Source organism: Phoenix dactylifera, chromosome 8, assembly GCF_051530095.1.
Source record: "Phoenix dactylifera cultivar Ajwa chromosome 8, Ajwa_hap1_PhDact_Kaust_v1.1, whole genome shotgun sequence".
NCBI lineage: Eukaryota > Viridiplantae > Streptophyta > Magnoliopsida > Arecales > Arecaceae > Phoenix > Phoenix dactylifera.
The window spans coordinates 7,966,524-8,109,849 of record NC_143197.1 but is presented as its reverse complement, the minus strand read 5'-3'; the positions used below and the strand labels follow the sequence as shown (position 1 = coordinate 8,109,849).

The following is a 143,326-nucleotide window of genomic DNA, read 5'->3' as shown; positions in this document are numbered from 1 at the left end:
ATTCATGCATAATCTAATATTGATGAACATGTTTAAAGATATGTGCAACTGTATCATTTGTTGATCAAAAGCTTGGCTCTTTAGGATCCTGCCACGATAGATTTCGGTGCTCTATTGATTAAAGTGTTAATGCTTTGATTGTGATTTTTAACACTGTAATAACTTTTGGAAGAATATTACTTGGCACGTTATTTCAGTGGCCATTGTAGTATTCGATAGTTCTGAGCTCAGGACGTTTCTTCTTGGAGCAGGTACTTTATTCATTCACTAAGTCTTTTCAAAAAAACCACAATGCAAGAGCGCATTTCCACATACTTACATCAACTTGATAATCCTCAGAAATATCATGATGTGGAGGAATTAAAGGAAAAATGAGTTGTTATTACAGGCTCCTCCTTCAAATTTAAGATTCTTTCCCTGAAGCGCAGCCTAAAGAATCTTTCTAGTAGTGGCCCTTCCTTTGTTAAACTCCTTGGCATTTCATTTGCTATCATGAAAATTAGCCATAGGTCATAGTAATTATTTGCCCCGATAAAGTCATTTCTCCTTGCACTTGCAAAATAAATCCTCAATACTTTCGCTAAAAAAAGAGAATATGAGAGTTTTTTTAGTGTTAGGGCGAAGTTTACGGAATTTGATGGAGCTCAGTTGGATGTGCAGACAAGAAAATCGTGGGCGACTGTATGTGATTAGCACAATTCTCAAGATTGGTGTTGAAATCACTTCTATCATTAATTAAACATGTCTTTGTTTAGTCTTAACTTATAGATTGGTGTTCAAGCAATAATTGCATGGATACGAGGTTACCTTAATACTGCTGAATCAAATGTAAATTATGCAAAAAGCAATGTTTTAAACAAGTGTACCGCATGCTCTTCTTGGAAAAAATATCATACACTAATGAATGGAGCAGCCGAGGCATGTCACAAGGAACCATGCGTGTAGCGTTTGTCTCTTTCGCTCGAAATTTTTTTTCAAATGTTTGAATGTCATTTAAGCCATAATAAAAATGCAACATGGAGCTTTCTTTATTACCAACAGCAAGTTTTTTTTCCTTACATAGTCAACATCAAGACAAAGACATATATTCTGTTGATCAAACATAATGAACATATGCAGAACAACCAAATACTTTGAAATTAGAGGGTGCCCAATTAATTAGAAAACATACCATGCTTACTGCTTCAGCCCAAAACTCTTTTGATAGATTAGCATTGCTCAACATATTTTGTACTCTCTCCAAGAGCATCCAATTCATCCGTTCTGCAACCCTAGCTACTTTGCTATGGTGTGCTCGGAGCGGGGTGATGATGGGAAAATAGCATTGGCTCAAATATCTTAAAATAGGATGGAACATGTTATAATTATCACATTTAATGATATGAGGCTATGATGATATCTACCAATTAGATATGTAAAGCGCTTAGATAACCAAATTGTGCAAAACTTTTTTCCCCCTTTTCACATGCTCCATCATGCAACACTTGATTTAAATTGGCATTCATACACACCCAAGTTCAATTTTAGAAATGTACTCTTTGAGTTCTCCTATCTTTGTGTACACACGTCTCTCCTTTCAATCTTAACTGGTTAATAAATCTCATCCTTCAACTTCTTTGTTGCTCATCATGTGTTTAGAAAAGCTAATTTTTCTGCGGACCGGCCGACCGGCTAGATTGTGATATCTCCCCAAATATTGTTGTGTATCCGGAATTGGCTTTTTTTTCCATTAGAATTTATTAAGAAATGAGATGAGGTGGCAGAGGAGTTTTAGCTTGCTGTCCAAATAAAAAATCAAACAACAAGAGAGTTCAAAGACAGTTGCAGAAGTTTCGGACCCCAGAGAGCAGCAGATCTTTGAGAAAACCAACTGAAAGCTTGCAAATTTGCCCGGCTGCAGTCCAAGCTGCAATCTGATGTGTTCAACCATTGACAGAAAAAAAAACCATGTCCGGAAAGTGAAATTAACAGAGTACGAGATGTCGAAAAGATCCTTTAGGCACCTTAAGGTACCATAGGTTGTCCTCCAAACTGAAGAACATGAAGATAGTTCTGGTGCTAGAGATGCTGCCGAAGAAAAATATTGATAGAAGACTGAGAGAGAGGTTGATATACTGCTGATAGAAGACTGAAAGAGAGAGGTTTATTATTACAAATTGATTGTATGCGACTTTGCCAACGATCTCGCTGAGATCGTTTAAGAGTCTTTTATCCTTTCTGCCAAAAGAAAAAAAAAAAATTTGAGCTAATCAAAACACAGGAAGAATTCACAGGTCCTCTTTCCTGCTGGCTGGTTTGTATGGAGAGTTCCCAGATGGAACCGAGAAACACTTGCTAAGTTTTGGCTTCAACATGGCTCGCATACATCATTGGCTCGCTTTGGGTTACCTTAGCTGGAGATTCCGTTGTCCCTTCCCGGGAGGAATCCTGAAAAAGAACTGGCTAAGACTTCACATAAAGCCATTTTTTTTATATAATTAAATAGAATATCACTCACCAAGCGACAATAACCTTTATAATATACTCAAATAATTAACAAATAAAATAATTAAGTAATCCACATACAAGAGGCAACACAATTTTTTTAATATAAAAAATCCTTCGATGTGAAAGAAAAAACCACAGGATCTAGTATAGCCGGAAATTTTTACTATTTAGAATAATGGAATTACAATAGATCTTCTCTAGTTTAACTAGAGACTGCATAAACATCAACATGATTTAATCTTGACTTCCACAATAAAAATATTCATCATTAAAGCAGATTTCAATAATAAATAGCAAAATAAAGGACCAAGCGTTGATGTTTTAAATAATGAATAGAGAAGTTTTTTCAAAAATTCAAACCGTTCAATCTATAGCTTTTAATATTGGAAACAACATACTAAAATTTTAGTTAAATCTAAATAAAATCAACTATTCGATCATCTGATAAATTAGTACTTTTTTTCAAGACTCTGTGATTTTCTGCAATCACCTCACCCCTTAGGTGGTTTTAAACTACATCGTTTTTGGAAAAAAAATTCAAATAAGGTGAGTCTCACTTGCGGAGGGACCAACGGAAGTACTTACCGGAAATAGATCTAAAAACCTCTACCTTTTTCACGGGCAAAAAGCTGCACAACGCAACAAAGTTTAGCAGCGAGTAGATCCAACAAGAAAGCTAAACTACTTAGGACCACAAGGAATAATTATTCTAATGAAGAGCTCTTCTCTACAAAAATACAACGCAATCTCTCTCCCCCAAGGAAAAAAGATTCCATTTAGGGAAGGAAAAAAAAAGATTCCAAAAAAAGGAGATTCCCCATGAGCATATCCCACAAAGAAGCTGTTTTCATGGATACAAGACATGCATGAATACCGAGCCACACACGTACACGACGCTATAAAAACTTAATTTTCTGTCCTTTTATACAGCGTCCCAAACGTGGCAAACCTGGAGAAATCCTCCAAGGCCACCACCACCAGCACAAAACCTCTCTTATAGGACATCCGAAATAAGCCAATTATCCAAAAAGTCTTCTTGGTAACCGCAGCCATCTATTCCCTGCAGCCCCAGCTCCCCATCCTCACTATGCCACTGCCATGGCCACATCTCTCCAGCCTCATCCCATAGCTTGGCCTCAATTCCTCCCAGGTCCCAATCCATGAACTTGTCTACTTCGGCAGACCCTACCTCCTCCTCACCTTGGGCAATTACCCCGCCTCCCCTCCCCTCCTCCTCCAAGTCCATGGCTCCACCATCTCCATCCCCATGCAGGACAAGGGCCCCACCCTCTCTCTCCTCACTTGAGCTCCCACTCTCCCTTTCCTCGTGGGACCCGCACCCCACACTGCTGTCCTCGCTCGCACCAAAAAGAATGGCCTCCATCTCATGACTGCATGCTCCCCAGAGCCCACTCTCTATGGGGCTCGGGCTCAGGAGCCCACTCACCATGTCTTCATTAGGATCCAATGCCCCTTGGTTAAGACCTTCAAAGGTGACACAGCTAGCTTGGTTCTGGCCTGGGTCCAAAACCATGCTTCGTCCCTCATCGCTTTGAGCTTGTGCTGATGAGGTTGGGGGGCTAATACCCTTCTCATTCGTCTCTCTTCTGGTAGTCCCATTCACTGCGTTCTTCCTCATGGCCGACCTACTAGTTCTTCCACCCCTTCGCTTGCCGCCGCCGGGGAGCTTGCTGAGGTCCACTGTCATGACCTCGCCATCGCCGACGAGCCTCTGGAAGCTGTCGACTCTCCTACTTAGGTGGGAGTTCCAGTAGTTCTTGATCTCGTTATCAGTCCTTCCAGGAAGATGACCAGCTATCAAGGACCACCTACAATAATCAACGGACCACATTAGCTCCAACTCAATAATATTTGCGTAGCTAAGCCTTCTTAATTATTACGCTGTCATACTGCCGCCTCTGCTTTAAATACCATCTTTCTTGCTATGGAACTCACACGTGCCAATCAAAATTGTTGGGATCCAAAACCAAATCGTGCATGAAGAGGAGAGGGGAAGCAGTGCTTCTCTAGATTTTTTTTCCTTTTCAGGAAATCTTTTCTGAAGTCTTATTAAATATGATAAATCATTTTTATACATGCTCAAAAAAAAAGATAAATCATTTTTTTGAATAAATATGACAATAATAAATCAATGTAAAGAGAACCAATTTTATTTTTTTTCTCAACAAAGAGTCGAACTAAACAAACAAGCAAGCCTCATGCAATTTGCCATACAGCCAGCGTCTATGCTCATTATTATTATCTATGAAATTTTTATGACTCTGTTTTCGGCATGGCTGCTGGCTGACATCAAAAACTCATGGACTTTAAAGGCCAAGATATTAGAGGGACTTGATTTATTTAACCTAGATGAAAGATAAAAGCAAATTTGGAAAAAATCAACAATTTTTTCCGTAATCTTTAGATATTGAGATACTACAACTCCAAATTTATGGATTATTTAAAAATATTTATGAAAAATATCAACCAATATTTATATCATATCGACCAATATTTTGAATAATTAATTTACATTAATCCAGATAGTGTTAGACTCAATACAGATCAAGATAATGGCCAAAATGAAAAGTACCAACGTCGTTTGTTTCCGAGGGAGGACCAAGGGGAGAAAAGAAAATAAAATAAAAATATCTCCCATACCCTGGATGACGGACGCGGAAGGTAACCTCACGGACGGACGGTGATCGGACGACAGTTGTCAGGTCATAATGTCAGAGAGGTGAAGGGCGACGGGGTATCCCACGTGCATTGCGCCAACCCACGGTGAACACATGGCCACGGTTCCCCACCCCGCCGGGGCCCGCCACCTCCGGTTTTTATGGAATTTTGTCTCCACTCTAATAAAATAATAAAGGAAATCTCGTGGGCCCCACTTGCTGCCCGATTTCGCGTCCGTCCGGATATCGTATCCGTATAGGGAAGAAAAAAGAAAGCTCAAGACAAAACCCGGGTGCCAAGAAAAAAATCCAAGCCACTAAATCAAAATTGGGTACATCCGGCAAAATCCGGATACCCTATCCGTATAGGGAAGAAAAAAAGAAGGCTCAAGACAAAACCCGGGTGCCAAGAAAAAAAATCCAAGCCACTAAATCAAAATTAAGTACATCCGGCAAAACCTAAAGAAAGTAAGCAATGTGGAGAACGCCTGTCCCCAAAAGAGAAGGATCGTAAGAGAAGAAAGAAAGTACGATATATGAAGCGCTGTTTTCAGTATAAAAAAAAAAGTACGATATTTTTTTAAAGAAAAAATTATATAAAAGATGAAAAAGCTTGATCTCGATCATGTGGAAATTAACATAATTTTATTTTTAAAAATATTTTTAAATTTTTAGATAAATTTTATTAAAAACATTATAGATATTTTATAAAAATTTTTAAAAAATAAATATTCTGCCATAATTTTATATATAAAAATTATTTTTTCAAACATCATCGATTAGCTTGTCAGAAAAAAGAGCGAAAAAAAGAATTTCATGAATCAAACGAGCCCATAATTGAAATAAAAAGAAGAAAACGAATTCATACCCCCGTTTGCCAATTTATTTTGTGAAAAATTTACGATGTGTAAATATAATAACAGAGAGACAAGGTGGCGGACAGAAATTAACTATGGCAGTAGATATCTCTTCATTACCGGTTTCCTAGAGTGGCATGAAGTTTGATGATGATCTCCTCCTCCTCCTTCGAAATGTTGCCTCTCTTGAGGTCAGCTCTGAGGTAGTTTATCCACCTTAGCCTGCAGCTCTTGCCGCACCTCAACAGGCCTTCCAGACCCCCACAAACCAACAAATAATTAGTATAACATCATCTGGGGCGTCTTGAGCGATCGATCCAGCTCGATTTGAGGCTTGGAAAAGGAAAACTAGAGAAGAAAACAGTGCTTTCTAAGTTTAGAGCTTCGTATACCTGCATTCTTAGGCAAGGACCTCCAGGACCCTTCTCCATTGGCCGCAATGTACTTGATCAGTATCTCATCCTCCTCTGCCGTCCACCTCCCCTTCTTCAGCCCCACCTTCTCACAGCAAGGAGCTCTCCCCATTTCTTTCTCTAGTTAGTGCGAAGAGCCCAAGAGAGAAGAGGCTTCCGCGAGCACTTCACCTGGGTCCAAAGCGTGGGTGTGGATGTGAGGCTTGAGAGTTTGAGGTTATGGTGGTAGGTGATGGCAAGAGAGTTTAATAAGTTAGCAATGGAGATAGGGGGGCGGGGCGGGGGCGGGGGGGGGGGCGCGGAGTGGGGGAATGGGAGGAGTAATAAGGCTGGCGGGTGGGCACGTGGAGGGAGCGAGGGGTGGTGTGTGGGGACGTCACGTGTTAGTGATGGGAAGCGGACGCTGTCGTGGCGCGTGGACCGACGAGTGCATTTCTCACGGGCTTCGAATCAACCACGTCGCTGTGACCGCCCGACCGCCCTGCTATTTTTTCACCGCCCGCTTCCCATCATCCCCGCAATCTACCATTCCGCTTCCCGACCCACCAAATCACAATTCCCATCCACCGCTCTCTCTCTCTCTTCCCGAACGCGGTTACCACAATTCCCATCCGCCATTGTCGCTCCCCCCAAGGACCATGGGAGGGATCTTACAACCTCCAAATGAGTTATTTTTTACCTCAAGGCCAGTAAATTCGTGGAATGGGCTGCATTCTTTATTACCGGCCGGGCTACGTTCTTTGTTACCTGAGCACCCCAGCACGGTGGTGTTGGCTCATGGTACGATCTTATCAATTTTTTTTAAAATATTCTATTTTCTTGTTTTTTTAATGGATTCATATTAAATTTATGTGATCCACATGTCCTATCAATTAAAAAAATATTATTTATACGTATGTCTCACGGTCCAGCACGCGATACGAGTGCACATTTACGAGGACAAAGTTCTAAAAAAAAATGCCAAGCTTGAAAATATATTGCACCTTTGATATTGTTGGACAAAATCGTAATTTACACTAAATAATAAAATTAGTTCAATTATAAAAATTTGATCATTCAACTAGTATCAATGATGCTCTATTTAATCATCCCCTCTAGTGGTGATCTGAACTATATCTATGTATCTTACAATATGTAACTCTGAAAAGGAGAAAGAGAAAAGGATTGTGAGTTTTATAGTACAGTAAAAATCTCCACACATCCACGTAAATATAATAATAATATAAGTTTGAAAATCATAAGAAATCATTGCAACATCGTGAAATCACAAAACGACAATCAATAATGTTCGAATAATTAGTATAAATATATATCAAATATTAATAAAAATCCAGCCACTCAAGAGTGATATATAATGCGATATCTTATAAATCTTCATTGGTATTTTCAATGCTTTTCATTCCATTTCTGTTTTAACTTAATCTGAATCAATTATCTTTTCAACTTTGGGCCAAATCTCGGTCACATTCCCAGCCCGTGATAGGTCTACCAAGGTATCACATATTCAGCTTGTGACGAGGCCTGCTATAGTTTCACATTTCCAACCTGTAATGGGTCTGCTATAGTTTCACATTTCTAGCATGCTCAACGTCCTCTTGTCCAAAAGATTGTTCTCCTACAAAATCAAGTCAATATAAAAAATTATCCAAGGTATCCAACAACCCAGAATCCTCTATTGATCTACTAAAAGGATCCACCATCACGTAGCAATCCAAGACTATGAAATAGATTCGTATAGGAAGATATATGAGGCTAACTAGATGATATTGCCTAATTATTCGAATCGATCAGCACAACGTAACTCAATTCATCTGATCAACAAATATATATCAAATCAAGAAAATAGATCATGGATTATTAATTATAGGTCCAAATGGTAGCCAACAACAGTTAGGTGCAGGACGGACAGAGTCGACTAGGTAGCAGTATCCGACAATCTGGGTTGGTCCGCTCTAACCAATCCAACCAGTCAAGTCATGAAACAAAAATTAAACCACGGGATAGGTGACACAACAGACATTCATGATGATAAAGTTCAATGGTACTCGACATGGATTATTTTAATTGTATATAAAATAAATAGGTCTAAAAGTTGTAAAACAAAATTGCCCTGTCAATAGATACAAGGGGTTCACTTGTTCTGGATGGCACAGCCAGCGAATTTGGTATTCAAGTAGGATATAATATTTCAGTGCTATGCTGACAAGCTACAGTAACAACTTTGATACTGATAGCATTACTATGACAACTTTGATCATTCTCATATACATCCGTCTTATTTGTGTTTCGTTTTTAATTTTCACAAATCTTCCATGTTTAGGCCACCAAATAAGTTCCAAACAACGTACAAAGCTCAAAATTTTCGGCAACTTGGTGGAAATTTAGGGTGGCAAGTGTGGGAACCAGCTCAAGATAGTCAAATCAAATTCTTATAGAATTTCATGCTAAGATTTGTAAATAAAAGAGAAGAAATTTGCCTGGTAGAATTAGATCATGACTGATGAAAAGCTAGCATGTGACCCATTAGATAAAATAGATGTTGTAGAGGACTCATACTAATCTCATTATCCGCAATCGGAAGGTACGAAAATGTTTCTAAGGTTTTCTACGTTATCAGCAGAGGGATAACGTGGAATAACATCTCTTGCAGTAAAACTAATGTTACTGGTCCGGTAAGTGCTGGATTATGCGAAGCAATAATACATTGCCTCTTCTTTCTGTATTCATTTTGTCAATTGGATGAAACGTGTTCTTCCCAAAGATTTTTTTTTTTTTCTAGCATGCAGTTTCCATGTGATAGGCTCAAGATTCGGGTTACTTTGGATGTCAACAATGTATAAAATATTGTGAACAGTGTATTCGTTTTATTTATTAATGTGTTTTTGGATCAAGTGGCAGTTTTAAATAGCTCCCCCCGAGATTCTGAGTATCTTATGGTGTCAACAATCTATAATTTAAATCCCAAGTTATGAAACATGTTGTTAATAATCTATATATTTTTTTTTTTGGGAACCAAGGTGAAGGTTTAAATAAAACTAACAAAGTGTAAGCCGATTTGGGATATCGTAGCCACGCGAAACTTGTGTGTTTTCCACGCCTCGGATGGATTGCATTTTGGAATTAATTTCCACTCGACTCCCCGGTATCAGGGAACCACAAGATATATACCATGTGAAGGAAGAGGAAGCAGGTGAAGGATGAGGAATAAGCTGGTATATCGAGGGAACTTTGAGTCTATTTTCTCCAGGGTTTCAAACTAATGGTTTTCTATGTACGTATTCTATTGTGGTTCTTCTATGTACTTGGCGAATTCGCATATTCCCATATAATGAACTCTTTTTTTTTTTGTTTTTTGTTCAACCAAGTTCTTTCTTTCTCTTTGCTCACAATGATACCATTGAAATCTATGATTGACATGGCAAGGAGTTTGCAGATAAGATTCGCAAGGCAATGGCCATCATTAAGCAACATTCATAATTCCGTAACAATGTATCTAACAAATAATCTCATTTCACTTATCAGTAGCTTGTCATGATTTTGCTCAAAAAGTATAGTTAATAAGTAGAGGACAATCATAAGTGATTGTTCATAATGTCGCAACAACATGTCTCACAAATAAAGAAGAAACGTGGGAAAAGGGAGCCATCATTGCATTCTTAGGGCAATGTTTCAAAGAGGGAATAATTTATAGAGGGTTCTATTATGGTAGAGAGAATTGATTTTTCTGTCGAGTTAGTTATTTTTGGGCATTTGATTGGAGAGAGAAATGAAAGAATAAGTTAATGAATGGTTTTCATGATTATCTGAATTTTTATCACAAACATAAATTATTTTGCTAATTTTTTTGGTGTGTTTAATGAATGGAAAGAGACAATTGTAATTGAGAGGGTTATATAGGTTTCCCCAATGCCATAGAACAATTCTATTCCATCTAGGGTCTGCTATGCCGGTACTGTACACCGTACCGGTTGTTCAACAGCACGAGTCGATATGAGCCACGTCGTACTGTATCGGATCTGTACCGACACAGGAGACCGTGGGATAGAGGATAAGAGAGAGAGCGAACGGGAGAGAGAGAGGGAGGGAGGGAGATCGACGGAGGGCCGGGCAGAGGGCCGACGGAGGCTGGCACTGATCGGCGCTAATGCGGGCGACGGAGGCTGCAACTGAACCCATATTTTTTTCAAAATAGGGGTTTGGCCGTAAAAAAAAAAATTACGATTTTTAAGTGAAGTCAGCAAGCGTTTCAAACAAAACAAAGGTTCGGTGACGACTTCCGCCGCCGCACCAGCGTTGATTTCCACCACCCTTCCCGACCTTCCTCCCTCTTCGTCTTTCTTCATCCCCCACTCACTCTCTCTTTTCTTCTCCTTTTACTCCGGCGCGGTGTTTTAGATTCTTTGTCGAAACCGTCCTGATAAGCTACCGACACGGCTCAGAACGCTTCGAACTAAATGGTTCCGCAAACCTTGATTCCACCATTTTGGTAGAATAGAATTATCTAATTAAATTGCTTTATACCAATAAAACTATTCCACGGTTGATTTAATATTTGACGGGACAACCTCCACTTGTGGGGCTTGACAGGCCCCATTTGCTTCCCCTACCAAACACAGCCTTTGAGTATTATAGGATGGTATATACTTTTGGGAGTATCACCAGATATCTTAGTTCGAGATAAAACCGCATGGCAAGTTACTCAATAATTGTTACCCCATCTTATTTACAAAAAATTATATTCAATCTATACCTCCCTCCTGGTATACAAAACCTACTAGTCTATACATGTATTAGTCTTTTTGCAGGTTTTTTATAACTGTTCAAACTAAGCCCAAAAAATCATGTACAAATCTTATTTGTACATAAATTGTACAATGTCATCAAATATTGTGCTACCACAACATAGGGTACATTAAATGCAACATTGGGGAACATTGGAAGCTTATGAGTAGGCCCTTTTCAACATACTTACAGCAACTTTTGCTCTGCTAAAAGAAAAGGGCAAGCAGTGTCCCAACCGGGTAGTTTATATTTGATGCCAAGGCAACATCGTTTTCAAACATTGCCCTTGTACATGGTACAAACTAAACAAATCCCAGGATGTCTCGGGGAATCTCTGCCTGGGGCGACTCTAGATACAGCTGTAGAAAAATGTTAAAGAAAATATGATTGTAGGGTTATATTGAGATAAATTTATACCTTTAAATTTAAATTTCTATATTTAATGGAAGGTGGAAAATGAGTGATAAATTTATATTATATCAAAAACAGATACCTTAACAATTATTATCTGGAAAAAGACTAAGCTGGATCTCTAGGACAAGAGATAATACTATCTGGAAACAGTCCCATTATTTGAAACCTTAGCAAGTAAATGTTTTATCGGGAATTATGTGCTTGGTGTTACGTTTTTATTTTTTTGGTAAGTTGTTCCTTGGTGTAGTATATGATGTATGTTACATCAGGTTTTGTTCAAATTAAGTCCAATTTCTTCCAAATAATAGAGGCTTGAGCCAACTAGAAAATTCAGGTTCTTAGACTCAAACCAATTTTGCAAATCTAAATGATTAAGGGCCAATTTTCCAATTTTATCCACTTGAATCTAAAGATAGTCCCTTGTCAAATCAAGAAATTATATCATTTTAGGCATGCACCATATAACCGTGCGCGCTGCCAATCATAGACGCCAATAGTCTTAGGCCCTGTTTGGGGGAGCTGTTGGCAGTAGAGCTGTTAAAAGTAGAGCTGTTGGAAGTAGAGCTGTCTGAAGTAGAGCTGTTATAAAAAGCTATTTGCTGTTTGGTAACTACATTCGTAAAGTGCTGTGGTACTTTATTTTGTGTTTGGTAAACAAACTGAGAAAGTACTTTTGTATGACAAAATTACCATAAAGAACATTGCATAGTATTATACAATAGAACATAATAAAATATAACATAAATTAATACATAAATATACGATATAGTATAATATTATTGTAATATAAAATAATATTATGTTAATACAGCATAATAGTAATATAATTATTAGAGTAAATTAATATTTGGTAATATAACATAATATTAAATTATTTAACATAACATATTAATGTATTATGATATAATGTAATATATATTATATTTATAGTATAATACAATAATAAAAGTATAAAATATTATAATTATTAGTATAAATTAATTTTTCATAATATAACATAATATTAAATTATTTAAAATAATATATTAATGTATTATAATGTAATGTAATATAATACAATATTTATAGTATAATACAATAATAAAGGTATAAAATATTATAATTATTAATATAAATTAATTTTTCATAATATAACATAATATTAAATTATTTAAAATAACATATTAATGTATTATAATGTAATGTAATATAATATAATATTTATAGTATAATACAATAATAAAGGTATAAAATATTATAGTTATTAGTATAAATTAATTTTTCATAATATAACATAATATTAAATTATTTAACATAACATATTAATGTATTATGATATAATATAATATGATATTATATTTATAGTATAATACAAAAATAAAGGTATAAAATATTATAATTATTAGTATAAATTAATTTTCCATAATATAACATAATATTAAATTATTTAACATAACATATTAATGTATTATGATATAATATAATATGATATTATATTTATAGTATAATACAAAAATAAAGGTATAAAATATTATAATTATTAGTATAAAATAATTTTCTATAATAATTTTCTATAATTTCTCATAAAATAATTTTTCGCGGTCCAGGGGCTCTTATTCGTGGTCCACGCTCGAGGAGGACCTCAGCGTGGGCCGCAAGGTTGATGATAAAAAAAAAATAATAGATTGATTTTGGAAGGTATAAAAAAGGATTAAAAGTTTTTTCTTCTAAAATGTGGTTCAAGAGATGCATACAAAAATTGAAAAGAAAAAAACCTTTTCTTACGGAAGGGAGTCTGACGGCTAGGGTTCTTGGCTCTAGCAGATTTTTAGGTTTATAAAGGGACAAACTATATAATTATGTTATTTTAATATGGGCATTTTTGTCAAAAATACAGCTTTCCGAAAAAGCTGAAACAGCTTCCTCCCAAAAGCTCCAAATTGGAGCTTCCTCCCAAAAGCTGTTTTCAGCTTCCCGCAAAAGCTGAAACAGCTTTTTGAAAAATTTACCAAACACAGTTTTTCATCTAAAAGTACTTTTGGAGGGCCAGAAAGTGCTTTCTGGTCCTCCAAAAGCTCCCCCAAACAGGGCCTTAGTCTTAATCATAGCGAGATTTTGCGTATATTAATTTTTGCCAAAGACAATGAGCCTATCCTATTCTTATTTGAGACAAATGAAAAGATAATGACACTTGCTTGGCTAAAGATTTTAGGCCTAAAGCCTAACCACTTGCGTGTGACTAAGGCTGCTCTTCATACCGTTTTTGACTTCAATCCCTTTATCATAGAAAGTGTTCTTTTTCAGAAGATAAGAAAGAGAGCATACAATGGAATAAGCTCTTATAGCATGCGTGCGACAAATAGTTAGTTCAGATGGCAACGTCTATTTTATATTTGAAATTTAAATACAAGCTTTCAAGCTGACATTTAAATACAGGCTTACAAGCTGGCGAGAGCCAAAAGAAGCTTTGCATGTGATTCACTCAATAAAGGTGGGAGGTATAGTCAAAGTCGAGAGAGAAAAAAAAACACCAAGCACGCTGGAAAGTCAAATTGTTTCTGCATCTATTTCTTCTCCATTTCATAATATTTTATTTTCTAATTTTATAGGACATATTCATACTAGAACGACATGATTCTGTCGTTCGATCATAATAAAAAAAATGAAGATTAAAAAAGGCAAAGTTTTAGACTTTTAGCTTAGCTGCATAGCTGGAACTTATTGAGTTTCTTCTGGGCTCTCCTGCAATATATAACAGATTTTTAGATTCATACAGTATCAATGACAACCTTTTAATACCGTTCTTCATCTAATGACAAGTAAAAATACAAAAATTATGACACAACAATAAAAAAGGACACCTGATATGACAAAACAATTTATTTATTTATTTAAGGGCAAAGGCTTTATCTACTTAAACAATAAATTCCAATGTCTCAACCGACAGATATTACAGTTTAATAATCTACATGAAATACTAAATTAGTGGCCATGTTAAAAGGATTGATGTTCTTAATATATTCTAACATCTGTTATTTTAATAATTTTATCTCTCAATTATAAACATAGGGATTAACATGGTTGTTCTTACGGAAGTGAATGATGTGTTCTATTGTAGTTGAGTGGGTTAGAAAATATATCCTAGTTTATTACATATAAAATCTTGACAATTTTTCAACTAACATCTTGACTCCCATGTCATTTATGGGAGAAAGCGCATATAAAATGGTAATTGAGGAGAAGGAGTGTTTGAAGGGCGTGGGTTGCAAGGAGGATTAGCCTGAACAGCACCAAGGAAGTGTTCCTAATTGAAGAGAGCAAAATCCCTTTGAGATGAGCAGCCAACTAGAGCTAGCATTTCTTTGTAAATTGCAATCATCTGTTTCTATACATTAATTTGTTGTCAACATGTATATCTTAAAATGTGGAGAGTGTTTTAGTAGTTTATTTATTAAATTTTAACAAATATCTTTTAACATAGTTTGAATATGTTATCACGTTATAACGATCTCCCATTGAAACCGTCAGTATATATCTCTCTCAAAATATAACTTTTAAAGCTTATAATACTAAATCATTAAAACAATAGCTGTTATAATGGCATTATAACAAAAAATAACTGGAGATATTGAAAAATATAAGTAAAATAATAGTCTTTGTGTGAGTTATAATGGTCCATTATAACAAAAAATAATAATAAATAAGGATCGCAAAATTTTACCATGTTATTTAGCCCATTAATGTCACGAGGAACAGCAAAAACCGTCATAACAACTGCTATAACGGTTATAATGTCATTATTTATAATTATAACTTTTAAGCAATATAATCAAATTCAATGGAGGAACGCATAGACGTAATTCAACGCACCTTAATCCTCTTGATGCTCTCCGTCCCTATGCTCGCATGGATGAATTTTTTGATTTGGTTAATAAATTTACAAAAGATGGCACCTATTTCAATTGCTGCCCAGATTCCTGCAAATATTTGTTAAAAGGAACCATTTACTTGATATACTCAACAAGAAATCTTTGCAAAGCATCCAAATCAGATGTCTTCTAGTATTTTTACGTCAAAGGATCCATGGATGAAAATTTTTTTCTAGAAAAATATTTTCATTGAAACAAGGCTCAGTTATGTGGAGGACCAATACCACTCAATGACAAAGCATTAATCCTTGTCCCGAAACAAAAGGCAAAGCACGAACCCTTGTGCCAAAACAAAAGACAAAGCAATGACCCTCATAGGCCTAAATAAGACTAGGCCGAGAAAACCATAGAAAAATATAAGAAAATATAAAATATATAAATAAATTTACCTCATCCTATCAGCTTAAGCTTTTAAGACAAGTAGTAATTTTAACATGGTATCAGAGTAGAGGTCCTGAGTTTAAACCCTGTCTCTGCACTCTTTAATCCTATTATTAAAAATTTCATATGTTGGGCTCATCCATTAAAGAAAAGTCTAGCTCACATGTGAGGATAAGTGTAAGAAATATAAAATATATAAATAAATTTAACTCATCCTATCAGCTTAAGTTTTGGGACAAGCAGTGATTTTAACAAAAAAAAAATACATCCAATTATCCGCTCTATTTACCCAACATTTCTTGTGGAGGTGTCACACTCGCCACCTCTCTCTCTCTCACACACACTCACACACACACACACACAATTTAAAACCCCACGTAGTGGGCGTTTCATCACCCTAGAGCCGGCTATGGAGAGTCTATAGTGATCATGGCGGTACAAACAGCACACGTCAATAGCCCTTGTTACGACACCCTGACCTTCCTGTATGGCCCCGGCTGCTTCACATCCATGTCCATGAGAGATCGACCGGACATGGTCGTAACTGCACATAACCTTTGGGCAAGGGTACGTTTTTAGATTTCAGATGTCAAGTGTCCCTCCGGAGAATAGGTTAATTGGGCCATGCAAAAGAGACCTAAATAGTGACATTAGGTGCTTTGTTGACTTTGTGCTAATTTTTAAACATCGTTCATCTTGGATTCCCTCACCAATCAAGCTAGCACAATATTAGTAATAATGCTTGTTGATATGTCAAAACAAACAGGACATGATCTTCCAAACCAGTCTGACTGCAATCACAAGAAGAAAATCCAGATATGCTTTTCGCCGCCTACAAGTAGCACCTTGATTTGCTAAACCCAACTCAGAGTTACCCTGACGAGAAAGACCTCACAAGCACTCTCGAATGAGTTGAAAATAAAATTCGTAGTATGTCTTTTTATTATGTGTCTCGCCCATCAGAGTTAGTGATAGAGACTGAGATGGGCATTATCTTTACTTTAATTATGTAGAGTTTAACTTTATCGAACCACCATAAAATTGCTCTCCAATGGTGCAAGCACACTAAGAACCAGACCACTCCACCTCTAACAAGTTACTAGAATCCTTCATATAGCTAAAAACCATTTTCCTTCGGACTCAAACAAGAACTCTATTGGTTGCATATTGAAAAATAGAATTTTCCAAAGTCTGTCGAAATTTAGAAGCTAATTTTTACCCCACCTATCCTACTAAGAGATCAAGTTTCCATATGGATAACTAACTAGAATACCACTAGAATAAATAACAACTAAGAATATAATCCTAATAAAACTAGGACTCGCACTGAACCGCCAGCAGAATCTTGTGAAGGGAGATGAGCAGTAGTCTATATAAACTTGTGATTTATGTATGGATGGTTAGCTTTAGTAGCCTGTAATCACTATGGTGATGCATCCCCCCTGTAAACAATGAGACTAGATTTTATTGGGCCACGTAACTTTGTCCTTGGCAACTCATGAATCATAACAATTTTTTTGTCATCGAAGTGTCGGTGTCATGGTTGCATCCAAAATCATCTTTAATTAATTAACTGTACATATTGGAGCCAACAAAAAATTGTACAAACATTAATCAGCTTCCTCATTTCCTCATCTGTAGTTATCGCCATTGTGACCGATCATATAGCGAAAAAGACTAACGTGGGGACGAGACTTGTATTCAGCTTTGGCTTCACTCCTTCACCAAAGAAGGTAACTGTTTTATCACAAATTTTTTACTTTTTTAAAAACCAACAGTTTATTTTATAAAAAATGATGAAAAATTATCTATGCACAATACTTGATGACATCTCCCAGCTTAAACATAGAATAACGGAAGCTTCTCCAGCGAATATACATGCATACATACATACATACATGCATGCATACATGCATACATACATACACACATATATATATATATATATATATATATATATATATATATATATATATATATAAAACTCCTAATTAAGCTCAAGTACATTTTACACACTACAGCAATACAAACTTTAATTGCCAAAAGGAATTGCAATATACATGCCACTGAAATATTATCACGAGAGAGTGGCGCCAAAATGCTGATAACGACAACAACAACGGTGACAATAGTCTTTATAATTGCAATCACTAAAAGTTTAATGATCATATTTCTATTTTATTATAAAAAAATTACTGTAGCATAAAAAATATTATCACAGAATCTTTTAGCAAGCACATTTTTCATTAGCGTAAGTTGCATTTTTTAGAGGTATTTATTTTTGCGGCTATATATGTATAATTTTTTTTAGGTAAATATCATTTTGCTACTATAAAAACCAAAGGCAAACTTGTACTTTTATATCGTTGTCAAAAGATTAAGCTAGAATGGCTAAATTATACATGAAAACAGAAGAAGGATGAGAGCGGAGGACAACTAGAATCCTATATTTTTTTAATCTTTCACCACCTTCAAGAGTTGCAAAACCAAATTCAGCCCGATAAAACTTCGACGTCTTATCAACCCACCCAAAGCTACACGACAAATGTTTGCACGAAAAACATAAGATACACCATACGGCTACTGGGAAAAGTACACGAGGGGCAGCTACTTGCATTGTAAAAAAATGATCCGGTTGGCGAGTGCACATTATGGTACTGCACCTAAATCTATGCCAAGTCCACTTATATTCCTTACATTCATTATTTAGTTATCATCAAATCAGCTGGAAACCAATGATTCAACGTTGTGGGGGTACCGGCAGCTCTGTGATCTGTACTTATTCAGCATCAAGACTAGTCTATTAGGCACCTCTGTGATTTCGTAAAGGAGCATTTTTCTATGCGTCATGAGCTCAAAAGGAAGCAGGGCCAGGCTATTGGAGATCGCTAGTTTTGTACTCCACCTTTTTCTTTAGCCATAAGGCTGCTGACCCTGATAAGAATCTTTTCAAGTAGAAAGTTTTTTAAAAAAATAACTTCAACTCGATCTTTTGCTGAGGTCTATATCCATGTCTTGTCGATTCACCGAATAATCTTTACTTTAGTCCTCCCTACAACTCATGAATTAAGATGTTCTGGTTCTTACAAACTCAAAACAATTTTAGTTCCTCAAGCAAGGCTTCAAGCCAACAGATACAAGAAGTATTTGGCTTGAAGGAGACTCGCTCACGATCTTTCACAGCTTTTTACCATCTCTCACAACCATTTCCTCCTTTTGGACATTGCTCGATGTATGGCATCTTTAAAATTTTTCATTGTTGTAACTTTTCCTTTCCCCTGTTTGTATTTTTTTATTCTGTTTTAGTTCGAACTCTCTGACCCCATATGTAACGAAGGAAAAAAAAAAATTCATCAAGGTTTGCCTCTATTGTTTTACGGTCCCCATGCTGCCATTATGGATCTAGCTGTCATTGTCGATAGACTGTTCCATCATTGGAACATTAGCCCATTTTAATTAAAATATGATCACATCACAGAGCTTCTTCTTTTTTTTTTTTGTCTCCCAGCTTTTCCTAGGGTCATGGAAACTTGTGGAGAGCGTCCAAACATTGCCAACGGTTCTCTTTTGATATGGGTGGTATGATTTGTTTTCGATCACGATATTGGAATATTTTTAGGATAGCTATGTTTGAATGCCAGAGTTTCTTATATATCCGACGGTAAGTTTTTATCTGTATCTTTGAATTTGCTGTGGTTCAAATCTGGCCCGAGAATGACCATGCCGGAAGAGTCGGAAGAGCTACCGGAGGAGTCGAAAGAGCTGCCGGAGTATGGAGGAAGATAGGAAGGGTCACCTTCTGCGACCGATAGTGTACCTGCACAAAGCCTCACCGGTGTTTTCAGTGAAAACCCTTCAACGATCAAGTTAGTGTAAAGTTTTGTAGATCCAGCCCAAAAGTCCCTTAGGCATTACCTGTTAGGTTCTTTATAGTCCTAATAGGAGCGCTTAGGTGGCGGAGGTATGGCCCGTTTCCATCATGAGTGAAAGTGGCGCGCAACCAAGGTTTGATTGTGGCACGCAGCCAAGGTTTGATTGTGGCGCGCGGTGGAGTCCGTTCTTGGGAACGGTAAGGCGTTTGACAGTCGTGGCACGGTATAGCTCGTTTCCATCATGAGAGGGAGTGGCGCGCAGCTAGAGATTGATTGTGGCGCGCGGTGGAGTCCGTTCTTGAGAACGGTAAGGCATTGACAGCCATATCAAGGCATGGCCGGAGTAGCACGTCGTGGTGGCGTCGCAGTGTACGGCTACGTAGGAGGGCAAAAGCACGTACATGGGTGCGGTGGTTGGTGAGGCCAAGCTCGTCGAGAGGTCACATCAGGCATTCGGCAAGGTCGGCTAAACGGGTAATGAAGCCAGCCTAGCATCCCGGTTTCCGATGTGTGCTCAGTGGAGCGCCCCGAGCTCGAAGGTCAGGGTGCATTATTGGAGAGGGGCTCAGGCGCATCAGCGAATAAGAATGGGCCCCGAGCTTGGCCGGAGTACATCGGCGAATAAGGTGCCCCGAGCTTGGCCGGGCGTGTCGGCGAATAAGGAAGGCGCCCCGGGCGTCGGCGAATAAGGAAGGCGCCCCGGGCGTCGGCGAATAATGAAGACGCCTCGAGCTTGGCCGGAGCACGTCAGCGAATATCCAAGGTTGAAGAAGCTTTCGGCGGAGTCCGAAGTCGGGCTGATTCTGGGCCGGACCAAGGACACGTCCGGGCGGCGTTGGTGTCTATTAGGCTGAAATTCGGTGGCCCTTTTGTTGTGGGCTGGACGATCCATTTCGCCTCCCGTCAGAATTATTACACCCAACAAACATAGCCTATTTTAACAAAATTTTAGTATCATTCGGTAAATTCTATTACTATGAATACGCTTTAGTAATAGTTTCAAAAAATATTACAAAAGTTATATAGTATTGCCGCAGTTTTTCGAAAACGTTACTGCAGATTATTATATAGCGGATAAAAAATTATATTTTATTGCACAAGTTTTAAAATTATCGTAAAAAAATCAATAATATTGTGCTGGTTATTTGTGAATATTGCCAAAAAATTTTATGCTGCCATGGTACCTTATGAAAACAATATTTTCTGGTTAAATAGAATTTAATTGACAATATAGATATATAGTTTTGCTATGAAATACTAATTATCTGTCGATGAAATAAATTTTGCCACCTATGAATCATCGTATAATTAATAGTTTTTATTGCTAACTATTTATGATTTATTTTTGTAATAATTAGTATTATTGCAAATTGATTTGAATATTTGCAACAATATTTACATATATCGATTATTATATGTTCTATTTGCGCTTAACAAATTTTAGTTGTTAAATATATTATTTCAATTTTATTTGGTCAGATTTATTTACTAAATGAGTTACATGATTAGCCACATCAGCTAAATAGTTGGAAAAATATATTTTTAAAATACACATATTTTATAATGTAAAGAAATTTTATATAATTAAGTATAATAAGTATAATTTTATGATAGAAGCTAATGTTGTTATGGTGGCTAAGTAGTACCAAACAATTTAATAAATCTTAGGTTGATCTAAAATAGAACAAGAACGAACCTTTTTTGTCATGTAATTATCACAAGTTATGCAGAATCCATATTCAAGAGGCAAGCTAATTAAATTGCATTATCTCCAAAGGTTTAGGTAATAATCATGCACATTGGAATCGATTGGGCTATCATTATCCTCATAAACTAATTTAGATCTGTCACCTTTTTAAAAGGAATCACTACTTTTATGTATGAAAAGACGGGTACCAATCGCCACATCATTAAGATCATGAAAATTCGACATGAAGAACAAGCACTTCAGGTGACCACTAATGATCTAAAATCCACACTTGGGCTACCGTTTTTTAGGGGTCGCAAAGCAGCTCTTTCTTTGGATGCATGATTAAATGCCTAATGATAAAAGCATGCACCAGCTATTTTATCAACTAATTTTTTGTGCAATAGATCACATTGCATGACCCCAGCACCACCAAGTCTAATTCAGAGCAGCGTCATCTTCGCTCGGAGCCCAAGGCCTCTCGGCGTTTACATGCATGCAAATGCGTGCAAGTCAGAGAACTTTTCACCAACCAATGGTTTCCAAGTGGCTCCAAGGAGCATCACAGCTTTTATACCAAAAAGAACAAAAGAAAAACATCTTTCCTTTCCGACAGGCAGCTTTAGCCTAATTTCCTCTGGCGTCTTTCACTTGACAGGATCACAGGACTTCACGACCAGACCAGTCCGGCTCAAGTAAATCTCTCTCGTGATGCCAAACTGAGGGAAATAAGCTCAAACGTGGCATGGCTCTTGTCAGAAACAAGCCATTGACCTATGAATTCATATCTACTGCGGCCTTGCTCGTGTGGCTCGCACTGGATTGGCCGGTGTGGCAGGAGATAAGGGAGCATGAGTACTCGGATTTACTCCATGGCCCGCGCGATATTTATGCATTGCATGTACCTGCTATCAATTTGCAACAACCCAGGATCTCACCTAAAATGGCTAGCTAGAAATTATTATTTGGGTTACTTGATTCTGTATAAGTACCTAAGATCTATCCAGTAAATAACTAATGTGGGACTAAATACATGTTTGCATGGATCTTCACACAATTAATCACTGGTCGAAATTTAAAAACTCTGCAAGCCACTCTCTCTCTCTCTCTCTCTCTCTCTCTGGGGCAAATGAGAGTTATTACAGTCAAAAAAATGGAAATATGATGACTTTCCATCTTCTAGCCTAATATTTTTCCAAAACCACACTGAAAAAGAAAAAAGCAAAATCGCTTTGCTGATGAATAAAACAAATTCAATATTGATCAATACAATTCATTTGCTATATATAATGTATGGTATTGTGATTATTGAATTAATATGAAAACCTAATATTGGATTGTTGAACATCTAACAATGAATATTTTTCTCATAGCAGAAGCAAGTTTTTTTTTTTTGTTAGTAAAACTTGTTGTTGTCAAAATCCAGCCTGCCGATCAATATGCAGCGGAGACACACTAATCTACACTTAAAATAAAAAATGAGAAAAAAAAAAGCTTGTTGGATTTAGTTCTTATTATAATTGAAGAGTCTCTATCCCATTTGAGTCGGGCTCATTGATGTTTTACTCTTTAGAATTCGAGTTTAAGTGGAGAACTACATCTTGGCTTTTCTCATTCAGATAAACTTGAAAATAAAAATTTTATTAAAATTGGCTCTCTGCCAAACCATATGTTGGCCCATGATAGATAGGTTAGATTTCAATCACATCAAACCAAATTCATTAAACTAATATAGACTAAATACATATCTGATAATCAGAAAATAAAATATCCTAAGAAGTATCTATCACAGTCCTCCATAAAATACATCCAATTTGACTATATTGGATGTATCACTTCAGAAGACGGCAGACATGACTAAATTATGAAATTACCATCTTATCAATCAATTTTGTTACAGTATCCCATCAAATCAAATGGACTTTTTCCCCTTTTATAATACAAAGATACCTCATCAACCATGTAGCAATTGAAATGATTCGAGTTGGACGTTCAGGACATGCATGAGAATCTTAACAGACCGGGCTATTCCAGAGGCATCAGACCAGGTTTGGCTCCAATTTAGAACGGCAGGCTCCAACATCTAGTCTCAAGATCACAATGGAACCCCCCACATTCCCGGTCCTAGCTCATTAGGCCTCGCATGCACTAAACTAGCTGCACCAAGCTGAATGACTGGCCAGAATAAAAGCTAGTTTTGGATGGCAAATGTTGGGTCTCATTCCTCTAAAAAATTAACATGGTTACCAGATCTCGCTGTCATTGACGTACAATTATTGTGCTGTCAGAGACCTGGGACCTTGTTTTTCTTATGGTTGGGCGGATGGGCACCAATTCAGAGCACCATTCATTTCACGAGCCAGTGCTGGGACCCACAAATAATGCGATTGGTCCTGCTCATTCAACACGTTGCACGTAAGATAATAACACTAGAACGTTAAATTAAAGGACAGAGGACAGATCACTGGGATTATAATAAATAAAGTGATTGGATCACTCATGGGGAGAGACTTGGGCTCAAAAAAAAGAAAGAAGAAAGAAAAGCTTTCATAAATGTCATGTAGTCTTATGACAGATGCACTCTGATTTTGATATTTGGAGAACATGGGCGGCTTTTGGGGTGACCACTTGGTCTGTGGAAGCTTGGTCTATTTATCAAGCAGACAGCACCAAAAATTGGACAATTTCTGTTCTTGTTCACATGTTTATGAACATGTCACGAAGCTGAGATTGGTGCAAAGGGACCATCTCTTACAATTATGAGTCTATAGAAATGATTGAGGTACTACTTTACTCCTAATGCTAACATATTCAAATGAATCAGTAAGGTATTGCCTTAACGTGGATGTTGGACCACAGCACTAAGCTTATGCACATGTGGTCCGCTTCAAGGACAAGATTAAGATCCGTAGGAGGTTTTTGATGGATACAAGATACCTAGGCAGGAGGTATCAAGAGACGTGTGAAACTAGAATTTTGCCTCTGATGCACGGTTAATGATTAGCACGAAGCTTTTTGGACAGTCTTGCACCAAATATTTTAGACTTAGGTTCTGTTTGGAAGAGCTGTTGGTAGGAGAGCTGTTGAAAGTAGAACTGTTGAAAGTAGAGCTTTCTGAAGTAGAGCTTTTATAAAAAGTTGTTTGCTGTTTGGTAACTACATTTCTAAAGTGCTATTACACTTTAACATGTATTTCATAAACAAACTGAGAAAGTACTTTTGTAGGACAAAATTACCGTAAAAAACATTGCATAGTATTATACAACAGAGCATAATAAAATATAATATATATTAATATATAAATATATGATATAGGATAATACTACCTTAATGTAATATAATATTATTATAATATAGTAATATAACATTACATACTATAGCATAATAATTTAATATAATATTAAATTATTTAACATAACATATCAATGTATTATGATATAATGTAATATAATATTATATTTATAGTATAATACAATAATAAAGGTACAAAATATTATAATTATTAGCATATATTAATTTTTCATAATATAACATAATATTAAATTATTTAACATAACATATTAATGCGTTATGAGATAACGTAATATAATATTATATTTATAGTATAATACAATAATAAAGGTATAAAATAATAATAGGAAACAAGAACACATTTTCTTGTACGGAAGGAAGTCTGATTCACGGTTAGGGTTCTTTGTTAGGGTTCTAGCAGATTTTTAGGTTTATAAATATAGCAGATTTTTAGGTTTATAAATAGACAAAGTATGTAATTATTATATTTTATTATGGGTATTTTGGTCCAAAAATAACTTTCCGACAAAGCTCAAAACAGCTTTTTCCAAAAGCTCCAAAATAGAGCTTCTTCCAAAAAAACTGTTTTTAACTTCTTCTTTTTTTATCCAATAGTGTTTTTGGAGTGCTAGAAAGTGATTTTTGACCCTCCAAAAACTTCCCCAAATGGGGCCTTAGTAGGCCGAGTAGGCTTAAAATGACATATCTATTTAATAAATGGGTCAAACTCATGCTTGGAGATTAAACTCCATCCCAACCTTATTTTTTTATTTTTCATGTATTATTTGTTTATTTTTTGTGTATGTATGGATTAATTAATAAGTATTGTTGATATGTAAGCTTAACCGAATAATAGACATATTATAGATTGTTAATAATATTTAATATTTTTTTAAGTATTTTGAAGTATTCTTAATATTTTAAAAAATTTGAAAAACCAGCTTGAGGAATAATGCCTGAGTAGGTGACAGGCTTGGGTCTGGAAGATAGGCACAAAAACCGTGGCTTAGAAAGCAAGTCTAAAGGTCGAGCCCAAGTGTGTCTGGGCCTAAGTAAATAGTGCTGACCTTCGGGCAAGGCCTTGTCCGGCCCATGAAAAGTTCTATTCATGATATTCAATTGAAAATATCTTTTGGAATGCAAAAATGATGGATGCCGCACCTTGATGAAATATAAACTTTAAAAGAAACTGAGGCATAAAAGTAAACTACCAAAATAGCTGGAAAAACCTACCAGATGCTATATCTTTTGATCGATCACACCGTGCAAGAGCATGATTCTCTCTGGGCTACAACAATTTGGTCCATAAAGTAGTACAGTATGATAGCATGGAGAAATTACAAACCCAAACAAGCACGTACAAAATCATCGAATTGTAACAAGGAATAGTGGGTTCCGGGTAGTTTGACAATCAAGTATTACTAGATTAATCGTTATGATTGATATCATGATATAAACATAGTTACTCCACATAGGTTACCGAACATGCGGTTGAGATCAGCATTCCTTTCACAGTCAAAAACATCAACCCATAAGCCTAACTCTATCCACAGCATTGTTTTTCTAAATTATTCACCACTCTTCTCAATATATTATGAAAATTAAGTCATCACAGAAGTACTATTATGTTATCATGTTTGGGATTTCAGTTCTTCCAAACCTTGTGTGGTGGTACAAGCTATGCTTTCTCAGTTCTCTACACATAAAGTGATATTGCACACAAGAATAAATTTCCTACATCATATGGATTCGATTTGCAACTTTCTGGCCCAAGTTTGGCCCAACTCATTTTAGTCCATGTTTTCTTAGCCTTGGTGTAGCCAGAGAAAGCATAACTTGGCCATGGATAGCCTATCCTAACATGTGTTCATAGTTGTAATTCAGTCAAGATAGAGTTAAAAAATGAAGAAGACATGAGAGCTCAGCACAAGTAGAAAGTCCAAAGGCGCCAAAACCAAATCTGATGGTTTGTCCATGTACAGCATGAGCCAGAAAACTCTGTAAATAGGGTTCTTAAACAAAGGTGAATGGTCAAAAATGATGAAAGGATGAACCAAATTTAAGTTAACCCCAAGTGATGGATTTGTATTTTAAGATTTCAGATACATAGACCTTGGATGGGGATCAGCCCAAAATTGTCATATAGATAACCAGAGATTATGAACTTGTCAATTTGCAAAAAGATAACACTAGAAAGCATTACATATGATGGGAGACAAACAACTAATTTTCCAACTCAAGGAGAGGCTGCCAATGTGAGAACTTGATAGCAGTGGTGACAGGCACCAACAAAATAGGCAACCGTAGCACAAGGCAACAACAGAATCAAGTAAAGAGCACAGGGATGTATTTTGCTTTTGATTATTTTGACAGTTCTTTAAGAAGAAACGAAACAATTTGCTGAATTAAAAGAGACATGGTGCATAAGAAAACATCAAATTAATGAACATATGTACAAAATAACTTATTTGATTTGGTGGCTATAGAAATGAATTCGAAATCGATCTGTACGCATCGGAAACAATCAAAGTTTTTGGAGCAAATGGTAGACCGCAACTTGCTGCGACATGCTAGTATAATTAGGTCTTAACACTCCATTCAGAGAGTTGCATTTTGTTTACTAAGGAATGAAATCATACAATAGAATGCCTCAATTTGGTCGTTGGTATCCTCCAAATTTCCTCCATTTCACCAGCACTTCTTATTTCTACCAAAACCAAGAGATTTCTTTAAATCATCTATAAACACAAAATTTAACCTATTTTGATTTGAGAGATTTCCTTTCAGACAAGATCACTTCAACCCTAACCCTAATCGAACATCCCTTATACTAATTCATAAATATTGAAACAAAATCTTAATAGCATCTAAAGGGGGAAAGAGAGAGATTCTTATCTCAAGAGGGCTATTATAGGGATCACATGCACCGAATCCAGTAGGTGTTTCGAAAATATATGCAAGTCTTGACTCTTGTCGATCTCATAGAGAGCAAAGGTCAAAAAAATCATTACCAGATTCCAGACTATACTTTATCTACTTCCAAGTTTTTTATTTACAAGATTGATATATAAATTATAAATTATAAAAAATTACAATAAAAGTGTTAGCAAGTGTAGTTGGTCAAGTCTTTGAGATTGGTATCAAAGATCTAGATTCATATCCTATCCGCACCCCAACATTGATCAAGATCTCTCCAATTCTTAAAAGAAAGAAAAAAAGAAAAATAATCCATAGTTGCTTCCTATTTTGACATTTGAACATTTACCATCCTTGACTAGGTATCTTTCAATTTAAATAAAGTTGGCGCTACATATCAGAGATTTATAGAGACACAACAAATTAGTGCCCCTTATGGAAAGGTTACACAAATTCTCCCCTGCAAGCAATGTTTTATATATGTGAGCCTCGTCGTACAGTGGACTAAAAGATGGAATGAGAGAACATGCAAGATTTGGACTCATGAATTCCTTTTTTTTAAAAAAAAAACCCCAATATAAAGCAATACCAAATAAGTAGTCCAAACAACTAGAAAGTGCCATATTCTTTAAGAACCCTTGGCTCTGACATGATTTTTTTAATGTCTAAATTATGTACGCAATTTTTTCCTAAACATAGCCATGGATGTCACAATGCTAGCTCAATCTTACCTTTATATTAGTCTGATAGTTTGTTTCTGAACCACTCTTATTAAACCATCTGTCAGACCTTATCTCATAGTCATTGCTAAACCAGCATGGATAACATTAATTAGTCCTACCTAATTGTAAGAGGTGCCAGATTTCCTCTTGATGAGCAAGCAGAAGAACCAAACTTGTGATTACGATGTCAAGATCCAAAACTTATTCATAATCTTCATGACACAGGTTAGAAATCTTGTACCCAAGTCCTTTCTCAAGAAAAGAACTTCATGTCAGTTGTTAAATGTACCACTTCCCTTGTTTCCCTCACCAACAAAGAGATAATAAGAGAGATCTAAGATAAAACAAAATAGTTTTATTTAGTAAAGAGGACATATTTATAAAAACTGCTTTTCTAGAGATAAGCTGGGCATCCAGCGAGAACATGGAAGTCAACAAGGAGTATGCTTTGGTAATGATTTAATCTAGTTCTTTTTTTATGTAAAAAAGATGGTTAATATCCATAAGCTAATTCATTAAGGAAGTGAAGAGGTGTACATCAAAAGTTTGGGCAAGCCAAAGAGTTCAAAATAAGGGAGCTAGGAACAGGATCTAGACAAAAATACACAGCCATCCTTAATTGGTATACTCGATTTTAAAATAGCTCAGCGAATTAGCTCCCAGTCCTTTCTGTCACTGGCTTGGTCTGTAATTTATATTTTCCTTTCAAAATAAGGGCGTAATGAAGAAGGGTTGTGGGTGATGTATGATGGTGAGGGAAACCTATAATGTCGCTTGGCTTGTAAGCTAAGGGAGCAAGAAAGTTTACTTCAAGAATAAAAAGGGAATAAGGAGAGTCCACAAATCATTTCCTTCACTTGCACACAATGATACCTGCAATATATTTTGAATGCACAGGACAACTATCCAAAGGGGTTTAGGTAGAGGGTCATGGTATTATTGGTGATATTTCGGCTTTTATTATTTTGCATCGACCATCGCTTGCCGAAAGCCTCCCCTTAGAATAATAGAGCAGTTGTAAATCAACTGATCATCATTAAAAGTTTGTAGACCTATACAATATCATTCAGTGAGTCTGGGTTGGTGCAAGAATTTATTATGCAGTGGCTCTAGATATAGTTCCATAGGTACAAAGAGTGTTTTTTGATGAAGAAAAATAAAAAGGGTACAACACGAGGACTACTCTCGCCCAAGCATACTTAACTATGGAGTTCTGATGGGATCCGGTGCATCAGTACACAGGTACTAAAAGTGTTATCCCATAAAAAATGCATTTTCCATAATATTATTTTTTTGTTCTTTTTGGACTAAAACATAAGAGCCTCTCGCATGAGATATATAATCTCAAAAAAAATTTATGAAGGTAGAAGTTTTGTGTAAACCATTTCGTATGAGCTGTCCATGCTAATGAATCATTTCCCAAGCTAACTTTGAGAGCTCTCTCCCTCCCCAAGAACAAAGTATCCTAGACCCTTTCCTCAAAGTAGGTTAAGGTAGGATTTGGGCCCAAATATCTCATACAACTACTAAGAAACTTTACCAAATAGATAAGTTAGTACTTTTAATTAAATAAAAAAATAGCACATTTAATTGGTCCTCTTTTTTAAGGGTTGGGCTGTTGGAATTAATTTGCTTCGTGGCCCAGTGGTGCCCAACTTGCCAGGGAAAGCAGCACCCATTCTCTCGAAATAAAGCAGGAAAATAGTGCAGTTAAACTTATTCAATCAGTCTGAGCTTTTATATGGTGACATTTCTCCATCCTATATTCTTCTGTATTTATTCAACCCATATCACACGTTGGAAGTCCTCATAAACTTAAAAATAAACAAAAGCAAAGCCTTCAACAAATGAAGACGCCTCCCCCTCCCCCCTCCTCTTCTTTCTCCCTTATCAGAAAGGCTCGTCTCTCTCCTTACTTCTTCACCATATTGGCCTTCATGGCTTTTGTGGCAGTTCTGTACGGCGAGGACTTCTTCAGCCAACAGCTACAGCAAAGTCCACATAATGACCAGCCCATCTCAAAGGCCGGTGAGTTTGGATGAAGTGCTTCATCCTGGTCTGAGTTCTCTCAATTCTAAATGGAAGGAATTGTTATCGTGTGTTCTTAATTTTCTGGGTTAGTTAAGAAGAGGGAGAGATTGCCATTCGCCATCGGAGAGAGTGAGGGAAGATGCGATGTCTTCAGCGGGCGGTGGGTGAGGGACGAATCGCGGCCTCTCTACGAGGAGTCGGATTGCCCGTACATACAACCACAGCTAACTTGCCAGAAGCATGGGAGACCTGACAAGGAGTATCAGTACTGGAGATGGCAGCCTCATGCTTGCTCCCTTGCCAGGTTCCTCTCTCTCCATCATGGTTTAAAACAATAGCTAGCCATTCTAGAAAAAAAAAGAATGGCAACAGACTGGATCTCAACGTGAGAACTATGCATGTCATTGTATTTATAATAATGATACATGATTATGTATATTATCAAGATTACAAAGAATATTACATTCAAAACTTAAATAAGAAATAATAGAAAAAATCTTTTCAATACAAGAGGAAAGAATCTCTTAAGTTGCTATGGCAGTCACATAATCATAGAAGATTGGCATAATTTCTTGCCAAGTTGATGAAGATCTGGAGAACCACTTCCGAGTTTAAGAAGATCTGGAGAATCATTTTGATTCTCTATAATCATAGAAGATTAGCCGACTTCTTACTAAGTCGATAAAGATTTGAAGGATGAATCAGCTTGATCCCTTTTCCAAATCAGTTTGATCCCTTGCATCAGTGTTGTTATCAATACTAACATTACAGCAGCTGTCATGTTCCTGAAGGAAAACCATGACGACAGCTACAGCATCTAGTTTCAGAACAATAATGGCTGTTATAATAATGATTTCAAGCAGCATCATAAATCAGATGATTTCATCCTCTCCCATTGGGAAGAGGTTGTGTGTTCGAACCTTCGGAGGTGTTTCCTCAAGTGTTTGACAACATTTGTTCGAGCGATGAAAGAATTAGTCCAAAAATAATATTACAAGCTGTGCGCAGTCTCACTTGGTCAATGACATCATCATTTGCTTCTTTCACCAGTTGTTTGCAGTAATATTTTCAGTGTGATGTTAATTATTTCTAGTTTTGCTGGACCATTAGCTTCACTGGATAATGTCCTTTGCCATTAATTTTTTGATTCCTTCAATATTTTTAGCATGGATGATGTTGTTGTTATAAATTATACAGTTTCAATGCTACATTGATGCTCGAGACTCTTCGAGGGAAGAGAATGATGTTTGTGGGTGATTCTTTGAACCGAGGTCAGTTTGTCTCCATGGTGTGTCTTCTCCATTCAATCATTCCTGAAAATGCCAAATCCATGGAAACCTTTGACTCACTAACTGTCTTCAGGGCCAAGGTGACATAAAATTCCTTTTTTCGTTCTAATTTTTCGTTTTTCTATTTTACTTTGTATCTACTTCTCTTTTTTTAACCCAGAATGATTTCCACCTCTGACATTACTTTTCTTTCTTTCTTTTTGTGCTTTCATGGTTAGGACTACAATGCAACTATTGAGTTCTATTGGGCACCATTCCTTCTTGAATCGAACTCAGACAATGCTGTCACCCATAGGATATCTGATAGAATAGTTAGGGAAGGTTCGATCGATAAGCACGGCGAGAACTGGAAAGGAGTCGACATAATGGTATTTAATACCTATCTTTGGTGGATGACCGGCCTCAAGATGAAGATCTTGTAAATTCTTGCTCTTATCAAATTATTTTATCAAGTTCTTCTTGTCTCCTTTTAGCTCAGTGTAGGTCTCATTGTTTGTTTCTTCCACAGGCGAGGGCCAGGATCCTTCAATGATGAAGTGAAGGATGTTGTGGAGCCATCAACAGAGGATGCTTACCGTATGGCAATGAGAAGTATGCTGAAATGGGCAAAGAAGAACATGGATCTTAAGAAGGCAAGGGTCTTCTTTACCAGCATGTCACCTTCTCATGGAAAGTGAGTAATTCTACAGTAAATGCTTTATATATAAATCCATGAAACTATGATGATACCTAATAAGACTTGCTAGGACTCAAAAATGCTCCAAATCCATGAAATTTTAGCATCATACCATGGCATGTTGGACCTTGTTTTTAGTCTAGCCTCCAGGTTGGCTTATTTACTAATCAAGTGCTTGCCAAGCTGAGTATGAGCCACTCACAGACAGCTCTAAGTTTTATAGTTGTAATTTGATTAATAGGAGCATAAGTTGGCATCTAAAGATTGAAAAATTTGGCAGGAGCATAGATTGGGGAGGCGAACCGGGCCTAAACTGTTACAATGAAACAACAATGATCGAAGATCCTACGTACTGGGGATCGGATTGCCGGAAAAGTGTAATGCAGGTGATCGGAGAAGTGTTCGGCGAATCGGAGATACCCATCACATTTCTCAACATCACCCAACTCTCAAGTTACCGCAGGGATGCCCACACTTCAATTTATAAGAAGCAGTGGACTCCATTGACTCCTGAGCAATTAGCAAACCCTTCTAGCTATGCAGACTGTGTGCATTGGTGTTTGCCTGGCCTTCAAGACACTTGGAATGAGCTGCTTTTCACAAAGCTTTTCTATCCTTAGCAGTCATGAATGAAGAATCATTTTGTGCATTTACGCATCGAAGCAGCATTTTACATTTTATCACATAAAAAAATGTATCATATTTGAAGTAAGAAATGGAAAGACAAAAGATTAGAATCTGATTATCAATATAATGATTGTTACAGAGAATGGTTAGAAGATTAGGCTTATTTTTTGATTGAAATGGGCGCATAATAAACCTCTGAAGTTGGCAAAATACTAGCCTTTCAACTGTCACTGCAAGAAGATAACTCATGGGCCCATGTGTTTGTGATGAAATGATGTACTGCCCACCTGAGAACCAACATTTTTTCATTCCTAAGTTTGCCAAGAAAGCCTTAGGTTTTTTAAATATTCTTTCGCTCGTAAAAGAATTCTCTGCACTAGATTTTCTTTAGGAGAGCATGCGTTAGTTCCAGCTTCAAGCTACGGGAAGGGAAGAAAATGTTTCAACTTTTGAAAGGAAAGCTATATAATTCTATCAAGCCATATAGCTGGATTCTCATCAGAGTGTTCATTAATTTAATGGCGGCATTCCATGTCCCTCCTATAAAGGCATCCAGAGAGCTGAGGTGCTAGAGTAGGTCAAATTTTTTGGGTGCGAAGAGTGGACAGATATGGTGATGGTCATCCTCTTATCCATAATACCCGCAGAATGGTCCAGGAGCTGAGCTCTTTTTAGGTATCATATAGGTTCTGGAAGGCGAACAGTGCCGCAGACTGGATCGCCTCATTTGTTGCCCGGTACTCCGGAGAGATCATTTGAATATCCACGGGAGACATTTCTTCTTCTTTGTGCACTTTACTTTCCACTTAACTTGGCATAATGTACTTATGTTAGAGCTATATGAAATGCCATTTTTATCCAAAAAAAAAAAAAAAAGAAAAAAAAAAAAAGAGGAAAACAAAAGGTCAAATTTTTTTATGACTTGATCTAAAGACTACGTTACATACTGGCTATGTAATTGGAATTGCTTCCCACCACTTCATTAAATGCCCATTTACTAGTGGTACTTGATACTTGAGAACATGTCTCAAATTAAACGGCCGGCCTCCTAAACTCATGGCCTTTAAATTGGGACAAACTCCTATATCTCTTCTTTGGTAAATTTGGCATGAGAGAAGCTCAAGAATCTTGCTTAGAAGTTGCTCCAATGTTACATCAACTTTACAAAAGTTTTTTGACATCTACCTTCAATTTCTGGGGCAATTCATGCATTAAAAAAAACCTTTAAAAAGCCATAGGGTGAACTCTCAATATATTGGAGGAACAGGGTTTGCCCTATGGCTTTCCAATTCGATGATTCATGGCCCCATAACAATGAAAGTAAATTTAAAATCAAAACATGAAAAATTAATTTAAAATTAAAATAAAAGCTCGGACTATGAAAATATCATCATCACTGGGTTTACATAGGATGGATGACATACTAGGTGTTAATCAGCAAATCATAGTGCATGCCATGTTAAGCGCTGCCAATAGATCATGGCCACATCAGATGCAAGCCAAACCTAGCAAAGTTTAATGCCTGATACATCACCATTGCCTTGCAACTGCAGGTGCACTGATTGCCTTTCTGCCATCTAATTGCATCTAAAAGGTTTCTGAGAAAATAAATTCACAAAAGGCATCTAATGTAAGTAGCACTAAAAGCGAAGTCATAGACTTACACCTACATGGAGTCTTCACAAACATTCTCAATAGCATGCACGTATATCAACCAGGAACACCCTACAAGGGTGTAACGCATATAAGCCAGCCAACTATCAATTGAAATGTACAAATCATGCTGTTGTAGGGGAAAAAACCAAATATCTGCTCGAGAACCACATAGAGCCTCTATCGAGCATGTTGTGGGCATAACAGAGGGCCACCCTTCAATAGAGAACCAAGCCCGCAAATCTAACAATAATCCGCATATATAATAGCCAAATCATCCAAGTATTGATTTGGGTCAGCTTGCAGATAACCAGAGAGAAATCGGCAGGGCCTCAAAATTGGCAAAGAAGCAACAATATATGAGAAAGGGTATCAGGTTTGGGAAAGCGATGCTCCTTGTAACACTCATGGGGCAGCCAATTGGGCATCACCAAGAAGGATTGGCTGGTCGGCAATTGAAGGGAATAGCTGAGAGGAAGAGAAGGTTCAAATAAGAGAGGGATCAAGATAGTTGAACCAAAACTCCCAATTGCAAAGGGGGATGTTTTAGGGGTGGCAACCGGGCCGAAAAATGCAAAACCTGGATCCGACCTATTTATTAAATAGGTTAGATTTTATTAATAAATATATTAATATATTAAATATAAATAAATAATATTTATAATTAATATATTTATTAAAATTATTGTATTTATTAATTATTAATATATTTATTAATCTATTTAAATAATATATTAATTATAAATATAAATAATTAAATACTAATATATACAAATTAAAATAATTAATATAAATATATAATTATAATATCTTAATTATACATTGTAAATATGCACTGTATTAATATAAATAATATATGTAATAATGAATATATAATAGTATTTTTTATTTTAAATATTAAATAAATATTAATTAATATTAATTTTATTTAATAAATATTAGTATCATATAATGATTATAATATATTTAATAATATATTAATATATTTCTAAAATATTAAGTATAATATATATGTTATAATAATCATATATTATAAGTAGGGATATTTTTGTGAAGCAATGATAATTTCAGATTATCTCCATTCGATAATCTATGATAGGAAGAATATATTCTATCGTAATATGTATTTTATCTTCTCTCTTAGTAAAGTAGGCATGGAATCCATCATTTATTTTACTATCTTTCTCATTCTCTTTTTGCACCATATACTATAATTTAACAAGAGGTTTATTTTTCTATGCTGAATTACCCCCTCCAAACTAAGGGTCTATTTGGGATGCTAGATTTTTTATAGGAATTGTGCCTATTAGCCTGTCGAGTTTATTTTCTTCTGATAATCCATTCTAGTTTTAGCCTAAATCTTATTTGTGGACTTGTTGGACTACAGGGTAAGAAAAAAAAAGATTTATGAACATCTTTGCTTAACTCCCATTAAATTTGTGCAAGAGAGAAATTGGGTTGATATAGGCATTATCTAAATAGATTATGTAATCCATATGATCTGGAGATTCAAATCAACCATGCTGGATCATTCAACAGTTAAGATTTATAAGGCCTCGTTTGGCAGAGCTGTAGCGCTTTAAGAAGTAGAGCTTTTATAAAAAGTTATTTGCTATTTGGTAAATACATTTCTAAAGTATTGTGAGACTTTAATATATGTTTAATAAACAAACATAAGAAAGTATTTTAGTATGACAAAATGACCATAAAAAAATTTGCATAGTATTATACAACAAAGCATAATAAAATATAATATATATTAATGCATAAATATATAATATATATAATATTATTGTAGTATAATATAATATTATTATAATATAGTAATATAATATTGTATACTAGAGCATAATAATATAACATAATATATCAACGTACTATGATATAATGTAATATAATATTATATTTATACTATAATATAATAATAAAGGTATAAAATATTATAATTATTATCATTATATATTAATATTATCATTTTTATAATTATTATATTTTATTATAGATATTTTGGTCTAAAAAGAAAACTTTATAACTCAAAACAACTTTCCGATGGGGCCTAAAAGTATTTTTTCGGAGAAGCTTCAAAACAAAAAAAAGTTGTTTTAGGCCTCATTTGACAGAGCTGTTGGCAGTAGAACTTTTGAAAGTAGAGCTTTTATAAAAAATGATTTGTTGTTTGGTAACTATATTTGTAAAGTGCTGTGGCACTTTAGTATGTATTTGGTAAACAAACTGAGAAAATACTTTTGGTATGACAAAATGACTATAAAAGACATCGTATAGTATTATACAAAAGAGCATAATAAAATATAATATGTGTCAATACATAAATATATGATATAAAAAATAGAAAAGAATCGATGAAAGATGCACTGTTTCGGAAGGAATGGAGAAGAAATTATATTTTTTTCTTAAAATAGGATTCAAAAGGATGCATATAACAATAGAAAAAAGAAAACCTTTTTCATAGGAGGGGAATCTGTTCGGTGACTAGGATTTCTTGTTAAGACTTCTACAGATTTTTAGGATTATAAAGGGACATTTTGTGTAATTGTTATATTTTATCACGAGTATTTTGGTAAAAAAACAGCTTTCCAACAGGGCTTAAAAGCATTTTTCGGGATAAGTTACAAAATAGAGCTTCTTGCAAAAAACTGTTTTTATCATTCTGAAAAAGCTAAAACAGCTTTTCGAAATGTTTACCAAATACCTCTATTTCATCTAAAAGTGCTGCTTTTTATTCATCCAAATGCTTTGCTAAATAGGATTAGCTTTCTAGCAAAACTAAAACAACTTTCTAATTTTTCTTATTTAAAAATATTTTTAAAGGGTTAGAAATTATTTTCAAAAATAATATTTCTTCTCAGGTCACCTGTCTCTTACCCGAAGTGTTTTCCGGGCCCACCCATGATCCCCGGGCAGATAGATTTCTCAGCCCCTTGCTAGATCCAGCAATCAAGTTATGTCATATAATGCCACGTTTTAAAGGACCGCCCTTGTGCACGAGGCATGGCGTCTCATAACATGCTTTTATTGGACGCGAGATCAAGCTGACACGGGACGTGGCTCCCACCCAGCCCATTATCCATGGTGTAACGCGTCGCAATTTTTAACCGTCCGATGCGAGCCCCAAGCGGCCCAGATATAAACCCATGTCTCGAAGCCTCGAGGTGGGACTCGCTTCCAAAACCCCTCTTCAGCTCTTTCTATATCTCGGCTGTCCTTCGATCATCTCTTGTTTCCCTAAATCCCTATCTTTTCCTCGTCTCTCCCTCACGAGAGGATCGAGTCCTTCCACCGAGCCGCCCTTCGCCCTGAGGTCAGATACCTCCTCTTTCCTCTCCTGATTTCGATACCGATCTATGATTCGTGCTCTCTTTACGCGCGCATAAAATTTGTAGATCTTTGATTTCTTTTAAAAAAAATTTAGCGCTGCGTCTTCGTTTATGAATTGGGGCGATGAATCTTTTCGTCACAGGGTTTTTTCGTCGCTTTTTTTTGTTGAAAAAGTTATTCTGGATTTACGGATGAATCTGGGTAACGAAAGAAAAATCTAGGGTTTTGATGGGCAGTCAGCTAAGACGTGTAAAGCAGCCATTGTGGGTTCCATAATCATAAATTGATTGCTTGATTGCTTATCTGTTGATATTTGTACGAAAGATTAAAATTCTATTGCTTTTGGAAGCAGGGCTTTGTATAGTTTTAATCTGGATTCATGGGTGAATTTATGTAAAGAAAAAAATGTAGGATTTGATGCGCACTCGACGAAGATGTGTTAATCAACCATCTTGCATTCCATAATCATAGATTGATTGCTTATCTGTTAATGTTTTTCTGAACAATTAAATTTTTATTGCTTTTGGAAGCAGGGCATCATTTGGTTGGAAGAGAGAAGGAGATGTATCCTTCAAAGGGGAGTAATCCCTATGGGCAACAGTCATATGGCGGACAACAGTCATATGGCGGGCAACAGTCATATGACGGGCAACAGTCATATGGAGGGCAACAGTCATATGGAGGGCAACAGTCATATGGCGGGCAACAGTCATATGGTGGGCAACAGTCATATGGGCAAATCGTAAGAATAAATTTGTTGTTCTTCGCCAACCTACTTCAAAGAATTCTGCTCGATTACTTTGAATTGACGCTGTTTTGCATTAATCCTTTTGAGATTAGGCGTCATTTACCTTGATATGATATTGTTTATTGCAGCCTGGAAGTGGGTATCCTGTGAATCAGGTGGGTGGTCCAGAAACTGGACCTCAGCATGCATTGGTTGCTCGACAATCTTCAGTGATGGGCATGGGTGCTGCACAAGATACAGATATGAGTGCGTATAGGAACCATCCTTCTCAAGCATCCCAGTATGCAGGACCATATGCTTCTGTTTATGGGTCTTCTACCTTGAGCAGTGCTCAACAGGTCCAAATTTTGATAATGTCTTTTTATGGCAGATAATTTGATCATGCAATTTTAATTTTTCCTATTAATTTTTAAAACCATATTATTGTTGATCTCAGAATATACGTCAATGATTAAATAAATATTTTTGGTCACACTTTTTGTACAGTAAATGAATTTATCTCGATTGGCATATATGGTCAGGATATCTGAATCATGTAAATTTTTTTCTATGTATGTATTAATGCTTCTGCATATTCAATCATCAGACAGTTTACTGTACATATTGATGTTTCATTGCTTTTTCTAGACTTGGTAATCATGTTGCATCATTTTTTTGTTACATGATACATCAATGCTATTTTTGTACATAAAAGATTACTGTTATACTCGGAGAAGATATGACCAAGTCTTGCCAAGTTCCCATGATCTTTAGTATCAAGGTTCAAAAACAGTACCCTTTACAGTTAGGGCTCAACCATTTGAGTTCAGCTTAAGTACATTTGGTATGTTGGAGTTACAAAGGTTTGACTAAAATGTAAATTAAAAATATAAAAATTTTCATCAGAAAAATAAAAACAAATGTAAATAAAACAAGTCAAGAAAGTTTTTTGGATAGAATACACAACCAGCCATTTCTTTCTTGGTAAGTCTCTTTTTCCTCCTTTTTCATCTCCTTGTTTTCTTCTTCTATTTTCTTCTGTATAAATTTTTGCTCTGGAAACAACAATATGCTTTGGCAATATCACCACCCATTACTACACTGCAATTAATAATTAAAGCCTAATTTTTAATGCACCCAAAGTTGCAACATTCTTCATCTGCAGTGCGCAAGCTTTATAAAATGAAAATACCATCAGGTGCAACTTTTTTAATCAGCTGGATTAGTTATCCTATCTTAGAACTTTTGTGCATCATAAACCTATTTCATCATATATAAGTTTCTGTTGGGCAGTAACATGATTACCAGAGGATACAACTACTGGGTGATGTAGGACTCTAATAACTCCTAGGTAGAGAATCCTTGCCTTTGAGTTTCAAAGGAAATTTAGAGCATAAATTCATTTTGCTGCTTATCTTCTCCTGTCTTTGATATCTTATTTGAATGAAGGCTCTTCATATTTCTTTATTTCTTCATACCTTGGAGAACATTGTCGTCATCATGAACTTTTTTTAGTGGTGGTATCATATGATAAATCAAATAGGCATTCCTACCCGCCGAAAGCGCAGCTGTATGATCTCTGAAATTGGTGGGTACATCTTTTAGTTTCTCAGAAAAGCCGTTCAGCCTTGGTTGTTGTCCTTTTCATACATTTGTCATTTACTTTTCCGTGGACTTGCATGCATATAGTTTCATCTATATTGGAACCTCGATCTAGAGTCTAAAGCAAAATCCAATACAAAATTTATATATTAACACATTCTAATAGCGAGAAATCTGTAGCACTATACTTGTACCAACGTACTCTCAGCCCTATGTATTTGACCCACATGATTGATTTTGACAATCATCTAGAAGGCTCAAGGCCTAGAAATATTGGTGTAGACGTGGGTCAGAACTCCTCTTTTCACCTCTCGTGTAAGTCTAGATTTGAGTCATATCCATCAATGTGTGCATTAATGCTTGCATCAAATATGAATGTAATTCATGTTTAATTCATAATCATTATTATTTAAAGCAAACACTGATACAAACACTAGTATTAGTTGTAACTTTTAATTGTATCACTATCCATTAACAAAATGCTTACATGGATATGGTTATGCATGTATTGCTCTTTCTACATCCATCAATAGATTTTGTGTTTAAAGAATTAAAGCTAACTGTAGTTTTCATATACTAGCACTAGTGAGAATTGGACATCTACTACCTAATCATGTGCTGAATTGATACGACAGTTTTGGACAAGTGAATAGGATCAAATAATTTAGGGCATGTTTCATGTTGCTTCTGCTTTTTAAAAGATCTTGATCAAAAGTACTTTTGACATATTTGGTGTCTGGTAATCACATTTTTATGACTACCTTTTTATGGATGGGCTTACCGTATTTGAAAGATATGAAGCAATCTCACAAAAGAAGCAGCTCGAAGTTAGTTTTTCCTACCTTCTTCTATAAGTGATTTTTGAACTTCTGCTTCTCCAGAAGCATTTCTGAAATGATATTACCAAACACTTCATATTTTCAGAAGGTAACTTTTTTAAAAAGAAGTTGCAAATGGACTTTTTTAAGCAACAGCTATTGTGCCCTTAGGCTTGTGGTCAGGATTTCAAAGTACTGCACCTGAGATGGATGTTGCTAGGTGCACACAATAATTATGCAATTATTTTCATATTTTTGTAACAGTCCAAGCTGTTTTTTTCAGACTTCCGCAGGGCAGAACAAGCTGACAAGGTTATAATTAGACGTGATCATGGGGCAGGCGTGACTGGTAAAAACAGACTGTACCAAAAGGAAAGATAGTAAGAGTGTAGACCAGTTGGCCAGTTTAAGAACTGATATGGGGGGCCATGAAATTATCTTGCTGATTTCTTCAACCATGCCGATCTACAAATTTTCATATAATAGCATAAAACAAATACTGAGCAAGCCTTAGGAAATTTTGAAAAACATTTCACAAGACGATTATATTTTTTTTATACAATTAATTTCTTAAATTTGGCTGTTTAGGTAAAGAATCCTTGAGGAATTACTTTTATTATTAGCATTTCTAACTTGGAAATTGCGTGATGCTGCATCAGGGAGTAGGCCTCCGTTGTTGCCCTGAAACTATATGGTCGCCACCTGGCTAGTAGCAATTAGCTGTGTCCACTTGTTTATATTGCTACAGGATCTTATCATATCATTGCTGCTTTTAAATATATCTATATCAAATTACTTGTTGGACTATCATGTTTTAATATGATTAATTTCATAATAGGCCTACAATTGTTCTATGTAGCATCTTTTCTGTGCAGGTTGGTGGAGTGAGTGGTAAAGCAGCAGCTTCATCGAGCCTTCAGGGTCGAGCAACTTATCCTTCTGCACTGGCAGAGTCATCTAAATTTTCATCTGGAGCTCTAGGCTCCAGTTTGGGAATGACTAGTGATGACTATCTTTCAGCATCAAATCGTGGATATACCCAGAAAGGCGACCAGTTTTCTTCAGTGAAAAATTCTGATTATGCTTCGATGGACAGGAGGCTTTACGGTGAGCATCAGGGTGCTTATATTGGGAGGGAGTTGCAGAGTGATTCAGCTAGAAGATATGGCGATTCTGTCTCTCTCAGCCATCCACATCAGGTTTATCTTTTCCCCTTTTTTTAATAATCCATTGTCTTTTTTCCCTTTTCGTCTTGGCTATTTCTGAATTACATTCGTCTCATCTAATACTTTTGTTGTAATTTTTTTTTCTTTTTTTTTTATTGCTGCAGTCTGAGATGCATGATCACATAGACCAGGTATTGATGGCTTCCCCCCAAATTCTAGTTTAAGTTAATGTATGTACTGAATCTCTGAAATGTTGAAGCACCTTTTTTTAACACTTTTACAAGGCATCATTACTTCGTCAACAGCAAATGCTGAAAGCTCAATCTCTGCAGTCTGGTTCCGACATTAGGTATGTTAGCTTCATGCACTTTATGTAGTATCGTGTTCTATATCCTTCTGCAATTTATCACATCTGTAGTGTTCTACTTAAAAGAATTGTTATGTTTGAGTGCACGGCTGATTGTGTGTATTGCGTTGAATACGTCTTAACTGGACTCAGTATTTCGGCTGGTTATATTATCTGAACCTTTATGGAACCTTTTATATTACATTTTTTTTGTTTGTATCGGTGTCAGTGATAACGACTTACTGTTTTGCTTAGTCAAGAACTATTATAACTCCTATTGCACTGAGTAGGATATACATTTGTGGCAGACAAGCTGATTACTATGCAGTAAGAGCTGCTCCTATACATCATGGACCCCAAGAGGTTGGTTCATATGGTGGAAGGATGGACACTGATCCTCGCAGTTTATCTATTCTTGGGAGTGCTCCTTATGGTGGTCAACATGCAGCTTCCATTTTAGGGGGAGCTCCGAGGAGAAATGTGGACGAACTCATTTATGCACAGGGGTCATCCAGTGCTGGTTATGGGGTTGGTTTGCCCCCTGGTCGGGATTATGTTGCTGGAAAAGGTCCTCGTGGCCCGTCACTGGAGTCTGATTATCAGGGGAGCGTTTTATCACGTGCACATCCAAGCCTTGGGGTCTCTATGCTTGATGAACGGAAGGATGATAGGAATGCCTATCGTCGAGAACTTGAGATAAGAGAGGAGGAACGCCGTAGGGAGCTTATGCGGGAGAGAGAGAAACGGGAAAGGGAGGAGCGTGACCGTGAAAGAGACAGAGTACGTGAAAGGGGTCGTCTTCGCGAGCGCCGGGACAAGGATAGAGAACGAGATCGCAAGCATCTACCTGATTCTAGGCGGGAACGGACTCCACCAAGAGCTGCTAAAGATCGCCGAGGTTCTTCTACATTGAGGGATGAAAAACCTTTACGTCGTGTCTCGCCCCGTCGAGTGTCACCACGTCGAGAGGCTGTGCATAGGTGGACCTTCATGTTCTCTTTGTACCGTGCTATAGCTATAATAGGTTGCTGCTTCATTTGTGGTGCAGCTATCTTAACTAACTGTTTACTCTGTTATCCTGAAGGCATCGTTCACCTGTTAAAGAAAAAAAGAGAGAATATATCTGCAAGGTAAAGGAATCACGGCCTTTGCGTTCAATGTTAATGTAGACTTGTTCGGTTATGGGTGCTTGGTGATGAGGTCTTCTTGAATCCCTCTGTTCCATTCACATCTGGGAAATTTCCTGGTTGTCCTTGTCTCAGTATTTTCAATTTGGCTGCTTTGTATTTTGTTAACGAATTTATTCCGAGATGACCTTGATGTTTGTTAAATTTTTGTTGAAACTTTGGATTCATAGACTGATGCCTTTGCTTTCTTCTCTCCCTCCTTGTTCTTGGTTGCAAACTGCACTCAATTTGTGGCTTCATGTCATGGCAGCAGTCTTTGTTCATTCTGTTCTTCGTGTTCGTGATTAGTAATCAGGCCTTGCACTCATATCTCTTGACAGAATTCTGTCAAAAGTTAAAAATATCTTCCAGGCATTTAACACAAATGAGAAGAAGCAGCCTCACGGTGGATTGTTCTATTATATGCTTAATGCTAGCCTATTCTTTTTAATTGTTGTTTAGTTTTCCTTATTTTCATTATTTTAGTTTTGTATATGTCTTTTTGCACTATGTGAATGATTCATGTTCAGCTAATCTCTGAAATAAATAAATTGGTTTCTTTGACGAGAGGCAATGCTATCAGACTGTTTGGTATTATTTAAATTGTTCTAATTCTGGTGGTCTTGACAGGTCTATCCATTCTGCTTGGTGGATGTTGAAAGGGATTACTTGTCTTTGAGTAAACGTTACCCTCGGTTAGCGATAGCTCCAGATTTTTCCAAGGTTTGACCTTATTTTGCTAAATATTTGCCTTTTTCATTGGTCGCATGACCTATTAGACTTTCAGCTTATGTTTGTTATTACCTGAAAGCATTGTAATCATCTCTAGGTTATTTTAAACTGGCCAAGGGAAAGCTTGAATCTTTCACTTCATACTCCTGTCAGGTATTTTCTGTTTCTGAAATTTCTCTCTCAATTAGGTGTTGATTGCAATATGTTTATGTACAACATTTGCATGAGTTTGATTATGTTAGCAAATTGTATTGGCTATGTTATATCTATGTTAATGGAACTAACTTTTTCCTTGTGTGGAGCAGCTTTGAGCATGACTTTTTAGAAGTAGATGACAAAGCTGTGGAAAAAGGGACAGTTTCCTTGGATGAATTATTGAAATCCAAGGGTGGAGCTGCTGTTTGGAATGCCAAGGTAGATTTTATATTTGAAAGAATTATTTATCTTGGTAGGCATTAACTTTGTAAATTAGGTTAATTAGGACCATACTGATTGTATTTTTAGTTCTACATTCTGTTTTGCACTGTTACATATGAACGTTAAGTAGCTGTGCCTATGTAGATGTACAAAAAAAGCTTGATCTACATCCTGAAATGAGCATCTCACTGTTTAATTTTTCATGGATTTCATGTAAATTTTTACCTATATTCAAATTTGAGGATCTTATATAATCATAAATTATTATGTGGCAATATTCATGCTAAAGTTACCTGCAGCTATAAACATGGGATTCCCTCTTCTTTTTAGCTGTTTATGCTTTCTGATTGTTAAAATATTCCTGTCGCATGATGAATCTGTGCTAAGGTTGTCGGTGCTCATTATGTTTATTTGAATGAAATCTAGAATGTCTGTCTTTCATGAATTCATATATTCTATGGATAGAAACATCTAACTTGTGAAGGCTGCAGTGGGTTTCTATTGGCATCTATAACCTCAGTTAAAGATTTTCATGTTAGACCAAACTTCAGAAGCAGTATTATAGCCAGGCCTTTTGACTTGTTGCATTTACTTGTCTCTTGTTTCAGGTTATCTTGATGAGTGGAATCAGTGGTGATGCTTTGAATGAGCTATGCTCGGATAAAAGTGCTGATGAGAGGATAATCCACTTCAACAACATCCTGAAGTTTGCTATTCTTAGGAAGGATCGTGCTTTTATGGCAATTGGAGGCCCATGGAATGCAACAGTAGATGGTGGGGATCCATCAGTTGATGATTCTTCCCTGATTGAAACAGCTATCAGGTGCATATTATTTACATTAACAAATAATATGTTATTTGTGTAGTTTTATAGATACTTTTATTCACTGAAATTAAAAGGTGATCTTATTTTTGGACAGATATGTCAAAGATCTAACTCAACTTGATTTGCATAATTGCCAGAACTGGAATCGTTTCCTTGAGGTATATTTTGTACCTTATCTTTTTAGAGAACATGACTTTACTTGCTATGATATTTTTGTGGGTATGTGCCATGATTGTTGTCATTGAAAATGGTGATATGATCTTGAATTCTTGATAGTATCATGTATAACATGCCAATAGATATGACAGCATGTTTTCTTTCCCTTGGAACCTGAAATATATTTGAGTGAGACTGCTAGATCATTAGTTGTTATGAGGTAACATAAAAGCTCTGCTTCTCTTGTATTTTTTTTACTTGCTGATACATCTTAATTCTAATTGGTCATTTTGTTCCGGTTTATTGTTCTGAAGTTTGTTTCATCTTTGTTGTTATGTGCATTACTATAACAACATTACCCCCTCCCCCCCAACCCAAAATTAATGTTCTGATCCTTAGGACTCATTTGGTTCGTGGGAAGAATTTTTCCTCGCCGGAATATTTTTTCTCAGAAGCTGATTCCTAGAAATATGATGCCTGAGAAAATGGTTTTGTGTTATTTGGTTGATGATGAAAAAGTGGTACATTTCAGAGTATCTTATATTTGGTTGAGCATTTACTTTTCTGAGAAAGTTGTGTGAAATATCTATTATACCTTAATAAAGGGAAAGACTTTATCCATGAATTTTGATGGCTAAAGGATAGTTTTTGAAAAAAAAAAGATCTCAATTTCCAACCACTGGGAAAGTAGCTTTTTCATATCCCTCATAGATTTTTCCCCCATAAACATGGGAATTTTATTCACATGAGAATGCTACTATCCTATCTTTCTTCTTTGAAAACTTCAATCAAACAAGAGGTCTTTCTTCATTTTTCCGTTGACCATACTTTTCTCCCTTCTTTTCTCGCGAACCAAACGAGTCTTTAATTGCAAGCCTATTTCTGTATATGTGACAAGACTACTTGTACACATACATTTTAATCTGTTCAACGGGTTCAGAAATTTCTTATATGCATCATATGCCTTCATATAACCCAATATCTTGATCGAATTGAAAAAAAGAACAATATTGTGCACTTCTTTCCAATAATGCATTGATTGTTTACTTTATGGATATGTCTGTCAGCTATTAGCTGATTTATGGGCATTCATAACCTGCATATCCTTGAGTTGCGCGGTATTAAATCTCATATGCATATGGAACTATGCATTCCATGATGAATTAAACTACTTCAGATGATGGGTAAACTCTTATCTTTTTAAAATTTCAGATTGTGTCCAATTAATATTAAATCTAATTCCTGTTTTTTGAAACCTCTAAATCTTTATCTCAGAATGAACCATCATTCTTTCTTTTACCATGGCTTTAACCGGCTAGGTACTGCTCATTTTGGTCTGGCCTTGTAAATCTCTATGAGCGCTGCATTCAATGCTGGATCTTTTTTGTTTCATTTGTTGTTCAAAATTTCCAAATTCATCTTGAAAATCTTCATAGGGATTATTGGTAAGCTTAATGTACAGGGACATTATTAATACTTGTGGAAGTGCTAACTCTGCTAAATCCATATGCAGAATGATACTTGAAATGAAACTTGACACCTTTGTTCTTTCTTTCACTATTTGCAATCAATAAGCCTTATCCCATCCTTTTGGAGTCAGATTAATCAGTTATTTTCATAATTCATGCCTGTTAAGGTGCATCCTGAGCACAACAAAAAAAAGGAGAAATCATTCCTGTTCAAGATTTCATATAAAACTTTTCCATGGTATTGTATGGCTTCAATTGCCTTTTCCCATCCTACACACCTCTCTTTCCTTTTTTTTTAAAGTATCTGCTAAACTTAGCCACACACCACTAACATCCAAGTCTCGGAAATCTTTTTGTTCTCTACTTTTTTGGACCTTAAACCCAAAAGACCTTCTTTGTGCCTCTTACGTTATCCCATGTGGTTATATTCTTGAGTATCTATATACCTCACTATGTCTTTCCTCTTTGTCTTCGATCTTCCATATTTGGTGACATATCTATCTTAATGCCATCATATTTGTAATGCTTTTGTATGTGTCCATGTTATTTTATTTGCTACGAGTTATGAATTCTGAAACTTTGGTCTATATTATTACCCATATAATTTTTTGGTCTAAACTCCAAAACAAGCACACCTTCTACTGTGCCTAATAATGGCAAGCATTACCATAGATTTGTTAAGGGCGTCAAATTTCACTAAAGCATCATTTTTCTTTGCATAGAGTAATTAGAAGTTTTTATGTCCTTGAAGAAACTTTATGAGCACTAAAACTTGTATGGTTCATATTATCACATCTTCTACTAAATCATCTTCATGATTATTCCGTTGTTTCTTATATCATCATTTAATTACATTCATGCTTTAATCTGAATTAAAAGTTGGGCATCACCTTGCATATATTATCCTTTATATGGATTTGTGAGTTTGAGTAATATTTTAAAATGACTATTTGGCAAATTAATATCATATTGTGGGATGTCTTATTACTCAAGAATCACATGGCAATCTTGCATTTAGTCAACCATCTGGTTCCGTCTGCTATGACTCCATTATGTGAAAAGCACCAGTGTTATCTTCCTAATATCAATATCTAACTCATCTATGGCAGGCATAAGGAATTAATAACTATAGGTTGATTGTATTGCATGTTTCCAGTTTTCTTAGAAATAGTCACTGACTTGCATGTTTTAACATGCATTTACTTAAAGCTGTCAATATACACATTCAAATTTTTCTCATGTTACCTCTTTTGGTTGTGGACTATATATGCTTCCACTCAACAGTAACCATCACAAATTTTTAATGGACATTTTCAAAAGGGTTGACTTAATCAATCCTTTATGACATTCATCACCATTTAGCGCTGCATCCGGTGTCATGACCATCCAAATCATTATTATCTGTGGCTTTCTATATTATCTTAGGCCTCTTCTTATTCATGATTGTTCACAAATTTGGTTGCTTAAATCCAAAGCCTTTTCAGCTAGTTGTTGCACAATCCATTGCCATCTAGTTAATTCATCACTTAACCACTATTGATGCAGCATCTTTGCTTCTTGGAATGCAGATATATCTTAAAAGATACTTGTCCTGTTACAAAATACAAATCCACAAAAATACTCATGTTAGTTTTACTTGTTCTTGCATCCATCATTGTTTATTTCTTTTTCTTTAATCATATCCTTGTTACAGTTCTTTAAAGTTTTTCCATGAGTCTCAAGGGAGTATAGTGAGTTACTAATCATTCAACATTTCAAGAACGGCTGTTATCCATGTGGTTCTTGCTCTTCCTCTTTCTCTTCATTTTTCACTGTTGTAGATCTATGATTAACAAAAAATGTCATAGTGGTGATTATATTCATTTTTACATCTGTTGGAACATTGGATGATTTGGATCTATTCCATTTTGATTTCGATAATATTTTTCCCTTGTATTTTCAAATTTCTCGTGATAATATTTTATTTTCTAACTTTAACAAGTCAATATGACACACAATTCATCCACAAGTAATGGGCACCATGGCTTTTATGTTTTAGTCGATCATAATGATCATCTTCACTGTTATATCTTCACTGTTATAAGTGGGTATGCAAGTGTTTTTCTCCTAGTCATTAGGCATATATTAATTTCAGATTTTTATTGAATAAACTGCTAGAAAAAAATTAAGTGAACTTCTTAAACCTCAATCTGTATATCATTCACCATTGTGCCGTTTAGATGTTTGTTGTTTTCAAAACCATCTCAACTTTGTAATTGAATGGTGAATCATTTGCATCCCGCTTAATTGTGATTCCTCTAAATTTGCTTGATTGTTAACCGCTCGTTCAGTAGAATTTGCCTTACTACTACGCCAACCTGGTATTTGATTGACCCTAAATGCAGTTATTTTGATTTCTTATTTGGCTTTCCTAATCAAGATCTTGTGTTTTCTGTTCCAGAGCTCAGCATCGTCTGCAGATCGTAAGCTTAATAAGTTAACACATTTACCAACTTTTGGTTGATTTCTTAACTTTTGAACACCTTCCAAAGCCATCATTGTCGCCTGTTCTCTTTGTTCTATGCCTTTTATTTTGATTCACCTCTTGATTTCATATCATGTATTGGTGCAATTTGCAAATTTCGATCTTTGCTGATACCAATCCCATGCCTTGTTGAAGAAGGGTGGGGGGCTGATGTTAGGCTGACAGCCAGTAAAGAAAGCTGACTCATGAACTATGTGTTGCTTTGGTTATCTATAGTTTTGCAGGAATAGAACATAATTTCACTCTACCTGGTGATTCTTCTGAGTTTTGTTCTATCTACCACCTGTTACTTCTGAAACACTATTTACACTTGCAGTCTTTGTTTTTGCTTCCTTGGCATCTACACAGCTGAAGGTTTCTCCTCATCGTTTCAAGATACTTGCACCATGGTTTATATATCTTTTTTGCTTGGCGACTATTGGAAGATTATTTCCCTCAACCACTACTGCGTTTTTAATTCCAACTGTATTCTTTTTGCTTTCATAAACTTATGTTGTTTAATTATGCATGAATCTGGTCAGTATCTTGGGATGTTTCACTGTTGTTCTATTCCTGCCTTTATTGCCGAAAATTGACTTTGTGTGGTAGGTGCTTGTATTATTAGCCTAAATCATTCTGTTTGGTTCCACACAAGGTGTAAAATACTGAGAATCGATATAGAGTCAATCAAGGGCAGGTATGGCACACACGGTACCAAGGATCGTGCCAACAAAGGGTTTTGATTGGTATGTGTAGATGTGCTTCAAACACCCTGTCTATGGATTTTTTGGAGTCCAAACTCTGATTTTGTGTTTTTTTAATCATGTTTTTTCTCTGAATGATTATTTCTATTAGAGCTAAGGTGGGAATATCGAGTTAAGGGCCCTAGTCAAGTTTTTCTGTATATGTTGAAGTCATAAACATGCATAAATATCACATAACATCTCATAACTTGCAGCGTAAAATGCATTTAAAAGATGTGTTAAATAAATAGAAGAGAGCATATTTATAATATCATTTAACTATGGTAACACTGGCAATCCAAAATCATTCCAATGATAACTACTATCATCAATTACCATGAACCAGGTGCCAGCTTGCTTATCAATTTTGTTATTACTTAATTTTTCTTTGAAATTCTTATAGCATGGCATGAACGTTAATTGTTGCGTACGCTACCTCATAGCGCTCACCTTATTTTCTTTTGGTGCCCCAATATTTTCCCCTTTTCTTGGTGACTTAAGAATTCTTGCAATGCATCAATTCAGACAGTCAAAAACAAAAATGAATGACCCTATAACCCACTTCCAATTGGTACTAGGTGTACTGCTCAGCTGGGGAGCAGTTCGGATTGGTTCAAGGTGAACCAACCTCAATCCACCCTCAAACTTCTCAATCCACCCTCCATTTTGGAGTAGCCTGGATGATTTCATTCAAATTGAGCCAAACTGTTCGGTAAAAAGAAAACCTTGATTCCATGCTAGCACATTGTTGACAAATAACTCCACCAACCAGTCCTTGCGGCAAGTCAATTTCGTCATCCAGTGCATCTTGCCATCAACCTTCATCATCAGTAACTTAAGTTTGCTGTCGTCCATTGCTTATATTACCCTTTTAACTGATCATTTGTTTAACACTGCAGCTATAGGTTTCCTGCCTTGGTTGGACCTAGCCTTGTGCAACTTCCTTAGTTACAAATTTTGCTCAGTTGCATCTTCTTTGCTGGCATATCCACTATTTTTCACATGGTTGGTCTGTTGTATTGAATTCTGTTATATCCCTTGATTTTGAAAGGGTTATTAGAGATACTTGGCATAGTTGCGTACTGATGTCTGTATATATTATAACATATCATTCATTACTATGTTAACATTTTTACATTCTTCCATCTTTTCTATGAGTCTGTATGGTTTATACATATAAAAACTTTACATAGATGTGCCTGGAGCATGTTGATATTGTTCTTACTTCTGAATTTAGTAATCATATATCATGACCACGTTCAAACTTGTTTCAGATTTTCTATTCTACGTTATTAGATGCCAATTTTCTCTCCTTAGCACCAGTATATTTGCTGCGAAGTCATATTCACATTTCCTTCCATTATTAACTATTCTCAAAGACTTGTAAGCTGTGATGTATTTCTTTGTTGTATGATTTTATTGTAGGTCAACTAGTTCTGTTTAACTTAGAATTACTATGCCTTGGTTTTTGTCTATGACCGGTTGCTCCAGCATGCATTTCATTTACACATCAAATTTCAGTATGCAGATATTCTTACATTTCAAAGCTGTGGACAATATTTGTATCTCACCTTTTTGTGTCTTCAATATTCTATAATGCTCGCACACATACTCAAGGAGAACGGAAAGGAAAATTGTTCCCTGTATTATAAGTTCCATGTTTCTCATTCTAGATGCATCTGATTGACTGAAATCTCCGTCACTTTTTTGTTGCTCGAGTTATATACCCTGTTTTTAAATTATTGTGGCAGATACACTATGATAGAGTGGGAAAGGATGGATTCTTTAGTCATAAAGAAGTCACTGTGTTGTTTGTACCGGACCTATCCGAATGCCTGCCTTCAGTGGATCTCTGGCGAAACCAATGGATTGCCCATAAGGAGGACATGGCTGAGAGGGAACAGAGACTGGCCACAAAACAGGAGAAGGTTTATTAGTTGTTATTTATGTACCTGTTTAGCTATAACTTATTATGGTGTGAAAAATGTGCAACTCAATCTTGTTTCTTCTTTTCTTTTAGAAATCTGGTGAAAAGAAGGAAGCTGTCCATGGTGTAAAAGGTCCAGATATTTTCAATTTCTGTTCTGTTTACTGCTAGTTGTTTATTTGGCTTTAAGTTGTTTTTTTGGAGTTTATAATTAATTTGTAACATTAGGGGATGAGAGTCATAGCAAAACTGCAGAAGATGATTCTGCTAAAAGTCTTAAAGCTGAAGTCTGTCCAGACGAGAACGTTGAAGTAAATGCAGATAACATCAATGGATCAAAGAAAAGTATAGGCGAGCAGGAAGGCAAAGAACCTGTGTTAAATGAAAACATTAGTGAGAAGGAAATAAAAGGAGCCGTGGATGACAAAATCAAAATTGATGAAAAGATAATTCATGATGGGTCCTCTGTTGACCCAGCAGCCGAGGTTCAAAAGCCTTCTGCGAAGAAGAAAACTGTCAGGAAGGTAGTGAAAACGAAGGTTGTGGGTACTAAAGTAGTTGCAGCAACTGTGGACTCAGCTGTCAAGCTTGATGAAAAGATGGATGTCAAGGATGAAGGAGATAAACAAAGTAAGCAAGAAAATGCTGCTCAGGAAGATGAGAGTTCAGCTGAGCCGCTGAATGTTAAAATGTCTGTTAGGAAGAAAGTTGTTAGAAGGGTAACTGGGAGTAAATCTGCTCAGAAGGAAGATGAGACCATAGAAACTTCTGACTCTCAATCTGAGAAGAAACCGGAGAAAGAACCAGAGCTTCAAGATGACCAATCTAATGACAAGAAAGAACAGTCTGGAACCGCTGTTCTGCAAGCAACTGGGGATAAGACACCTGGAAAGAAGAAAATTGTTCGAAAGGTGATTAAAAGAAAGGTTTCGGCTTCTGAAGACAAGGACATGAAAGCAACTAACCAAAATGCTGTAGCGAGCAAAGAAGACAATGCAATGAGTCAAGCTGGAAAGAAAGATGAGGAATTAGTTGAGAGTAATAACTCTGCAAATAAGACAACAGAGGTATCTAAAACGTTGGCTGTTGAGAAAGGAGGCTTGAGTGAAAAGAAAATAAAGGAAGAGAAGAAAGATAAGGAGAGCAGGTCAGGTGATAACAGTTCGAAGGCAGACGAAGGAGTCTCTAAGAGTAGCAGTGAGCCTGAGTTTGCAAGGCAAAAGGATTCTAAGAAAGATGGTCAGGATACCAAGAAGAGAATAAAAGATGAGAAAGAGAAGAAGAATAAAGATGTGAAGCATGAGTCTAAAGAAAAATTACGTAAAGAAGGGAAGGAGAAGGGGAATTCTGAAGAACCTCCCAAACACCCTGGTTTTTTCCTGCAGGCCAAAAGGAGCAAGGGATCTAAAGTATGTGGAATTAAATCCTAGGTTTCTGTATTCATTTGTATTTCTCAGAATCTCAAGAGAACTTTTACGGGATGGTTGTCTCATTCTAGATTCTTATCCTGCAGATACGCTCGTTGTCTCTCTCATTGGATGGACTCTTGGATTATAATGACAAAGACATTGAAGAATCAACGTTTGAGGTTGGTATTCTTCGTGAGCCCGCCTAGTTTGCACTGTCTCTTAAAGGCGATAGTTCGCACGGTTGGGTTCTCTCTTAATGGAGATCGCCCTATTTATCCATGACCTTAGATGGTCATAGATCTGTTTCCAATTGGTTTGGGTTTGCTATATCTGCTCTTCTCTCCTGTTAAATTTATAAGATGGCGAATGCTAAAACAGCAGTTCATCTTGTGGTAATAGTCTTAGTTGATATAGCATCAAATATTATGTTTGTGTGGTTGATGAATATTTACAGTGAGATTGATACAATTATAATTTTGGTTCTCAGATACTAAATAGCCTGCTACCATAATTGGAGTCTTTATTTTCTTATTTTTACCCTTCAATGTTTTTAAACACATAATGCTGACTTGATGACATTATAACTTTCTGTAGCTTTCGCTATTCGCCGAGTCATTCAATGAAATGCTTCAGTACCAAATGGGGTGTCGCATCTTGTCGTTTCTTGAGGTAGAATAAGAAACATAACATTATATTTTTATTATCTGCTATCATCTGACTTCCCGATTAATGGGCATGTGCGCTGGGATGCTCTTTTGTATTTAGAAATTGCGGAAAAAGCTTGTTTCAAAAAGAAATCAACACAAAAGAGAGAGAGATGATGATTCTGATCGGGGAAGTGTGAAGGGGAAGTCGTCCATAAAGCGTCCTAAGACCAGTGATGACTCTCCAGTAGAAAATGAACGTCATAAAGCTGAAATACAAGATACTTCTACCCAGGGTAATGAGGAGAAAAAGGATGTAGATGGTTCTGCAGCTGGCTCAGAGAAACCTAAAATAGAAAACAGAACAGAGGATGATGTTATAGAGGAAGAAGAACAACAACAAGAAGAAGAATTAGAAGATCCAGAGGAGATTTTTGAAGAGGATCAGGAAATGGATGATGCTGCAGCATCAAACGATGAAGCTCAGGAGGCAAGTTTTTTTTATTATATATATTTTTTAAAGAACATGATTTTGCAAAGTCGATAGTCTTAAATTTTAAATAGCCCAGACAGTCTTAAATTTTAAAGAACTATGAATGCATATGTTCTGTCCAGTTGGTTATTGTGAAAACTTGTATCCATCTTGGTGTTATTTAGAACTTGCTAGTTTATATTCTTTTCATTCTATGAGAACTAAATGGTTTCTTTACACTGATGAAAAGGAGCAAAACACTATGAGGATCAAAGCTAGATCCTGTTAACGGTTTGTTCATGTAAGAAAACATTTGGTGTGTAATAAGTGAGATTTTCACTGGCAATATGGTGTAGCTATATCAAGGCAATAAGCATTGTGCTTTTCTTTCAGTAGTGTGCCCTCGATATAATAGTAACGAGCACTGTTCCATTTAATGCTGGCATCGTAATTAATTTCTGAAAGCCACTTCTCGTTAAATCTTTTTCGTGTTTCAACCAGGATCTGATATGGTATAGGAGTTTATTAAGATGGAATGGTAAGGAATGATAAACTTGATCATTGGAATAATGAGGTTAGGTTGTTGGTTACGGTCTCAACAATGATAATGCATGTTGGTGAGTTGAGTGGTCAGAGGCATCTAATATCATTGACTTATTACTTCTCACTGTTCTTTTATGGTTCTTTTTTCATTGAAGCTCTCAGGCTTGGCTACACTATCCAGAAAAACATATAAAATACATTTCTATGTTTATGTTTCCTATTTTAGGATTATAATCAGTGGTTGTTTCACAACAAAAAGTATCACTTGAATTTATGACGAAGTTTTGATGCAGATACATATCATATCAGTTAACATGCGGGTTTATCAAGTTTTTTGGTCGCACATCTAAGAGATAGTTCAGACTTGTTGATACTTAACACTTTCACTACCCTTACCCTTCCCTTATATTCTTTTCCATGTGGCAGGACGATACTGGGGATGGAGCAGCTGATTTAGAGGCTGGGTCGGAAAAAACAAGAGAAGATGGCAGTAGCAAGAAATCTGCAGATGAAAAGAGCAGCGATGAAGCTGTGGAGGTATATGAAAAGTCTGACAAGGAGATGGAACAGAAACATCCTGAGAGAGAGGTACCAGAGTCTGTAAAAGAGGAGGTTATTGATAAGGAATTGTTGCAGGTAGTTTGCTGCCATGTCTCGTTCTAAATATGATATATTTCTTATGCCAGCATACAGATCCATGTCTACACTATTTGTTCTGATATATGCCTATTATTTTATGTATAGGCTTTCAGGTTTTTTGACCGAAACAGTGTGGGCTACATCAAGGTCTATTGCATCAATCCTCTCTCATGCTTTTCGACCATCCATTGCCTATCTTTACTGCGTTGACGCTAGCTTTACTCTTGCAGGTTGAAGATTTGAGGTGCGTCATTCACAACATGGGCAAATTTCTATCCAACAGGGATGTCAAGGTTAGATTATTGAAACTTCATATCAATTGCTGCTTTTTTTTCCCACCTCATTTTCCGTTTGACCACTCAAGCAAAATGATTCTCTCTGTATAATTTTACTATTATATCATTGTGTTTGGTAACAGGAGTTGGTACAGAGTGCTCTTTTTGAAAGCAACTCAGCAAGAGATAATCGCATCTTCTACAAGAAGCTTGTGAGGCTAACTGACCTCTAATTGTACGCCTGAAACACCAGCGAATGACCAGGGTGCTTGAAAATTTTCCTCTAATAACTGTGTTAGGAAACTTTTTCAAACCTCAAAAAAGAGGGAAAAAGGAGTCCCAAGTGACGTGCCCTAATACATTGTCTTCATATTTTATTGAAAAATGTTCTGCCAGCTCCTACGATGAATCATTTATCTGCTCATGCTTTTGCACTCGTAATCAACTATTGTCAGGGTGAAGTTTTGACTTTTCAGAGAGATCTCGGTCATGAATTTCACTTTCACATACAATTCATCTCCACTGTATCCATAGGCAGCTGCAAAAGATGCCCTAGAGTATTTTTCCGGGAATTACTTTTATGTTGTTTTCGCGGAGAAGCAAATTGATGCCCCCAGGGCATGTAATGTATTGGGGTATGTGATGATGGTACCTGTCTGGAGTGGTCCGCTGTGAGTTGGTTGGTTTGTATTTTTGTCAAGGGCTTTGGCTTAAGATTACAAATGGTTTCAGGTGGGGGGAGAACTTCCTGTTGAGAGCCCTTTGACATTGCTTACCGTCTGAAAGTGGTAAGGATGCTAATGATGGGTTTGGGTTGATCTTCTTGTTGGCCTCAAAAGCACTGTGAACTTGCAGCCATACGTTTGCACGGATCTTGGAACGATTATTAGTGGTGGATTTGCGCAAAAGGATGGGGAATTCTTTCGTGCGAGGCTGAGTTATACCATTGTGGTTTGCTATGAAAGTACTAAGCTGTCTGACTCGTTGAGTTCTCCAAGTAGGAACTCAAAGTGTTGCTCAATTTTTATCAACCAATTTGGATTTTCAGATGCGCGGATAAGTCATCTGGGAAACTCTTTGCTAATGCTTAAGGGAATTTCCATAGGTCATTGGATTTGGAATCTAATAATTTCCAATGGATGATGGTTTCAGTTTCCACCATCTTGATTAGAAATCATTGCGTATTTGAAAGGATTCTGAGACCAAGCTTGGAACCGATTGGGGGGACAAAGGATTCTGAGGTTTCTCCACACGCACACGAAAAAATGAAAAGAGAAGAAAAGGAAAACGAACATTGGCGGCTCCACATATTTTTTTATTAAAAAGACAGGATCCCAGGATCTGAGGCCACTCTGGGAGCTAATTGAACGTCTTGTACTATCATGCATACAGCGCAGCAGAACTCCGAGGCCCTGGAAGAGTCTGGGCTATCTCTAAGCCATAGCTATGGGCTATAGCTTTATTACTTACTGCATTTCCTAAATCACCATTATAGCTCAAATTACTTATAATTCTCTTGACGCGAGAGAGAGAGAGAGAGAGAGAGAGAGATTCTGCAGTTGATAGAATGATTTGCAAAAGAAGGGTTTGCATATGTCAACGATCTTTCCCCCCTTTTACTTTTGCGACACATCAGCTTTAAGAGACTGGAATAGGTTCAATTATACTAGAATAAGTTCAATTATACTAGAATAAGTTCTCTCTTTCTAGCAGAGTGATATATCAGAAGCCCGAAAGAAGCAGAACACAGCTTAAGAGTACCATCAAGTGCATAGGAATGCCCAGCTTGTTCCCGTGGCCGTAGTAACCATATTCACCATTACCACCTTCCAAGCGTTCCAAAACATTGAAGTCCCCTGGATGAGAACCACAAAAAAATGCAACTGAATAAGGGTATCCAAGAAAAGTAGAATTGAATAAAGATACGGCCCATAACCATGGCAAACTTCTGACCTTCATGCCAAAAGTTCTCTTGGGATCGTTTCTTACCTCTCTTGCTAGTATGACCACATCCAGTGCTGAGAGCATACTTCACATCTTGAACAGTGGCTCCATTGTAAAATTGGAAATTGTACAGTATGCTATCCACGCATTGGAGCACAAGCTTCGTCTCAACCAGACATGGCCCCTCGCAGTACTGGTCGGTTGCCTCCGGAGGGACATCGATGGTCCCAGCCGCGCTTAGTCTACACGATTCTTCGCAGCTGCTATAAATCTTTGGATTCCATGCAGAAACGATACAAACAGAGATATCATCAGAAGTAGCGTCTTGTAAAGTCATCCCAAACTCTAAATCATTGAGGATTTACTTCTAGTATCTGTAATTACGTTAGAAGTTGCTTATAATTTGCATGCCCATGGTAGCTTGGTTAGTTGGACATTCCCTTAAAAGCATACTACATGTGTCTGGTTATATTCTGTACTTACGTAGTGATCATTGAAGCATGTTAATGCTTTCGCAGCAACGTCCACCGGATCTTGGTCTGCATGATCGATCCCACATAGCAACCAAATAATTAAATCATACCCTACAAAACTAACTGGTGCGACACGGTAATCCAATGCCTTGAAATCAAGACAACAAATCTTGGCATCGTGACCATACGACCATGTTCTTGATTACTAAAAGAAAGAGAGAGAAAAGAAGACTGTTATTTGGAGAGGAACATGAATACCTGACTCGCAACATGTAATAAACAAGCAGAGCAGAGCCAAGCGGAAGAACCAACATCCGAGGGTGGGAGGGGAAGCCATTGGAGAAGGGTCTTTAGGCATTCCAGATCATGTCAAGAGATAAAATGGAGAGATGGAGCTTGCGTTTATTATCGTTTTGCCTACTAATGTTAAATCATATAGAGGAATGTTTCATTCTCCTGGTGTCTCTGCCTTTCCTCCTTTTAGGTGCACGGGCCAACAAACTCATCCCAAGATGACAAATCGCCCCTCGTAGCATTTTTTGTTTGATATTTTCTTTATCTGTGCTGAATTTTTGATCGATCCGTTCGCACTAGATGAGCCAAGAACTATAGAAGTTGGCCAATGTTGATTCTTGAGTCTTGAAGGTGATAGCAACCCTTACGTGATCTTGGATGGCCTCAGGAATCAGATGGTCTTGAAGAATTGGGTGGATCATAAATAAGGGGGATTGGAAATAAAAGAATGGAATAAATTGTACTCAAAAAATTTAAGGGGATGGGGGATACTTTGGTACTTTGACATGGCTTCTGGTGGTGATGTTAGATTTGGTAGTTGCTAGGTTTCCAGTGGGAGGGGAAGATGAGATTTGGTGGGGAGAAGCGACCAGCCTCGCTTGACTTCTATCATGTTTGTCTCTCGAGGAATTACACGTGTGGAGTGAACAACAGACGGCCCAACTGACTTTGCGTATGCCCTGAGTGCGAAGCTTTTGCTGACTCAAGCCTCACTATATAGGTGAAATATGGTGACTAATAAAAAAATCTAGACATGCTAATATTAGGTATAACTATAAAAATTAAAACTTTTATTTAATTTAAAATTAGCAAATTTTATTTTTATGTGGATTCGAGGATTAGAATTTTCTGAGGACTCTAGTAGTTTATATATAATAGGATTGTTATTAGGATTTTGGGTTATCTGTATAAATTCATTATTGTATTAATTAAGAAGACAATTTTTATCAAGATTTGACAATATGGAATATTGAGTTGCGCTCTTTCTCTCTCTTCTCCTCCTCTTTTCTTCTTCACCTCTTCTTCTCTCTCCTTCTTCTTCTATCGTGCATTAATTTGGTATAAGAGCTTGTCCTTGAAACATAGTTGGGTTTGAGTCATCAGTCAACCCAAAACTTAATCCTAACGTTAGCATGATTAGTTCAGAACAAATCAGAGGCATTTTGGTCCTGTACATCGAATTGTATGTGTAAAAATAGCTAGCAAGTAGCAATGTTGTCATATTTTCGATGATCATGGTCGTAATGATGCACTTCTATGTGGGTTGGAGCCATTACTTGACTCATTTGATATTGTTTAATTTGTTATATTTAGGGTTCCTGAAAAAGTAAATAGTATGTAGGACCTAATTTTCGGACATATTCAAAGTTAAAATTAAATTGCAACCCATTCAATACTTTTACATACATTATATATGTGTGTATGTACGTATGTGTATGTGTGTATATATATATATATATATATGTGTACATTAGAGTTGATGATGGGCTGGGCCTCAAGCCTAAATTTTATTCATTTTTAATCAGGCTTCGGACCAGCCTATATAGAATTTGATGTTTCGTAAGCCCAAGCTTGGCCCATGATCAGCTTTGATGTACATATACTAGATTCAGGTCCTTTATTAGATTAAGACCTGACTATGTGGACTATATGAGCCTTTTTGCATGCACATCACAAATCTATCTTGTGCGTACGAATGGGACGGATTGAGCGAAAATTTTAGCCCCAAAACTTGATGAGCTCAGCCGTGTGTAATGCTAGGTCCAAGACCAACCCAACCAATATCAGTTGGCACTCCTCCCTTGGGCCAGAAAAACTTGTGGATAATGGTGCCCTAGCCGTTACTCTTGAATAAAAATGAAGTGCAGTCTTGTTGTTTTCTCTTCCAAGATCGATTATTTCGAAGCACATGCTAGTTGAATTAATCATTCTTATTCCTAGTTTACCACCTCTAAAGACCTCCAAAAGCCAAGCATGGCCTTTACAAGAATATGTGAGTGGAACTGGAGCTAGGTATGACTTATGGCATATCTTCTGAAAATGGTTGTGTTGGCTGATAAATGGAGATTTGCAGCCATCTGCCTTGCTTGTTTTCCTATAGTACAAACATTATCCTTTTGTAGGTGGAATAGACTTTTCTGCCCTAATAACTGTTTCCTTTTCTTTGAGATAGAAAATGGAGGGGGATCCTTCTAGTTAATAAAATTATCCAAGTTTAAATAATTAGGGTTGCAGCACTCAATAGTCGAACTCAGAATCTCTAATAAAATTTCATTAATAATAATCAGCGACCCACCAAGTTACATTGAAATGGTTGTAGTCTGCATGATATTAGTCCGGTAATTAATTTGGTTAAACTATATATCATACCAGAGGGGTTCCTGAATGCTGCATTTCGTAACCAGCCTATTGCAATCAGCAATTTTTTTCCTAGACATATTCACGCATATCAGACCTTTACAAGATTGGATCCTCATATAATTTTTTGAGAATTACGACACAACTGCTGCCTTTCTTTTGCATGTCATGTGTGGTATCTCAGAGTAAAATTTACCGGCGAATGATTTTAATTTCGGGAGGATATTTTTTTCTGCATGACTAAAGATAACAAGTGGGGAAATAGGAAGAAAAAGAAAAAGAAAAAAAGATCATATTATAAGTACATATGGAAAGAGAGTTCCAGCTGGTGAACTGGTCCATCCAAATATAGAGAATTTCCATCTCTTAGTTGTACATTCTCCAGTCTATGGAGACCAACAAGAATTTGCCGCCAGCGAAACACTGTATAACTATATTTTCTTTTCTGTGGCATGACTCAGAGGAGCCAAATAGCAACCAAAAGCGCTGGCATCCATAGAGACATGTACATGGGGATGGCAAGCTCAATTCCATAGTTTGATGCACCCACCATGTTTGCAGACCCACCTGAGCCACCTGAATCAATAAGAAAAGTAGTCATAACTAATAAGGTTAATATGGATGCTTGGTCGATCCTTGGATCAGTGGGCTAATCCTATCCATTATATTGTTCTAGTTCAGAAAAACCATTAGGTCAGGATAGGTCAGGCCATCTTCATCCAAAGCCTTGCCTATACTGAGTGAGACCATATCTATTCTACCATGTAAAGCAAACTCCTCAAATACCTATACCTATCTATACCTACCACATCTATTCTACGATATTATTTTGTTGTTGTAAATAATTCCAATTCAATAAATTTGGGTGGCTAAGCCTCCTTTCATTAAAAAAAAGAAAGGGTCCTACGGTCCATGTCGCTAGGTTTTCTACGTGCGAAGGTTATCCATGTTCTTCAAATACCACAAATCTTCTGTACATTCATTAGGCATGATTGTTGTTAATAATTTTGCATTTTGAGATCGAAATTTCTTAGATCATGTGCATCGCGTGTGCCATATTCTAGTTTTGATGAATGTAAAGAGAGACATGCAGAATCCTGCCAGAGAACCTTTTTTTTTTGGGAGAGAATATCAAAGCCCAGATTTCTACAGGGTTTTCGTGTTGGTCTAGATCATGATTTATACAAGTATTAGGCAAAGTCTTGGTATTTACTGTTTCAACACAAGTATTAGGTGAAGCCATGGTATTTATTATTTCAACACACACAAATCCATAATATCCCAAGATATCGGTTGATATTGATGTTTTGGTTAAAATCTCATGGCACCAGTATGAAATTCTTAAATGTTGAAAGAATGGCTACCACCATTCTTTCAAAATTTTCCCCACATTTCATCACGGTAGCAGTCACCTAACTTTGAGAAAAGTATCGGTCACCATCAGGTCCTACCTAGATGATTAAAACCCTAGCTTTCGAAGACCTTGATTCCCTTTTTCCCCTTTTATAATGGTAAATAATTCCATATTGTTTTGATCTGCACAGGCCTGCATTGTTAAGAATGTTGTCCCAAGTTGGAAGCTGTTATCAGGCCAAAAATCTGATCATTTATGATCAAATTTGTTTAAAAATTCTCAGCTCTATTCCCATTCTGTTACAGAATCCCAGCTAATCCTGTCAATGTGGATCAGACCTTGTTGTAAAGTGGGTCAAGTTGGACAAAATCTAGTTGGTTTTAGCTGACTACTGGACCTGAAACAGGTCCATCTTATTTTAGACAAAATCTAATTGGTCTAGGTTAAACCAATTGGCTCTTAATTTTATCAGGTTGGTCCATCAAATAGAAGTCTAAGCTCTGTAACTCTACCCACATGATGCTTCTGTTAAGTTACTGAGCCCTCTCCATTTCACCTGCTAGGCGACGCAAATGAGAGAGTTATATTAATTTTTTTATTAAAAAAAGCATAGGATCACCATGATAGGATTTATATGTATTGGTGGCAATAGTTGGGAGGAAAATTCAGTTCATATTAGAAACCAAATTTAAGTAAAAACTTCCCTGATAACCACAAGAGGATTGGATAGCGCACTGTACTAGTAAATAGTAGCAAGAGATTAGAATTCTCACCTCCATTATTATTAGCAGCAACACCATTGTTACTATTTTGACCGCATGCAGTTTGAAATATAGCTTGCACCCCTTGCATCATTCCTGGGTTATAGAATTGGAAGTTTGAGAGAATGCCATTAATACAATTGGTCATCAGCATCATTTGACCAAAACAAGGCCCATTGCAGAAAGTAGTTGTAGAAATATTTTGTTGAGCTGAACTGTTGGTACCACCAACATTTACTCCCATTGATGTCAGGCAGTTGTTAAGCACCTGTCATACAAAAAATTCAGAACATCTGCTTTGAGTCAATATTTTAAGTTTACAGCATTCATGTAACTTGGCAAAAAATTTTAGGCGACCGCAGCATCTTTCATCGAATATTTCAGAAGGAGGAGCTATAGATTCGCATGTTACTTACGGGTCGATTATCAAAACAAAGTGCTGCTCTAGCAACAATCTGAACTGGATCAGCCTGCTGCGCTGCATTATTGAAAAAAAAAAAGGCGGTTCCTTAGAGAAAGTGGTGTGTTTTAATAAAAGTTTAAGTTTGGCTTTTAGTCCATAGCCGTGTGGCCATCATTGGGTATAGGATGAAATCTTTATGGCCATTGGATAATATAAATTGAGTAGCTTCTTCTGACATTGCACAACAACTTGTAAGCATCAAAAATGACTCCAATGTTGATTCAGCTACACAATGTCATAAACCATATTTATCGGATGAAGAAGGACTTTAGGATTAAAGCCTACACTAACTCATGCTTCAAGAGAAATGATAGAGAACAAGAAAGCAGACTAGGAGCCAGTAAACATACCTTGACAGCAGGAAATAGCTATATACAGCAGAGAAATGGCAAAAGGCAAACGTTTTAAGGTGAGAGAAAGAGCCATTGGGAAGAGATCTGGAAGAATCGCACTAGTTTTTCACCTGGAAAAGAAACACTAATATATAAGGATCTCTTGTTACTAGCACTAGTACCAGGAGCACTGAACTACCCATCTACCCATATTTCATTAGAATAACCAACACATCCTTAAACACCAGGGAAGTTACCTGTCTTTTGAATAAAAACTTAGGATGTTTGGCTATCACCAACCATCGTCGAAGGGTTGTCTGCGACATGAATGAAATCGTTGATCTTAATTTATAACCTTGCATGGTAAAAGGAGAGTAACCAACTTGGGTAGGTGGCGATAAATGCTGCAGAGGGGTGGGGTGGTAATATGATCTTTTGCATGGATTTGGTAGTTTTTTGGTAAAGGAGGGGGATGGGTGTTTGGTGCACAGCAATCACCAACTTTTCACTTGTTCCCTGTACCATTCCTCTCAAAGTTCAATTTTGTCAAACCTAAACTAGCTTCAGCTTCTGATTGACTTGAAATCATTTTATGCAGAATTATTAAATCATTGGTAGGCCTGTTCCAAGTAGTTTACAATGAACCTCAAGTCATAGGATGATCCCTCTATTGCTCTTCTTATTATAGACTTTCCTGTAGTTCTAGAAGGCTGCACGACTAAGTTAGCTATATTATTTGTACTGACTGCATATAAAATGGAATCTAGGGTTTGGATTCTTCTGCTTGTGGAGCTCTCTCCTTGACTCAGAACATAACTCATGTAACAACCAAACCTGCTTAAATGTACTTAATGGGACTCTTCGTACCCTTCTCTTAAATCTTCCATTTACTATAATATATCTTGTTGGATCTTTGGCTATGTGCCTGGGGCCCAAAGGCTTAGGTTAGATCGATCTTTGGCTCATTTACTATATAATATATACCCTTTTCGTAGATCTTCAATGTACTATAATATATCTTTTGGGATTCATGGGTTACAATCCCAGGCCCCAAGGATTAGGTTAGATTTTTGGCTCATCCATGTAGTATGACGTATCACTCACTCGAGCTAAAGTTATCATGCACTTAAAAAAAAAGAGTGACCTAGACCTAGGTGAGCGGTGATGCCTCTAAGTGTAACCCTGGTCGGGCTAGTTTGAACAAATGTAGCATAGTTAGCAACCCAATCTGATGAACTAACAGTTAACTATGTAGCTAAGTATAAAAAGAAAATTTGGACTGGAAGCAGTCGAGCATCAATTACTATTGAGATCTCAGACATGCTATATATCATCACAGCCAACTATAGCGACATTGTCAGTGTTTATCATCATTCATGGTGCACTCCGGCCTGGCTAAATAGGAGTCAATTTTTTCATATCTGTTGAGATTTTTGTTATAGCCAAATGTAATGGAGGCACGTATAAAAATCATATGTTGTGATAGGGAAGGTGTGATCGAATAGATGATAGATTTGATTGAATAAGACCTTTTGCAAGAAAATCCATTGACATATGCAAAAGTGTGCATATGAATGTACGTATATATAATTATATATGCGTGCCGCGTGCGCGTGTGCATGGGTGCCTTATAGCTAACATCTTTACTGCTAATATATTTTTGTATTAATTGAGAACCAAAATTTTTTTTTTTTTTTTGGCAAGAAACTAACAGTTTGTGATTTGATCAACAACTTGAACAAACTAACAGCCTAGCTCTATATATAACAAGTAGTATTTTGATATTTTATTCTCATAATTAAGAACCCAGTCAAAGCTTGAATTGGACAAGAGGAAAGGACCGCTATCGAGGATTCCAGCATCATTCAGAACGTATGATTACAAGGCTGCAAGCCAACATCTAATCACCATTTAATCGATTAAGCATATTTATAGATGGATTTCGCACCAACAAATGTAAGCAATAGAAGTGTTATGATAGCCACACGAACTTTTCAGCCCTCTCCGTAGCATCATTGGCATATATACGAATGGCCCGCAAGTAGCAACCGCCCATATATATACCAAAACAACATTATAACATGATGGAGCAATTGTTATAATATATCTTTTACTACTTAATTCTTTTTATCGTTTTTGAGAGAATATCTAAATAATACGGCAATACATGCGTGTTTTTGTATTTGGAATTCTTGGCGTGCCAACAAATTGTATTTGTAAGTTTCACAATATTTTTGCTTTTTTTTTTTTAAAGTAAATCGGCGGCTCACACCTAGCGAGTGTGAAAACAGCCAACAAAATCAAAAAATAAAATACTGCACAAAGGCATAGGCACAGCCCCGTGGTCTAGCTAGAAAAAATCTTCCGAGTGATGAACCGCGAAGAAAGCAACCCAATTTGCAGCACTGTTCGCCTCCCGATATACGTGCGTGGCCTGGTAGGAGTCAGTCTCCCCCAGTGCTCTGCGAATATCGTGGAGTAGCGGCCGGCCCTCGACTAAGCACCCCTATACTCGGATCCACTCAATCGCCGTGGTCGAATCCTCCTCGAGAAGGATGCGACCCGCACCTAGTACCCGCCTCACATAGGAGACACCTTCCTAGGCCGCCCGAAGCTCAACGGTCACTACTGACGGGTCAAAAATCCTCCGCCCACCTGCCGCCACGAGTCTGGCATCGTGATATATGATGACAAATCTCACACCTCCGCAGCTCCCGTCCTCTGCTACGCTCCTATCGAAGTTCACCTTGAGATAGCCAGGGGGTGGGGGCACCCAGGATGCCAATATCATCTTGGACACTGCAAGAGCAGAATGGGGGCCCCAGATGTCCCTGACCAACCCAGTAGGTGAAGCCTCAATGGTGCCGGTGATCTCCGCCGCATGCCGTAGAGCTCGGTCCGCCACCACCCTCGGGTGGGGGCTATCGCCGTTAAAAACTCGTGTATTCCTATCCAGCCAACAATAATAGACCAGGTAGGCATCACGAGTCCCCCTCTCTTTCCATCCGGACTCCCGAGCTAAGGCCTCCAAATGCCGTAGGAACTCCCCGGTGGACGCCCACATCTGCCCCTAGTCAGGGTGAGCTGAGGCACATCTCCATATCTGACTGGCTCTCGGGCACCCAAAAAGAATATGGTAAATGGATTTCTCCATTGCCTGACAAGCTCCACATCCGGCAGGGGTCCTCACTCCCCACCTCACCAAAACTCCACAGGTAGGTAAACACCCCCAAGCCACCTTCCATAGGAATAAGGCCACTCAGGGGTGAATGTGCATCCTCCATATCCAGCTGCAATCTATTTGTCGCACCGAGGGCCCTCTACCTACCCACGAGAGGTCCCGAGTACTCACAATCGTCCTCCCAGTCCGACTCCACACCCTCCTATCCGCTACCTCCCCCTCTGGGATCGGCAGAGCTAGAACACGCTCAGCAAAGTACTCCCCGAATACCTGCCGGACGAGGCCCTCGTCCCACCTCCGCTCCTCCTAAGCAAACAAGGCACACACTCTGCGTCCCTCCAACCAGCCATGGTCAATCACGGTGGGCCAGCCATGCAATGCTACCTCAGATAGCCATATGTCCTCCAAAATAATGATCGTCCAACCATCCCCAATCTCCCACCTGATCTCCGGTATCACTCCCGAGGCGCGGGCGCAGATCTCTCTCCAAATAAAAGAAGCTCCTCGGCCAGCACGGAGGGCAAACTGGGGGGTTGGATCCTCGTACTTCGCCCTCAACAACGAGCCCCAAAGGCTCTCAGGCTCTAGAAGAAACCTGGCTGCTATCCTAGTTGCCAATAACTCCCTACGCTCAATCAGAGAATGGATACCATGCCCTCCCCTGCTGGTCGGCTGGCAAATAGTCTCCTATGCCACAGATGAATGCCCTCTCTACCTCTCCGCCATCCCCAAACGTTTTTGCTTCATGATCATCTATTATCACTACTGTAAAAAGGTTTAGCTCCATGTGGAGGACCAAGCAGAGGGAAATGGTTAGGCAAACAAGGATCAAGGAGTGAAAGTTTTGAAGAAAAATAAGTTCATAAATTTAAAATATCTAGCATTCTAGTCTTTGTAATTTCTGAACTTACATTGAAGGAGAGCTTTCTCCATCATCCTGGCTCAAAAGGATAGTCAGGATGCTCAAAGAAAGGATTAAGCACCATGCTTCAACTCCAGCATAAAAGAATGCAATCATTCTCCCCTGCGTTAAAGAATTCCGGAAAGGCCGCATTAAGGATATGGACCCTGCTAACCAGTTGTTTTTGGCTTTATGCCTTTTAGAAGTCATTTAATGGCTTGAGAGTTTATATATATATATATATTCCAATATGGTTAGCCATATAAGCCGCCATCCAAGCTGCGGCACTATAAGCTTCTCTATAAAAATATGTCGCCTCAAATAAAATTAAGGTATGCATAATTCTTCAGCAACCATGTACCTATATGGCATCTGCTGAAGGCGCATCAAAAAGCCCATGGATAACTGACTAAAAGTCTCCTTCTAAACATACATGGGATGCCCTTAGTATCTCGGTAGAGAGGCTTAAAAAACTATTAAGCTTTTTTTTTTTTCTGCTAGTTAAGCCCATGAAGCCTTTTAAAAGGGACGTTAAAAGAAGGATTCGGGTTGCATCTTTTGTGCGAAAGAATAATTCCCCATCTTTCGCGACATCAACTATTAGATCACGCAATAACCACTTCAAAAGCTATGCAGATAGATTGGAGTGCTTTGAAATTTGTGCAAGATGAAGATCAATCATTCTTCGACACGAAAGATAGATGATGAACCCACAAAAGAATCATTGGAGACTCACCCTAAGATCCCCATCATACAGCCACTGGCCCACAATCGTCTAAATGTGGTCTATCATCTATGCATGATTGAGGGAACTTTGTAAGAATTTGCATGAATAATTTCCCCAAGATTCCTAAAGGAGCCCACGTGGTGGTCACCAGCTGGTCGTTAAAAAGATAATCCCTGGGCCCAGATGAAGATGCTAGCTAAATAGTTTAAGATTCGTTTTGCTTTTTAGCTTTTTTAACACCTGAAGCCTGAAAGGCTTCAACTTCCGACCGTAAATAATATATAGATATATAAATATTTGTATGTATGCATGTATAAAATTGAACACAGGATGCATAGATCTCCTCTGGGATCAAAAAAGCTAATTAATTTAATCCTTTTTGAAAATTTTTTGAAAGTAAATAAAAAGGTAAAAAGAAATTTATTTGGAAATGAGGGTTTTCCAAAAGAAATGACAATTTTTGAAAGTGAATAAAAAGGTAAAAATAAATTTATTTGGAAATGAGGGTTTTCCAAAGAAAAAAAACTCTATTTGAGTGGAGATGCGGGGCATCGATCCCCGTACCTCTCGCATGCTAAGCGAGCGCTCTACCATCTGAGCTACATCCCCATATCACCCTTTAATAATGTCATTTATCCTGTACCATACTGGCATCCTTGAAGAAGACTAAATCAAAGGAAACCTGCACATCCTTAATCTCTCCTGATCCACGTGGAAAAGGATTAATGGATGCCCAAAGTAAATCTCATATTTGAACAATATTGTTGGTTTCATCAGATGTTTTTATGTTGAAGATGTACATTGAAAAATATTTTTATGCAGAAGATTAGGCATTTTAGCGATCTTATTCGCATTCTTATTATTCAGGATCATTTGTCCAACACATTGCAAAGCTCACCATAAATCACATTCTAGGCAGCACAATCCCTTTAATGATTCTTGTTCATCTTTATAAAAATGCGAATTATCTATATCCAAATATTTGGAAATGCACTATCTAGAATTCAAACCCAAAATCTCTAGTTTAAAAATGTGACCATTGGGAACTAAAATAGCATTGATACTACTCATCATCAACTCTGCAACTATCTACTTGAATCGTTCCTTCTATTGTGAGTCGTTTTAAACATCTTTTACAATGACATGATAATTTTTTAACTTAAAAAAAAAAATACACTAGTACCAAGCTTTGGTATCTATAGAGCTTATTATCAAATGACCAGGGGCAGGGAGGAAATAATGAGAACCAACCATCTCTCCTTCTCATAAATTACATATAAAACTAGAATGGGACTTATGTGGTGCACAAATTCAAAAGAAGTGTCTAATCAATGGGTTAATGCTAATATAAGTGAGAGAATTCATGGGTAGTTGCATAGTTTGAAATACCGTATTATTAAGTTATAACAATCTCTAACCGAGATCATTATTAATCATCACAACAGTTATTTGTCTCAAAAACAAATTCTACAATTTTAAATATATAAATAACAATTGAAATAGTGACTATTATATTGGTGTGATAATGTAAAATAACAGATAATAACAAAAAGATAGTAATATTATCTTTCCTTTTATTAAATAAATTAATATATTTTGGGAACTGTAGAATTATTTTGGAGAAAATTTTGAGAAGAAAAGTTTGAAATTAGAAATAAATATTATTTTGTTGAAAGAAAAAACAAGTAAAAAATAATGGTTGTTATTTATATTAAATAGTCTATTATAATGAGAATAATGATACATATTTTTATATTATTTATTTCAATAACATGATGGGTAACCAAAATTGTTATAATGGCTGTCACAATGCCATTATTTAAAATGATGGGTAGTTGTGATCCTTAGGTTGTATCTGTTGCGGGATTTTCACCCCGGCAACAGCCTTAGTCCCAACCGAGCCGAGCAGAAAGAGACCGCGTCCCCCACGAGGTATTGTCCGCTTTGGGCGCTCCGGTCCGCGCGTCCAGCGCTGACGGAGGGAGACGTTTCCGGCCCGCGCGTCCAGCGCTGACGAGGGGATTGCCCTCACGGTTTTGTCCCACAAGAGGGCCCTCGTGAGGAAAAGGCTTCGCCCTCCTCATTATAAGGCACGGAACATTTCCGCTCTAGCCGATGTGGGACTAAATTCAAGGCCCCCTCCCCTCCCACAACATAGCCCCCCCAGCGGGAAGGTTCCGGCCAGGTTTTACCCCAACGGGCCCCCACAGTCCTGGAGGGTAGTCAATGGAGAGAGGAGGCTCCCCTACCTAGCGCGCCATCTGTTGCGGGATTTTCACTCCGGCAACAGCCTTAGTCCCAACCGAGCCTAGCAGAAAGAGACCGCGTCCCCCACGAGGTATTGTCCGCTTTGGGCGCTCCGGTCCGCGCGTCCAGCGCTGACGGAGGGAGACGTTTCCGGCCCGCGCGTCCAGCGCTGACGGGGGGATTGCCCTCACGGTTTTGTCCCACAAAAGGGCCCTCGTGAGGAAAAGGCTTCGCCCTCCTCATTATAGGCACGGAACCTTTCCGCTCTAGCCGATGTGGGACTAAATTCAAGGCCCCCTCCCCTCCCACAACAGTATCATTCACGTGAAAGAAGGATTTGCCTTCCTTCGCACAAATCCACCGTTGGATTATCTAGCAATGGATTGGTGCGAAGGAAGGTGAATCATTCTTTCGCAACCCAATTCTTTAATTGGATAATTTTTAACCTTTTATTATTTTTCTAACTTATAAGTATCCTCCTTAGTCATTGTATCAATGGACATCTCATTGTTTTTCGTAAAGAGAAAAGGTTAAGAATCTATTTGGTTGGCAGTGATGTGGCATGGAAAAGTACATCCTATCTTAGATTACCATATTTGGTATGAAAAGAGGATAAGAGAGATTGTAAAAAAAATAGTGGATCTCATACCTATTTAACTGAGAGAGAAGGTAAAACAAATACCATCAAAGGAGCGGTATTTTTTTTTCCATGCCAGATTACGGAGTGAAGATAATTTAAAATTATCATTTCTTGATGGAAGGACCCCACTTATATTATATCAATTAAATCATATAGTTAATATATTAATTATATTAATATTTACTATATTAATTTTATTTCAATATATTATACTAATATTTATTAAATAAATAATGGAATATATTTATGATTAAATATATTCTTTATGCTAATACTATATACTTATAATATATAATTAATATATTATAATTATATTTATATTAGTTATTATAATTAATATATATTTATACTAATTATTTTTATACTTATAACTAATATATTAATTTGAATATTTTAACAAATAATTTACTTATATATTATATATGATAATTCATATAATAATAATAATAAACGAATAGTTATTATATTATTATATTCCTTACAATTAATGTATTTATTAATTTTAACTAATATACTAAATTATTTTATTCTAATTAATATATTAAAAATATTATTTATAAATAATTATATAATTAATATATTAATAATTATAAATAATATTAGTTGTTATTAAAAATAAAAAAATAGTTATTAATAAATGTGATGGAGGATTTATTAATAATTATTAGTAAATATATTTATAAAATTTATAATTAATATATTTAGTAGTATAGCAAAAATATGCTAAAATTTATTAATAACAAGAAATATATTTTCTAATATATGTATGATTAATTTAGAATATTTATTAACTAATGTAAATATATATTAATATTTAAAATGACCCATTTGATGGCTTTCATGTAACTGGGCCATAAATGGCCAACAAATAGACTTAACATAAAAATATCATTATTTGAATTAATTATTCAAGGGTATTATCAAAAATTTGATCGTATTTTCACATAAGATTACCTCCAACTAAACATTATAGTATTGTTTGGGTGCTTTTTCTAGAGTAATTTTTTCTCTAACCAAATATGCTAAAATTTATTTTCCTGAGCAATCATTTTTCAAGATAAATGATTTCTAAAAAAATGTTAGATTACTCCGTAGTAATCTGATGTACCCTGACCAAATGTATCTTAAAGGTCGTGAATCTTGATGCACGCCGCAGCAGCAGCAGCAGCAGCAGCAGAGAGGGAGAGAATATGGACCCATCTTTGAAGAAGTAGAGGCTAGTTTTTCATAACCTTGACCTTGTGGATTTTCTACGAAACCTTCATCTTCTAATCACACTTCCATGCTCATGAAGTGCAGAAGGTGGTAGTTGGAGGCGGAAGAGTACCCCGAAATTAAACCTCTTGTTGGGCTTCTCTTCAACCTATTTGAACCTACCTCAATTTAAAGTTCCACAAACGACGCGATCAGTGTCTTGGTTCGGTCACCATCGCAGTGATGGGATTCACAGAGCTTGCACTCTATTAGCAACAAATTCGGCGAGGAAAAGTCGCTGCTCCACTTAATTGGCCATCGACTTTTTGGCAATGATTCCCTGCAACCAATATTATAAGAATTTTTTCACATCTTTGATGCACTGCCCATCCAAGTGACAGTCTTAAATCCTATCATAAATCTGTTACAAACATTTATAGAGTATCCCGAGCACCATCTCAACCTTCATAACTAGCTACATCTATGGGTGGCAATTAATGACCTGCCGACTGATCTACCCACAACTGACATGCTTTAAATAGATCAAAGTTTGGTATAAAATTGGTCCAAGTTAAAGGGAATTGATCTATCTACTTGTTTATTAAATACATCACATAAAAATTTAACCATTTTATCCATTTGATGTAAGAATTCAGACAGACATATATTTAGTCCTATATTAATTATTAGTCGAATATATTTTGTATACTTATACGGAATCAAAAAATTCAAATAATACTTTCCGACTAGTCATTTTGGATGAGCTCCTGAAGTGTTACAAATGATATTAGAGTAGACCCGACCTAAACCTATATGAACTAGAGGATACTGCAGCACGGATCTATTGGAGCCGACCACAAGCCAATCGTAATACTTATGGTTAGATTTGAATGGATTTAAACTCTTAGCCCGACCTCCTCTTTTAAAAAAAATTGCACAACCATGAAAACTACGATCTTATTGTCACACCCCCGCCTCCGCGGGGCATGTGAAGCACCCAGTGCCCACGTAGGAGCCACATGAGGGGGGAATACGGAGCTCCCCTGTCAGATATTGTCCGGTTCCGAGGCTTCACGCAAGTGTCCTTCACCCCTTTCCGATTTTGTTTTCCTCCCAAAACGCGTCTGTAGGATTTGGAGATATCCGCCTCATATGCCCAGGCTCTACAACGAGTCTTTCCGATATGGAACTATTGGGCCTCACACCCTTCCCACCATCGGACAAAAGTCGTCCTCAGCTGGCTCTGATACCAAATATCATGCCCCCGCCTCTGCGGGGCACGTGAGGCACCCAGTGCCCACGTAGGGGCCACATGAGGGGGGAATACGGAGCTCCCCTACCAGATATTGTCCGGTTCCGGGGCTTCACCCCTCCCCGGTTTTGTTTTCCTCCCAAAACGCGTATGCAGGATTTGAAGATATCCGCCTCATATGCCCAGGCTCTAAAACGAGTCTTTCTGATGTGGAATTATTGGGCCTCATACTTATACTGCTATTTCTTAACTATTTCTTGAAAAAGGAAGTTATTTGTCATGTAGTGGCACCTCTACATCTAATGGTAATGTTTATCGGGCATTTTACTGAAATAATTATTTAGTATATAACAGATACAATGTTATTTAAGAGATGAAAAAGAAAGTTAGTTCAAGAAAAATAGTCAAACAATTGTGCATTGTTATGTGATTAGGGGTGTGCAAAAAAAAAAGAAGAGGGGCAAACTGGGAATTTGACCTAAACAAATCTCTTCGGTTCGATTTATAGAATTTTTTTTTTTAATTCGGTTTGGTGTTAGCCCAAAGTTTGAGTTCTCATGTAACAAATTCAAACCCAACTCGGCTTTTATATATATATATATATATATATATATATATATATATATATATATATATATATATATATATATATATATATATACACACTCAAACCGAGCCAACCAATCAAACCTCTATGTATGTATTTATCAACTTTTTCTTAGATTTTTCTCTTATATATAATATATAACTTTTATGTTTGGATTTAGCCTAACTCATTTGTCCATTTCCTTGAACATTAACCCTATATAAAATGGAATTTTCATATTTACATTTAGCCTAGTCTATTTAACCTAACTCAGTGAGCATCAATCCAATAAACCAAATTGAACTTTTCGGATCGAATTCAAGCAATTTTTGTAGGTGATTGGTTCTAGTTTGGTTTTGATTTTAAAAAATCAGTTTAAATCAGTTCGATTTCGGATACATACTTTCAAACTAATCGAGATCCTAGCATGTCAGAGTTGTCGCAGTGTGTTCTTTTGATCAAACAAGGAGCATATACATCGTAGTGTGTTCCTTATTTTTATCAAACAAGGAATATATACAACATGTTAGTCTCCCTATAATCCAAAGTTTAGTCGCATGAAGATGGGAGACAGCATAAATGACTCCCATCCAAGCAAATATATAGCTCAGCAGAATAGAATAACCAGACAATGGCACGCATCCAGGTAATAATAGGTGGCACCAATCATCTTGATGTAACCTGATAGAGTGGGAACTAGAAAATCCATGTCCATGCAAAAGCCCAACTTGCACAAACATGTACAAGCTAGATTATTAGGAATAAAAGTAGACCGAATAATATCTATTCAGGTTTGTTTTAATATTCAAATCTACATGAATACCGATACAAATTTGCATATCCGACTAATATCTATATCTGTATCTATACATATCAAAGAAAAACAAATATAGATACAAATAGATAATTACCCAAATATTGATCTGAATATCCGGTTCTACCTATAATCCTATTTAACTTTATATCATACTTATGAATCTTTGGTTGACTATATTAATATGGTATTAACTTAATTTACATTTCACTCAGTAATATTCTTGATTTAATGGTTATAAAGTTTAACTATTCGATTTATATCCATATTTATATCTCTATAGGTTGCCAACCAAGAGACTAGCTTTTATTAGTAGAAAATGGTTTGGGTGGTTGGCTGCCACCGACCAACCACACCTATCTCATAGGGAAGAAGATCTGGTGGTCCAACCAGCACGCACAAAATGGCAAACAGGAACTTGTACCGGAGGACTTTGAAAGAAGACTAACCGGCCGTTCTCCACTCGCCCAACTAATAACCCTAGCAATGAGTGCCCACCCATGCCTGCATTAATTTCTGCACCAGTATTGCTGTAGAAAAAGATGGATTATCTAGGAGGAGTCTGGACCGTACCTTATGCAATAGAATGATTGATTTTTTTTAACTACATTTTGCATAAATTTCAAAGCATTTCTAACTTTATATATATATATATACAAATTTTAAAATAATTATTGTACATTCAACAATAGATTTACAAGAAGGAAAGCAAATTCTTCATGCATTTAAAAGATATAACCCCTGTCCCTCTAGGTGTTGCCATGGTTTCTTAAAAAAAATGACCCTCTTTAAAGTATAAAGTGTGGGGTAAAAAAAAAAAGAAGCACCGGCAATGAAAATATGGATCATTGCAAAACGAAAGAGATTTAATATTTGCAAATCTACCAAAGGTTGCAATTGTCATAAATTTTATAAGAACTTATTTAGGGCTTGCATCAAGGAAACCGGATTGAAGGAGAAAAAAATATATTAGTTTTTTTTCAAAACTATGTAGTACGAGGATATCTCCTACATAGCAATCAAGTGACATAAAATGTGTGGGATTAAGTTGACCTTCAAATACTTCCCCTTTATTATTCCATGATCAAAGAAGTTGGACGTGTGAGTCGCTTACATTAGACCCACAACAGCTAAGTTGAGCTGAGTTGGATTATACTAAATAATTGATTAAGCTTGGCTTGAGTTTGTGCTAGACTCAAATGGTCGAGCTAACTTATTGAATTTTGTTCCTCCTTTTTCATTTTCTTCTTTTAAGAGAGATGGCAGGGATGCCATCAAGGTTTGAACCTTGAACATTTCCTTTGTGAAGAAGGAAGCCAACCTTTTAATTAGCTAAAACTGGTTTTTAGATGAACCACCTAGAACAAGCTAAATTTGGGCCAAACTCAAACCTGTACTTAATTTTGCAATATAACTATTATTTGGATTTGGTTCATTATTGACAAAGCCAACCAACCTTAAGGCATAATTCAGAGTTAGGTCTTGTAATCTGACATTCCATTTTAACTAACCAACTTGATCTCTAACCCTGCCAAGAAGACCAAGAAGACCAATAATCCAAAATTACTTTTTAAAGTTTCAAAATAATCCATGGTACAGTCAAAAAAAAGAAAAAATATAGAGAGAAAAGAGAGAGATATGTCCAAATAGTCCAACATGAGAGATGGGAACTTCTCATGCGACAACATCGGCGGCCAATCTACTTCTCCAAACCATGGACTCATCGATGATTCTTGGGTATTTCTCTGAGGAAGCTTCTTTGGTATTTCAAGCAGGCTCAACGTGAAAGTCTTAAAATTGCTACGTGGCAAATGGTGATGCCACCTTTGACTATTGTCGGCGTTGACACGCCAAAGGGGTTGCAGACACTGCCAATCGAGCTCTTCGACCGAATCCCCAGATCCACGAAATCCGGCCCAAAATTTCTCGAGAGAAAGAGAGAGCACAACCCCTCTCTTACTCCGCCGTCCAGATCCATCATAAGACAGAAATTTGAAGTCTATATATTGTAATGACTGTGACGGAGTTTTAGAGTAGATATGGCTATTTTAGTATAGTTGAAAGCAAACTACACTGCTAATAAAATTTTTCAGCTCCTGTTGGCTTAGAACATGAGTGCTCAAAGCCGGATGCATTACTTTTCATTTAAATTCTCCATAGCTAAAACTAATACACATAGCTAAGCTCTACATTAGATTTTTTTTTCTTTTCTGGATAGAATAATGTTAATTACAACAGCTGTTAATGTCATTAAACATACGTTTGAAAAATTAAGGGATAATAACGCTAAAATAATGAGCTTGCTAATTATACAGCTGAAATTTGCTTAATTTAGCTCTGAGATAGACTTTCTAAGATAAAATAATGATTGCTACAATTGACATTATTGATCATTCAATGAAAAGCCATGTAAATTAATAGTAGAATAAGAGTATTATTGGTTAGATATCCCTATGCAGCGTGTACAGGTCTTGTGTGACGACACCGTCAACCCCCACTATAAAAAAGGCCAGCTACACTACCCCTCCCCCCCAAACCCCAATTATGAAATTTAGAGGACGATCTTTGCGAGAAGGATGGGATCAAAAACCAAACTCCAAAATAACTCGTCAAAAATTTACACCCTTACTTCAAATTCAGAAGGGCTCACGAAAGCCTCTCTTTTGTCCAACGGTCCACGTCGGTTGCTTCTACCTCCGACCAAAAGCTCGCCTCCCCTCCCCTCACCTCCAATAAGAAAAAAACTCCCGTCTTTTGAGGAGTTTGTTCTCTCCTTTGCTCGTCTCCCCCGCCACCCCCTCTCTCTCTCTCTCTTAAAACGATCCGGCGGACTCGGAGAGGACCAAAGATCGCTGCTTTATTTCCGTCCCTTTTAGAGCGGAGGCACCTCCATTCCTCTCCCGTGCTGCCGTCTGCTTTAGTTTTCGGATTTGGGCAATCAGGCGGTGGGGATGGACGGATTGAGGTTGATTAGAGGAATCGCGGCGCCGGGGTTTGCCGTCGGGGTCGACGCCCGCGGCCACCATCACCATCCGCCGGCGAAGGTGAGCGCGGTGGCGCCGCGCGGCGCCGGCGGCGGTGGGAGCGCGGTGGAGACGACGGCGGTGCCGTCGCAGCAGTCGTACTTGTTCCCGCGGCCGCTGCGGAGGCTGTGGCCTGGAGCAGGAGGAGGAGGATTGGAGGCGGGACGCGAAGAGATTGTCGTGGAAGAGAAAACGGGTGGCGAGGAGGAGGCGGTGGCGGAGGCGGCGGCGGCTGCGGTGAACCGGCGGAGGGGGAATTGGGTGCTGAATATACTGCGGGTGCGGTCGCTGTGGGCGGAGGAGGGAGAGGGGGAAAGAATGGTAGAGGAGAGAGAGGAGGAGGAGAAGGTGATGGACGGGGATGATCCGGCGGTGGCGGCCGTGGACGAGGGGGATCGGTGCGTCGGGTGCGGCGGTGCGGATGACTCGGAGGGGTGCGTCGTTGGAGAAGGAAATGAGGAGCCGATGGTGTTCGATAGGGAGTCCTTCTCGAGGTTGCTCCGGAAGGTATCGCTGGCGGAGGTGGAGATCTATGCGAAGATGTCGTACCTCGGCAACCTCGCCTATATCATACCCAAGATGAAGGTACCAATTTGAGGATCTTGCATCAACTCATCAATAATCGTTGAGTCTTTGATACTTAATTTCTTTCACTACTCCTTGATTTTTGAGAAAAAATCTGGTCTTTTGGACTTTTCTGGTGCTACCATGGGAAAAAGTTTGGATTTTGTCGAAAGATCTTTTGTTTTGCCTGCTTCTGTTTGATGAAATTACTGTGCCGCGGAGGTATGGGCTTTGGAATAGGTGAAGCTCGAGTTTTTAAAAAAGAAATCATGGTACCCATTCAATTAGGTGATCTGTTTCAAAACCTACGCCAATAATTTTAATGTTTTCCGGCGTTTCACGGAGACTAAAAAATCCATTAGGTGTTTTAAGATCTGGTTAAAAAAAAATTGTAGATGGAAGAGGAAATTTGGAATCAAAGTAGTTGCTCGTAGAATTGTTGTTACTTTGGTTTCATTTTTTTCTTTTGTGTGGGTGTCTGATTTCTGAAATGCGTGGTTAAAGTTGTGGTATCTCAATTGCATGATTCAAATATTGTTAATGAGAAGGCGTATGACCAAAGCTCTAGTTTCGACAGGATAAGCATTTCCCACCTAAATCTTATCTACTACACACCTTCTCTTCGTTACCATTTTGATTTGTAAATGGAAAATCTCTCAAAGGTTTGGTCTTCATGAGTTATTTTTCTCTTTCTTCAGCCTATGAATCTCCTGAAATTCCATGGATTACGATTTGTGACTTCATCATTGGAGAAAAGAGGCAAGTCTTCAGGTTCTGATAAGGATCAGATGCCATCTCCAGATGAAGAACCAAAAGAGGAGAATGATGAGGGAGAGGAGAATAGGAAACAGCAAGAAAATAGTTTGGGGATAAGCGCTTCTACTGCATACCAGATTGCAGCATCTGCTGCCTCTTATCTACAATCTCAGACAATGGGCATTCTTCCATTCAGGTCTAAAATGGCAGAGAGGGGAAAGGATTCAACTGAAGAAGGCGGAGAAGATGAAGTAGAAGATGGTATTGCAAGTTCTGAGGAGGCCTCGTTTGTGGCCACTACAAATTCAGTCACCGCCATGGTTGCTGGGAAGGAGGAGATGAAAGAAGCTGTTGCCAAAGACTTGAACTCGTCGCAGTCCTCACCTTGTGAGTGGTTTATTTGTGATGATGATAGCAGTGGTACAAGATACTTTTCTATTCAGGTGAAATTCCAGTCTTTAAGTATTCTTATATGCAGAGTATTATGCTATCTGTTCAGGCAGGCCATTCAGTGATAGTTTGAAATTGATTTTAAATATTTCAATGTGCAGGGTTCCGAGTCACTGGCTTCTTGGCAAGTAAATCTTCTATTTGAACCTATTCAGTTTGAGGTAATAATTGTATCTATCAGTCAGTACCTTTAAATGTCCTTGTATAATATTTCATTTACATAGTTTGCTCGATTTTTGTATGCCTGATCAAGTTGCCTTGCGTCAATTTTCTTTGGAAAGTTAGATCTGGACCCATTGTGTGGATGTGTTCGTCTTTGCTTTTGTGGGGGGAAGTTTTAGTCAAGCATGAGCTGTTATTGCAAAGTTATTAGCATGATGCATAGAGATTTAGTTCTGAGGATGAGTAGGCCCACTTGGAAGCTTAGGTGCCTTTATCTCATTCCCTACCCGCCGCACCTCCCCCGCCCCGCCCCGCCCCCCCCCCCCCCCCCCCCCCCCCCCCCCAACCCCAACACACGCACACACACAAACCCAAAGAAAGTAGAAAAGAGGGGGAAAAGAACATGGATGTACAAAATCTTGATTCCTTTTTTTTCCTTCAGCATTTTATTTGCTTCTTGGATAGCAGAAATGTGTCATAATGTTAGAAGTAATTGTGTTGTTTCATGAAGACCTGCCCTTAGGATGATAGAGATCATCAATGACATCTTGTAACTTTGACAGATTTGTATCCAATTCATTGTTAATCACTTCACTATGCGCAAAATCATTCTCCATTTGTCGCACTTCATTCATATGGGGTTTTACTTTGTTATGATCTAGGGACTGGATGTACTTGTACATAGAGGTATCTATGAGGCTGCCAAGGGGATTTATCAACAGATGTTGCCAGAAATTCAATCTCACTTAAAATCTCGTGGTAACTCTGCAACTCTCCGGTTCACTGGCCATTCTCTTGGTGGAAGCCTTGCATTGCTTGTGAATCTCATGTTATTGATACGGGGAGAAGCACCTGCCTCATCCTTACTGCCTGTTATAACATTTGGTGCACCATTCATCATGTGCGGAGGTGATTACTTGCTTCAGAAATTGGGATTGCCAAAAAGTCATGTCCAAGCCATAGCAATGCACAGAGATATCGTTCCTCGAGCCTTCTCTTGCAACTACCCAGATCATGTAGCTAAGATTCTGAAGGCCATCAATGGAAACTTCCGCAATCATCCATGTCTCAATAACAAGGTAAAATCTTTTTTCGGTGCATTATTTGAGATTGTTTTAATGTGGAACCTATATTTAATTCATTCAGTTTGCATAACCACTGGAAAGTATGCAGACATTGTACAAATGGGATATGGCTTGCTGGTTGGTCTGTCAGGGTTATGGTCTGTTACCAAACTTAGAGGATAAAAAATAAAAAATACATTGATTATTTGGCATTTGTTTAATTTCATCACACCACTACTTTGGCTGCATAGCAGTGTGGTCTGGAATCATTGACCTAAAAGCTATGGTTGTCCCTGTTAAACCTTTCTAGTTTGTTTAATTTGTGCTGTCTTTGAGATGCTGCCAATATTCTTTTGGTCTCTCAAGGGTGGGGATGAGGGAAGGATTGCTGCTGATTTAATAAGATTGCTGTTTACACCCTCTGCTTCTTTTTATTAACTTATGTAAATTTGGCAAGAGATCATCTTTTAATGTGTTCCTTACCAAACACAATGTGCTTTGGTCAATCTATTTATGAATTTCAACCTCTATAAAACAAAAATTGCAGGAAGCATTATGGTTTCCTCGTACTACTTATTTGACTTTTTTTTTAATAAAAATTATGTAAATATGACAAACTTTCTTTTCTGCAATATCTCAACAGAAGATGTTGTATGCTCCCATGGGGAAGCTTTTGATACTGCAACCTGAAGAAAAATTTTCCCCATATCACCATCTTCTTCCCCCAGGCAGTGGCCTCTACCTCTTGGGCAATTCATTAGTGGATTCAGATGATTCGGCAAGACTGTTGCAGGCTGCACAGTCTGCATTCCTCAACACGCCACACCCACTTGAAATCCTAAGTGATCGGTCTGCATATGGGTCTGAAGGGACAATTTACAGAGACCATGACATGAATTCCTACATGAGGTCAGTCCACGGAGTGATCCATCAGGAGCTCAAGCTCATCAGGAAGGCAAAGAGGGAACAACGTCGCCAAGTGTGGTGGCCTCTTGTAGCCACACAAGACCTCCATGCTAATATGACCACAGGACAGTGTGCTGGACCATCCAATTCCTCCGAACACCATTTCAGCTTTGCTGGTGTGTTCCATGGGGGAAGAGAAACACTGAAGCGATTTGGGAGGCTGCTTGCATCTCAGCATGTGCAAATGCTAGTTGTTCTCTTGTTCCCAGCGAGGCTGTTGCTTCTAGGGACGTTGTCTATTATTAATTTCAGATGACTAGAAGTTGGTTTTGTGGGTGTAATTTGTTAAAGGGGTTCATTCTTTATTTATTGGTCTGCTCAAACATTCCTTCAATTAAAGCAAGTTGGAATGGAAAAAGAAAATGAAAAAGAAAAAGATTCATTCATTGTCAACAAAATCAGTGGACATGTATCAGCAGAAATATCTTTCATTGTTTGTTTGTTTGTGACGGTAAGAGAGATCCGATTAATAAATAGCACAAGGTAGATGGTCGGGTTAGTTTTCATCGGTTTTCTTTGATGTTATATAATATTTCTGGTCTTGTTGTGACAACCAAAGGCAAGTTATTTACTATTAGTCATAGTTGCAAGGAAACTCTGTTTCTCATTCTCCTCTATGTTTCTAGAAGAATATGGTTTGCCTTCGTCGCATTTGTGCATTGAATAGGCGACATGGTTACGAATTTGCCCATTTCTGTTTGAAATGTGAGACATATGAAGATGGAAATTTTAATTTGTTGCTTTTTACCTCGCAATTAGTTCTTCAGTTCTGAGAAAAACTGTGAAGTAAGCTATGGTTGGATGAAGCTTCCTGGTTCTGTAAGCCACTGAGTTTCATATGCTCCTTAATTTTCCAATCTGTGGCATGAGTAGACTCCTTGTTGGCAAGATCAGTCCTTTTTCATTGTGTTAGCAGAACCATGTGCTAAGATCTTATTGAAAGGAGTTCCATTGCAGGAAAGTTTTGTTGGGATCGCCTTATAGTAGCTCGAGGTGTAAATCAGTGCTTTGATTACCACAGGGATCTGACTGAGAGACCAATGTGAGTTTATTGTGTTTAATACGGCCTTTGGCTTATGAATTCTGAAACATTTGTTGCTATTGCCTTTCCAATATCCAGTTTAGTAGAATATCCAGTTTTTCCCGAAGAGCACTTGTTTTGGTCATTATATGCCACATTGTTTCCATCAATTGCAGTGCCAATTATGTAGCCTACTAAAAAGTTTCTGCAGAAACTTGGTTCCTCATGAAAATCTTAGTACAACTTGGTCTTACCTCTAACAGACCAGTTCAACCACAAGTTGTGTTTGTTTGCCTCATTCTTCGATGCAAGTGAATCAAAACACATGCACTGAAAACATCTTTTAGGCAAGGAGATGAACATCATATTGATAATACTTTATAGTTTATATGGTGTATGACTAGGTGCAAAGTGCATCCAAAAAGAAAATTGGTATTAATGAATATAATAAGGAAAACTATGCCCTAGTTTTCGAAGTACATAAAAAACATCCTTATTTCAGATTTATTGGATGCCATAAGTATAGTTATTAGATCCAGCAAAACTATTGATCACAATTTACCACAAGCATAAATTTCTTGAAAGAGCCTTTGATAATATAAATCTCAATCAAAATCTGTGTCATCTGGTGCAGTCTGACAAGTTACAGTCCTAACCTTCGGCGGACCGCTGATTCGTCCAACAAGGTAGGCATGTGAGTGGCGTGCTTGAATGTCTGAAAACAGCTTCTTGTGACTTGCATATATATAGCCACGAAGTGTAGCTTTCATGGCTTTGACAAGGTTTAGATTTTACTTAAATTGTTGCTTTATTTATTTTTCTCTATATCCTCTCTATCAGATTATAACTGGAAATAAAGAGATTGAAGAACACTCATTTTCTTGCTCGTGCCTTTGGGTCTTCACATGTTTGATTCCAATGCTGACAAGCAGGCATCAGTCTCGTGTTTGTCTTCTTTGGTTGGATCAATCTGGTAGATAGAGCTCTGCCAAAATCATGGTCCCAGATTGCGTGGCCGATACTTTGAAGACTATCTATTTGCTGTAGGCGTGTTTTGTGATTGCTACGCAAGCAAGACGTACACGTAAGAGAACTGTCGTTGATGCTTCCTTTTCTTGATAGAAATCTTTGGTACTTATCGATACTATCTGTATTTGTATGGAACATGCTAAATTCATCTCAAGGTGAACGCTCGAATACGCTAAAGCATGCATTTCTTCGTTGACAGCCAATCAAAATAACAACCATGAGCGTGGACGCGAAAAGGAAGAAAAGAAAAAAAAAAAACCATGTAACATGATCCTTTCGAAGAACCTCCCCTACCACCAAGGTGGTAGCCTGGTGGTAAAGGAGCTTGGACTCCACCCGAGTTGTCTAGGTTTGAAATGCACGGGCGTCGATTAAATCAGGGAACCGCATGCCCCAGCCCAGATGGTTCTGTGTGGATATGCTTTCCTTCCATCAGTACTGAGGTGGCGCTGGGTTGACGTACTCATATATGGATGGCCCAGTAGGGTTTTCTACGGATTGGGGAGGGCACGTGTAAACTTGCAATCCGCATCGAACATTTCCTGGTGGAAGGGAGGCCCAATGAGGGCTGCTACGCTGGTGGGGTACTGCCCCTCCCCCTCCCCTCCTATTTTTGACCAAAAAAAAAAAGAACCTCCCCACGTATGAGGATAGAGTACGAAGAGGTATTGGATTTGCGATCAACAATGCTGATTTCAAGCTAATTGCAGTAGGGGGCAGTTGTTTTTATGACTTATGTTTCTGGAGCAGAGCTTGGAGCTGCTTGGAAAAGAATTACCCGCGCGTAGGGCAACTTGGGGGAGGAGTGCATCTATCTAGAAGGAGACTCGACGACTGTGATTGGGTGGATTTAGGGCCACATTAGGATAAGCGATAAGCACCCGCTATTGCAGGATATCCGCAATCTGTTTGAGGGACTATGTGGCCTCTCAAGTCACCCATCCTTACCGAGAGGCGAACAAGATAGCTGATTGGGTCGCATCGTATGTTGCACAACACTATGGTGGTTGGCTTTGTGATAGCTACGAGTCCGCTCCACCTTCTCTTCATCACTTTCTTTTTCTTTTATTTCCTTTTTTGTAGTCATGCTAGAATAGTATGATGTATCTAGCTTACCAAAAAAAAAAAAAACCCTCTCTCCAAACAAAAAAAAGTTAGGAAGAAAGATTGCAAGCACGGGGAAATATTTTGCTGATATTTAAAGTCTTGACTACAAAAGAGAATCTCAAAATCATGAACTATGTTTTGCTAATCATCACTTAGTAGCAAGATAGAGGCTGCATGTTATTTGTCTGTGCATCTTTAATGGCCTTATACCCTTCTTTCAAATTTTTATTTTGTTTTTTTACAATTTTTTTTTTTGAGGGTGAGAGTCAGTAATACCATCTATTAGGATTGCAAATACTTGGTGAGCACACTGCAAGATTCGAAACCAAACGTTCCACCTGAATGGAGAGAGTGCAACCATTAGGCTACAATTAGGCTATAGTCCTAACATGAGTAAAATAACACAAGTGACACTGAAGTTTTGAGATTTAGAGGCCAGAACAAAATTCACCATACCAAAAATACTATACCATAGGTGCCAAACAAAACTTGGTATGAAAAAGTGTAACGATTATCAGTATGCCGAGCCAATCTCCATATCAGACGTATTGATACTAGATCAGCATGGTACAGATATGAGATCTGGTATTGAAACTGCGAACCTCGAACTAAAATAAAAGAATTTAATAAGAAACACCAGAAGGAGAAGCAATCAAATTGTGGTAGAGTGAAGTTTCGACAATCGTTATGAATAAGCTTTGAGAAAAGGTGCTCGGGCTGTCCCTCTGCATAATGCATTCGATCTCAACTCAACAAAAAAAATTGTAGGTCGTAGTTTTGGATCCATTGATCACTTTCTTAATAAGCAAATAAAATTAGACATGGTACGTTGACACGGTAGCAGTGCAAAGAGAGCCATTAGACAAAAGCGAGGAAACGGGATAACATATAGTCCATGACTGCACGTATGCTTCTCAAGCATTTTCATTAAAAAATTAATGACCATTCTTTCTGTACACGTTCATGAAACTGGGTAAACATCAGCAGTCTTCATTCCTGGTAGAAAGCAGACGATATAATACACAACTTGCAAAGAGGTTCTCTCGCACAAAAACCACACAACCCACAAGCAAATGGCATGAAATTGGATTTGGAGGTCTATACAAATGCAATTGCCATGGAAACCAATTCCATAAAAAATAAAAACAATGCTATGGAAGAAGGCTTTTGAAATAGGGCCTTATGCGCAAGGCTTCAGCCCAACAAGCTGCTAGATTTCAATCCCTTCACATTGTATATAAGTATATTAGAGAGATATGTAATGATTAGGGCTGCCAACCTGGATCTGATTCGATTAGACCCAACCTATTCCGTATTTAAGGACACGTGTATTGGATCAAGTCCAAAATTGGATCTGATCTTAGTCCATATTTGGTATGAGTATTGTATTTTTCAACCTGATCCAACCGGACCCGACCTAGCCTAGCCTGTATACCATCTCGGCCTAATTTGGGCCAACATAAAAAAGGGACATGACCACATAAATCGTCTTTTCTTTCGCTCTAAAAATAGTTTCCAATTCATAGAATGAACTCTCATTTAAATTAATTTCTCTCTTTTCATTTCTATAGCCACCATATTTTCTCTCTTCTATTTTTTACTTAATTATATTTAAATACTCGTATTTCATTATATATTTTCATGGATTCTTATTTATAATACCTTCAAGTATGTCACTGTATATTTTGAAAATTTTATTTTGAATATCTAAGAATGATCAATTACTTGGATTGAATTATATTTTTAAACGAAAATTCAAGTTTAAGTTGGTTCTTTTTAGTTTTATTTCAATTTTTTAGTAATTTTATATTTAATCATCAGTTGTTATATTTTTTAACTATAAAAGAGTCGTTAGATGCTTGACCTCCGGCTCAATCCAATCTAAAACTAAGTATTTGATTGGGTTCCGGTCATACTTAACCAAGACTCAATTCAAATGATCTGTTAGGTCTGAAATTTAGTTGGATGCTTTCCTTGCATGATGGAAGACGAAGAATTGAACAAGAGCAGTGGGACTGTTTCTCCAGGATCCTGAGATTCTTTAATGGCAGAACTTGGAAATCATCTCTTAAAAGACGGTATCATCTCCAACAATTTTGGGGTTGTGGTATGAGCAGTCCCATCCAATCCCAGCGACTCCTCGCTTTCCTCGAATCAAAACATTCCCATAAAAGAACTGACACCCAAAATGCATCAAAATTCCCATAAAAGATCAGTAGGCCTGTGTAACTTGTCCCTTCCTATGATGTATTAAAATTCTAACCTCAAGGCAAATCATGGAGATTTCCCATCCACAGCCTGTACTACAAAAGTAGCACCCCAAGTCGAATGGAAGAATAAGAATAGTATAGTTGAGATTGTAGCCTCCACGGCGTGACGGTAATAGTATTAAACCTGAGATAATAACTCTCCCTGACCTGAGATAGCCAACATGGACGGTTTTTCTAAAGCACCGTTTCTTTTTCTGATGAGAAAAAGTTACGCCAAAACGTTAATCCACGCTGCCATGAATGTTTTAAACATTATTCCATTAATCTCCCTTAGGGACTGACAACATCTTCCTAGAAGGAAACTCAGACGGTGGTCGAGTAGATTTGGGATGAAAAGTGGCGGGACGATGGCCGCCCACTGCTCAGAGATATTTATAAGATAGCACAAGATTGTGGCTCATTTCAGGTTGCTCATATATATCGAGAGACAAACAAAGCTACAGATTAGATCGTCTTTTTCGCTGCTCACCACTCAAAAAAGATTCTTTGGACATGTTTTGCAGCCACCTCTCCACCCTTATACTATTTCCTTTCTCTCGGCTCTATTGGTTGTACTCACACTAGAGCAGTTTGAGCAGCCGCTGCACCAAAGAAAAACAAAACATGCCTTTTATGTTCCGGTGAAAAATAATATTATACCGAGTAATGATTGCGATTATGTTTATTATACGTTTGAATGCCGATGGGGGATAAAAAATGCCGCTCGATGCTTCCAAAAAAATGAGTGAATTTAAAAAAAAATATTTTTTTATGAAATTGAATATGTATGCCTTTCAAATCTTTTATCATTATTATCCAATCAAAAAAGCCATTTATTATTCAATTATATATAACATAAGATTCTATAATACTATTGTAAAACATATTTTATGCCAGAGGATTATATTATAATATTATATTTATATCCTATAATATAATGTAATATAATACTATGATATTTTTTATAGTATTATATTGAATAATAAGATTATAATTGTATTTTATTTTATTATAACAATATTACATAATATTATAATGTTATGTCGTATTGAACTATGTTATATTATATTATTGTAGGTTTACAATGGAGGGGATAAGGCAGGGTTTTAAAGCTAAACTTGTACTATGATATCCAAGATATAAAATATATATATAGTATAATAAGGATGCAGATGATTCCCGAAAGCTTGATAGCCTAGTCCAATATTTTATAACAATCTGATTATGGATCCAAACTAAGTTTATGATAATGTCACTGAATCGGATTCGGATTCTATATGTAAGATCCGATTTTTTATAGGGATCGAAGTTAGATTTAGCTATATTTGAATGGGAAACATGCATTATAATATTATCATTTATAATAATACTACGACAATGGAGGGGAAAAGCGAGGGGTTTAAACCAAGTAATTCCAAGCTTAAACTTGTACATGCTATTTTAGGTATAAAGAAATTGATTACATGATTTATCTTAATTTCTTTTCATCAAATTTTGATTTGCATCTTTTTTTTTCGTACATGCTATTTGGAACCCTCCCTTCTTGTTATTCTATTTCCAAAATCCCAACCTTTGTTTAGATGCTGATTATATATTTCAATCAGAGTAAACATAAAAATGAAATTTAAGTCTATTTCAAAAATAATTTTCATGCTGCAATATATCATATAGTATGGTGACAAAATTCCTTTTCAATTTGAAACTCGTTGACTCTTGTTATCCATACACGGCGGATGCTAGGTGCGGATTGCATTCTGCTTGACGGAGACTCAGCCTTTATGATTAAGTAGATTTGAGATATGGAGCTCGATAGAGGTCTAGCCCGTTGCTCCGCGATGTTCGCAGACTATTACACGAAAATAGTCTATCATGGGCCAGACATGTCTACAGAAAGATGAATAACGCAATTAATTAGATAGCCTCGTTCGTGGCCCATCATTTTGGAAGTTTTATCTGGAGGATCACATGTCGGTGTCCTGTTTTTTTTTTTTCCTTGGTTCTGTTGACTGCACCCATCTAGGGCGAGTGTGAAGTGCGGTTGTACCAAAAAAAACAAGAAAAAACCGAAAATACTTGGCGACAGAAAACCAGCACCAAAATAGTTCCCACGTTTCACTCGTTGATAGGTTTCTACACCAATCAGTGCCAACATGGCGCCAAGCTTAACATTGTTGGGCCCCGCAGTATTACCAGTCATTCGGTCCAATGCACGGTGCCCACGTGTGACGTGATATGTGTGGTGCATTTCGGCTCCCGCCACATTATCCCGGTCGCAAAATCAAATTCTCACCGAAAATAGAAAAGAATAAAAAATAAATAATATTTTCCCTCCCAATCGAAACGCCTCTTCTTCTCCCGGAAGGAACCGCCCCGAACCCTCCCCTGTCCCTCCAAGCCAGCTTGTGAGCGAGTGAGCGAGAGAGAAAGAAAACTCGATCTCGTGTCTTCTTCCTTCTTCTTCTCCATTTCTATCTCTCTTTCCTTGGATCTCTCTTTGGATCTAGGCCTCCATTTCGAGCTCCCCATCTCTCGTCGGCCAAAATGGTTCGATCTCGAGGCGCTTCCACGTCGAGAAGCCCTGACAAGATCTTTGCCGAGGTTCGCTTCGTTCTCTTCGGATTCGATTCCGTCTCCGAAGCTCAGGTGCGTGCGTCTCTCTCATGCTTTATTTCTCTCGGAATCCTTCATCAGTGGACCCCCCCCCCCCAAAGAAAAAAAAAACAGAGATGAAACGATGATTTCACCATTAATATTAGCAAAAGATCGAACCTTTAATTCTGGAATTATTTCAAGATATATATTTTTTTTTTGATGTATGTCTTTGTTTCAGTACCTATCGGAACTTGTTCGAAGGGGGGGCGTCGATGTTGGGAAGTACGATTTGAGTTGTACTCATGTGGTTGTGTCGGGCCGTGTTTATGTGAGTTTCCAGCCTTGATTCTGCCAGGTGTTTTTTTGGGCGATTTTGGTAATCAGATTTCGGATTTTAAATGTGCCGGACAGGATGATCCTGTGTGCGTTGCTGCTCGGAATGATGGGAAAATCCTTGTCACGGAGTTGTGGATCGATGATAGCGTGGATTTTGGGACACTAGCAGATCCGACCAGGGTCAGTTTGTTTCCTCTGTTGCCTGTTGTTATTCTCACTGATTCTTGTGTTGATCTAAAATTAGAGTAGATTTTAGATGCAGGACATGGTAACTGTCGTTCTACAGCTGTTACTATGTTTCAATGAGAACTGGTATAAAGTTATAAACAAGTGAAAGCAAATGTTGTAACTGAGGAAAAAATGAAACCATGAAAGTAGTATCCTAATGAAAGTTGCTACACTGTTTGGAGCTGCATTTTGTAGGTGAAATTAGACAACCGCAGAACTGTAAAATCATGCTTTTGATGTCACTATGACACCACTAACTAACTTGTGGTTTCCTGCTAATCGTAGCATTGGCGACCCCAGGAAATTCATTTTTCCGGAGTTTTATTTTTATCTGTTTTCTAGCCCATCCCTCTCAGTCATATTTCTTTTAGTGCCATTTGTTTCTTCAGTGATGCTGCTTTAATTAGATGTGGCAAAGGCACTTATTTTGTTGTCTGTGCTGCTTCAATAATTTTCGCTTAACAAAAGTACACAATGGAGCTTGAGGGTTACTCTGTGTTCTCTTTCCGTAGGTACTTAAACTAATTTGTACATGCAATAATAAAGGATGTTAAGTGAAATGGTTTCTGAATGATATCTTTTAGTTCCCACTTCAGGATTTTTTCCTTTATTTGAGCATCCTATTACTCTTTATAACCTCTAATTTGTCAATAAGATGACTTCAACCATTCACAATCTCTCCATATGCCTCAGGAAACAATGTCTTTATCATCCAATTGTCAACTTTAAATAATAGACAAGTATGTATGAATACCGTGGCATATGGATCAAGAACACAGATACATAACCCAGAACTATCAAATCATGGCTGGATAGAAACTGAGTAATCACCAATTTACATGTCTTGTAACTTAAAACTAGGGTAAATTGACATCTGCTTAGGTCTCACCACATTTTTTTAATCCTAGATGTCCTCATATTTCAGGGGCTAGATTGACCTATTTTATGACTGCTGATGACATGGAGTGGCAGTTCCTTCTCATTCTCGCTGTATTAAGAAGCGGGCAGTTACTAATAAGTCTGATATGTAGCATGAGGGATACTAGCTGTCTGATGGGACAGTCTTTCACGAGAACAGAATCTAATCCTTATTTTGCAAAAAAATGAGGCTTTTGGTTGCAGGGGGAGTCCTTTACCAAATATCATCAGTATTGTCTTAAATTATTTCAAGTTAACGACAATCAATCAAGCCTTTATTCATTTATTAATTTATTTATTTGTGCACGTACATGTTGGATGACCTTGGTCCCCAATAGTGCACTGAATTTTGAAAAAAATTGCTTGTATCTTATGCCAGTTTCCTCACATATTCTTTGCAGATTTTATATCGACCTCTAAAAGATTTGAATGGTATACCAGGCAGTGAGTCTCTGTTTATTTGCTTGACAGGATATCAAAGGCCAGAGCGCGATGATATCATGGTATGCAATATACTCTATATGTAATTCAACAATTATGAGTACACCACCATGCTTCTGACTCCATCACTGTTTGAAAAGTTAATTGAGAATGTATTCTTTAAACGCCAAACTACTCTTCTAGTTTTTTGAGAGACTAACTTTGTTTTTTATACATATAAAAAGATGTTTTTTTTTTCCTTAGTAATATGACCTTGGCTCCACACCTTGTTGAGCTTCAATATCATTTGTTATTTCCACATATATACATGCTATCTCTTCAAAAAGGACGTACAAGTGCACACAAATCCTGCCGCTGTGGGGTTTGGGGATGGTTAGATGTACGCAATCTTACCTTCACATGCAGGAGGATATTTTCGTGTTTTGGACCCGTGACACCTAGTTTATAATCCGTGTTTTGGACCCATGGCACCTAGTTTACAATGAAGCAATCTTACAGTTGCACTAAGGCGCGCCCTCACTTACTATCTCTTCACATTTTTAAAATGTACCTCTCTCTCTCTCTCTCTCTCCCCCTCTTTGAGCAAAACTGTTAAATGAGTTTAGAGTCACCCAATCAAAATTGTAGTATAGTTGATCTCAGTTGCTAATCGAGTCATATATTCTCTTAAGCATACTTGTCCAACTAAGCTAGCCATTTAGAAATAATGACAAGTAGAAGCACCATAGATAAAAATAAGTATAAATGTTTAAAAAACCCATATAAAATCTGTATAAATTGAAATAGATTGGTTTCAGAAACTTTTGGATGTCTGTTTACAACCTTGTTCTAAAGGGCTGGTATTTTTGCTTGAAAAAAGGGGAAGGGGGGAGGAAGGGACAAGCCCACCCCCGCGTAGCAGCCCCGACCACTGGGCCCCCACCCCGCCAGGAGAATGTTCGATGCGGGTAGACCGAGTCGTGTGTTGGGCACCCCGACCTATTTTACTCATACCCTCCCCACCCGTGGGCCGGCTCAGTTATCCGACCCGACCCTCCGTGTGAGTACGTCACACCTGGCACCACCCAGGCTACCAGCCGACCAGTAGCGCTTCCAGACCCCGTGTCCAGGCGTGGGGCATCCGGTCCCCGAATTTAATCGACGCCCGTGCGTTTCGAACCTGGAACCACTTGGTTGGAAGCAAACGCCCCGTTCCAACTGGGCTACCACCTTGGTGGCAAAGGGCTGGTATTTCAGTCAACTCTTACATGCTATTTTCTTGTTGAGCTGGTTCCTTGCCTCCCCTAATTAGCCTGGGGGGCAGGGGCAGATCCAGGGGGCTCTGGCCTTCCTAAAGTTTGAAAATTTGTGTGATCTCCCGTGCACATATCACACATGGCCCCCCAACCCAAGGCCTGTCCTCCACCCCCACCCCCTAAAAAAGTTTCGGCACGTGCTTTCACTGATTTATCCTCAGGCCCATGTTCGATTGATCTAGTACTTAGATCCCTCGATTATCCTTCCCGTTCCAAATTCCAATTCAATATCTTTGTTACTAGTTATCTGTTTTAGAATCCCATATATAAGCCCAAAGAAGTGCACGCCACTCACTGATGAGTATAGATACCATTTCCAACCCAATTTCGTATTTCGGGATTTTTTTTTTTACATGTTTGCTACAATGTTCCGCTTGAAAGTCTCCTTCGACAAGTAATGATTTTATTCTAATAAAGACATCCTAATCAAATTGTTTGAAATCTAGAATATGTGTTGCAAGTAGCAACTATAACTTGGTTCCCACCATTAATCTTCTTAACCATTCGCATCCTTTATTTCTAGCTTTGCTCCACTTTAGGAGATCATCCATGGTTCTCTCTTTTGGTAGATTTTTCCGTGGTTCTGAGACATCCTCTCAGAAGTCCTACCCATAGATTGCTTCCCATGACTTGCTTCTCCCATCCTGCCTATAATTATGTATCTTGTGTTAATTAAACTAGATTTTAAGCTTATATTAGCTGAATGTTATGTTTGTTTAGTTGTTCATTGTGTCTTCCCCTTTTGTTATTTGATTCTCTTCTAACGTGTTGCTCTGCACATATTCTGTGGTGCTTATTCTTTTAACTTTCGTTACTTATATATCTATATTTTACTTTCATTTAGGTTTTTGAATTTGGCTTCTAAATTTCTTTTTCACATTTGAATATTCTTAAAACCCTTGAGCAATCTTTGCTGATTGTTAAAGCATTTAATGATAAATACAATGTGTTGGATAAATCAATATTTTTTAACAGATTTGTTTGGTGAAGCATTTAATACATACATACATACGTACATACATACATAACATACATACATACGTACGTAGATACATACATACATACATAGATACATACGTACGTACGTACGTAATATGATTACTGCAGCTTCTTTAAATAAATCTCATTTGACAACACATCTTAAATCATATTAAGCATAACACCAGTAAATGTTTTACATTTTTATAATATGTTGTACAAAACTTACATTATTTTGTATATCATGTTACATTGGCCTGCCCAAGCAAGAAATTCTGGCTCTCCCCCTGCTGGGAAGGGTAATATTTTCAGTGTTGCAAATGTAGTTTCGTGTTGGATTTCTCTTTTATGTTGAACATGATTTAAATTAATTCATTGTTGCAGTCGCTAATGTGTCTAGCAATAGAAAGCTCATAGTTGAAAGCTCAGAAATCTCTGGAAGTAGAACTGGGAAGGGTATGAAAATATGAGTTTCCGAAATCCTGAGTGGCATCCAAAGGTTTCATGCATCCATCCTTAAGAGTTCTGTCTATCATCAGCAGTTAAACAGTTAAGATCGCCCAAGCTTTTTGGGATGACAAATTATTCCATATGAAGCCATTCTATCAATGTAACTTGTCACTGCAATCTTCATTTGCCAGCTTCATTTTAAAAACCTGCAGTATTTAAGGAAAGCCCATTCAACTTGAACATGAACCTTCCGTATAGGCAACCAAGTTCCATTCATCATTCTACTCTCCTTTCTTCTTCCTTCACATATGTCAACAATATTTTGGACTTGGTGTATCAACAAGAGATTTTGTTCATTTCTAGAACCTTTTTGATGTCAATGTGTTATTGTCTTTATTAAACCTTTCTATTCACTAGTGTTTTCATCCTGTTTCCATACAAAAATATGCTGATGTGAAGCCTTAAGAATTTGTTATGTGAAAGTATTGAATGACTCTCTGAAGTTTGTCTGGCATCCATCTGCTTTTAGCATAGAGGATGAAAACATTTTAAGTTTGATATAATATTATTTGATGATGGATAGCTGTGTCAACTATTTTCTTGCTTAGGGAAAAAATCTCAGCCATATTCAAATATTGAATATTTCATCAATATTCTATTTGGCTAACACCTGACCTCCTATATTATAAACAATTTATTTTCCTTTTGCCTTTTTACTTTTCAGTACTACTGTTTGTCACAATTGCTTAGTGTTGCTTCTCTTTGGTAATTTGTGCATAGTTTAATAGTGTTTTGGTCAATCTAATATTCTACCTTTATTTATGATTGCTTATTTGTTTCTAGTTGTTATACATGGAAGTTATATTCTAAGCTAGTTATTCATTTAAATTCTGTATTTGTTAGGGAAATTCTTTTTCTTGCATTATATCACTTTCCTTTTCTTTGGTGAGCTATTGCCATAAATTAATTTGGCACTGCTTTTTTGGTTTGTAGAAAATGGTCTCCTTGATGGGTGCTAGGTTTTCCAAGCCTTTGATAGCAAACCAAGTCACTCATCTTATATGCTACAAATTTGAAGGTCTGTTATTTTTTCAAGCAACATGGTGGTAATGTTATTTATTTTCTTAATAAGCAAATCAGATTGTGGTATTGTTTAGGGGTATGTAAAATGAGAGATTACTCTGTTTTGTTATTTTGACAGAGATTTTGTTTCTTGGTTTGGTGATGTTGGATGATCATGATCCTTTAGTTTTTCAAATAAATTTGCAAATGTCATGTTCCATACGGCTTTTGCATGGTAGTGTCTGTATCATTTAGTTCATTTTGGGATCCATCATAATAATGCTAGATATTTTAGGAATTTGATATTTTCAATGTTAGGCACATGCTAAAATCCAGATATGAGGGTTAAGAATCTGCAAGATATAGGATGACCACAAACAATTCTTGAGCAAAATAAGTAGCTCCGTCGGTATCTTTTCTTATGTCATCTTTATATACGCATGTAGTCTTGCTTTTTGAGATGCAAGTGTGTGACTTGCATATTTAACCCTATTAAGAGTAATTTAGAAAATTGTCTTTGCAGGGTAAAACAAAGGATAACGCTTGTGGTAAAGCACAAAGATTAATTTTGCAGTTCTGGTGCTTGTTTTTCAAACTTCTGCACCTTGGATATATTCATAGTAGTATCATATTTTTGTGATGCTTGCATCATGACTTAATTGTATGCTTTTCATGCTAAGCATTTGGTTTATCTCTACTTACAACTTTTATTGGGGCTTGATTTCTCAAGCAAACCAAATTTGTAGCTTATTTATTGTTTATCCAATGTAATCTTGCCACTTCTCTGCATCATCATCCTCTTTAGGCTGCATCTCTTCATTGTTGGGGTCATCACTTCAAGCAATCTCTTAGACATCATGGTTGCCGTTTGAGGTTATACATCAGGCTTACTTCATCTACAATCATTGCACCTTGTTGCTTTGACTTGTGAATGACCTTGAAGTTGTACTAGATTTTGCTGGAATGGTATGATACTAGGTACATCACACAATATGAGACTGCATCCTATACTTGTCATGCCCCGAACCTGTCATCTGGATCGACCACATGACACTAGCTCACTTTTCGATTTATGAACTGGGGTGCAGAGTACCCTGCTAAAAGCATTCTTGCATAGATTGCGACTTTCCCGCGAGACCATGTCCAATCATCAGACATAATGTGATACCTCACAACTTAGAACACCTTACGGGATCGAATCGGGGTTAACGAAGTAGAACCCTTAGACTGCCCATAGAATCCCCCAAGCCAAGTAGAGGGAGAAAGAAAAAAGGAGAGAGAGAAAGTGTGGGAGAAAGGAAAGAGAAGAGAGAGAAGACTCTTCTTCCCAAAAATAGGAGAGATCTCTGCCTTCTTTGTATTAGGAGTGGCGCGGCCAAGGCGGCCGGTCCTGGGGACGGCGACTAATGGTGGACCCTCCACCATAGCATTATCGGCGACGGTGGATGGCCGGCATAGAGAAGAGCAAAGAAAGATCGTTAAAGGACAAACCCATCAAACTTGGCCTAGATCATAGCTGTCTCCCTAATCGACAGCCACACAACCTCGGCAATTCTGAGAAATGGTGAAGTCTGGCCCGAACAAGCGGTCAATATTGGTGAATGAGGAAGAAGGGGCCGAAACAAGGCTCCCCTATTTTGGATGAGATTTCGGCGAATTGCCGGCTCAAATTAAAGTGGAACGACGACCATGAGACCGTAAAAGATGGAAGAAGGAGAGCTTCGACTTTTTACCTTAATTCGGCGACTTCTTGATGGTGATCCATGAAAAATTCAAAAAAGAAAGCTTGGAACTGGAGGCGATTGCTCGAGAGATCGTCGGTGGGATTTGTAGGAGGAGACCCTTTATAGACGAGATCCTAGGGTTTTTAGGCCAATTTTTGACTTGCCTTGGACTCCCGGAGTCCACTGGAGTTGGGAGAGAAGAAGACTCCCAACCGAAGTTTTCTTCCTCGTCTGTCACGCGCATTGCACGCTTGCTTCAACAAGCCCAGGCCTCTTCATGTCAGCCCATTAACCCTAAAAAATTGGGCTATTACAATATTGACACATTGTGTAATAGTACTATACGGTTGTTGGAATGATACGATTCTATTTGTACTGTCCTATTCTGGTGGTATTGGAAATCTTGCTTGGTATATTATTGTATGTGTGATATTCCTTTGTGGTTGCATGCCCCTTATCATCTTTCGACTCTTCTTCCGGGCTTCATTCCTATGCTGCCACTTGGACAATTCTACTGATACTTTGTCTGCTTTGGTACCTTGTTTTTATGCTTGTCCCCATCAAAGGAATTTATTGTTCCTTGCATGGTTGTCCGGTCATTCTCATGACAGGCTCTTGGTAGGTGTTACTTCTAGATGGCGTAATATCTTATTATTGCTTCTGCATAATTAAAGCTTGCACATGTTTACTATGCTTATTACTTGTACAAGTCTATCCATTGAATATATATGAGGTTCTCGATAAACACACTTGTGATGAAACATGCTCATTGGGTGTCCAGTAATTGCAGAAAATGTCTACATGGTTTGAATGAATTGATAGATTCCACAAGACATTGTGGGAGCTTCTCTATGAGATATCAGAATTTTTGAACTGCTCGTGCTGAAAAATTATATATATGTATTTGAGCGTTCTATTTTTATCAACATCACTTGTAGGACTTATAGTTGTCAATGCTTTAGATGCAAACTATAATGGAGTTCAAACACTTAAAGAGGTTATTTCTTAGTGACATCCTGTCTTTCTGTGGAGGATCTTTGATTATTTTCATAAGACTTCTATCTTTTTTTTTAGATGCTTACATACACATACGTCTGTATGCGTATTGCATTGTACTTGTCTTTTTTACGCAAACATTATCATTTTTTAACTGCTTTTTCTCATGAAAATTTTGTTAACTAAAATGCCTCTTGTCATGAACTTGACTTGTTCTAATCAATATGTATGTTCTTTCTAGGTGAGAAGTATGAATTGGCCAAAAAAGTGAATATCAAACTCGTCAATCATCGATGGCTGGAAGACTGGTACAATTAGATTCAAATTTCTGCCCTTTGGACTTAATAAAAAAACTATTGATTCAATGAGATTATTTTTAGTTCATGTTTGTCACCATCAAAAATTTAATTTATGATTTTTACCACTGATATTGTATTTGTTGCAGCTTAAAAGCATGGGAAATACTACCAATAGATGACTATACTAAAAGGTATGATGCTCTGATAAGTTTGCTTCTTTTATTTGATTTAGTTTTGTTGGGACTTCAAGATTGTGTTGTTTATCAAATGTTCAAAAATGACTAAGAATGATGTAATATATGCTTGCGAAGGTTCCACTCCGGACATCATTTAGATGACTAAAAAATTGGTTATCAACATTTCATTCATTTGACTGTTTTGTTGGTGGATCATTGTCCCCGAAAATGTGGTTAATCAATTGAATACAAGTCCATTTGTGTGATGTCAAGTTGCTCAATTTTTATGTGCATGCTTTGAAGTCCTCCATTTCCTTTTTATAGATTAATCTTCTGTTAGAATTATCCTTAGTAGATTTCACTAAGTTATCTTTTTTGTATGTATTTCAAAAGATAAACATATGCACAGATTGATGCAACTTATGTAAACACGAGGATCAGTACCAAATGAGAAACATTACTCAATAACATATGCGTATATGACCTATTTATTGAGCTTTAGTTATTATGACCTGCTTTTAACTGACAGAAAATTTTCCTTCTTTCTTTTGTGCATCTAGTTTATTGGATGTGGCAATGGTGCTGAGCTCGCTAGTAAAATAAAAATATGGCTCGATCCTAGTCATCCACATGCCAGGATCTGAAATTGGAACCTGGGTGATCTGTTGCCTTTGCCTTTCCCAAATTGAAGGGTGAATTAACCAACAGAAGAACTCATGAAGTTAACACTATTGGTAAAGCTAGTTAGGAGCATGGCTCCCTATGCTATATTCAAGACAAGTACACTTCAGCTAGTTCCATATATAGGTCTAGTTATCATGTCATGGTTTTGGTTTTGAAAGTATGACGAGAAGTCATGTATAGAAATATCTTGGTACCCACTATCTAGAAAACATTGTGCATAAAATTTTACCTTGAAATGACACTTGCAGATATTGAAAGTGTTTTTGTACAGGGTTTGTGTGCGGTCTACAATTTCTCATTTAGCCATGTTTTTTGGAACGAGCAATTCAAGAATAATTTTTAGTTGTCTATTTAATAAATTTCTATTTTTTTTTTACTTCAGTTTCCGGGACTTTTCTCCATAGTGCAAGTCCATATCTTACTGTACATGACGATATGATAGATAAGCTATTTTGGTTTTTTAAGAGCCATTATCTAGGAGTGCATATAAATTTACCTTAGATTTATTTATGAATTTAATGCAAGCATGTCCACTAAGAGCTTTCATGCCATGTGATCTTGACCATTTGGATGCAGGTGAACGTCAATTACTTCTATATGTTATCTTTATTGTAGCTCTAGTATCAGCCATGTTGGTAGGAAATGGTTATTGATTGTTCTCAGGTCTTACCCTGGTCAACTGCAAATTATCAAGTGAAGTTGAGAATCTGTAACCATTCAGTACTTTGCATGCTTGGTAGTTTGGGTAGCTCTTTCTGTTTGAAAAGTGCCATACCCCCCACCCCCCTCTAAGTTGGAGGAACGGGGGGAGAGAGAGAGGATAGTTCAGCAACAGGCTATCATTTCCTGTAAATCTAGATCAGGGTAGGATAATTGCTTTGCCTCCTAGTTAGTTTTTTTGGGGTCCAACTCGTATTTTGTTAGTTAACCCAGCACATTAGTTGGTTCCATGTCATTGTAACTCTTTTAACTGCTTGTTGCATCTAAATTTAGTTTAGGTACTTGTGAATAGGTAGAACAAATGCTCCCTTTCCCTTTTATCTTTATAGTGAACCCATTACATGATTTTTTCCTGCTTAATTGTTGCTTCAGTCTTCAACTGCTGCTGCATTGCCTTTTTGACTTGTTGCTTTACTGCTTTATGGCGCTATTGACAGTGTCTTGTAAATTATATGATATGAATTTTGAAAGAGCCTCTGATAGGTTTTCTTGAAACAGTGGCTGCGAATTAGAGATTTTGGAGGCTGAGGCCAGGGATTCGGAAGAAGAAACTGAGGATGATACAAGGGTCTTGGGTCAGAAGAACAATGCAGGGAACTCTAGCTTCCAAGGTGGGATGTCGGTCTCTGTGCATTCTGATATGTCCATTCCATCTATGGGAATAATCGGCATTCATAAAGATACTGGAGCGGCAAAACAACCACAGAGTGGTGATGATTTGTGCATGAACAGTAGATTGTTTACTACATGCAAGGGGACTGGTTCTGGAAAAGCTTTGGACATGTCTGACCTTAGCAACAAGGTTGGTGAGGAGTTTGGTCATCACAATGCAGGGGACATTGAGCAAGCAGGTGATGGTTATGATGGTGGGTCATCATTCATTCCATGTGATATTAACTTAAAGAAACAAGACAATAAATTGTCAACGGATAAACTGGGTTCAACGTCCAGTGCATTAGCTGAGCAATCTAGTAGTCTAAGTTACTCGAGAAGAACTCCTAAGAAGTCAGTTTTACCAGAAGAACTGTCAAATATGTCATTTTCATCTCCTCTAGGGGTCATGAAAGAAAATACACTGTCATTTCTAAGGGAAGGTACAGTGAATGATGGCCCTGCTGACATGCAAGGTCCAGCAGCCACTTCTAGTATACATGATACAGAAGCAATCAGCAATGGTTTGCCTCAAAAGAGGAAGATTTCATTAACAAGAGTTGGTTCCAAGTCTCCAAAGTCAGAATGTCAGGGTTCAAAAAGCTCTGCACCTCAGAGTCCCTTGGCATGCATTAGAGCTGCACAGTTGGAATTTACTACTGCTATACCTCAGGACAAAAGTGATATTGTGCCGAGAATTATAAACAGCCCTGTGGAAGAGGCTAGTAATTCAAATTCTGTGGCAAACCAATCCAAGCCATCGTTAATTTACAGGAAGAAGTCTCTCAAATGCAGGCAGCCTGGCTCAGGGACCAAAATTGCCGATCCTACAAGTTCACCTTCAGATGCTAAGGAGGCAGATTTGCCAAGCTTGAGGCGAGCAATAGATGAAAATGTTGTGAGGCACTTGCCTAACTTGAAATCTACAATTACAAGCGCCAAGGTTTCTCCTGCAGATAGCAAGCTGCTTCCAGATTTGTTGCATGACAACGAGCCAAGACAGGCAGCAGACAAGCATGCCAGCTTAAGAAACTCTGTAAACCACTTTGGGTCATTGGTCATTGAAGGCAGAATTGCAGAAGAGGCTTCTTCAAAGGAGAAAATATCTGGGGTATCTTTAGGTGGTTTAGGGGAATCTGAATGTGCCACTAAATGCGATAATCTGGATAATGCAATGAATGATTTCCCAAGTGCCAAGGAATCTCCAGAATTACATAACCCAAGGCATGATGAGGCAGCACTATCTCCTAATAGGAGGGAACCGGAAACCAGAAAGTCATTTAGTACTGCTAGTTCTGACACATGTAAAGGAAACAATGTGAAAGCAACATCTGGTGCACACACCAAAAAGGCTGTCGCAAAAAGGACTATGAATAGCAGGCCTAAGCCTCCTGCAGGCAGTACTAGGAAAGACAAGGTAGTTACCAATTCAGATAAAGCTGCCACCTTGGACAAGGCTGGAGTCAGATCAGGGAAAGCGGAGAAGGTGAGTAGCAATGTGGTACTTGCGACCGCAGCCAGTGATGAGATAAATGGGGCAGCTCAGGCAGCATCCAAAGATGTGGTCATGGAGGACAGGGTGGAAGTGGCACAACATATTATTTCTGCAAGCAACAATAAGAATGTAGCCGTGGATTGGATGGAGACATCAATGGATCCAGAAAAGGAGAACAAACCAGAAGAAGATTGCAGTTTGACTTTTAAGTCAAATGGCAGTCAATGTTGTAAAATGGTTCCCCAACATGACAGAAAAATGATGCAAAAGAATAAAAATGCTGGTGGTGTTGATACCAAGAAGACACAAACAAGGAAGGATGGAAGACTTATTAGTTCAGAACCTGTGTGGTTTATTTTAAGTGGTCATCGCCTTCAGAGAAAAGAGTTTCAAACGGTAATTAGATGCCTTAGGGGAAGGGTTTGCAGGGATTCTCATCATTGGTCCTATCAAGCTACGCATTTTATTGCCCCAGATCCAGTTCGCAGAACTGAGAAGTTCTTTGCAGCTGCTGCAGCTGGAAGGTACATCCCAAACATCATTAAACGTCATAAATGTTTCTTAATTGATGTTTGTGGGCTATGATAGATCAGTTGGCATTATAGTCACTGACTTCATAGATCAGTTGGCATTATAGTCATTGACCAGTTTGAGCAAGATTTTCATCCTTGCTTAATTCCAAATCTTGTAATTTATGCTTCTCTATGCTACATGCTACATACTCCATTTTTTACCTTCTTTATGCTTGGTAGTCTGTTGGTAAACTGGTGTGAGAAAGTGGCAGTGTTTTGCGTGATAATAATTTCTTCTATTTTATTGTCTATTATCACAAGGAGACCTTATGTCCTTTTACCTTCTCTTGAATTCAGGTGGATTCTAAAGATGGACTACTTGACTGCTAGTAATCAGGCCGGAAAGTTCTTGGACGAAGAACCTTTTGAATGGTATAGGAGCGGCCTCACTGGAGATGGGGCTATCAGTTTAGAAGCTCCAAGGAAATGGCGCCTTTTGAGGGAAAGAACAGGTCATGGTGCCTTCCATGGAATGCAAGTTATTGTTTATGGAGAATGCATTGCGCCCACTCTGGTAGTGTCGAATTCATCTATTTATAATCATTTCCAAGATAGATTATTTTCTACCCACTCTTTCATCAATGCCTGTCATTTATTTTTGCCATTCTCTCTTCTGAACCAGGACACATTGAAGCGTGTGGTGAAAGCTGGAGATGGCACCATCTTGGCAACCTCCCCTCCTTACACTCGCTTTCTGAAGTCTGGTGGTGTTGATTATGCCGTCATCAGCCCAGGTATGCCACGTGTTGACTTGTGGGTGCAAGAGTTCTTGAGGCACGAGATCCCGTGTGTTGTGGCTGATTATTTGGTGGAGTATGTATGTAAACCTGGTTACTCTCTCGAGAGGCATGTGCTCTACAATACACATGCTTGGGCCGAGAAATCTTTTGCAAATTTGTTGAGCCGCTCTGAAGAGATCATTGCTGATGTCTCAGTGCCATCTAAAGAAGGCAATGATGATCTGAGCTGCTCAGTGTGTGGGTCACGAGATAGAGGAGAGGTGATGCTTATTTGTGGAGATGAGAGTGGTAACGTTGGATGTGGAATTGGTACTCATATTGATTGCTGTGATCCCCCACTTGAAGCAGTACCAGATGGAGACTGGTTTTGCTCCAAATGTAGCAGCAATGCCTCCAAAACCCCTTTTAAGGGTAGTAAAAAGACCTTCACGCGAACTTGAGCGAGTTTTGCGCTCCTTTCTTGCCATCCATCTTGTAAACAGTTATTCAGCGGCATATTTTGTAACACTGACCAAATGATACACTTGGTAGTCATATCATAATAAAGAAATATTAAGGAGAAGTACTTTCTGCTGTTGTTCTTGCCACTCTATCTTATGTTATGCCTTCAGTGGATTTTTTTTCTGGTATTGCTTGTGAGAATTACTTTCTGCTATTGTTCTTGCCACTCTAGCTTATGTTATGCCTTCAGTGGATTTTTTTTCTGGTATTGCTTGTGGATAGAGCCTCCAAGGTAGTCTGGGTCATACTTGAATTGCTTGGTCCAGGTTTCTTTGCATAGTCATGCGGATGATTCTTTCTCAATAAACTGAGTTTATCTAGAGTAGAAAAACTCATTTATTTATTTATGACCAAGTATCAAAATTAAATCTACGAAAGATTAGCATAAATGATGAATGACAAGAATCAATTTAAGAGTTAGCAACAGTGAGAGGAAGTTTACAGTTTTGAATTAATCAAAAGAACCTTAATGTTCAGTTCCTAAATTGTTTTTGTGATTTGTTTCTTAGTGATAATAGATGGAGCATGGAGCAAGTAAATAAAGTAACTGCACCACAGTTCCTCTGAACTTAGGCTTCTTTGTATGCTTAAGGGTCATATTTGAATGGAGCCTGGGATGTTTAACCTAACATGGTCCATATATAAGAAAATTTCTCAAAACAATATTTCTGGAAAGTAAAACTTATAAATAGAGATTATACAAAAGCAACATAATAACATGAATAAAGAAAATAAGCAAATCTAATTCCAAGCGAAAGGGCAAATTTATTTCCCGATAAACAGGTACTATAACTGTTCATCTTGTAACTATCTGCATGAAACCAAATTGACCCCACAACTATTCGTTCCATAAAATTATGAATGTCTCCTCTAAACTTCCGTTGAGACGTGGGAATAGTCCTACACCGCAAATCAAAGGATTAGATAGCTTTACGGATATTTGGACCATTCATCTATAAGCTTAAGCTTTTCGGATTGGTTTTCATTATATGTGACGTGGATTCTAATGTGCGACTAGACCAGCTAATGTTCCACGTCGTTTGTTCCTCAGGGACAATGATATCAGTGTTTGAAGGAGAACACACACAATGCCTCTCTCTCTCTCTCTCTCTCTATCTATTAATCTATCCATCCATCTATTTATCTATCTTCTTTTCATGTTGATGGCCTAATGGGCCCACGGAACCTAAACTTACTTGAGGTCCGGCCTGTATAAGCTTGATCAGGGCCCGTAGAATACACATCAATGCAAATAGAATTTCTAGAGAGGGAAGTATTGAGTCATATGTAACATAAAAGTTTAGAATAAATAGTTGCTATATAGAACTCGAGTTAAGTTGATGCAAGTGGAGATGTTTTGGTTTGAAAGCATTTATCTACCTCTAAGAATAAAAGTGAAAAGAAAGATGATAAGTCAACCAATAGGTTTACATTTAGATTATTGAGCAAAGGAATAGTGGATTCATGCAAAATCAGTTAACATGGTTTCCAAATTACCCCACCTCTTTACCCTAAATTTAACACCATAGGTGGAAGGTGTCGATATGATGCAAAAATCATTGAAGTGGGGCACTCACTTTCCTTGGGAAAAACCCTTCCCTGGTGTTGGGGCTGGGAAGGAGCTATCAGCCCATTGATTGGCATATATTAATATTATATATGCATAATAAAGAGCTATAATTGCAAGCTCTGTTGATTGGCATCTATCTCTCCCATAGTGGTCGCACATTCAAACTTCATAGTGGTTAGTAAGGATCTTATTTTTCAAAAAAAATCACATGCACAATAAAGGCTTCGAGTAGAATTCAATAATAAGAAACTTAGATTTGCATTAACGAGTAAATTTATAGAGCACGAAAGCAACTTAAATATTTTGTTGATACTTGTGATTATATACAATTATATATTAAAATTATAAACACTAACAAAAATGTTTGGAAATACGCAATTAGTGGAAAGGGGCATTCTTAAATATAATCATTAACTAAAAGATCAATATATAATTGCACATGATGTTTGTATTTAAGCTGCCTTTCATTTTATCTTTTATGGATGAATGGAATTCTTTAGATTAAAGCTTACCCTCTTCTTCTTCTTCTTCTTCTTTCTTTTTTTTGTCTTCATTCAAGTCTAGTAGAACTTTAGATGTAGCACTTAGATACGTGAATGCAAGTAGCTATGTAACTAAGAGAATCATTTTTGATATATAATCAAAATTTATAAACACACAAAAAAAAAGAAAGTACCCAATTAGTTATAAAGTGCATTTTTGCACATAAACATTAGTTGAAATAATTGTTGATGGAAAGTATAATTGCACATGGCATGTGCTCAACTTTGCCTCGCTTTTTTCGCCTTTAGAGGTGAATGCTCTTTGTATGAAAGCTTGCCCTCTTCATGTGCTTTTTCTTTTTTCCCACCTTTATTCAACTCTAGAAAATATTTCGAGCTTCCTTCTTAATTGGATGAATGTAACTTGTGTAACTTAAGGAATAGTTTTTTCGACTCATCAACTATCCAACTTTTGAAACTCACTTGTCTTACCGAAAGATATTTCAATTTGTAATCAGATGCTAATTTTACTTGGCGTATGGAAAAAAAAAAAAAGAGAAACACGATAGCATATTCTTGCACAAAACCTAAACAATATAAGTTTATATTAAATCGAAATTCCAAAATTTATGAGTAAATCAAAAGAATACAATAAATCACATATCCATGACTGAACTTCAAAATTTAAGTACTATTTCTAAGATTCCGAAAAAGAACAATGATCATCATATTCTTTAAACATCCATTAATTAAGCAAGTTCTAAACCTTCCGAAAAATTGTCTCATTATAGCTTGATCCTTTGATGCAAATTTGACTCTTGGCACATAAGGTCAAATAATGAACTGGCGCTACTTAAACATAGATTTACAAAGCATATCATTGGTACCCAATAGATTACTTAGAATCCAAAGTTAGATTCAAAGTCAAGCATAACGGCCCACAAAAGTTAAAGCAAACACCTAACACCTCCCCTACTCTTCATCCACGTGATCAGATCCCTTCCTTTGAAGTGTCACAAATATTCCTATATTCCTGACCGTCCAATCCTGATCAAGGACAACCACACCCCAACCATAGCCAGATCTCACACGTGTGAACTCCCCTTCCCAAAAGCCTCCTTTGCGTGCATGGATGTGGAAGAGCCTTAACCTCACCCATCAAGTCAAGCCCATGTGTCCTCTGAGCCATGCACACGTGCCATCCAGCACCCCTTCCTCTAAATAAATAAAATTCCGTATCATGACACCACTTTTATACTATTTTTAGTGCTACAAAAATAATCCTATGACCCATATGCTTCACACCCTCACATGCCTCCCATCATCACCCATCACACCCATCCCATCATCCATCACATGACTTGACCTCTTCCTTTTGTTTTGTCCCTGTCCCCCAGAATTCTAACACCCCGAAAAATGACTAAAATACCCCTAATCATGACGCTAAAAAAGCCCTCGATCTGAGGGTTTTCGAAATCTTTTCTCTAAATCCCTCATTGGATTCGTACAGCCTGGTTGTCCATGTGAGTGCTCAGAGTGGCCTTGTAGTAATTTAGCCGAAGGTTCTGGGTGTTTCTAGAGTTTGGAACGCCGTAATACTTGAACGGGGTTTCCTCCCGGGGAGCCGTGCAGAGAGCCCTTTTCTTAAGCCAAAAGATAGAACAAAAAAAAAAAAAAGTAGTGATTAATTTTTGACAGCTTATTTTATTTGTTTTTAATGATGAAATAAGGGGATAGAGTTAGAGGTAGATGTTCCTTTGCGTGTCCGCTTCTGGATTCCCCTCGTTTCTCACCATTCACACTCGGTTAAAGGGTTTAAGAATGTTAGTATTACTAAACAAATATAATCATTTCTTTTAAAATATATATATATTTATTTATTTTTATTTCTCAAGTCAGATGCCACACCACTATTATCTGTAAAGCAGTATTTTTATATGTTTCTCTTCACAATTCCCCATGTTTGATAAAGAGACAAACTTAACCTTAGATCCAGCCTATGGACCAAAATTTTCTAAAACTTGAATAGATGAGCCTTCTTAACAAATTTTAAGGTGATGCCATCCACTCCTAAATATGTTGTGGTGATTAATTGTTGCAGAAATTACATCTAGCAGTATGCCATGGTTTTGGATATAGAAATTTTCTACTCAAAATTATGTGAGATCCAAAAATTTTTCATTCCATATGGCTGACGAAATTTGAAGATGTATATATAACAATATTTTTATGGAAAAAAAGAGTTAATCTTTTGTTGAAAATAAAAGGCATTTTCAATCTCTTTAGTCAGAAGCACCCAATTCCCAATTTACTAAAAGGTAAGTAAAAATTGCACCAAAACCATATTGACTAAGTAGTTTTTATATCCCTGAGATGCCTTACAAGAATTGGTAAATCAATTCTATGGTGCACTTATACTTGCTAATAATAAAGTTCAAATCTTTTACAATATTTGCAATATATATATAAATTTGGTTGATAGCTGACAGTATAAGAAGAAAAGAAGAAGATAACAAATTGATCCGTTCCTTTAGCCTGTTATGACCAGCCATGTACTGTAGACAATTAGTTACCCTAACTTAGAATCTCATCAAGGGTGAGTTTCCATAATAAGAAGGAATTTTTGGATGGTTGAACTTGAAATTTACGAGGAGGTTTCCACGTGATTGATACAAGATGTATATGGATTTGGGGCCATGTCTTGAGCTCTCAACCTATCATCACTTCTCGCAGGGAGGTGGAATAAGATTACGGCTCTCAAAATCCTTATCCTCGTTGCAAACACCGAGGTATGGCCTCCCTCCCTGTCCCACCTGGTTCCTCACTCCCCTTGAGTAAAAGTAGATTTTTTTCTTCTTCAAAATAGCATGATAGAATATCTTAGCTAACAAAAAACTATGCTTAAAAATATTTAATAAAATTGATCGAATTCTTGTCGCATAAGCACATAGGCTAGGTGCTTGAAAAAATATGTTAAGTAACTCCAACCGATGCGATTATTTTTCTCATAACATTTACAAAGTTCGATTTTTGTAATTCTGGAGGACCAATATAGATTCAGAAACGTGATTAGCTATATGAAGAAAAACTCAATTAGCCACATCAAACTTTCAAAAACCCTAACTTGCCAATATGATATTTAATTGAGGTATTTTTATTTTTAAATCGAGTAATTTCGTATATCAAAGAATTATGACTCCGCAGAATTTTAACTTTTTAATAATTATTTTTTTAAAAAAAATGTATTATCTTCTAAATAAAAGAGTAAATTCTTATAAAAAAGAAAGCGTGGGGCTCAGGGTGCGCCACTCAAGCTGGGACACCTGGTCAACAGTGTCCTAGCCGGAGGCCCCCCCGCATCGGCCAGTCCTTTGAAAAAATGGTGGCCAGCGCCTCATGATGACTACTTTCTGGTGGTGGTCAGGTGGCCATGACCAGTTTCGTATGGGTGGGTCCTTCCCCAGCCTGGACTAAATGATTCAGCCCTCGGTACACAGCAAGCGGAAAATAAGCAAAAATAAACATGACAAATAGATGATGCAATCGCATATGTTCTACCCAATGCTGCTGCTAAAAAAAAAGGATCGATGTTGTTTCTGAGAAAGACTCGGACATAGTGATCGGCAAAATCTAAAACGAATTTAATAGGATGAATCTACACCCACTATGTCGAGACATTTTGAAAGTCAAATAGAACAGCTGATTGAGTTGCCTTCTTTTTACATTGAGTTGCCTTCTTTGCTGCACACTGTTCGGATGCTTTTCGTTGAAAGGATACTGCATCTATATTATAGTCTTTATATTGCATACCACTCTATGTATTTATGTGTGTATGCTGTGAGTTGCTGTTAAAAAAAATAATTAAAAAAAAATATCAAGCGGTTTCGAACGGCTGTTGTTATGTGTGGACACCTTGGCCTTGGGGTCCAGGGCCGTGTGGAGTCGGTGAGATCCCATTTGATAACCCCAAGGACTGCTCTCAAAAACAAGGCTTGAGAGGAGAAGGAGAGGGAGAGAGGACAAAGGGTCTGGGAATTGGGATAGGATGCCATTGGCTCTGCAGCACGGTTTTTTGGGACCATTGCCATGGAGGCATGGGCGTGCGTACGGCTGAATGGTAGCTTTCGCAATTTTTTGCTGATAGGAGCACTGTAGCATGCATTGGCCCCCCGTTATCCATTGCTTCAAGGGAATTCCTGCAGCATTGGAACGTGAGAGGCTTCTGATTGGATGGGAGCTGAGTACTGTTGCTCTCCAACTGTGGTGTCAATTAATTGAGCTTGGTGGTCTCTTTCAGAGCAAAAAAAACATCTATAATGTAGCATGTCGTGTCCAATTTGAGTTAGCAGTAGACTCATGTCGCTAACACTTATTTTAGTTGTCCATATTTTACCAATTATATAGCTGGCAAATCTCCTTTGCAGCTTGGTACTCGTTACAGATTGTGGGAAATATGCTGATGGTCAGAGCTATACAATAATAAGTGATGTCATTCATGAAAGGGTAACAGTATGATGTTTTCTACCTTAATGAGGACTAGAACTTTCATAGGAGGTAATATCTTTAGTGATGTCATTCATGAGAGTCTCCATTACCTTAGTTTATACGAGAGAGCCACTAAGGTAGCAGCCCTATTCAGAATTTTTGGACCACATTATGAACTATGTTGGGCCTTCCAATATTAAATTAAAGGATGAAGTCACACCCTCTACCCTCCTAAAGTCTAACAACCAAAAGTTGATGTCATTCTTTTCAAGTCTTACAACCATGCAGTAATATGTTTACGACCATGAAAGCATTAAAATTTCTAACAAGATGGTGAGCCAGGAAGGATGGACATTCATAAAGAGCTTCACTACTGCACAAGCATGGAGAAATTATAGCAACAATAGACTTCATTGACAGAAGAAGAGAGAAACTAAGCTTAAGAAGCCAAAAGAAAAAACTAACTGCACTGTAACAACTAGAGATTTGGACAAAATTTCCCTCCCATTTCCCCCTGTACATTACCCAGCAATTCGAATTCCATCCTCTCCCCCTCCTTCCTTCCTTCCATCCATGGCACCTTCACCCCCATCCTTCAGCAGCTCAGCGCCTCATACTTCACCGGAATCGTCCTATTGAACCCCGCTTGCGACAGCAAGCTTCCGACCACCGCCATGTCCCGGCAGAATACCCCTTGGAACGCGGACACCGGCGCCGCCTTCTCCGCACTGACGCCGCACTCCTTCGACCCCAAACCCCTCTCCACCTCCACCTTCTCCGATCCTGAAACAACCGTTGTTGCCGCCGCCGCCGCTTGCATCGCCGCTGCCGCAGCTGCGGCGGCAGCCGCCGCCGCCGCCTCCTTCGCCCGTTGCTTCTCGGCGGCCTCCTCATCCATCACCGCCGCCATAATGCTAGCATACCCCTTCTGCAGCATCCTGTAGAGTATCAACGCTGACATCCTGGCTTGGTCTTTGACTTCATCTAGATCCCGGTAATCATCGGCGAACTCCAACCGGTCGACGAACCCCGCCGCCTTGTCCGGTTTGTGCTTCAATGAGAGCAATAGGTGGGCGCGCTCCAATTCCGACCGTGTGCACCCCCGCCGGACACCAATTAAAGCGTAGTAGTCCACGCTGGACCCCTCCCCCGCCGCCACCCGAGCTCGGAGCTGCTGAATTCGAGCGGTGAGAGCCCGGTGGCTGGCCGGGATGTCGCGGTAGCGGACATCGTTGTGGGGCCTCCACAAGGGGCCCGGGAGCTTGCGGTCCCGGAGAATGGAGTCGTATAGGAGCTTGAGGTGGTCGAGGTCCCGGAGACAATCCGGTAGAGCCCGGACGGCCTCAAGGAGGTCGGCGCGAGCGCGGAGGGCCGGGATGGACGTCGGATCGAGGGCGAGGGCGCGGTTGCAGTCGGTGATGGCATCGGCGAGCCGGCCGGCGGCGCGGTAGGCGGCAGCGCGGCCGATGAAGCAAGCGGCGGCGAAAGCTTGGGGGACGCCGCGGCGGCTGTCGAGGATCTTAGAGAAGTGGCGGACGGCCTCGGCGGGAAGGCCGGCGTCGAGAGCGGCCAGCGCAGCGGCCCGGCGGCGGAGGAGGAGCTTAATATGAGTTAAAAGGTGGGAGGCGGACTCCGACTCGGACGGCGGAGGGGAGGGTGGCGGGGAAGGGGCGGCGGAGGTGGCGACGGAGACAGAGGAGGAAGAGGGGGCGGTGGAGAAGGTGAAGCTGTCGTCGGACCAGCAGACGCTCTCGCGGCGGAAGGCAGCGGAGGCGAGGCGGCGGCCGGTCTGGACGAGGACCATGGCGTCCTCCATGAGACCCAAGTGGCAGCAGGCCTGGCCCAAAACCAAATACCTGGAAGCAAAGTAAAAGCAGAGGTGAGCTTACCAGGTGGTGAATCATACCACCGAACCGAAAAAAAAGCCCCTGCGGTTCGGTCGGACCGTCCGGTTCAATGACAAGCCGAGTAAGGACGGCTCGCTTGCCGTGGGAAGTGGACAAAATTATGCCATTGTAGATGGGATGTGACAAAAGGTTCTGGTTTAAATGATGGAACTGCCCTTAGAGTACAATTATTGTGCAAGGTTACTTTAGTAATTTGGAAGGGTGGGTTTAGCGGCTCCTTTTGTTTTGTGGTCAGGAAATCCAGTATGGTTTGCGTTGGATTCTCCTGTGACCTGTGAAATTGTCCTGTGATCTCTCACTCGAGTTTCCAGTATTCCCACTACTACTCCATGCGTTTTTTTTTTAATCTAAAAAAAAGTTTAGAACAAAAAAAATTAGACAGTTGGTTTTCCTGATAAGTGATGACAAGTTAGACTAATTAATATTTTTAAAGGAACTCAATGAATTGTGACAGGCTTTGATGGTGATATAGTAGGTCGACCTAATTATTAATGGTCCAGTTAAGCAGAAAGACGAACTTTAACCAGGATCTAGTTATAGCCCAAGTGAGAAAGGGTTAAGGGCGTGGTGAGGTTACCTCCACTGGTCTTCTTTCTCGGAGCTCTTGGAGAGGCTGGCGAGCAGCTTGCGCTTGAGGTCGGAGACGGAGAAACAGCGGAAGGAGAGGCCGCCATCGGAGCGCTCGCGGCCAGGGGCGAGGAGCTTGGCGCGTTCTCGGGAGAGGGGGTGGGAGGTGGAGCGGTCGGCGTAGGAGGAGCCGAGGGAGGAAGAGTCGTCGTCGTCGGGAGCCATCTTGTAGCTGGGGATGTACTCCTGGAGCATGTCCGCCACCTCCCGGAAGCGGCGGAGGAAAAGGAGGGACCGGGCCTTGAGCTCCAGCGCCGCCTCCAAGCGTGGGGAGAGGGCGAGGGCGGCGTCGAGGAGGGCCACGGCGGCGGAGACATCGGAGGGCTCCTGCGTGGCAATGAGGGACCGGGCGTCTCTGACGTACTTGTCGACGATCTGAGAAACAGTTCGAGAGTTGAAAAAGGTGCAAACAAAATATTAGATTTTGATTCATGCTGTCCTCGGAAGACTAAGAAAAAACTCCGAGAAGGGTGTAGGATGCAGAGGATTCCCCAATAACTGCGAGTTTTTCAAGAAATGTGGAAGAAAACTGAGGAAAGTTTGGATTTTTGCTTAAAATTCAAGCAGTTAAATGATCGAAAAGAATGAAAGAGAAACGTGGCTGGGATGATAGCGACAGTGATGCAAAAGATTTAATCTTGAAATCTGGATTTCGTTTCCTCCCACCTACACTTCAGACACAAGATAAATGCAGAAGAGTTTGGATCGCTTTTGATGACATTGAGAAATTCTAAATGCTAATAGAAGAGACTTAAAGAACTTAACGACAACGAAGCATTGCATTCTTCTCTTCTCTGAAGGCAGATTATTAAGAAACAAAGAGGAAAGAAAAGAAAAGAAATGAAAAGAACAGAGTCGTGTCGTTCTGTTCTGCTGATAGACACAGTAGTTGAAGCCAAACCAAAACAAAACAGAGACTGCTCGAAACTAAAGCAGAAATCTTTAATACAGGATCTCCTATTCACCGAAGTACCCAACCCCAACAAGAAACTCCAAACCAGGTTACCAAACACATGGAAGAAAGCAAACACCATCCCTGGAATCCAAACTCCTCAACCACCCAAAAAAAGCCCTCAAAACAAGACCAATGGCTGATTTCTCTCAGAGAAAAAGACCAATGGCTTCAACCCGATCCCAAAACCTCCACACCCGAGCCAAAAACCCGGAGAAAACCGAGAGAAGGCTGAAACCTTTCACCCACCTGCCTGTTTCTCAGCCACCAGTGCTTCTTCTCCGCGGACAGAGAAGGCGAGCCCGACATTGTCCCCAGCGCATCACCTTGCCCGCCCCTCTCCAATCCAAAAACACACAGCAAAGCTACCCAAAAAAACCGGGGGGGGGGGGGGGGGGGAGGAGAACCCACACCTCTCTCACGATTTCAGTCCTCTCTCACTTCCAATGGGAGGCATTAATAAGGGCGAGACCAAACTCCCCCAGAAATCGAAGAGAGAAAAATGCCAGCTTTGACCCCCGCCTCTCTCTCTCTCTCCCTCCCTCTCCCGCTTTCGCTTTCATGGAAAGCTTCGATCCTTCAACTTCCTCGCTGGCAAGATGCCTCTCCCACACCCCCGCCCTCACCAAGCTAAAAAAAAAATAAAGCGAGCGAGACCGATATAAAATAAAGAGAGCCCGACGGGGCCCACGCGGTAAAAAGCTACAGTCCTCACCGGTGGTGACCGCTCTCCCTTCACGGGGTCCAACCACCGAAGGTGAAAAGAAAAGATCAAAGGAACAGGAGCGAGCGGAGTAAGTAAAGAAAAGCATCCCTTATTTAATACGGCTCCGTCTAATTTCCCAAAATGCACCCGTGGATCCACCAATCAGATCCGTTCATTTGCTGGACCCCACTTTGATGTGGGAGTATTTTGGGAATTTGGGGTGGTTGATGGAGGAAATAGTTAATGCCCGGGGTGGGGGTGTATTTATGGAAGTGTGGCCGCCGGCTTAAGCCACAAGAATCCTGCCCTTTCCTATCTTTTCCTTAAATTTTTTTAATTTTATTCCCTCTTTACCCCCGCCTTTTAATACGGCACATGTTAATAAATACACCCAGTGGGGCCCGTAACCTCAGGCCTCGCGCCGTTCCGTTCCTAACAGCAAACACGTTGTTTAGCCGCGGGAGAGGGTGGAGATTCAGCTGATCGACGGCTGTGATTTGATGGAACGTTGCTTGCCGTTTGGAGAGGGACATCGGAATTTGGGAGGGCTATTTATGAGGACACTGTCCTCCAACTTCCCATCCCAAACGAGGGTGGGTGTGTGGGTGTGTCTCAGGTGGGGCCCGACGTCATGTCGTGCTCGCCACGTCATTAATGATCCACGTGGATGCCAGCTGGTGGGCTGCGCTGGTTTGTCGTTGGGACCACCTCGTAGGGGACCCAGGCAAGTCTCCTGTCTCGGAGTTAAGAGTGCTAATTAGCTAAAGCTATGGAGTAAGTAAGACCTAGAAGTTTAGAAGTGATCCTAGACTTCTAGCAACAGGTTGGCATTTTTACCAAAACTAATAACAAGTTGGCTAGGGTTGCTAGGTTTGGCCTTCCACCACCATCTTTAATAAGTTCAAACTTTGATGATATAAATTGAAACGTTGCATGAGCTTGTTTGTAGATGTGGAACAATTTTGAGCACCATAAATATGATTGATTTGGAATTTTTCGAATTAGAATATATCTTGAATTTGAGAGTTTCAAAACAGATAATAGATATAAATTCTTGGTTTTGAATGTTTGTTTGATTTCCCTCCGAATGAAAATGCTGGCGGACTCAAAATTTAGATCGGTAGGGTTCGAGAATATATCTCCAAATATCCACTACTTTTCTTTCTTAAATTGGTGATAATTTGGTAATGGCGATGAAAGATGGATGCAATGATTCTTTGCTAGTTTTAAGCCCTCCCTTGTCATGTACATGCAATTGTCAAACAAACCAGAAACAATATTGGTAGGGAACGATGGACATCACACAAGGAGTTGGTGGCATCTCTCTTGAAATAATAGTTATTGTTAGGAAAGACCCCTTCACTAGATGAAAACTTTCCTATCTTTGTGTGAGTAGAATGAGAATACCACAATAATTAATCAATGTAAGAACCACCAAAAAAAACAAACCACAAGAAAGAGACAAGAATTTTTAGGTGGAAAACCCTCCAATATGAGGGAAAAAAACCACCGGACCTAAGTCCACCACAAACCTCCACTATCAACAATAATGGGCTTACAAAGTATCTTCTCTAGGCTAAGCTAGAGGATCACATACATCAAGGATCTCTTCCTTGGATCACAAACAAAGAGTTTATATGAAAAAGAGTTTAGGCTCCAATAATAAAATGAGAACAATCTCACCGAGTGTAGGTTTGCACAAGGTTCTTCTTCCTCTTGAAATGCCTTGAATAAGATCTTCACCTCCTCCTTGAGATGGATTCCACAAGCACTTCTCCCAAGACGGCTACCTTCTTTTGTTTTCTTCTCATCCACCCTCTAATAGAATAATTAACCCTAACCCCTCTTTTCCCTCTTTTTGTTTCCCCTTTTTTTTTTCTTTATTTAAATTGCTGGGTCCCACCTCACATAAGGTGGGACTTGGCCAACAATTCTCCCCCTCCCATCTTATGTGAGAGGCTCCACCAAGCTTGCCTTAAGCATACAAATATCATGCTTCTTCTTAAGCAAAATTTTAGTCATCATATCCGACCCATTCTCATCGGTATGGATTTTCTCTAGATGCAAAAGCTTTTCTTCCAACACATCCCGAATCCAATGATACCTCACATCAATGTGCTTCGACCTTGAATGAAAGCTGGGATTCTTGCTAAGATGAATGGCACTCTGATTATCACAAAAAAGAGTATACTTGTCTTGTTTCAAGCCCAATTCTTGGAGGAATCTTTTCATCCACAACATTTTCTTACATGCCTTTGTCACCGCAATATATTCGGCCTCTGTAGTGGACAAAGCAACACATTTCTGCAATTTGGACTGCCATGAAACAGCTCCCCCTGCAAAAGTCATCATGTATCCCGATGTAGACTTTCGAGTATCAATATCACCAGCCATATCTGCATCTGTGAATCCTTCTAGCATAGTTTTTCCATTTCCAAAGCATAAGCAAGCTTTGGAAGTACCTCTAAGGTATCTAAATATCCATTTAACTGCAGCCCAATGTTCTTTGCCAGGATTCGAGAGAAATCTGCTCACAACACCAACTGCATATGCTATGTCTGGTCTTGTACACACCATGGCATACATCAAACTTCCTACTGCTGAAGCATAGGGTACCTTTTGCATCTCCTCTTTCTCCCTTTCATTTGTAGGACATTGCTTGTTTGTGAGTTTGAAATGATTTGCAAGTGGAGAGGAAATCGGTTTAGCCTTTTCCATATTAAACCGCTCGAGCATCCTTTCAATATACTTTTCTTGTGATAGCCAAAGCTTCTTGATCTTTCTATCACGAGAAATTCTCATGCCAAGCATTTGCTTTACGGGCCCCATATCTTTCATGGCAAACGACTTGCTTAAGTCTTTCTTCAACCTATCAATTTTGTTAGTATCACGGCCAATAATCAACATATCATCTACATAAAGCAATAGAATGATAAAATCACCATCACTAAACCTTTGCACATAGACGCAATGATCGGATTTTGTCCTCTTGTAGTCGTGGCCCATCATGAAAGAATCGAACTTTTTATACCATTGCCTTGGTGCTTGTTTAAGCCCATATAAGCTTTTCTTCAACTTGCAAACAAGATGTTCTTTGCCCTTAGTTTTAAACCCCTCAGGTTGCTCCATATAAATTTCTTCCTCAAGGTCTCCATGCAAGAAGGCTGTCTTCACATCAAGTTGTTCAATCTCAAGGTCCATACTAGCTGCCAAACCCAATATAATCCGAAGAGATGACATTTTCACAACCGGAGCAAAAATTTCATCAAAATCTATACCTTTCTTCTGACCAAAGCCCTTCACAACTAATCTTGCTTTGTACTTAGGTTTTAAGCCGCTCTCATCCTCCTTTAATCTGTATACCCATTTGTTCTTGAGTAGTCTCTTACCCTTAGGAAGCTTTACCAAATCAAAAGTATGATTTTCATATAAGGATTTTATTTCTTCTTGCATAGCTTGAAACCATTTATCCTTGTCCTTATGATTCTGCACTTCTTGGATGCATTCTGGCTCCCCCTCATCTGTAAGAAAAATATACTCTGAAGCAGGATATCTAGATGATGCTCTGTGCTGTCTAGTAGACCTTCTGACCTCTGGTTCTGTCATTTCAGACTGACTTGATAGTTCACCATATTCTGAAGCTTCACTGTGACCATTATCACCTGTAGAACCCTCACTAGCACCTGTATCACTATGCTCACTGTCATCCTGCACATCTCCCCTATCATCATCATGGACCATAGGTGGAGGAACTGGATCAAGATTAATTGGAGAACTGTTCAAATACTTCGGCTTCTCTTGCTTTCCAAAGTCTTCAATAAACTGATCTTCAAAGAAGACAACATCTCTACTCCTGATCACCTTTTTGTCTTTTGGATCCCACAACCTGTATCCAAATTCTTCATGGCCATAACCTAAGAAAATACATTCTTTAGACTTTCCATCAAGCTTAGACCTTTCATCTTTTGGAATGTGAACAAATGTCTTGCATCCAAACACCTTCAAATGACTGTAGGATACATCTTTTCCTGTCCAAACTCTTTCTGGCACATCACCATCTAAAGGAGCCGACGGAGAAAGGTTGATCAAATCCACTACAGTCCTCATAGCTTCACCCCAAAATAGTTTTGGCAACTTTGCATGAGAGAGCATACATCTGATTCTCTCTACAATTGTTCTATTCATTCTCTCTGCAACTCCATTTTCTTGCGGTGTTTTAGGAACTGTCTTTTGGAGCTTAATGCCATAGTCTTTGCAATATTTTTCAAATGGCCCTCTGTACTCACCTCCATTATCTGCCCTGATGCACTTTAGCTTCTTGCCTGTCTCTCTTTCAACCATGACATGAAAGTGTTTAAATATATCCAAGACTTGATCCTTGGATTTCAAAGCAAAAGCCCATACCTTTCTAGAATGATCATCAATAAAGGTAACAAAATAAAGTGCACCACCAAGAGTTCTACTATCCATCATGCATACATCACTATGTATCAAATCTAGAATGTTAATTTTTCTAGATATAGGTGTTCTATGAAATGCAACTCTATGTTGTTTTTCGGCTAAACAATCAACACAAGTTTTCAAAGACACACCTTTGGTATTTGGTAGCAACTCCTTCTTGGCTAGAATTTGAAGTCCTTTCTCACTCATGTGCCCAAGCCTTTTGTGCCAAAGCTTTGTAGAGAAATCATCATCAATTGTATTCACCTCTCCTTTTTTTAGCTTTGCTTGCATCATGTAGAGAGTATTATTTTTCTTTCCTCTTGCTATCAACAAAGAGCCTTTTGTGAGCTTCCATTTTCCTTCACCAAAATGATTGCTATAACCTTCATCATCAAGCTTGCCGGTGGAGATTAAATTGAGGCGGATATCCGGAACATGTCTAACATCGTTGAGTAGCAACTTGCACCCTGTATTGGTCTCTAAACATACACTCCCCATGCCAACAATTTTGGATAAACCATCATTTCCCATCCTAACACAACCAAAATCACCAGAAGTATAGGATGTGAAGAAACCACCATGTGGAGTGATATGAAAAGAAGCACCAGAATCAATCACCCAGTTACTATCTTCATATGCAAGGTTGACACAACCATCACTAACAACAATGACATCTGCATCAGCTGCAACTGCTGTAACATCCTTTTCCTCTGTCTTTGCTTCACCTTTTTCTGTGTTCTGCTCTCTTTTCAATGCTCTGCACTCTCTTTTCATGTGTCCTAGTTTGCCACAATGATAGCATTTTATGCCTTTCCTTGACTTTGACCTGCCCCTGGATTTATCTCTATTGTAAGGATACTTGCTTTTGCTTCTACCTCTTCTTTCTGTCACAAGAGCCTCAGCTTCAGGAGATATTCCCTGTTCTTTTCTTCTAACCTCTTCATTTAGCATGCTATCCTTTACCATATCCAAAGTGACCTTGCCGTCAGGTGCAGAATTGCTTAGAGACACCACAAGAGTCTCCCAACTGTCTGGCAAAGAACTAAGAAGTAACAAAGCCTGCAACTCCTCATCTAGGACAAGCTTCATAGTAGTCAACTGATTCACCAAGCCTTGGAAGTCATTCAAGTGTTCTGTCACACTTTTCCCATCTTTATACTTCAAGTTGACAAGCCTCCTAATCAAAGAGGCTTTATTCTGTGCAGTCTTTCTCTCATACATGGCCTCTAATTTCTTCCACAAAGAGAAGGCATTGGTTTCTTGAGCAACATGATGAAACACAGTCTGATCAACCCATTGTCTAATTTGTGCAACTGTCTTTCTATTCATTATCTCCCATTCCTTGTCAGTCTTCTCTTTTGGCCTAGCCTCATCTCCATGGATAGGTTCATACAAATCCTTACAATAAAGGATATCCTCCATCCTAGGTTTCCAAATGGCATAGTTGGAAGATGTCAATTTAATCATGCCTCCCATAGAATCCTCCATTCGAGTCACACAAGAATTTTATCAAACACCTTGTAGGCACAAAACCTTGCTCTGATACCACTTGTTAGGAAAGACCCCTTCACTAGATGAAAACTTTCCTATCTTTGTGTGAGTAGAATGAGAATACCACAATAATTAATCAATGTAAGAACCACCAAAAAAAACAAACCACAAGAAAGAGACAAGAATTTTTAGGTGGAAAACCCTCCAATATGAGGGGAAAAAACCACCGGACCTAAGTCCACCACAAACCTCCACTATCAACAATAATGGGCTTACAAAGTATCTTCTCTAGGCTAAGCTAGAGGATCACATACATCAAGGATCTCTTCCTTGGATCACAAACAAAGAGTTTATATGAAAAAGAGTTTAGGCTCCAATAATAAAATGAGAACAATCTCACCGAGTGTAGGTTTGCACAAGGTTCTTCTTCCTCTTGAAATGCCTTGAATAAGATCTTCACCTCCTCCTTGAGATGGATTCCACAAGCACTTCTCCCAAGACGGCTACCTTCTTTTGTTTTCTTCTCATCCACCCTCTAATAGAATAATTAACCCTAACCCCTCTTTTCCCTCTTTTTGTTTCCCCTTTTTTTTTTCTTTATTTAAATTGCTGGGTCCCACCTCACATAAGGTGGGACTTGGCCAACAGTTATGCGGGTTTGTTGATTGCCAGTATTGTTATATGTGCAAAATGAGACGTTGGTGTTTGGAAGTTGATAAAATCGATTACACAAATGAATTCAATGCAGCCTTCCTTTGATAATTGTGAATAAGAAAATGGTTTTGAGTTCAAAGAACTTGTGCTGTTCAATTATTGTTGCCATCCTCCATACTGGTTGGCTAACCAGAAGTGGAGCCTCAAGCATCATGTATGCTGTCTTTCCATGTTGGCACTCATGTGACCTCATTTAAACCTAGTTGGGCTCAACTGCTATGAAAAAAAATGGCAGTTTCTGAAAGAGACAGACAAATAATTGAATAAACATAGGCAAGTGCTAAGTTATCTCTGCTACATCTCGTACTGAATCAAGGAACAAATAAAATAGTTGATCTTTATCTTATGTTTTGCAGCTCAGGTGATTACGCAAATAATCCAGCTAAAATCAAATATATAGTAGTATTAGACAGAATTTTTAGAAGAGCACCTCTAGCTACTACGGAATCTAGTTGTATTAGCTATTTTCTATATACTATTATTGTAATGCGTCAACAAAACCCAATAAGATATCATTTTAAATAGACAGAGGAATGAAGACGTATGATGTATCAAGCGCATGGTGCCATAAATCCAAAACCTGGCATTTCCCTCTCTGAAACAATGCTCGACCAGTGAACATGAACTCACGTACATGTTTCCAGTGTATTTTTATTATAATTGGATTCAAATCCTCGAGCGCATTCTGTGCTGTTATTTGTTTGGAACTTACCTCGAACTATATCATTGCGTTCCACTATACCCATTACATTCCAAACTGCACAGTCCACATTAGATATAATCGGTTAACCAATTAGCAACCAGAATCATCCAGTCCCAAGTCAAACCCAAGCTTTGTAAACCTAGAATTCCTGGTTCTTCTACCATCCTATATATGGAAAGACAAATTAATCTTGCAATCCTATCTTATCCTTTGTATTTCGATATTTCTCTGTGTATCCTACATCAAAGGTGTAGCATCTGTTGCACACTCAATAAGGGGAGTTAGTGGATTGTTGGTAGTTATTAATTTCTTACGAACGCAACCTATGTAGCCTAGCCTAGATTGATCCTCCTTCCCTCTCTTGAAAGAAGGTTGGAATTTTGCCTTTAACTAAGACAAAGATTCGACACAAGAACACTAATAAAATAGGGTTGGCAATGCTTAACCGTCTAACCTGTTTAACTTATTTCAACCTGCTGTATATCGAGCTAGATTACTTGTTTAACAAAATTAATAGTCATGTATGGATCTGAATTTTTAATCTGTTTAAAAAATATATCAAATTTGGATTGATAAATTTTTGATATATCGTGCATCCGATTTGATCTGTATCTTATTTAAGCGCGCCGGTAGTGCTAGCTACCGGAGTTACATCGCATCAATGCAAGCACTATCAGCGGGCTCAATCAAATTAATGTGGGTAGTGTCAGCTCAGCCTGTGAATTATCATTATCGTAAGAATGTGTGAAATATAAGCCTTCAAGCCAATGTGTGAAACACAAGCCTTTGAGCCCAATCCGATCTCTTTACCAAAAGCCAGCTAGACTTTCTCTGCCTTTGCGTCCTCCCCAACTAATTGATGGTCTGCCACATGGTGGGCTGCTCCCCTCGACACTGCCCATGTGCAATGCCTACAAATTTGGTTGGAAAATGCTTCCGACCAGATGCCACCGAGATTGACACCTGTCCAAAACTATAAACAAATTGAGTTTCTCATACGTTTGTCGATCGTCGAATGGTATTGAAAGATCAGTCTTGTTGCAAGAATTGTAGGAATTTGTCTTAACCATTGTGCCACCAAGGGCAGCCATTTCGCTGTGCGCGTGGTCCGATTGCTTGACCTCCATATCCATGGCAGCTCAGAGGCTGGGAGGCTTTCCTCCTTGAAGCTATCTATCTCTTGAAATTGCTGCTTTAAACTTCCATTTCTTTAGAGGAAGTTATCGATCATGGCCTCTGCTTGCCATCTGAAAGTGGGGGCCTTTGCAAGGGAATGCTTTTATGTTTTATCACAGCCACGTCTGTGACTTCCCTTTCATGTGAGCAGTGGGAGGTAAAACCCATGAATAATGTGTTAGGAAAGTGGTTCTTGTTGCCATTGTTTGAGTCCAAATAGGGGTTTAATCCTGATCCCACTCCTTAATTTGACATGGGACCTACTCAATAAGATAAGAGGCTATGATCATTTGTTATGAAGGAGAAGTGTGGGCTGAGATGTCTTGTGGTGGTGCAGAACAAGGTTTTGTATGAGAGAGTAAGAGAGAGGAGAAGAGACAAAAAAGAAGAGAGAGAGAGAGGAAGGGAAGAAGAGAGAAGAAAAATATTTTTTTTTTTTGTTTCTTATCTTACGTTTCAAATTCTTGGTGGCTTCTTCATCTAGTTCTTTTTGATAAATTTCTGGGCTATTTTTTTTCTCTTGCATTAAGCTCTATCGGGAGTTTTTTTTTTTTTTGGATTACTTTCGCCCAGTAAACATTTATAAAAGCCTTGTACACTTGTTTATTATAGTAGATCTCTTGCTCTTCCGATGGACGTTGCTTGGATTTTGGGTCAATCATGTTAATCATGGTGGTGGATGGTTCGACCAAAATAGAAACTCCAGGATTTAATGGCACCAACTTTGCACATTAAAATTAAAGATGCACGCCATGTTGAAGGTGGAACGATATAACACTTGAAGGTAAAGAGAAGAAAATTGTTATGATGAGGGATGATGAGTTTGCTAAGAGTGTAACGACGGCTGATTTTCATTTGGTACGTGAGACGACTGTTACCGGTGCTAGAGTTCCCAGGCAGCTAGAAGATGAACTAGCTGTTATTTGAGAGATGGTAGATAAAGAGAGTTTCTATAGGGTCTCCTAATTTGCTTGGTAATAAAAGACGATGGAGATTGTCAGGAAACTGGCTCCTATTTCCACTGTTTTGAGTCCAAATAGGACTCTAGGCTTGGTCCCAATACAAGAGAAGCTAAGGCTTGTGTGTTAGAACTAGAGACGAAGAAGTGCCCTTTCACTATTTGACTCGGGACCCGGAGGCTGGGAGGAGCATCTCTGATGAAAGAGAAGTGTGGGCTGAGGCATCTTGTTATGGTGAGATATAAGGTTTGGTGGGAGAGGAAAAAGAGAAAAAGAAGATGATATAGAGAGAAGAAAAATATTTCCTAGCAACCTTCGATGTAATTCTTCTTGATAAATTTCCCGGCTAGTTTTATCTTGTATTAAAAGAGTTTTCTCTGAAATTCTCTCGCTGAAGCCTTGTAAAAAGCCCTATACTCTATTTATATTATATATATAGTAGATCTCTCGCTCCTCCTCGGTGGACGTAACTCAGATTTTGAAAGAATCATGTTAAATCTTGACGCACGGTGCAGTATTCCTTCTATTTTTTTTTTTCTCATTTATTCAGCTATGATTGAATTGTGACAAAATATGTCCTTGATTCCGTTGGTTCGTCTTTCCAATCCCATATGCTTCTATGCGCTTGTGACAATTTTAACGCCGCATCAAGAAACAGGACCCTGCTTCGGTACATCATGAATACATTAGTTTACCACCTTTTCTACGTTAAAAAAAGAAGAGGCAGAAAAAAAAAGAAGAGAAAGCGGTTCATTGCAGTATGAACCATCTGAATCTGTGTTGGCCACTCTGAAGATTGAGGAGAAAATAACCTGTGCTGCTATGTCATTTGAGCTACCTAATTACTAACCCAACTTTGCAGGGAGTGTCCTCCATTCACCACCCACGAGCTGTTTCTCCTTGAAGGAGCGTCGAGAGTTTTGTCGTAGTGGCCTGTCCTCGTCCGAGCACAGGAGCAGGCCACCTCTAACCAGAGAGACGACTCCTTGGCTTGCAAACAATTGCTGACTCGCATGGCAGGGGGCTCTGCTGCCGGGGCATTTGAGCACCTTGCCCTTTTGGCCGTGCTGGGCCCTCACCACCACTAACGGCAGCCCTCTCTCATCTGAAAGGTACGCAGAGCAGAAAGCCAGCAATAATAATAGTTTCCATTTGATGCCTTCTCCTTGGCCTTGTCTTCCAGCATCACCTAGCATGTACTGTGCATGGGCCAGTTTTGAGTTGAAAGTGCTTGCAAAGATTATCCTATTGTTTACCCGAAATATTATCTTATCATCACGTCATAATCCAGAATCTCATCCGAAAAAACCTAGTCGGAGAGTATTATATGTGTTTCCTGATTCAATATAAGTATCCAAAATCTACTCAATGCATAATCGTTATGAATACATACCTGCAGGGATCCTTACAGGGATTTTGGATGGTTATACGTGCCTAAAGAATGCAAATAATACTTTCAGCTAGTCATTTTTTGGATAAAATTCTGGGTTATGACAAGTTTATTTTAAGCCTGCTTTGATTTTTGGCAGTTCAATCTTGGCATGGATCTAAAGCTTCTTTGTTTCTTATAATCAAGGACATCGCTACACGTTTATATTACCAAATTTTATTTTAGAAACATGGTTTTAGTTTAGTTGATTAGTTTATGGTTTGAAACCTTGGATTTCTGGATCTTTTTTTAAATTCATTGTCCTCTAAAAATATCATAGCCGATACTTGCATTGAGATTGGGGGCGAGTCCTGGCTCACTGAAGGGGGATTGCTTACGCCATTCAAGTTATGCAGCCTGATGAGAAAGAAGGATTCTGTGGATTCTAACATCAGCCCATAGAAATAGGATTCTATCCATTGGTTATCGCTGCTCGTAGAAAGTACGTACGTGCATGACATGCGAGCAATATAACATTATATATCTTGGGTCCCTATAAATTGGATAGCTCAATATATTATCATATTCTTGGAAGAAAGTATGAGGGATCGAAATTGTGTTCTCAAAAATTAAAGACCTAGAAGTGTTTTTTTCTTCTTTTTTTTTTTGCCTCCAAGCCATCTTCTGGTGATCCCATTCTCATGGCCCGCCTTGGGTTTGCTAATGCTGGGAGATGACAAGTGGACCATGGGAATTGGGGGAAGAATATTTTCTTTCTTCTGATTCCATCAAGAAAAAGACAAATGGACCATGGTGCACCTGTACTTCCTGGGCCACTTCTATGTTGTGTAAAGGTAATGAGAGCGATCTAGTGGGTGATGTCGGACCCCGGCCCCCATGGTCAGGCTAACAGCAATTACCATACCTGTGGTTGAGGACAAATTTCATTGGTGGTATCTACTGGAGTCTTGTGGTGATCTCTTGCTGGTTTCTAGGTATTACAACCAAATCTTCTTCGCAAGAGGGGCACAGAAACTCAAAAGGTTTGAGCTTGAGTTGGATCAATCCAGCAAAAAAGTGAAGATGGTTGAGGTAAAGAGCTTAGGGCGATCGTTCTCTCTCTCTCTAGGCGAGAGGTTTCTTAAATCGAAAGGAACCCACATCTATTTTACTGCTAGTTATTTTGGAGCTTATTATATAAGGTAACTGTTGCTGGAAACTGGACCGGGGGCGACCGGTCCGCTGGGAAGGAGGAGCTCCGGCGAGAACTGGCGGGCGGTGATCCGTCAACGGGCGGCGTCCTCCGCGAGGGGCCTGCAAAAAGCCGGTGGCCGGGGTTTCCGGCTCCGGCCCTCCGATGCCTAAGTCAGAGGGGGCAAGTGTATTCAAAAGTAAGAGGGGAGAAAAAATATCACCATGACTTCAGAGTCCAATCCTCCTTTTTATAGGGAGATATAGGATTACCTGTGATATGACGGGACGAAATTACCGTATGATTGAGCATGTCGTCAGAATTAATGCACGATCGTATATATTAATGTCTTGCCGTGTGAGATCAGGTCGGAGCCAGAGAGCTGTCATGACGGATCGGACGTAGCCGAGCTGAGTTGCCGTGAAGAGCTTGAGGTCCGTAGATAACAGGAGTCACGCGCATTAATTGTTGAGTGAGCTGAGGGTCTGCAGAGACTATGTGCATTAATTGTTGAGTGAGCCGCAGGTCTGCAAGGACCATGCTCATTAATGGTTGAGTAAGCCAGAAGTCTGCAGAGGTCATGCGCATTAATTGTTAGCGGTGGTGGCAGGGTATGGCCTCTGGTTAAGCTTCAGAAGGATGTGACCGTAGTGGGTGGGCGGCGAGGTCGGGCTTCCGAGGTTGGCGAACTCCGAGGTCGCGCGCCTGGTCGGGCATCGGGCCGGGCGTCCGAGGTAGGGTGCTTAGACCGAAGTTGCGCGTCATGTCGGGCGCCTTCAGTTCGGCCGCCCTCAGGTTGGACACCCTTAGGTCGGACGTCGTCAGGTCGGGCGTCGGCAGCTGGTTTACGGGTCTTGGGGCTATTTATTTTCCCCCAACAGTAACTATTTAATTCGTTTAACTTATTTCAACACTTATAATAGATCGAGCTAGATTACTATATGAATCTTGATTTTTGATCTGTTTAGCAAACACAATGAGTTCAGAATGACATATTTTTGATCCATATGTACCCATCCAACCTCTATTATTGCTGTAGAAACAATTGAAGATGTGGGGTTGCAGCTGCAGAATTGTAATTGGTGATGTTTTTGGTGTGCACAGCTTCGAGGATGGCAGAATTAGAATGCGTACACATGTTATGATGACAACGGTCAGATTATCTGGCCACCACTGTTTAATTTATCTCTTTATATTGTGTGTGTGTGTGTGCGTGTGTGTGTGTGAGAGAGAGAGAGAGAGAGAGAGTATGGTGCTTGCTTTTCACTGGTTTTGTGAGAATTTTTAATAAAAAATTATCTCTTCATACATTTTTCTTGCAATCTTTTTGGTGATTTTGGACCGACCAGTCTTATTGCAAACGACCGCACTACCCAACATACTATGAAAAAAATACATAGATTTTTTGCAACGATTTATCTTACATTACTGAATGTGTTCAAACAAACTCATTGATTCAATGTTGTTCTTGATTTCCTTTATTTTATTTTATATTGTTCTTGATTTATTTAATTGGAATTGGCAACTTAATGGATTGATAAAATCTCTCACAGTTATGTGCAACTTCTGCACTTTGTCTGTCAGTTCTCCTTTGACATGTCATGGAGAGCTTTCGGCAAAACTCTGAGCTCTATGTTTAAACATTTAACTTTGGTTCTTAATTTATGTGTACATTGGTTATATTTCATGTATACTATAAGCTGAGGACTTTACATCCAGGATTTCTACATATCATTAATGGGAAGAACATCAAAATAAGCATTTTTTTTTTTGAAATCATCTTAGAGCCTAGCATGAAGCTAGAGAGAATTAAACAATGTTAAAAGATCAAAGTAATCTTAACATGTTAGATCGATGCACATAGTTCTATCAACTTAAATCAGGGTGAACTGCATACATACCAATCTATTGACACACATGAAACATCCGCAAAAACATTATACCATCTTGACAAATTAACCATCAGTTTTAAAAGGGCTCGATAGCCATTTTCACAATCATAGATATATGTCCATTTGGTCCTAACTAGGTCCAAATTCTAAATCTATTATATAGTTGGCTTGGGCTTGCATTTATTAGCCCGGGTTATGTTGGAATTTCATTATTTGTTCTACTTATACTAGGATTATATTCCTAGTTTATCTTAATTTTCCATTCCAATACTACTTGGAATAGTTTATTTTTTAGTTGCTAGTCTATTTTTATTAGGTCGGGCCTCAAATTTAATATGTATTAGCTTGTTTTTTGAGTCAGAGTGGGATAGTAATATTTTAGTCTTTTAGTAGGAGATGTTTTTGTTTTGTAGTACAAGAATGATTATGGTAGGGGAAGAGAATTCATTTTAGGGAAGAAAGATTCTAGGAAAGAATTATTTTTGTGTGGGGAGCTTGGAGGCGTTTTTGTGAGGGATCCAAACTCTAGTTTTGGTTTTTGTTTTCCTTTAAATAAATTTATTTTTTCCCTTCCAATTTTTTTCTATCTGCAAATATTTTTTGGTGCTTGGCGTTTGTTCTGTATTTTGGGCCGTCCTACGGGTCAGAATAGTGTTAAGTGTTAACTTCCTTATAAGATAGGCTGGGCCTGAATCGCAGGCCTCGGTGGTTGCGGCCCAAATTCTTCTTGAGTTCGTAAATTTTTACCCTTAGAACTCTCGGTTCTCCTAAGCTTTGTAGGATTCAACTTTTGAGTCCAACCAAAGCCTAAAGCAATTCTACAACCTACCCTCGTTTTTATAGTTCAGTGGTTGGCTTCAACCTCCTACGACCTGCAACACCCTGTGTAGGAGAAAGAAGGAGAAGCAACAAAGTATGGCTCAATGGACCATGGTTCCGGCAGACGTGCTGCAGACCATTGCCGACTTCCTGGCCAGAGACATTAGAGACTTTATTCGATTCCGTGCCGTGTGCGAGTCATGGCGGTCGGCCACCACAGAGCTGCGCAGCATGCCATTTCTTCCTCCCCAGCTCCCATGGCTGATGCTTAGCTTCGACGAAGCCTTCACCAACACCCGATCCTTCTACCGCCTCTCCGACCGAACGATCCTCAACTTTCACTTGCCTGAAGTAGGCGGCAAAAGGATCGTCGGCTCCGCCGATGGCTGGCTGGTTTTAGTCAGTGCTGCATCAGCAATCTGTCTCTTCGATCCTTTAACAAGGGCACAAGTTCACCTTCCCCCACTGACAACGCTTCCACAAGTACTGGAGTTCCGAGAGCAGGAGGTCGGTGCCGAGTATGTCATCGAAGAAGCACAGGAAGATCAACAAGAAGAGGAAGATGAAGAAGAGGAAGCTGGAGGGGCATATCTCTTGGGCTCGGATCATGTGAAAGACCTGTTTGTAAGCAAAGCTATCATCATACGTTCCAACGATGATTGTATCATCGTCATGAATACTCATGATCATATCTTGGTTATACAGACTGGTGTTTGCTAGACCAGGAGATGGGAAGTGGACCATGTCCGACCGGAGATTTATCTGCACCGATATTTTATGGCACCAAGGCCAGCTCTATGCTGTAGATAATGGTGGAGTAGTTGCTGTCTGCGAGCTCAGCCCTACCTTTAAGCTTACACCAATTACAGCTGAAGTCCCGATCGATTTCTTGTGGTGTTATTTGGTGGAGTTGTGTGGGGATCTGTTGGTAGTTTTCAGGTATCCTGAGCACGGATGGGATCCTTTCCCTTAGACATGCAGCATATCCAACAAGAGGATTTGAGGTTTTTAAGTTGGATCGATCAAGCAAGGAGGCAAGGCTAGTCGAGGTGAAGAGCTTGGGTGATCATATGCTGTTCTTGGGCACGAACAACTCGTTCTCTTTATCAACGAAGGATTTTCCTGGATGGAAAGGGAACTGCATCTATTTTACTGCTAGTTATTTTGAAATCTGTGGTTTCATAAAGCCTGAATAATATTGGCACAAGTTGCCAGATGATGACTGTATTTTTGAAGGTTGCCACACTGGTCAAGATTTTGGTGTATTCGATTTAGAGGATGGCAAAATCAAACCTTTTCCATGGCCATGCTATGCCAATAACTCTCAGTTCGTTTGGCCTCCTCCCATATGGTTTCAACCCAACCCTCTTCATTAGTGGAGAGACCCAAGCGTGCAAGAGGTTTGGAAGACCATGTTTAGCTTATGCCACCAATCATCTTCTTGATTTCTTTGTTTGTGAACTCAGTTCAAGATTTATTCTATTGGAGTGTAGATGCTTCTCCCAGAGAAATTTATGGTTCTAGAGCTGAAAATAATTAGAGAAAAGCTCCTTTGGTGCTAGAGATGAAAAAAATAAAGGAAAAGCTTCTAATGATGTTGATAATGCACCTCTGTGGAATTTATTTTTATTTTGACAATTTAACTACAGAGTATTTGTCAATATTTTCTATAATTTTTTTTGATGAAATAATTTTTTTGTTATATGTTCAATTTATGATTTCATGAATGATGAATGTATACCATTTTTTGCACATAATTTCTAGCCACCTGCTCAACCTTACCTTTTGCATGGTTTCGGCATAAAACAAGGTTCGTTCAATCTGTAATAGTATATAATTCAATGGATCAAAAACCCACCTTCAATACCTGCTGATCTGCAACCATTGCTAAGGGTTTCTCGCACTTCCATTTGTCCATTCTTTCTCAACTATCTTGTGAATGCTGAAAACTCGGGTTGTGTTTTTTTTTCTCTCGGATTTTGAGGGTTCTCCCTCTCATATTAACAAAAACAAACAAAAAAAAGAATAATCTACTAATGTCAGTTAAACATCATCAACATGATATAAAATATGCATCATGGTGCACCTTCCCTAAGAACCATTTCCACCTTTTAATATGTCTCTCATAATCGATCTTGATTTCTAACAATAAAAGGAAGGCTTAAGAAGATTTAATATCGCCAAGCAATTAAAAAGAAAAAAAGTAAAAAAATGCATCAAACATAAGAACATGATAAAACAAAAGGATTCGATCAATTTTTATCTAATATGCATTCATACACCAGTAACACCACTGATACAATTAGTAAATAGTTGAGAAAGACAATATAAAACAAGCACCAAAGAAGGAATAAGATTGGTAAGAGGAAGAACACTTGACCGTCATTCAATTCAATCTTGATTTCATGCATCTTTGATACAGTAAAACCATTTTAAAGTAGATTGAACCTCTGATCTAAAGGAAAATCTTACTTTTAAGACGGAAGGCTGAAGTAGCGCATCTGGCGTTGATATCATATTAAATTCGTTAATAGTCTCGTATGAAGATGCGAGAGCTCCATGCAGTCTTCTTGCTGCCTTTTATCACGAAAGAATAACTAATTTTTAGCTCCAAGTACCGTTCCTGTCATACTTTAACTTCTCTTTGTCCAAAAATCTTTCTTTAAGAAGTTTATTCAGCAAGAAGTTACCCATACGCGCGACAAGTGACAAATACATTCTTTCAGAGGGTCATGCATAAACTAATTAACCAAAGCTTGATGGCTCTCATATCTTTGGTCATTTTTGATAGTTGATCTATAATTGATCAACTTTCTTTGGATTCAAATAGGCACATATATTGAAGTATCATGTAGGCATGCACATCTTGATCCATGATATAGGAATTGCACTTCATTAGACCAAGGGTTGCCAATGAGTCAGACAAGCCGATCCGGTCCTGACCTCATCTGGTCCAATGGGCACATAGGAAACCATCCAACATGAAATGCATTCGGTTCCTTGACCCAGTCTGGCCTAGATGACTTGATTTGTTTGGTATTTTTTCATAGATGCAATCCAATTGGTCAATAGCTTGGATTGAAGTCAGGTGAGCTGAGAAAAGGAAATCTACTGTCATACAATATCCATATTCAAATAGGAATAGTAAACTTAAGTGAATCTAGTTTATAATGCAAAATTTTTAGAATTTTTCTAATATTTTCGTGAGAAAAGTTTTATATAAGTTGGAATTGATTCGAGTTAAAGTATAGAAATGTCAATTTGGTCTCCTCTAGACCACTACTTTGTTCTATATCCGAATTTGAATTTCTGGACTCTATTTATTTTACGCCATTTTGGTATTGGACTCCGTACCGGTACCATCTTGTTACTATATCGGTATACTTGGTATGGACGCCCTCCCTCTGTACCACATTAATTATTGATACCGAACCGATACGGTACAATTCGTACTATCCAATTCGCTATAGTATAGTATGTCTTGGTTGAAAGTACATCAACTTTAATCTTAGCCATTGAGCAACTCGACTCGGCTTGGAGACCGCCAGCTTCAGTTCGACATAATGCTCCCCTCCAGGATGGAACGTTGTGCCAAAGATGAACATACGGTCCATTGATCCATCTGCTTTGCTTGGAATTGTGCTGGAATTTGCACTAAAGAAGACATTGAAGATGTTAGGGAGTTGCAACCGTGGAATTATAATTTAGATGGGCGCTTTGGTGATGATTCTCGGGTGTACAAGATGGCACAATCAGAAACTTCCATGGATGATGGATGCTATGGTGATGTTTCTCGGTTCGTCTGTTGATGAGCAGGAACATGATGCATGCTTTTTTGAGACGTCCGACTTTAGGTTACATTGTTGAACGTCGTTCCTGATTTCCTTGTTCCTCGTTCATTTTTTCTTGTTCTAAATTTACTCAGTTGGAGTCAAATTCTTATAAGTAGTTTAAGGAGAGGTAAAATCTATCACAATTATATATATATACCCTTTGCAGTTTGCATATCATTTCATTTTTAATAGTCACAGTTGATCGGTTTGCACGACTAAGGCCCTGTTTGGAGGAGCTGTTGGAAGTAGAGCTCTTATAAAAAACTGTTTGCCGTTTGGTAAGTATATTCGTAAAGTGCTGTGGTACTTTGTTTTATGTTTGGTAAACAAACTGCGAAAGTACTTTTGTATGACAAAATTATCATAAAGGACATTGCATAGTATTATACAACAGAACATAATAAAACATAACATATATTAATACATAAATATATGATATAATATAATAATTTCGTAATATAAAATAATATTATTATAATATAGCATAATAGTAATATAATTATTAGAGTAAATTAATATTTGGTAATATAACATAATATTAAATTATTTAACATAACATATTAATGTATTATGATATAATGTAATATATATTATATTTATAGTATAATACAATAATAAAGGTATAAAATATTATAATTATTAGTATAAATTAATTTCTCATAATATAACATAATATTAAATTATTTAAAATGACATATTAATGTATTATAATGTAATGTAATATAATATAATATTTATAGTATAATATAATAATAAAGGTATAAAATATTATAATTATTAGCGTAAACAATTAATAATGTTGAAATATATTTATTTATTATCTTATTTATTCATTCATTCATTCATTTATATAAATATTTATTTATTTATTTATTTATTATTTTTTAAATTTTCTTTTCTTCTTTTTTTTTCTTTTCTTTTCTCTTTTTTTTCCTTTTCTTTTTCTTTTCTTTTTTTCTTCTCTTCTTCTCCTTCCTTCCTCTCCCCATTCTCCTTTCTTCTCCTCCCGCGCGGCCGGCCGCGCCGGAAGGGGGCCAGGCGGCCGCGAGAGGGGGCCGGGCCGGGGCCAGCGGCGGCCGCGGGAGGGGGCCAGGTCGTGGCCGGCGGCGGCTGCACTGGCCCCCGGGAAAGTGCTCTTCTCCCGCGAGGCCGACAGCGCCGGGCCGGGCCGTGGCGGACGCGGGAGGGGGGCGGGTCGTGACTGCCGGCGGCCGCAAGAAGGGGGAGGGCGCCCCCTTCTTCTTCTTGTTCTTCGGCCCCTCCCCACCGTGGGACCTCCTTCTTCTTCGGCACTGCCTCTTTCCGTGACGGGGACATCGTCGCCGGCGGCGGCCGCGGGAAGGGGAAGACCATCCGTCTTCCTCTTCTTCGGCACCTCCCCACCATGGGGGCGGGGGAGAGGGAGGGGGTGCGATGGCGGGGCAGAGGGAGAGGGTGCGGCGGCGGGGGAGAGGGAGAGGGAGTGGGGTTGGGTGGGAGAGGAAGAGACGGTGCGAGAGAGGTTTTTGGGAGGATTTTTTTTAAAAAAAAATGAGGGTATTTTGGTCAAAAATACAGCTTTCTGAAAAAGCTAAAAACAGCATTTTCGGAAAAATCCAAATTGGAGCTTCTCCTCCAAAAGCTGTTTTCAGCTTCCCGCAAAAGCTGAAACAGTTTTTCAGAAAATTTACCAAACACCATTTTTTAGCTAAAAGTACTTTTGGAGGGCCAGAAAGTACTTTTTGGCTCTCCAAAAGCTTCCCCAAACAGAGCCTAAATATCCAGACATGATGAGAGGACTTTACATTTGCTATCAGAGAAATTTTTTTAAAATAAATTAAAAAAATTTTTAAAATTTATATTCATTACGCTCATATATAATAATTTCTAAAACCTACATTCACATCCAATTAAATTAACTATTAAATGAAACTTTACCTCATAGGTTGAGCAAGAAAGAAAATATATATTTTCTATATCCTCAGCAGATTATTATATCCATAAAGTTATTTTGATCATTTTTAAAAAAAATTAGTATATTATTTAGATCTTATTAAGATTAATAATTTGATTAATGTTTTATTAATTTATAGATAAATATGTTGGGTAAAAATAAATCTCAACATAGATTTTTTTAAATTATTAATATAACTATAATTTATTACTAATTTTAGAAGAATTTTGGTAATTTATTTTTTTTCACCTTCTTTTAAGTATTGTATCTAACACCTGGCATCCCACTTCGCACACTCACCGATGTAACGCCTATCATAATTAATAAATTACACATCGGACGAAGATCTTTCTGCCCCCCTGACGTAAGGAGAGTCCAGTCCAAGAGGAAGCTTAAGATAGCATCGCAGGCCCAGGCCAGTACACCGCAGCTATTGAGATTCGTGTTTGATTCTAATCGTCCCGACCCTCTAACTACATCACAGACCATGCAGGCGTCTCAAAGTCCAGCATGCCTTCCATGTCCAACAGTGGAAGCAAAACCGCGAACAAAATCATTGGTTGGAGGTTTACACATGGAATAACAGAAGGCTCCAAACTAGGGCTCAAATCGGCTTAGACTATGTCGGATCGTATCTGTTTCCATATATGATTTAAATCAGATTTGGATCCTATTGTTTTGGTCTGATCGGATCTGGATACGGATTCAGATAGACAATTCAAAAATATTTTGGATACGGATATGGATGCGGATATACCTGATTTTTCCATATTTGAATCCGGATCCGAATATCTGTATGATAAGGATAATGAAAAAAAAGAAGTTTAAGTTAAATAAAAAAAACCTAAAAATTGGATGACCGTCACTTAAGACAGTAACCGAATACGAATACCAATTCGAATAAAATTTTTCGAATCATCCGGCATGCATGAAAAGCTCAAACCTTTCATTCATCCATTTTATCTCGCTTTCCTTTTCATTGTTTTCAAGCAATTAGAATTTCAAAGGTTCCGTTCATTTCCTAGTTTCTACTTGACGACAGCCGTGAGATACCTTAAAGGCGTCATAGATCATGTCTACTTTGGTGACGAGCACCCTTGAGCAGTATATCCCTTATAAAATTATTAGTTTTAATTATTAATACATATTTATTAAAATTATATTTTTAATTGAATTTTTTCTTAATGATCATATCTTTATTGCTAGTTTTTATCATTGAATTTTGCTAAAATTTGATTAATATCCAAAAAAAAGTATCCGATTTATATCCGTATTCCGATAAGAAAATATAGATATGTTTAATATCCAATTCGTATCCGTTTATAACAAATATATATATGCTTAATATCTGATTCGTATTAGTATCCTTTTAGAATAAATATGGTTATTAATTTTGATATATCCGTATCCATATTCGTTGAAAAATATGGATATATCAAATATCCAATCGGTATCCGATTCGTTTTCAGCCCTATCTCAAACTATACATGGGGCAGCATACCACACAATCATGGTCATCACACAGATGGCCATGATTAGGATCCCGGCTCATAATACTTTCAGTCAATAGGATTAAAAGTGAAAATGACAAACAAAGAAAGAAGAGCTGTCCATGGTCCTGAAAAATTTTCTCGCAATAGTTCACACTTAAGATTGCTGCCACTTATTTTCACCAAACTTTTTTTTGATAAAAGATTGGATTTAATACTCACATCATCTCCTTTGTGTGTCCTATTTATCATGCGCTCGTCTCGATAATTGGCCTATAGAAAGCAGACAAGATGATTGGCATGATGCACGATCATATTCGTGCACGCGGTGTAGGATATAATTTGCCACCTAAAAGGGGAAAATCCCTCACACAGAGCTCATCTATTGATGAGATGTACTTTTATGTGAATTACTAGGTTCCCTTGGAGTTCTATGTTTTTTTAAGGGGAGATTGGAAATTGTATTTATGTAGATAATGGCCAGCACCTGTTAGCTCTTGTTGGCACCAAGAGAGATCCTGGGTTCAATCCTGCATGGTGACTAACAAACACCACAATAATAATAATAAAAAAGATCATTCAGATAATTAATGAAAGTTCCCGGAATCCTTCTATATGAAGAGTTCTTGCAGGCTGGAAATAAAATCCTGATGAGCCTCCAACTGTGATATATGCTAGCTGTCAAAAGATAATACTACAATGGGATTGTTATAATCATATTAGTCCTACTAAGCTCATTTTCCTCTCATAAAAATGTCAAATAATGAGAGGTCCAGTGAAATCAGCTAGCTGCATACAATTCAAATATTGCTTACCATTAGAAAAGTAGCCATTCTGCTGATCCAAGAAACTTCCTTTACTAAGGTGCAGGTTTCTTTGAATAAGGGACAGCTGTTTAGAATCAGTCCAAGGACTGCAGCAATGGAGAAATCCATGACTCAAATGACCACATATATACATCACACTTTGCACCAAGTCCATGCCTTCTCATTTCAGATAGATTTCAGAAAAGTCTTACACACAGCATTCTCTTAAATCTTAAATCGACCTTCTATGCCTGCAAGATCAGTTGGGCAAAAACAAATATTGTTTGAGAATGAAATTAGCCAGATATATTTGTACTAGAATCCAAGGAAGTAACAAAAAGGAGCCATGCTGCTAAATGGAAGCTTACCCTGTTCTCCCCATCAAAGGTGCACATAGGCTTTCGAGGGGGGAGTTGATGATGAGGTGTTCGCTGCAGGGATCACCATTTAATTTAAAATATATAGAGAAATAGAAAATAAAAATGCTTGCATTACGATTGAATTTGGTTCTAATAAAACCTTGCTGTATAATTAATACTATATATTGGAATATCTGTACATAGAAGAAGGAATGATATCTATGTACCTTCAACTTGGGCTTCAGTGATTCAATGGCAGTTCCTGTTTTCAGATTTGCTCCTTGCTAAAACATAAATGTTAAAAAAAGGAAAAAGAAGTTATACTTTCGAGTTAACTGAAATTTCTTTAGATGTTTTATGAATAAAGATGGTGCGGCCAGTCCATAGATCACCTATCACAGATCAGGCCCAAGCCTTCAAGCTTATTTAAGCCAGTATAACTGTGCTCAAGAGCGTACACTATCCATCATGAACAAAGTCTGACCCACTGTTTGATTGGCCAGGACTAGATCATTTTATGAACAGATTGGGTATGCCCTTGTCACCAAGCGCAGCAACAAATAGGCTATGGTTGGCCACACCACTTCCCATGTCTCCATTGAGATGACTTTTTCCATCTCATATTAGATTTTCCATCATATGTAGGGCTAATGCTGGAAGTATTCTGTGCTTACCTTGCCAAGGGCCCAGTCAGCAGAATCAAAGTAGGCTCTCTCATGGTCCTGCAACCAATTATAATATAAAAACAGGGGCACAGATCAATAATTTAGATGAAAAAAAAGGAAATGCAAAAAAGTAGTCTTGCACCATTTAGGATTTCAGAGTTGGTTTCTTTGTAAACCAGGTTTTCTAAGTTCAGGTACCCAATTGGCTTCTCCTAATGCTGATTGATACCTCTGAATGCGTCATGATAATAGTCTTCATGGAGCAGTCTATAAATGGCTTGATAAATGGCAGGCCAGTGTGAAGTGTCTGTTCCGAGCCTATTTGATTTAGCCCAATGGCAAATGTCTTATTATTAAATTATTGTAAGAAGCCTAAGTTATATAATTTTGTTTAAGAGAGCTTTGGACAACTGGAAATGTCTAGTAACGAACAGGCTTAAAGATATAATAAGAGGTTTCTTCTATAAGGCCCATGATGGACTTGCAAAATTATTAAGCCATCCAAGTCTTGGATTTTGGATTGTTCAAGATTTAAGAACAAGACCAGAGACAAACCTTGTGTCATTCAAACCCCTATTCATGGTATGAATTGTACTTTGAAACTAACGGAACTCACCTTTGCTATCAAGGGTTTCTTTTTAGGCGCAATTCCTCCATACTTTTTCTCCAGTGATACCTGGGATAAAGAAAATATTTTAACACTTAGAAGCAACTAATAACCAATCAAAAATGAAAACATAGACCTCCGTTACCTCTATCCTTCAGTTTCCGAATTTGCATATTAAGTTTTAAAAAAAGAATTGAAATCAGGCTACATAAAAAACAAGCAGATAGGTAACCAACATTATAAAGTTTTACATGAAATGTCGTTTGGTTTGCTTCCCAACATTTTAATACAAAGGTAATTGTCTCCTCAACTCCTTTTCTCAAAAAAGTAAAACTGTCCCCCCAAAAAAGATATGAAGATAAAACCGATCATATATAAATATTATCTCTCTCTTTTCTTTTTCTTTTCCCTTTGTTGGAAAGAAAGATGAGAAATGCCCATCCGAATCATTTCTTTAGGATAATGAAATGAACAGTTAAGTATCTTAAAAGATGATATATTGATGGTGCTCCACTAATGATGATTTGACAGGGAAGAGCCATATGATAACCCTCATAATGGACCCTCATTTTTGATTAGGATGTGTCACCTACAAATGGAAGAAAAACTATTGAAATATAGGTGAAATAGTGTTGTTTCTGCTCTTAGAAACTTGAAATAGGTACACTGGAAGTAGGTAAAAACTTCTAACAATGATTCAGTCACCATAAATTTCCATAGTTCTAATCTAGAATTCAAATATTATAATACAGCACAACTAAAGGCTATATATGAAGCAAAATGAAATCAAGAAAGCAGGTCATATGGTTATTCTACAAGAGCAATGATACATCAACACGTGCATGCCTGTGCATCACATACTTCCCATTATTGTAGGGCCTCACATGACTATTGGTGTGAGACAAAACAACAAACAGCAACTAGGCATTCTCCACCAATACTTGCGTAGAGCTAACATTTCTCAAGTATAGAAGATTGGCAAGATGGAGGGAGTGGAAAATTTAGAAGGAAATTTATCTCAATTATTCAAAATTTATTCTCCCTTAATGTAAGGATGGAATCTTGATTTTTTGACAACATATAGCATTATCCAAAGGTGCTAAAAGTCTTCGTAGAGATATTGTCAAGGATTCTTGTGGTGGACAAATGTTTTAAAAGTTGAAGCTACTTTGGAATTCTCACAGAGCCTCCATCAGTCTTTCATTATAATTGCTAAGCCTACTTGTGCTCACAACTGGTTTACCATGAGAAATTTCTTTGGACAAAGACCATGATAAATACACAAGGTTCGGATGGCACCAAATCCCCCTACCTGAAGTTTCAGGCACTTGGTAATGCGGGGACCGCCTTTCAAGGAATGGCATGAACCTTCACAATCATTAATTTAGCCGGTCGCAAGGCATTTCATGATGGCAACCTAATGAAAGAACACAAAACCACCAAAGAACTAATATTCAAATCATCCAATTATAGCGCAGACGCGAAATTCTCCCGTTTCTTAATTATTCTTCTCTGAAGGAAAAGCTACCCACAGAATAAACAATGGAATCACTGATCCCTCCTTTCCCAGAATGGCATGCGCCTATGCGTGAATTCTAAGCCAAGAGCCATCTATTTTTTTTTTTTTTTTGAGGAAATAAGAGGCACACCAAGCAAGTTTTTTTTTATTCTTCTAAGTGTAGATTTCTTTCTATGAATCCTCCTATGGTGGAATTATTTAGTTGAGTAATTCTTCATTTATTACTGGTTTCTCCAATTATTTGCCACATATTATTGTAAATTCTATTTCATTAAACAGTTAGCATCTTATCTTTCAAAATCTGAAGAAAGTTTTATCAAAAAAAAAATTTGAAGAAACAATAATATATCCTTCTTACATATCAAACCATTTGATTGAAAATTTGAATTAATAAAACATGAAGAAAAGAACAGTTGTGATTGCAAACATAAAAAATTTAAAACCAGAATATCATTTGAACTGTAAGCTATGTCATAGAACCAGTACCTTCTTTTTTTTTTCTTTTTTTTTTTTTTTGAGAGAGAGAGAGATATGTCATAGAACCAACAATATGGAAGTTCATAACCATTGGAAAATCATTCAAGAATCACAACAAAAAAAATAAAGCTTACCTCTTCCCCTTGGGATGCCATGTCCTCTCCATTGCAGCCTGCCATCTCTAATCCTCCTCTCTCTACCCAAAAAAAGGGAAACATGTCCATCTATTAGAAATATAAAAACCCATTATAAAGGAAAACTGGTACAAATTTGAGATAGTTCTTTCTGAGACAAAGATAAATTTGAGACAGTTTTGAATTATTGGAATTGAGTATGAATTATGAAGAATTTATGGGAGGATGAGGGAGGTGAGAGAACCTTGAGACTATAGAGACAGGTTGGGACTTAGAGAGGGTGAGAAGAGATGGAAAAGGGAAGGAGAATGGAGAAAACATAATATAGTGGCGTGGGGGAGGAAAGAAAGGCAAGAAGGGCGCGTTCAGTGTGGTGTGATAAACGAGAATATAATTAAGAGGGTCATGAGAAGGAAGGGGGCGAGAGAGAGACGGGAAGGAAACAAAACAGTGAATGGTTTAAGTTATTGGTGCCGGTTAGCCCATGTCAAACGAGCCTAACGTTCACACGTGCGAGTAATGCGTGCAGCCGACACTCTCCTCCATCCTGTCCTTTTGTTTTTTTTTGCCTTGGATTTTGGTGCTCCGGTCGATACCTTTCTCTATCTAGATTCTCTATTCTCTTGTTGGGATTTTTTTTTTTTTA

At 38.1% G+C, this 143,326-nt stretch overlaps 10 protein-coding genes and 1 non-coding gene across 14 annotated transcripts; 5 read left to right on the top strand and 6 right to left on the bottom strand.

Moving 5' to 3' along the window:
- Positions 1-2,089: 2,089 nt before the first annotated feature.
- Positions 2,090-6,712, bottom strand: LOC108510996 (myb-related protein P-like). Of its 2 annotated transcripts, XR_015967889.2 has the most exons (4): positions 6,415-6,712; positions 6,143-6,272; positions 3,073-4,316; positions 2,090-2,427 (listed from the first exon to the last, which is right to left on the bottom strand). XR_015967889.2 is itself a non-coding variant. In XM_039124514.3 (3 exons), exons 1-3 carry the CDS (start codon positions 6,545-6,547, stop codon positions 3,482-3,484), a joined length of 1,098 nt encoding a protein of 365 aa, XP_038980442.2. In that variant the 5' UTR covers positions 6,548-6,712; the 3' UTR covers positions 2,090-3,481. The 2 variants fall into 2 exon arrangements, 1 of the variants encoding a protein (XP_038980442.2); XM_039124514.3 differs by having other exon boundaries at positions 2,090-4,316.
- Positions 6,713-30,208: 23,496 nt separating this feature from the next.
- LOC103700948 (protein trichome birefringence-like 33) lies at positions 30,209-33,153 on the top strand. Its single transcript, XM_008782848.6, has 6 exons — positions 30,209-30,436; positions 30,530-30,743; positions 31,637-31,808; positions 31,947-32,146; positions 32,237-32,401; positions 32,685-33,153. Exons 1-6 carry the CDS (start codon positions 30,256-30,258, stop codon positions 33,022-33,024), a joined length of 1,272 nt encoding a protein of 423 aa, XP_008781070.4. The 5' UTR covers positions 30,209-30,255; the 3' UTR covers positions 33,025-33,153.
- A 4,545-nt stretch (positions 33,154-37,698) lies between these two features.
- On the top strand, positions 37,699-56,995 carry EMB1579 (ATP/GTP-binding protein family). Its single transcript, XM_008782850.6, has 23 exons — positions 37,699-38,003; positions 38,554-38,762; positions 38,897-39,106; positions 42,043-42,366; positions 42,498-42,524; positions 42,618-42,682; positions 42,988-43,659; positions 43,764-43,809; positions 44,476-44,568; positions 44,675-44,730; positions 44,883-44,991; positions 45,603-45,817; positions 45,915-45,978; positions 52,443-52,619; positions 52,712-52,751; positions 52,847-54,027; positions 54,132-54,206; positions 54,622-54,696; positions 54,793-55,161; positions 56,113-56,322; positions 56,431-56,472; positions 56,556-56,618; positions 56,744-56,995. The coding sequence occupies exons 2-23, from the start codon at positions 38,583-38,585 to the stop codon at positions 56,831-56,833; spliced, it is 4,383 nt and encodes a 1,460-aa protein (XP_008781072.6). The 5' UTR covers positions 37,699-38,003; positions 38,554-38,582; the 3' UTR covers positions 56,834-56,995.
- Positions 56,996-58,237: 1,242 nt separating this feature from the next.
- Positions 58,238-59,413, bottom strand: LOC103700950 (uncharacterized). Its single transcript, XM_008782851.6, has 4 exons — positions 59,276-59,413; positions 59,028-59,083; positions 58,590-58,815; positions 58,238-58,456 (listed from the first exon to the last, which is right to left on the bottom strand). The coding sequence occupies exons 1-4, from the start codon at positions 59,373-59,375 to the stop codon at positions 58,323-58,325; spliced, it is 516 nt and encodes a 171-aa protein (XP_008781073.3). The 5' UTR covers positions 59,376-59,413; the 3' UTR covers positions 58,238-58,322.
- A 2,536-nt stretch (positions 59,414-61,949) lies between these two features.
- LOC108511080 (uncharacterized) lies at positions 61,950-65,068 on the bottom strand. Of its 2 annotated transcripts, XM_017841338.5 has the most exons (5): positions 64,837-65,068; positions 64,598-64,710; positions 64,201-64,262; positions 63,797-64,052; positions 61,950-62,245 (listed from the first exon to the last, which is right to left on the bottom strand). In XM_017841338.5, the coding sequence occupies exons 2-5, from the start codon at positions 64,671-64,673 to the stop codon at positions 62,127-62,129; spliced, it is 513 nt and encodes a 170-aa protein (XP_017696827.1). In that variant the 5' UTR covers positions 64,674-64,710; positions 64,837-65,068; the 3' UTR covers positions 61,950-62,126. The 2 variants fall into 2 exon arrangements, with proteins under 2 accessions (XP_017696827.1, XP_089780859.1); XM_089924733.1 differs by lacking the exon at positions 64,837-65,068 and having other exon boundaries at positions 64,598-64,758.
- A 4,856-nt stretch (positions 65,069-69,924) lies between these two features.
- On the bottom strand, positions 69,925-69,997 carry TRNAA-AGC (transfer RNA alanine (anticodon AGC)). Its single transcript has one exon. It is a non-coding gene; the product is annotated as a tRNA-Ala (tRNA).
- Positions 69,998-78,656: 8,659 nt separating this feature from the next.
- LOC103700951 (alpha/beta-Hydrolases superfamily protein) lies at positions 78,657-83,612 on the top strand. The gene is made up of 5 exons (XM_008782852.6): positions 78,657-79,729; positions 80,407-80,907; positions 81,016-81,075; positions 81,739-82,155; positions 82,784-83,612. The coding sequence occupies exons 1-5, from the start codon at positions 79,073-79,075 to the stop codon at positions 83,360-83,362; spliced, it is 2,214 nt and encodes a 737-aa protein (XP_008781074.1). The 5' UTR covers positions 78,657-79,072; the 3' UTR covers positions 83,363-83,612.
- A 7,163-nt stretch (positions 83,613-90,775) lies between these two features.
- On the top strand, positions 90,776-105,456 carry LOC103701128 (transcription coactivator). Its single transcript, XM_026802182.4, has 10 exons — positions 90,776-91,155; positions 91,343-91,432; positions 91,516-91,620; positions 92,988-93,089; positions 96,744-96,828; positions 99,774-99,840; positions 99,978-100,022; positions 101,910-104,081; positions 104,427-104,643; positions 104,752-105,456. Exons 1-10 carry the CDS (start codon positions 91,054-91,056, stop codon positions 105,307-105,309), a joined length of 3,543 nt encoding a protein of 1,180 aa, XP_026657983.4. The 5' UTR covers positions 90,776-91,053; the 3' UTR covers positions 105,310-105,456.
- A 6,785-nt stretch (positions 105,457-112,241) lies between these two features.
- On the bottom strand, positions 112,242-116,025 carry LOC103700952 (uncharacterized). Its single transcript, XM_008782854.6, has 3 exons — positions 115,643-116,025; positions 114,392-114,816; positions 112,242-113,763 (listed from the first exon to the last, which is right to left on the bottom strand). The coding sequence occupies exons 1-3, from the start codon at positions 115,700-115,702 to the stop codon at positions 112,503-112,505; spliced, it is 1,746 nt and encodes a 581-aa protein (XP_008781076.4). The 5' UTR covers positions 115,703-116,025; the 3' UTR covers positions 112,242-112,502.
- A 14,943-nt stretch (positions 116,026-130,968) lies between these two features.
- On the top strand, positions 130,969-132,101 carry LOC103701129 (F-box protein SKIP23-like). Its single transcript, XM_089924620.1, has 3 exons — positions 130,969-131,477; positions 131,563-131,683; positions 131,790-132,101. The coding sequence occupies exons 1-3, from the start codon at positions 130,969-130,971 to the stop codon at positions 132,051-132,053; spliced, it is 894 nt and encodes a 297-aa protein (XP_089780746.1). The 3' UTR covers positions 132,054-132,101.
- Positions 132,102-138,903: 6,802 nt separating this feature from the next.
- Positions 138,904-143,065, bottom strand: LOC103700953 (uncharacterized). Of its 2 annotated transcripts, none has more exons than XM_039124516.2 (7): positions 142,925-143,065; positions 142,681-142,770; positions 140,560-140,619; positions 139,953-140,000; positions 139,506-139,562; positions 139,288-139,350; positions 138,904-139,170 (listed from the first exon to the last, which is right to left on the bottom strand). In XM_039124516.2, the coding sequence occupies exons 2-7, from the start codon at positions 142,768-142,770 to the stop codon at positions 139,165-139,167; spliced, it is 324 nt and encodes a 107-aa protein (XP_038980444.2). In that variant the 5' UTR covers positions 142,925-143,065; the 3' UTR covers positions 138,904-139,164. The 2 variants fall into 2 exon arrangements, with proteins under 2 accessions (XP_038980444.2, XP_008781077.1); XM_008782855.5 differs by having other exon boundaries at positions 142,681-142,742; positions 142,925-143,062.
- Between the last annotated feature and the right edge of the window lie 261 nt (positions 143,066-143,326).

Coding starts and splice junctions, on each gene's coding strand:
- LOC108510996 (XM_039124514.3), bottom strand. CDS start 6,547: ATGGGGAGAGCTCCTTGCTGTGAGAAGGTGGGGCTGAAGAAGGGGAGG. Junction 6,273..6,414: donor GTCCTTGCCTAAGAATGCAG/GTATACGAAGCT, acceptor GGGGTCTGGAAG/GCCTGTTGAGGTGCGGCAAG. Junction 4,317..6,142: donor CATGCCACTCTAGGAAACCG/GTAATGAAGAGA, acceptor TGATTATTGTAG/GTGGTCCTTGATAGCTGGTC.
- LOC103700948 (XM_008782848.6), top strand. CDS start 30,256: ATGAAGACGCCTCCCCCTCCCCCCTCCTCTTCTTTCTCCCTTATCAGA. Junction 30,437..30,529: donor CCAGCCCATCTCAAAGGCCG/GTGAGTTTGGAT, acceptor TTTCTGGGTTAG/TTAAGAAGAGGGAGAGATTG. Junction 31,809..31,946: donor TAACTGTCTTCAGGGCCAAG/GTGACATAAAAT, acceptor TTTCATGGTTAG/GACTACAATGCAACTATTGA.
- EMB1579 (XM_008782850.6), top strand. CDS start 38,583: ATGTATCCTTCAAAGGGGAGTAATCCCTATGGGCAACAGTCATATGGC. Junction 42,367..42,497: donor CTCTCAGCCATCCACATCAG/GTTTATCTTTTC, acceptor TTATTGCTGCAG/TCTGAGATGCATGATCACAT. Junction 44,569..44,674: donor TAGCTCCAGATTTTTCCAAG/GTTTGACCTTAT, acceptor AATCATCTCTAG/GTTATTTTAAACTGGCCAAG.
- LOC103700950 (XM_008782851.6), bottom strand. CDS start 59,375: ATGCCTAAAGACCCTTCTCCAATGGCTTCCCCTCCCACCCTCGGATGT. Junction 59,084..59,275: donor TATTACATGTTGCGAGTCAG/GTATTCATGTTC, acceptor TCGATCATGCAG/ACCAAGATCCGGTGGACGTT. Junction 58,457..58,589: donor TGGTCATACTAGCAAGAGAG/GTAAGAAACGAT, acceptor GTTCTCATCCAG/GGGACTTCAATGTTTTGGAA.
- LOC108511080 (XM_017841338.5), bottom strand. CDS start 64,673: ATGGCTCTTTCTCTCACCTTAAAACGTTTGCCTTTTGCCATTTCTCTG. Junction 64,053..64,200: donor TTTGTTTTGATAATCGACCC/GTAAGTAACATG, acceptor TTTGTATGACAG/GTGCTTAACAACTGCCTGAC. Junction 62,246..63,796: donor TGCTGCTAATAATAATGGAG/GTGAGAATTCTA, acceptor TTATTGATTCAG/GTGGCTCAGGTGGGTCTGCA.
- LOC103700951 (XM_008782852.6), top strand. CDS start 79,073: ATGGACGGATTGAGGTTGATTAGAGGAATCGCGGCGCCGGGGTTTGCC. Junction 80,908..81,015: donor CAAGATACTTTTCTATTCAG/GTGAAATTCCAG, acceptor TTCAATGTGCAG/GGTTCCGAGTCACTGGCTTC. Junction 81,076..81,738: donor TTGAACCTATTCAGTTTGAG/GTAATAATTGTA, acceptor GTTATGATCTAG/GGACTGGATGTACTTGTACA.
- LOC103701128 (XM_026802182.4), top strand. CDS start 91,054: ATGGTTCGATCTCGAGGCGCTTCCACGTCGAGAAGCCCTGACAAGATC. Junction 91,621..92,987: donor CACTAGCAGATCCGACCAGG/GTCAGTTTGTTT, acceptor TATTCTTTGCAG/ATTTTATATCGACCTCTAAA. Junction 104,082..104,426: donor GCAGCTGCTGCAGCTGGAAG/GTACATCCCAAA, acceptor TCTTGAATTCAG/GTGGATTCTAAAGATGGACT.
- LOC103700952 (XM_008782854.6), bottom strand. CDS start 115,702: ATGTCGGGCTCGCCTTCTCTGTCCGCGGAGAAGAAGCACTGGTGGCTG. Junction 114,817..115,642: donor GGTGGCTGAGAAACAGGCAG/GTGGGTGAAAGG, acceptor ACTGTTTCTCAG/ATCGTCGACAAGTACGTCAG. Junction 113,764..114,391: donor GAGAAAGAAGACCAGTGGAG/GTAACCTCACCA, acceptor CTTTGCTTCCAG/GTATTTGGTTTTGGGCCAGG.
- LOC103701129 (XM_089924620.1), top strand. CDS start 130,969: ATGGTTCCGGCAGACGTGCTGCAGACCATTGCCGACTTCCTGGCCAGA. Junction 131,478..131,562: donor TCGGATCATGTGAAAGACCT/GTTTGTAAGCAA, acceptor TTGGTTATACAG/ACTGGTGTTTGCTAGACCAG. Junction 131,684..131,789: donor ATAATGGTGGAGTAGTTGCT/GTCTGCGAGCTC, acceptor ATCTGTTGGTAG/TTTTCAGGTATCCTGAGCAC.
- LOC103700953 (XM_039124516.2), bottom strand. CDS start 142,770: ATGGACATGTTTCCCTTTTTTTGGGTAGAGAGAGGAGGATTAGAGATG. Junction 140,620..142,680: donor TGGCATCCCAAGGGGAAGAG/GTAAGCTTTATT, acceptor TCTTTATCCCAG/GTATCACTGGAGAAAAAGTA. Junction 140,001..140,559: donor AGAAACCCTTGATAGCAAAG/GTGAGTTCCGTT, acceptor AATTGGTTGCAG/GACCATGAGAGAGCCTACTT.